Genomic DNA, 144179 nt, shown 5'->3' on the forward strand with positions numbered 1-144179 from the left:
GGTGGGTGCTGGGTAACACCTGCCTCGGAGCGAGCAACTGCACTGCAGAGCCAGGGCCAGCCTACGAGCCGCAAGGGAGCCGGCAGAAAATGGCCCCCTTGGCGAAGGGCTGCAGCAGGCTGCGTTTCGTCCGTACGGTTCAAGGCGTGGGGCCCCTGCGGCCTCGGGACAGGCAACGCGAAGCGACGGCGGGCTCCGGCCACCACGCCCTGCCCCGGACTTTGGCTTAACGCTCGCCGCCACGGGCCCCGGCCAGTTCCTGCACGCAGGGGGCCGGGCCAGCGCCGAGCGGGGGCGCTGGCGGAGGAGGAGCCCGGCCGGAGCGGGGAAGTATCGCGGTGCTGCCGCCGCCAGTCGCTCTCCGAGCGCGGAGGGAGGGAGCTCGGCTCCCGAGCGGTGCGCGGGGCGATGGGGTCGCGGGCCCGCCCCACTCCTCCCTGGGCAGCCGGCAGCTGGTGAAGCCCGCAGGGCGCAGACCCGGAGCCCGCGCTCTCCCCCCGGGACATGGCAACCGAGCCCCCGCGCCGAGCGCCGCCTCAGCCTACGGGGCGCCCGGAGAGCGGGCAGCGCCGCGCTGGGGACGGGGAGGAGGCCGAGCCGCTGCGGGGCTCCGCGCGCGAACCGTCCAGCGCCTCAGTCGCGGTAGGCGGGGGCAGGCGGGGGTTGCTGAACGGCTGCGTCCCGCTCTCCCACCAAGTGGCCGGGCACATGTACGGCAAGGATAAAGGGGGTGAGTGCGGCCGAGGGCAGCGAGCAGGGCGTGGAGCCCGCCCCTACCTAGTCGGGAGGCTGAGCCTGGGGTGAGGGGAACACACCGGGCTCTGGCTGGCTTCCTTCTTCTCACTTGGAAGGTGGGGTCTTGTCTTCTCTTCTACGCCGGCCCCGGTGTGATTTGAACTTGGGTCCCGTGTTTCGACTGGGTCGTGCCCATCCCTCCCGCGCCCCATTACGTTTAATTCTCCTTTTAATTTCCTTTGGGGGTGCGGGAGTGGATCTGCTGTTCTTTGCTTTGCTATGAGCTGAGCCTCCCCTGTGTGGTGTCTCTGTGCTCCCCTTTTGCCTGTTGGGGTGTGTGAACCCTATTTGGGGTATGGATCTATTTTCTAGTCCTATATAGGGATTCCTACTAAGGAAGAAGTTGTGTGAAAGGGGTAAAACCTGCATTACCACCCAAGGGACCAACACATGTCAGTTTCTCAGGAGAGATTGTTCTTAACTAGAGGTTGTACAAAATTACAGGAGCCCCATTGCATTGGGATTCTCTAGAATGAAGGGCTTGAGTGTTGGAGATTTTTTCCCAATACAGGTTTCACTGGGATGACTGAATAAGAGTTATAAGGAAAACATCAGAGTGAGGTGTAGCTGAATATAATGATGGTGAATGACTAAAGAGAGGTTTAGTTACCATGCAAAAAGTGTCTTTGTCGTTTGGAAAAATCTTGGGGGGGCAGGAGTACCCGTACTCTGAGTAAAAGAGGGAACAGTCAAATCTCAACAACAAAGGTTTTAATCACATTCATCACGCTACTTTAAACAAGCGTCTTTAAACAAATCACCCTTTTGGTGATATGTTGGGAATATTTCTGGGTTAGGCAATACAACTTGTCTCTGAGGTAATATTAATAGACCCAGCTCAGTAGGTACAAAAGGGTCTGTGGGAAATGTAAGTCATACATGATTATCTAAATGGAAATACAAGTGACTGCAGAGCCTTCCAGATATTAATTTTTTTTTAGCTGTTAACTGAGAGGAAATGCCCATTTTTTTTTGAATGGATGTACATCTTAATGGATCCCTAATATTCTGATAGCTTCTTTTTAATTGTCCTTCTGGCTTCTGAGATACTTTTGGTGAATACTTTCCTCCCACAGTACGTGTAGTACTACAGCATTGAAGTTTTAGGTTGCTGGTTAGGAAAATATATTAGTTGAACCAAAAAAAATATATGCAGTCAATTGTCTCATAAACTAGATATTAATCTATTCAGAAAAAGGAGTACTTGTGGCACCTTAGAGACTAACCAATTTATCTGAGCATAAGCTTTCATGAGCTACAGCTCATTTCATCGGATTGTACTCTTTTTCTTTTTGAGAATACAGACTAACACGGCTGTGACTCTGAAACCAATCTATTCAGAGAAATTACTAGTCCAACTGAAGATGTTTTGTCTGTCCACTTAAAAGTAGGTTTCATTTAAATAAAATCTGTTTCTCTGCAATGAGCCTCTCTGTAATACAGTTAAATACCTTGTCCATCATAGCAAGGTTAAGTTTGTTGGTGTGTTTTCTGCAGGGTCCCTCCCCCAAAGTATGCAAGCATATAAAAACAGTAGCTACTAGAGAGAAATTGGATAACTATTAAATTTTTTTTCCTCCTCTCATATCTACATATAGAAGCAGCCCACAAATTTATGTTTGATAGATAAACGTACATCTGGACCACAAACCTTACACATCAGATACACTAATACAGATAGTCCATGTCTAATATCTTAACCACGGTCTTTCTAAATAACATTACATAAGAAACTGCAACATTATGTGGTATGGTTCTACTCCAGTTTAAAATACTCATAACTTCTTCTTGTCCTCTGAATATCTGTCCTTCCTCTTTCAGAGGAAATGCTTCCCCAAAAAGAGACTTAGGCCCAAGTCCACAAAAGTATTGAGAAGCCTAGCTTTTATTAGTGCCAAGTATTAATAATGTTCATCCTTGTAAAGAACACAGAGAATATTTTCTAACTGTTTTCTGACGTGTGTGTATGTGTGTGTTTAAAGGGAAAATTGGGGGCGTGGTCTTTTTTTTTTTTTTTTTTTGAACACTTGCTGTATGATAGATGGGAGTGGTTGACAAGTCATATCTGGTAGTGAGCACAAAGTTATGAACAACTATAATGGCATTATGACTGTAAATATAAAATTTAATTTGTATATTAATTTTGCTGCCTCTCAGCATAAGTCTTTCTTTTCCATGAATGCAGTGAGCATTACATTGACCTTGTGAGTCTATGTGAAATTGTCCCTGCTAAAAATGTTTTGTATGGTAAGAAAAGGTATGTTCCACGATCCAGCACGTATGATGATTGTTTTCAGTAGCATCGGGCAATAAAAATATTTGGCATTTCTGTTTGAGTTTAAGGGGATGAGTGATTAGTTGATATCAGAGGGAACATATTAGTGATCTATCAGTCAGGATGAAAATGTAGTCCTCAAGCTCTTTGTTGGAGTCCAGGGAGATTGTAGTTTGAAGAATGTTTGTAGACATCTGTTGGTCTCCCTTATTCATGACAGATTGATGGGACTAATCTGATGACAAGTTTCAAAGTGGGAAAAGAATCTGTCACCCTATTTTCAGAAGTGATAGTGGGCTATGTTCCTGGTCCATCTTTGTAAAGTATTTTGAGATTCTTTCAAAGGATCATGTTTCAGAGGAGCAGCCGTGTTAGTCTGTATCTGTAAAAAGAAACCGATGCAACCGATGAAGTGAGCTGTAGCTCACAGAAGCTTATGCTCTAATAAATTTGTTAGTCTCTAAGGTGCCACAACTACTCCTTTTCTTTCAAAGGATCATGTCTTTGTTTTTCTACTGAAGAAATAAACAAAAGGGGGTGTCTTCTAAAATAAATGTTCAGACTATTTATGTGAAAAATTGGTTTATTTATAATGCCATCAAGGGTACGTATTGGATGTAATGTGAGAATATTTGTGCAATAACCGAATAAAGTAACTTTCTTGTTTTGGTCATCCGAGCATGCGTAAAGGTGCACACACAGTGAGAAAGTTCCATTGTGTTTTCTATTGGTGGAAGTCAGCTTTTTGACTGCCAACCTTCTTTACTAATTGTTTATAAATGCATTGAGATGTAGATCTTTATTGCGCATGAAACTAAATTAAACCAAACCCACTGTGATGTTCCCCTCCGGTGTTATCTGGACCGGTGATCTGCTAGGTCATGCTAATCCTTGACTCTGGGAGCCGACCTTACCGTGCTCTGCTGTGAGTACCCCCATTCCTGGGCAATTCACACACAGGAATGTAAGCTGCTCCTTGGATTGTGCAACCGAATGACACTACCCAATATTTCAGGTCCCAAACACAACCCTAGGAACCTCTGTCTTGCAATGTCCAGTTATGTCTGCTGGACACTGAAAGCTTATATGGGTTCGCCAGTTTAACAAAGAAATTGATATGTACCAGGCTTGTTATCCCAAGCGGAGTCTGGGACACGCTTCAAACCAAACACACTGCTTCAGGTAGAATAAACATATTTATTAACGACAAAGATAAATTTTAAGTGATTATAAGTCAAAGCATAACAAGTCAGATTGGATCAAATGAAATAAAAGCAAAAAGCACTCTAAGCTGCTCTTAACACTTTCAGTGCCCTTACAAACTTAGATGCTTCTCACCGCTGGCTGGTTGCTCTTCAGCCAGGCTCTCCCCTTTGATCAGTGCTTCAGTTGCTTGGTGTGGTGTCTGTAGATGTAGGTGGAAGAGAGTGGAAGAGCAAAAGTCTCTCCCTTTTATCATGTTCTTTCTTCCCTCTTGTCTTTGCCCCCCCGCTCCCCCCTTTAGAGTCAGGTGAGCGTTACCTCATCACAGTCCCAAACGGACCAAAGGAAGGGGGGTGACTCACTCGAGAGTCTAACAGATCCTTTGTTGTTGCCTAGGCCAGTGTCCTTTGTTCCTGTGACATTGAGCTGGGTTTGTCCCATACATGTCCTGATGAGGTGTGAACTGCCCTTCTGCTTCTGGCGAGTTTTTGCCTGGGCTTGCTTTAAGCTTTGAGGACACATTTTCAAGCCTCGTAACTGTACACATAAAATTACAACCTGTAACATTACCATAACAGTGCTTAGTACATCGTGAGCCTTTTGAAGACATGACAAACTTTGCATTAGATACCCCCCCCAATCATATTATAAGGATGAACATGGGGGTGCTGGGTGTTCCCCCAAGGTACAGAACGTCCCACCCACATACTCCCAAACTACATTAATATGATTCTCAAGTGGTGGTGGTGGTTTTGTTTTAGGTGGGTGGGAAGGAGAAAGAATCTTGTCCTTGTGAAAAGTGCTAGGTCTGGAAACTAACTAGACCTCCCCTTGCCATTTGTTAGTAGATTTTAACTCTTGAAGTGTTCTGTATTTTTAAGAATGATTGTACTAAACTCTTCAAGTAATAAACTTTTCATAATCCAGTGTCACATATCAGAGGTAGGTAGCTGTTTAAAAGAACAAACAAACAAAACCCCAAAACAAACCAGCCAAACACTTGTATAACAGTTTGTCCTCAAAGTTCAATATTCATCACATTTCATTTTGTTAATTCAGTATTACGTGGGTTTTATTTTGAGAAGTATTTGCTTGGCTTTGTATGTTGTCTAATCTTGATGATGCAGTGGCAGAATGTAAGCTCTAGGTTAACTGAAGTTCTGTATGTGGCCTTTAACATTGAGATTGTTAGTAATTCAAACATTTGTCAGTAGAGTACCATGTTCACCTGAGGGTGTGCTTTCCACCATGTCTACACACAAATATATGTAGAAAAGGGCTGTTCTTCAAAGATGTGTTATGTTGATCCTAGTGAGTTATGAGGCCCGTATTCACTTTGTGTCTGGCAGTTCATAATTGTGGAATGTGTTCAAAACCCAGTCTTAGCAAACAGCTTGATTTCAGTCTTAAATTTATACCGCTTAAAAAAAGCCTGTTACTAATGATGCAGCCAACTTATAGACTGTGAACTAATTTTTGACTGAATGTCCTTGTAGCTGTGCCTTTAGAGAGAGGGGCACATAATTCATATGCCAATATCTAAATAAAGGACAAAAATTAAGGACTCTAGAAAACTATATTCAGCTCTTAGCACACATTTTAAACTGTTGTTAAGCGACTGCCAAGACTTCTTTACCTCATTTATAGCACCTGCTACGTTGCATAGGCCACATAAGTAACTCCATTCCCTATATAGTTGCGTGTGTAAATAGAAATTACAGAAAAATATAAAACCAGGCTTATTTTTAAAAAAAAAAAAAGCCATAGAAGAAGCAACCATTTCCAAGACTTACCAAAGAAACCCAAACAAATGTAATTATTCCCAGAAAGTCACCATTTTTAGTAGCAATAAGAATTCTACCATCCACTGAGATGTCAGGGGCCACCCAGCTTTTTTTGTTTGTTTACCACAGGGGTGGGCAAACTTTTTGGGCTGAGGGCTACATCTGGGTGGGGAAATTGTATGCGTGGCAAGGGGTTGGGGTGCGGGAGGGGGTGTGGTGTGCAGGAACAGGCTCGGGGCAAGGGATTGGGGCAGAGGAGGGGGCAGGATGTATGAGGGGCTCATGGAAGGGGGTTGGGGTGCAGGAGGGGTGTGGAGTGCAGGAGGGGGCTCAGGGCAGGGGGTTGGGGTGCGATGGGGGCTCAGGGCAGGGAGTTGGGATGCAGGAGGGGTGCGAGGTGCAGGCAGAGGGCTTATGACGGAGTTGGGGGGGGCGGGGTGCAGGAGGGGTTTGGGCTCTGGCCCAGTGCCGCTTACCTAAAGTGGCTCCGGGGTGGCAGTAGCATGCACTAGGGCCAGGGCAGGCTCCATGCCTGCCTGTCCTGGCCCCATGCTGCTCCACTCTGAGAAGTGGCCAGAACCATGTCCCTGCGCGGCCCCTGATGGGGGGACCGGCACAGGGCTCTGTGCGCTGCCCTTGCCACACCTCCAGGTACCTCCCTGAAGCTCCCATTGGCCACGGTTCCCCGTTCCTGGCCAATGGGAGCTGCGGGGGGCGGTGCCTGGAGGCAAGGACAATGTACGGAGCTGCCCCTTCCCCCGAGGCTCCAGGGACGTGGTGCTGGCTGCTTCTGAGAACGGCACGGGGCCTGCGGCACCATGGGGGCAATCCCGCAGGCCAGATCTAAAGCCCTCACAGGCCGGATCCAGCCCGCGCGCCGTAATTTGCCCACCCCTGGTTTACCATGTTTCATAAACTTTGAAGGGCTAAACTTCAGAGTCAGAACTTATTCTAGGTACTTTTTTTTTTTTAAACCAACAGCATATTAGTACTTCTGATAACTGTCACTCTATGCTTTCTTCTGTTTTGTATAGAAGAATTTATCTGAAAAGTTAGGAATGAATAAATCATAGAAAGAAGCTTGTCATCACAAAGTGGAATTTTTCTTTTTGATCAGAATGACACTCTTCAGTTTCTGTTCTCTATTAACAAAAATTTAGTAGTGGAGGGGTAGAAATCTCCTTAAAGGCACAATATTGTCCTGCCCTGTCCTTGTGATGAGGACAGTTTAATGCAGGCAGTACTAGCTCTTGGTGAGCTGCAGTCACTCTGAGTCTCTCCCTTCTTTTTCCGTCTTCTGCCCAACCATATATTTTGACTATGTGCCAAAACAATTAATTTAAGTAAATGTAAGATGACTGAGCTGAGAGATTCAGTTAATTTCTTACACTGTTACTTTGCAACATTGCTATCAGCTAAGCCAGAAGGCTGATTTTAGCAAAATAACGCATATGCAGGAAAAAATGACTAAGCCTTTTAAAACTTACATTGCCTATTCATTTTTGTTGTTATGGGCATTTGTTGGCTCTTGTTATAGTAGAGTTAAATAGCATGGAAACTTTTTCAGGCATAACCCCGATTCTCCATTTGTGTGTTCATAACTTGCTGAAACCTGAACATACTCTTCACTAAATGAATATAGAATTATTTTTGTCTGGCTTAACTCTTACCAGGAATTGAATAGCTTTGAAAAATAACATAATATCAGTCACCCTATAAAAAGGAGAGTAGTTTTGTTCTTGTTGTTATATGCTATTCTAATCCATATAGGTTTTTATACCAGGGTGTTCACGATTATATCTGAGTGTGGTGTTCTTTCTCTCATCCTCTCCTCAAAGGGAGAAGTGAGTGGATGTTATGTTTTGCTAGCTGTTTTGTTAAATATACTTCTTGCTATGCTCATGTTAGAGAAGCGAGGTCAAAGAAATGCACCTTGACCTTAGAATGGAAAGTGGTAAGGTTTGTGGTACTTCTTAGTTCCTGGGGGAATTCATGCCACAGTCTTGGTCCACCCCTTGAGAAGGTTGTCTCTTGCGGTGATGAGATTTACTCTTGTTGTTCAAGAGTTTAATTGTGCCAAAGGAGTGAATGCTGCTTGTAGAAGCAATGTTATCTAATGAACAAGTAGGTTTCTGACCAGGCCACAGCTGAACTGACCAATCATGAGTCTTAACAAACACACACTGAGGTGAGAGTCCAGCGAAAACTCAAAGATTGGGGCAGCTTTCTTAGACTGATCTGCTGCCTGTGCCACCATACGGGTGAACAGTCTTCTGAAAGCCAGCAAAATTATCGCATGATAAAATTTTTCCAAGAAGTTTTGACCAATCGCAGGCTTTGCACTTTCCTTTGATGACTAGGTCAACAGAGTATGCACTCTCAACAATTGCCTATCACAGGGTTCAGTGCTAGCACCGATCTCGTTTAATATGTATACCACCGACCTTCCCCAAACAACATCATGGAAATCTGTCTTTGCTCTGACTACACAGGCACAGGATTTACCTACTGTAGAACAAGTCCTAACCAAGAACCTTAAAAGCATGGAAGAATATTTCTTATATTGGCAGCTAAAACCAAACCCCATTAAGACTGTAATGTCAGCGTTTCATCTAAACAGTTGAGAGGCTAGGATGAAATTGCATGTAGACTTCTGTGGCCAGCAGATAAGACATGATACCACCCTGAATGATCTTGGAGTGCCATTTGACTGAATTATCACATACCACCAGTACCTGAAAAACGCACATGACAAAGTAAAGGATGCATGTAAATCTCCTCTAGAAACTGTCAGGAATGATTGGAGAAGTGGATGCAAAAAGCTTTTTGGGCCTCTTCACTAGCCCTTGTCTGCTCTACCACAGAATACTGCTCGTCTGTCCAGATTGATGGCAATCACACATCACTTGTCTCAACATCACCATGTGGATCTCTATGGACACAGCGTAATCAATTCCATAACCATGGCTTCCTGTACTGGTACACACCAACCCAGCCCAAATTAGTCGCAACATGAGAATCCTTCTGGAGTCTCATCATGTTTGAGGGAACAAGGGTCTTCCAATACATGAAGTCTTAAATAACATACTGAGATTTCCAATTCAATCCCAGAAAACCTTTTTGGCTTGGAGTGCAAGAGCTTGAAGACTCAGCATTTTGCTGTCCAAGATTAATGACGAGCAAGGTGGGAGGACACGAACATTCCGAACAAACATCTCATCTAGGATCCAACTGGGGAACCCAGTGGCTTTTCACTCCCGTGGAAAATATGGTCCACTTTGAACTGCATATGTATATCATGTGGCAGATGTGTCTACTTCCTCTATACATGGAGGCTGAGCCATGATCCTATTTGTGAGTGTGGAATCGGACGTCAGCCTATGGGACACTTGAACTAGTGTTCCAAATGATCATATCCTGGTGCTATCTCTGCCATCTACTCCACGTCACCTAAGGCAGTCAATTGAATTGCCAACCTAAACTTTAATATTAATGTTTTTAAGCCATATGAAGGAAGAAGAGGTGCAAAGTTGTTGGCCAGTCTCTTTCCTGGAGCTTTAAACAGCCTTTTTGGTATTCTGGGCCCAAAATGTTGGCTTCAGTTAGATGAGCTTGTAGTTGGCCTTTGGCTAGATTTCTCAGGAATGACAGGTTTGACAGTGGGTGATTGTTGGCTAAGATTGAAGTATCTAGGGTGGGTTTCTTTACTGTTTGAAAGAAAAAGGGAAGTTTTCCTTTTTTGAATGGGGCACTGGCTGTTTTGGTCAGGAGTAGCGCTTGTTATTCATTTCTTTCTTTCACAAGCTAAGAAGGACCTGGGTTGGATTTATATCTTGGGTTGGGTCTCCTTTAAGGTGTCTGGAACTACTTGATGAGTGAATACGTTGAACTCAGGGAATGCAAGTTGCCTGTTTGGATCCACTATGCCTGCATCGCCCAACCATGTTGTTTGAGAAGGCATCCTGAATGTGCATGATCTTTTCAGTAAAGTAGGATGATAGTGCTTTGATGCAGTTGTAGACACTCAGGCCATGGCTACACTACCAGCTAAATTGGCACAGTTGCGATCAATGCAGCAGTGTCGATTTAGCAGGTCTGGTGAAGACCTGCTAAGTCAGTGGCAGAGTGCTCTCCCATCGACTTCTGTACTCCACCTTCCTGAGAGGTGGAAGCTATGTCGATGGGAGAGCATCTCCCGTCAGCATAGTGGGGTGTAGACACTGCTGTAAGTCAACCTAAGTTACGTCGACTTCAGTTACTGGCGTAACTTAGATCAACTTGGGCCATGTTTACGTTACCCGCCGGATCGGCTGGTAGTGATAGATCTATCGGGGATTGATTTATCGCATCTAGTGTCGCGTCTAGTGTAGACACAATAAATCGATCCCCGATCGCTCTGCCGTCCACTCCGGAACTCCACCATGGTGAGAGGCAGAAGTGGAGTCGACGGGGGAGCGGCCGCCATCAATCCCATGCCGCGAGGACGCGAAGTAAGTGATTCTAAGTCGATCTAAGATACGTCGACTTCAGCTACGCTATTCTCATAGCTGAAATTGCGTATCTTAGATCGATACACCCCCCAGTGTAGACCAGGCCTTAGAATGTTAGTATAGACCAGCCCACAGAATTAAATGATTTACCACTTGGGATAGCTTCTTGGGGTGGGATTTGGCAACCTCAATGGAGGCTGATAGAAAGGTTCTCTTGGCCTGTAATACAGCCTCAGGATAGGCTTTGAGGAATTTTTGTTTTGCTCTGTCTGAATCAGTCTTTGTTTTCTGTCCTCTGCATTTAAGTTTCTGCTCATCTCTCTCCATTCAACAGAGGGTGTCAGAAAACCAAGGAGATCTGTGTGGGGCAATGGGATGGAAGGAGCTGTTTTCTGGGGTAGTGTGCCAATGGCTGAGGCCAGTATAAAATGGTAATGATTCACCAGGTCCTCGACTTCTTGTCCTGTGGGTGGAGTACTGTTGTCCTTTAGCGGGCTGTGGAATTTGTTTGGAACACCAAATTCAAGAGAGATTCTTACACTGCTGATGTAGGTTTTTTTTTTACCAGTATTTTAACTAACTTGTCAAGTCACAGTCCTGTAATGTTCCTTGGCAAAAGAGAACCAAAAAAACCCCTAAGTAGGTAGAAATTATAAATCAAATATTTTCCTCTCAAAAGCCTTAAATTTTTCCATAAAGTTTTAGATGGAGCTGGGATAAACAATTATATTTATGAATGATTCATTCCGGCATGATGCATCAGTATGTATTGCTTAAACAAATCTAAAGTGTGCTCTTGTTTTCTTGTGTTAGTGACAAAGTAAGTGTTTGGGATTTAGCTCAGAAATCATAGGGGTCAGAAATTTGAGAAGTGTTAACTTGTTAAAGACCTATTCAGAGAATGGAAAAAATGAAGTTAGATTTCTTTTTGATTAGTAAAGGTGAGAGGATTAAAATAGAACTTGCAAAGGGGTTTGTTTATAACTCATCAGATTGTCTGTCTGTTTTCAACATTATGCTGATTGCAGGATTCATATCTTTTAGCGTCGCTGCCAGTTGGATAACAATAATTAGTACAAAATGTTGATGTTTTGTCATAAAACAAAAATCCCTTTACAAATTTGAAAACTCTTTTGATTAGCAAATATATAACAGTCCTATATGGTTATCAAAATGTCCCATAATTAAATATAATTTCTGCTTTCGTTTGTAATTTTTTTTTTTAAACGGTTTAGCTGATATGCTTACAAGTATCAGGGTATGGTAAAATATACTGTACAAGCTAGAATGCCTTTAGTGAAAACTTTATAGATAGTGGAACAAACATGTTCTTAAAACTCTCATTACAGTGAGAAAATACTTCTTGTACTGCCATAAAGGGCCCAATCTGGTCGCATTCCACATGCATAATAAACATTGTCTTCAGATTTTCCTGTGCAGAACAGCTATGGGATCAGTAGGTTCCTGTAAAAGTCACAGGAACAATAAAACTATTTTGTTTCAGAAATATTTTGTCCACAAAAGGACCAGTACTCCTGGCATGCTGTTTTTAAAAAAAAAAAAATCACTTTCTAAAAGAATCATTTTTTATGATTAATGCCTGAACACTACATAGTGTATCAGTTAAAGTTGCTACGCACACAATATACCTAACAAAACTTCATAAGACGGGAAATGAAAAAAAATAAGGCATTACTACTCTCAGCACATCAGCACTAGTGAAGTCAAGGGAGTACAACCTCAACTTTGCCCTAGTCTTCCAGACCCTTTTTCTCAAGGTTCTTCTCACTGGACCACCTTCTTCTGACCAGACCTTTCTGCCTCTTTTTCTTTCCAGCACAGTACTATACTATAAAATCACTTGTGGGAGTGGTGGAAGGAAAGCGGCAGAAAGGTCTTCCATCCCTACTTGTGTAGAGTTAAGATTTCAATTATTTTCATATAAAAATAATTATAACTTAACACACTTTCTACAAGAACTCTTCTCTTCTGCTCTCCTTTTCCCTAATCCCTGCTAAGAGTTCGGTGATTGGGGCTGTGTTTGCTAGGTTCCTCTCTTATTTGTAAAGAACAGTAGGAATAGCTTACACTGAGCAGTTGGGCTACCTCTTGTTTCATATTTGCTAGCTTTAAAAGACCGGATGGTTGCATTCTTTAGAATTAAACTATAAACGAACTGTTTGTTTTTCTAGGCATACTGCAGCATCCAGATGGCACAGTCTTGAAACAATTGCAGCCACCGCCTCGAGGTCCCAGAGAACAAGAGTTCTACAACAAGGTAAGAGTTGTTCAGTAAGGAAGTGGCCTGTCTTATTGAAGGGAGAATGTTGTGTCTGATTCACTTAATGTTCCCTACCCATCACTGACTGAAAAAGTTACAGTGCAGTGTCAAGGTTTAAGTGGTAAGTAATGCACCATCCATATATAATATAGAGACTAGGATTCAAATCCTGCTTTCCCGGTGTTGCAGGTTTGAATGTTTGTTGCATTAGCAGAGTTGTCAGGACATTTGTGTGTTGCCTGGATCTTGCTGTTAGTAGAGTTTCTGCTGTCTGAGTCATAGAATAATAGTATCCTGGAATATCAGAGTTGGAAGGGACCTCTGGAGGTCATCTAGTCCAACCCCCTGCCCAGAGCAGGACCAATCCCCAACTAAATCATCCCAGCCAGGGCTTTGTCAAGCCTGACCTTAAAAACTTCTAAGGAAGGGGATTCCACCACCTCCCTAGGTAACGCATTCCAGTGTTTCACCAACCTTCTAGTGAAAAAGTTTTTCCTAATACCCAACCTAAATCTCCCCCACTGCAACTTGAGACCATTACTCCTTGTCCTGTCGTCTGCTATCACTGAGAATAGTCTAGATCCATCCTCTTTGGATCCACCTTTCAGGTAGTTGAAAGCAGCTATCAAATCCCCCCTCATTCTTCTCTTCTGTAGACTAAACAATCCCAGTTCCCTCAGGCTCTCCTCATAAGTCATGTGTTCCAGACCCGTAATCATTTTTGTTGCCCTTCACTGGACTTTCTCCAATTTTTCCACATCCTTCTTGTAGTATGGGGCCCAAAACTGGACACAGTACTCCAGATGAGGCCTCACCAATGTCGAATAGAGGGGAACAATCACGTCCCTTGATCTGCTGGCAATGCCCCTACTTATACATCCCAAAATGCCATTGGCCTTCTTGGCAACAAGGGCACCCTGTTGACTCATATCCAGCTTCTCATCCACTGTCACCAATAGGTCCTTCTCTGCAGAACTGCTGCCTAGCCATTCGGTCCCTAGTCTGTAGCGGTGCATTGGATTCTTCCGTCCTAAGTGCAGGACTCTGCACTTGTCCTTGTTGAACCTCATCAGATTTCTTTTGGCCCAATCCTCCAATTTGTTTAGGTCCCTCTGTATCCTATCCCTACCCTCCAGCGTGTCTACCACTCCTCCCAGTTTAGTGTCCTCCGCAGACTTGCTGAGGGTGCAATCCACACCATCCTCCAGATCATTAATGAAGATATTGAACAAAACCGGCCCCACGACTGACCCTTGGGGCACTCCGCTAGATACCAGCTGCCAACTAGACATGGAGCCATTGATCACTAGCGGTTGAGCCCGACAATCTAGCCAACTTTCTACTTACCTTGTAGTGCATCCATCTAGCCCATACTTTAACTTGCTGACAAGAATACTGTGGGAGACCGTGTCAAAAGCTTTGCTAAGGTCAAGGAACAACATGCTTTCCCTTCATCCACAGAACCAGTTATCTCATCATAGAAGGCAATTAGATTAGTCAGGCATGACTTTCCCTTGGTGAATCCATGTTGACTGTTCCTGATCACTTTCCTCTTGTCTAAGTGCTTCAGAATTGGGTCCTTGAGGAGCTGCTCCATGATTTTTTCGGGGACTGAGGTGAGGCTGACTGGCCTGTAGTTCCCAGGATCATCCTCCTTCCCTTTTTTAAAGATTGGCACTACGTTAGCCTTTTTCCAGTCTTCCGGGACTTCCCCGGATCGCCATGAGTTTTCAAAGATAATGGCCAATGGCTCTGCAATCACATCCGCCAATTCCTTTAGCACTCTCAGATGCAACGCATCCGGCCCCATGGACTTGTGCACGTCCAGCTTTTCTAAATAGTCCCGAACCACTTCTTTCTTCACAGAGGGCTGGCCACCTCCTCCCCATGCTGTGCTGCCCAGTGCATAGTCTGGGAGCTGACCTTGTTGGTGAAGACAGAGGCAAAAAAAGCATTGAGTACATTAGCTTTTTCCACATCCTCTGTCACTAGATTGCCTCCCTCATTCAGTAAGGGGCCCACACTTTCCTTGGCTTTCTTCTTGTTGCCAACATACCTGAAGAAACCCTTCTTGTTACTCTTAACATCTCTCACTAGCTGCAACTCCAGGTGTGATTTAGCCTTCCTGATTTCACTCCTACATGCCCGAGCAATATTTTTATACTCATCCCTGGTCATTTGTCCAATCTTCCACTTCTTGTAAGCCTCTTTTTTTGTGTTTAAGATCAGCAAGGATTTCAGTGTTAAGCCAAACCAAATGCACGGGCCAGGTAGGGCTTTGGGATCATGCACCTGTTCCATGGGCAACAATTCCACGTATAACACTTGAAAAACAGACAAAAAAAGAAAAACCGACCACCACCACACACCTATTTTCTCTCATTGCAAAACCACTATGTGTACTTCAGCTTCTTATTCCACCCCAGTTTTCTATATAATGTCTCAAAATCCTATGTTTAGAAATGTAGTATATATGGCCCATCCCTCCAGTTTTGGTTCATTGTTGAGAGAATAATTGCATTCTCCACTCTATTAACAAACCAGATCCATTAATTTAAAAGAAACAAGCAAAACTTCCCTTCTAACTGGGTGAAATTCCCAGTCTGTTCTGAATGGACCATGATGAAATTTATATACAGTCTAAATTTATTGCCTTCTTGGATTTGCTTTATTGGTACCTGAGATAATTGTAACAAACATAGGCTGATGTTTAAGTCTCCTTGCCAAGGTTTTGCTGTTTCTAGGGTTTTCCCTGGAGGACTTCCTCTTAACCTTGTTCTCTCTACCTCAGCGAGTTGCTCCAATCCTAACATGCATAGGTTGGAGCAAATTGGACAAGAGAACATGGAAATCTTCATATGGGATCAAACTGGTAGTCCATCTAGTCCAGTATCCTGTTTTTCAAAGTGGCCAATACCATAATTTTCAGGAGAAGGTTCAAGAAACCCTGTAGTGGACACCTTGCTATTAACCTTTTCCATGTTGAAATAAACCATTTATTCCTAGTGTGAGAGGTTGGACCCCCCCCCGCTCCCCCCTTTCCAGGGCGCCACCTGCTGTGTTGGGGTCCCATGAGCCCACCTGTCCCACCATGGGTCCCCCCAACTGTGTGCTGCTGTGTCAGGATCTCCAGCCCCTGTCCAGCACACACAGAGGTAGCGACACACCCAGCTGCAGAATCACATAGAGTCTGCAATTAGCTCTCTGTGGGAGGACTGAGCTAGGGGAATGCCCAGCTTTCCTGTGCGTACGCACTCTGGAGCGTAAACCCAAATTTATATTGTCTTGCGCTGCACAGAGAGATCTGTACAGCATAAGCTCGTAAAAATTGCCCCCTTCCTGAATGTGGAGGGAGATATGCACAGCTTTCTGCCCCCAAGATACGAATTGCACAAACTGGGTTTTGAAATAAACAAAAAATAAGTTTTTTATTAACTACAAAAGGTAAATTTTAAGTGATTCTGAGGGATAGCAAACGGAACAAAGCAGATTACTGAGCAAATAAAACAAAATACGCAACCTAAGCTTAATTCACTAAAGAAACACAAAAGCTTATGCCCAGATAAATTTGTTAGTCTCTAAGGTGCCACAAGTACTCCTCATTCACATTACAAATAGTAATTTCTCACCCTAAATGTTTTAGGCAGCTTAGAGTTTATTTCTCTTCACAGGCTAGACCCCTGTCTCAGTCTAGACTTGGCCCTTGCTTTTCCCCAGCTTAGTTCCTTTGTTTGTTCAGTTTCTTTCAGCAGTCTTCCTTCTTGGGTGGGGAAGCAATGGAGAATAAGAAGCTTGATTGACTCACTTCCTAGCCTTAAATAGGATTTACGTAAGACGGGAATCCTTTGTTTCCAGTGGAAAAATACCAGCAGTGTCCAAGGTGGTACTTCGTACCAGCTGACTCCTCACATGATGCTGCAGTGTCAAAGCAACATCCCAGGAAGCTTCTCAGGAAGGTGGGAGACTAGTATCTTCAAAGTTCTATTGTCCTTCTTAAATGGCCCATTCAGGCTGATTGCCTACTGTCTGGGGGGCATTCCCCCAAGTACATGCACAGTTGTAATTGTTACATAATCAATATTTTGAACTTCAGATACAGAAATGATACATGTATACAAATTAGATAATCACATTCAGCAAATCATAACCAATGATGCCTTACATTTTATGCAAGATGGGTCATGTATCTTAGTTATGCCATATTCATATAACAATATTTCTATGAAGAATATGGGGTGTAACGTCACACTTAGTACCATATTTTCAGTCTGTTGGCCAGTTTCCTGTAGTACTATAAAATATTTTTAGGGTTTGTAGGAAAATTTTTAATTTGCATCTTAATAAATATTCATTTTCTTCTATATACATTATAAATAAAAATAAGATATTAAATGTTTGAACTGCTTAGATTTTAGATTCACTTTGCAGGTGTACAGGGATTTATGTAGAGTCTTTAATTGTTAGTACAAGACATAATTTGTAGTGTGCATGCCTACAAAGCAGGCATTAATGTTATATGATTGTATTTATGTGGCATAATCAGTCTTTTCTAGCAGAATAAGATGAATACAACCAGTTTGCCAAATGACTTGAGAATAACCATGTTCATACCACACCGATTATTTTCTTATACATGCTTTGTAGTGATCACCAAAGATAATATGGGTTTTATAAAAAAAAAAAAAAAGGTTTTTTGGAGTGAAATGTTTGGTCTATGTGTTTTCAAATGGCATAATCCAGAAACTGGGGTGTGTGTGTGTGTGTTTTTAAGAAGTCCATAGTCAAATCTGTAGATTAGTAAGAAATATTATTGAATACTTGTTGCTGAGATTTTTGTGTCCTTAACTCTTTCTATGTTTTGGACTTGAAAGTTAAAGACTTTTCTAAACGAGTGAGGTCACCAGAATATTTTCTGTTTTGGGATTGTGTGTGTTGATACCAAATTGACTGCAGTAAACAACAAGTGAAAACAATATTTACTTATTAATGTAACTTGATAATTGATGTTATGAGACTGTGTTAAACAAAATCACAACTCTTCGGTTACAAGAGGCTCAGCAGGAGCCATCTAAACCTAAATGTAAATATTTCCCTGAAGTTTCAGGATGGCTACAAAGGACATAATCCAGGCTAAGTGGTAATTCCCCAGCAAGAATAGGAGGCTGAATACAGGTGTCTTTGAAGAATGATAAAATAAAGGATAAACTCGGCTGGGCAAGTTCCTAGACCCTGATAGAGAGATGCCATCACCACCCAAACCCTCAATTCTTCCTTGAAAATCCAGGGAATGGAAACTTTCAGATATCTGAGGAAAAACTTTAAAGTATTAACTTCCATCATGCAGGATTTGTTTGTCTGTCTATTTTCATAAACCCATGTGAAAGAAGCTTGAGGACTAAACTAAGGAGATCACTTCTTTGTAATGCCACCATGGATGGAGTTGCTCTTTCAGGGAATTCCATTGCTACTAGGGTGGTGGCCAGAAATCAGTTTTAATTAAGAACTCCAGGAAGAGGATTCATCTGCTTAACAAATCCTGGTATTGACCAAGATTTGGGGGAGCAAGCTATTTGGGAGAAACCTTGGAAGAAACACTAATTGAAAAGGAAAAGCATGTGTTACTAGTCTCCAACTACTCAAGCTAAAAATAGAGCATGGATAGTGTTCTAGATAGAATAAATTCTTTTGTTTGTGTGGGCAGAGTCACTATGGGAGAGAGCAAGAATATAGCAAGAACAGACAATGGAGTGGGAGGAAGTAGGGGAGGGATTTTCAGATACAATGACTTGAATGCCACCTTTATCTTAATTTGTCCATTAACATACCACCAGGTGTGTTTGTGCTCCCTATTCCTCCAAATGAAATCATCTGGCTCTCCTGAAATTGAAGGACTTAATTTCTGTTGGCAGTTGTCTGAAAATGACAGATAATATGGCAACTGTTGTCTCTTTCAGTCGGACAGCAGAAGCTCCCTTAATGGCTAATCTCCATTGAGCAGAGAGCCAAGTGCCACTGATACAGGTAATCACAAAATAGGAGTCTTACAGTAAACAGCAAGGCAGACTTGCTCAGTGGGACAATATTGAATCAATTAAAGTGGAGCCTGCACCAAACAACAAATTTAATAGCAATAATGACCCAGAAGGTGAAATCACAGCTGAATCTCTTCAGAAGCAGATGATAAATCCAAAAAGCCAAGATAATTTTCAGGAATCAGTGAAAATGTAAAACCTGTTTAGTCAACTCTCCAACTTCTGCCTAAATATGGATAACTAGGTTGAGTTTTTTCTTTGATTGTTTTCCTGGGAGACCTAAATTTGGCCAGGGAGCGAGACCTTTTCAATCCAACAATCCTCTAGTTAACAAAGTAAAACTTGGCTGGCTTGCTTATTTGTTTTTTATGAGATTATTTCATTGGGTAAATCATATTTTGCTTTACTCTACCACAGGGGTGAGCAAACTTTTTGGCCCGAGGGCCACATCTGGGTGGGGAAATGGTATGCAGGACCATGAATGTAGGGCTGGGGCAGGGGGTTGGGGTGCAGGAGGGAGGGTGAGGTGTGGAAGGGGGTGCGATATGCAGGAAGGGGCTATGGGTAAGGAGTTGGGGTGCAGGAGTGGTGCAGGGTGCAGCATGGGGCTCAGGGCAGGGGGTTGGGATGCAGGACGTGGTGCAGAGTGTGGGAGTGGGCTCAGGGCAGGGGGCTCAAGGCAGGGGTTTAGGGGGCTCAGCGGGCTCAGGGCAGGCGTGTGGGGTGCAGGAGGGGTTTGGGCTCTTGCCCGGCACCACTTACCTTGAGTAGCTGTGGGGGGGAGGCAGCAGCATTAAGGCAGGCTCCATACCTGCCCTGGCCCTGCGCCGCTCCCAGAAGTGGCCAGCATGTCCGGCAGTGGCTTCTGGGAGTGGGGTGGATCAGGCGGCTCCACTGTGCTCTGCCCTTGCCCGTGGGTGCGACCCCCAGAGCTCCCATTGGATGCAGTTCCCCGTTCCCAGCTAATGGGAACTGCAGGGGGTGGTGCCTGCAGGTGAGGGTAGTGCATGGAGCCCTCTTCTCCCCTGGCCCACCTCCTCCCCCAGGGGAGGCAGGGAGCTTGCCTTAGCCCCGCTGCCCCATGGGGCTGGCAATCCCACAGGCCAGATTGAAAGCCCTGACAGGCCAGATCTGGCCCTTGGATTGTAGTTTGCCTTCCCCTGCTCTACAAGAACATGTGGCAATCTACACTGATGGGAAATGACAAATAGTGATTATCTCTGTTAGTAGGGAGGGGAAAAAATAAACTGTAACAGGAGACTGCAAGACAAATACTGAAACTGTCCCCTATAAAATGCAATTTACTAACAGATTAACGATCAGTAATTTTAGTTAATGGCTTACTAGACATTGCTTAAATTGATAGCTTTAAAGAATGTGTGTACCAATTTTAAAATAGTAGTGTTAACTTTGTCATGTGCTATGAATATGTGGCTAGGATCTGCTGTGAAAACTGCAGAGAACCCCTTCCTCTTTCAAATAAATTATTTTCCCTCAGGCTCTTGTCCTCATTTTCAGGCACATACTCTGGAGGCTGCATAAAGAAGTGGCCCATATCTTACTGAATAGGGGTGTAGAACTATCCAGAAAGTAGTACCACCACTTCATTTCTAATGGCTCTACCTAGTTAAAAGACTGAGGATTCTCTTGCTGTTCATTGGTTGCAATTCATTTCAGCAGACTTCCAAATCCATGAGCAGGGAGAAGAGAAAACATGTCCTTCGTGGGTTTTTCCGTTTTTGAGAATTTCTTAAACTGCAACAGATTGTGATAACTCACTTGCGCATTGCAGCCTAATGGAAACGTGTAGTTGGAGCCCGTGGGAAACTACAGAGAAATTGCAAGACAAGAGGGAGATTAGTGTTTTTGGGGGTGTGTGATTGTAACTCTAATATGGCAGCTCTTCTGTTTTTCCCACTTGTGATCTTTTTTTTCTTTTGTTTCTGGGGAAACTGCTTTCTCCTGCTGCCAGCTAATGTAATCTTGTAGCTCAATTAGTAGCAGTCATTACTGTAGGTTTAGGGTTCAAACCCTGTTGATTGATGATGTGGCTGTGAGGAAGCTATTTGTTTCTCATACCAGAAGTTGGCTTTTACATTTTTCTTTACTTTAAAATTAAAACTCATAAACTAAGACAGTGCATACATGAAATCCCATTTAAAAACATTAGTTAGGCTGCCGAGTCAAGCACTTGTTCACTAGGAAAAAAGATTTATGGTTTACCGTGCAACCTTAATTGTGTACCTCTGTGCATATACCTTATACCGTAGTCTTAAAGACATAACTTGGTGTTACTTTCACCCCTGACTTTGGGGAAAAAAAGTTAGAGGATTTACCAGTATGCCGGAGTCCTGAGCAGGGGGCGTGGCCTTAACCGGAAGAGGCAGGGCCTTAAATCCCCGGGCCCTTAAAATCTTGATTTAAAGGGCCCGGGGCTCTAGCTGAGGTAGTGGTGGCTGGGAGCCCAGGGCCCTTTAAATCACCCCCGAGCTACCAGCTGCAGAGGCGGCTGGGAGCACCAGGGCTGGGGGGTGATTTAAAGGGCCCAGGGCTGCAGCTGCCACTACCGCAGCGGAGCCCTGGGCCCTTTAAATCACTGAGGAGCCCTGGGGGCTCCCAGCTGCTACCGCTACCCTGGGGTTCTGGGCTCTGGCAGAGCTTTAAAGGGCCTGGGGCTCCGCTGTGGTAGCGGCTGCCAGAATCCCGAGCCCTTTAAATCCCGAGCCCTTTAAAGGCTCGAGCTTTGTTGGGGATTTAAAGGGCCCTGGGGCTCCAGCCACCGCTACCACCCTGGCCCTTTAAATTCCCCCCAGAGCGCCGCCGCCACTACCCCAGGGCTCGGGCAGCAGGGCTCAGGCAGGGATTTAAAGGCCCGGGGTGGTAGCAGCGGCTGGAGCTCTGGTGCCCCTTAAATCCCTGCTGGAGCCCCACTGCCACTACCCCAGGGCTTTAAATTGCCGTCTGGGAAAGCCGGTCCCAGTATGGCGCACTGGCTCTTACCGGTATGCTGTACCGGGGCGTATCGGCTTACTTTCACCTCTGCCCAAAGGGCACTTGTTTCATTCACCATACAGGCTGGCTGTGCAAGAAAGCAGAATTGACTGTTGCCTAGGCAACCCTAATATGCCATTCTTTTTTTTAGTGTATTGAAATTAAATATCACTCATTTAATGTATGTATATTAGTACAGGTGCAACAGATACATTTTTCACTTGAAGCCTGATCCTGAATTCCTTGTGCTCCCATTTGTTCTATGGAGCCACTGTGACTTCGAGTGTATGGGCAACATTGGATAGGGGTCATGGGCACTGGACCAGGGCGGCCATGGCCCCATCACTTTTTACCGGCCGTAAGGACAAGTGATGTGGGAAGGAGGGAGTGGAGAGGAGCGAGTGGGGGTGGGGCTTTGGGGGAAGGGGTGGCATGGGGGCAGAGCCTGGGGAAGGGGTGGCGTTGAAGCATGGTTCAGGTGCTGGTGGGGGGCCCCCCACACTTTTAGGGAGCTTCTGCCACTCCTGCTTGCAGTCCTAAGTTATCTTCCCTCTCTCTCTCTTTCCCCTTCCCCTCCACCATAGTAAAGCAGCAGCTTGCTTCAGTCCTAGAGGATTTTTTGCTTTGCTTCTTCCAATTATAATTAGGATTCCAGTGACTTGAGGCAGCTCAAAAGAATTTGATGGTTCACCCTCCCCATCAATTGCAAAAAGTCAGCCCACTATTTGAAGGAGGTATCTGGGTTGGAAGATTTCTAATAGAACTGTAACAACTAACAAGGCTCAGCCTATGTAGGGCAAAGCATGATAAGGCAGCCTGTGTTCCATAAACTATTCTTTTGCTGGTTATAGAAAATGAAGTAGATCAGGGAGGCAAGGCATCTTTTGCTGCAGGTTGAATTACAGTATTTAATAAACCCGGTTAATCATTTTTACAGTCTTAGTTCAGATAACTATGCTTCCCTAAAAAAGAAATGAACAGGAGCTCTGTCACTCCATCACTGTACTAATGTACTTTTGCCCCTCTGCAATATTATATAGAAGAAACAGTTTCAAACAATAGAATTCAAAGAATTTTCTTATCCCTTAGGATTTTATCTGGGGGATCTTGTCTTGCATAAGGTGTATATTAAATTGAACCTCACTGTATTAAACATACCTTAAAAAGACCTGTCAATTTAAAACAAATTTCTAACTAAGTTGTTTGTTTATTATAATTAAATAGTTAAAAGTAACTAAGATTATAAACTTAATTAGAATATTTATTCTGTGTTCAGATTGATTACTTCGCATTTGTACGCTGAGAGTTTCATTGCTTCTTCTGAATATTCTGTTTTTCTTTTTGTGTGGGTCTTTCATGCAGTACAAGGGGATAGAAAAAGACTTAACAAAAAAGAAATGTAACTTGCAACACCTTAAAAATGTCCCAGGGGGAAACAAGGGCATGCATTTCCTTAAACTACTTTTTCTTAAATGACTAGATTTCAAGGTAGCAATATCTGTTTAAAAGTCCCTTCTCTCTTACTCTATCCCAAAAGCAGTGGCTAGAAAACTAGCAGATCTCTGGCAGAGATCTGAGTAAACTGAGGATCTTTCAGGGCACAATGCAAAGTTAAAGAGGTGGGGGAGAGCCAACTTCATTTGCATATTTTCAGTAAGAGGGTGTCTTGCACCAGTTCTTCAACCTCACTGCCTTATGAGGTTTTGCACAGATAAACCTGAAGGCAGCATTTGCACCTGCAGGTGGAAAAAGAAATGTATTTTGTACCTGTCATCCACTGAGGCAGTATGTAAAGCTACTACTTAAAGCTTTTCTAGATAGGCTATCAACTGACGTTAAAAAGTGTTTTCTAAAATACTTGAAAATCTTGAAAACACAATCTCATCCATAGTCGAAAGAGTGTGTCGTTTCAGCCTGTTTGTGGAATTCAGTCATATGTCCAGGTCATCTTCTTGATCTGTGTATAACCAGAGTTGCTCTTAAGGGATATGAATGTGATTGGTTAAGTAAGAAAGCTATAATTGAATTTGGGCTATTTGATTCTTAACGCTCATGACCTTCTTTTCTTGTCTGGCTTGTTAGATGTAGCCCTTTGTAGAATTTCAATTGTCTAGTCTTCATGTTCATTGCTGTGTTTACAGAGAGACCATATTTTGCCAAAAGAAAAGGAGTACTTGTGGCACCTTAGAGACTAACCAATTTATTTGAGCATGAGCTTTCGTGAGCGACAGCTCACTTCATCGGATGCAGACCGTGGAAAGTGATCGGATGCATCCGATGAAGTGAGCTGTAGCTCACGAAAGCTTATGCTCAAATAAATTGGTTAGTCTCTAAGGTGCCACAAGTACTCCTTTTCTTTTTGCGAATACAGACTAACACGGCTGTTACTCAGAAACCTGTCATATTTTGCCAGTTTCAAATGAGCCTCAATTTGGCCTCCCCCCATTTTAAATTTTTATTATTTTTATTTATTTATTTATTTTGCACGCTCAAACATGCGTCCCAACACCTGCATGCTACTGTGTGTGTGCAGTGGTGTTAGTGCTTGAAAAGTATGTGGAGAGGTACACGCGCATGGATGCCACTTCTTGAAAATTTGGCCCCTGGTCCTTTATTCTCCATAAACAGTACAAAATATTTGTTTGAAAACATGGTAAATAAATTTTAAAACAGTCCACTCATGCTGTTGGTGCCATCACATTTTGCTGATGACATGGCATGTGCCACTGTGAACAATTTAACTTTCTCCACTTAGTTCAGGCAATTCTATACAGTATTTAGTTAGAACCATCAGACCAAACAGCAGTATTGACAATTCAATAAGAAAATCCTATACACTACAACATAACAGAAGAAACCGATATTTCAATTAGTTTGCTAGATAACTTTAAATGGCATGATTGAGAAAAAATAGCAGATAAAATAGTTCTCTAATGGGGAAAACAGATCAATACAAGCTGTTTTTAATTAAACTATTTACATTATTAATAATAATGTGGGCCCAACAGTGTGCAGTGCCCATATATCCATGATATAGTTATACAAACATGCTCAAATTACAATCCAGATCACTACTAATTTATTCGCACAGTACAGTAGGGTTTGTTTAATCTTGTAAAGTCGGGAGTTTTAGTTTGGCAACAGAACACTGGAGCTCAGGCTAAAATACAGATTTTGAAGGATAATTTTCTGTGCTGTAGTAACTTGGAGTATAATATGAGTATAGCTATGGAAAGACAGTTACACTATACTTAATTTTTCTGCATCATGTTAGAATGTAAACATAAGACTACATGAACCATAGTTAGTGTTTAGTACTAACGCCTTATTCTAATATGCCATAGTTCAGTTAAGGCAGCACTTCATTTCCTGTTGTTGCTTTATTTATCACATGATCTCGGTAGACTGTTAATAGATTATTGAGAAAAGCGTGGGTTGACTTAACACCACCCGTCCCCCCGAATCTGATCTCACTATTGAAAACATGAGGCTTCAATGGTTTTTTTGTTAAATATGTAAAACGTTAAAATATTTCTAGGTTTGATCTATGCTTGCTATAGTATAATGAACTCTTTTGTTTAATGTGGGAGCTCTGTTCTGTACTGAGCTACTTACTGACAAATGTTTTGGGGATTACATATTAATATGACTTGCTTTTTAACTCCTGTAACTTCAATAAGTAGCTGAACTTTGGAAGCAATTTGCTAATAATTGGATGTAAAATCTGTGTTTACAAACATAGGTCTGTTAGATGACATGGCAAAACAAAGAGTTTACTAACTAGATCAGCTTGAGTGTAACTAAATCCAGTTACCCCCATTTTTTTTTTCTGACTTGCATCAGACTCTGACCGAAGTCTTGGTATCATTTTCGTTCTTTATTCCTTCCAATGCTTGCCAATAGGATAGCACAGTTTTCTTCCTTGTCTGCAGAAGATGCCCCCAGCATGGCTATGTTGGTAAAAGCCCTATTGTAGTTGCAGTTAGATCGGTCAAAAGTGTTTATATTTGTATAGCTTATGCTGGTAGAGTTAAACTGGCAAAACCCTCCTAGGAAAGACTAGTCCTAATGCAAAACACATTTTGGTCCACCTAAAATGTTTTGACATAGCTACATCTAATGCTAAAATGATTCTGCAGTAACTAGTTCTGTATATATTAGAATGGTTAAACAATTGCTACCAACATATGTATAACTTCTCATACCAATAAAATTACCTAAATTGTATGATGCACAAAAATAAAGAGGCAAGACTACTTTAAAATTAATTTCAAAATAAACACACATCTAAATATTTGAGAAACTCATCTTAAGGTAATGTTATTGTAGTACCTTCTCTGTGTGAGTTGCCTCCTGTATTAAAAACATATAATTGCTGAAACTTGTCTCCCTTTCTGTCTATTTGAAGTATAGTTTAAAATTTTGTTAAAGTATAGTGTTTTCTCCACTGCCCCCCCATCTACCCAAGCCTTTTAATTTGAGAGAGAGTGTGTGTGTGTGTGATTGATAAATAAATTATATAAAATGAATTGCTGTGAAAGTTTACTCTGAGCAGTGTAAGTGTGGAAGGGGGTCAATTTTTATGAATTTGAGGTACCAGCTGGTTTTAAAAGGTGAAATCTGACAAATTACATTTGCCAATTAATATTATGGCTAATACTAGAATAGACTCTAATAGGATAACCCCTTTTTATTGAGTCCAGAGAGTGTTAGTTTACTAACTTAATGCAAGGTTCTTTTCAGGTCAATTTTTAATTTGAATAGTATTTCTCAAATCAGGACACTTGGTTACTCTTAACCAGTGAACAATTCTTTAATTCACCCAGAGGAGCGATGTGTTCTAGGTATGTACTGTGCACACCGATACAGTCTTGCAAGCAGATATCAAAGACTAAGGTTAAAGCTCAGCATTTACACTAAGGAACAATGCAGATCACCAAGATTTCTTATTACCAAGATTTTGTGAGATAATAAATTCCTTAGTACCTAGCAATATGTCACTTTTCCAGTATTTCTCCAAGGAGTAAGGATGTACTTACTTGTCTTTAAAGCATTTTTAAGAGTGTGGTCCCTGCTGTTGACGTTGATTGGTCCAAAAGGGACAAGTTTAGGATTTCAAAAGCAATTGCTTAAAGCTATGGTTCAAATCTCTCTTAGGCCAGTTTGCTTGGACCTCTAAAGGAGGGCATACATATAGCATTAGTTAAAATTTGGTTACTCGAGGCCTCACTAGAGACTGCAGATTTAGCAAGATAACCTTCAGTTATTTGTATTTCTCCTTCTATTCTTTAATATCTTTGAAATGAAGTCTCACCATTTCTTATCCTCATAACCCTGGGATGCGGGGAGAGTTCTTTCCACATAGCTGGTCTGGGTACCCATCATGCTGTGGATTCTGCAGTTTACTTGTGGGTTTGGTCAGCCTGAGGGGGTCTTATATGGCAATCTGTTCTATATATATTTCTCCTGATTTCAGGGCTCATTGGAGAGAGCTACCCTATGACTTCTTTTTAACATGTGCCAACTGAACATATGCTGCTGGTTTCGCAGCTGTTTCCATTGGTATCCAGTATATGGTATTTGTGTATAACAGATTTCTTCAATCCTTTTCTTATCAGTGGGGTTTTTTGGGGGGCGGGGGCAGGAGGAAAAGGTTTTAGCAATGTACAATATTATGAGAGATTCTTGCCTAGTTTATTGATGATGATCTCATTTAGTCATTTTAATTTCTATTTTGGGGGAGTAGAACTTTCAGTTTGGCTGATCTGTGGGTCTCTAAACAAGGTTTCTCATATGAGATAAACCATTTTCTTCTTGCCTTGACTTCCTAGGTGGATCCTAGTTTGGGATTAACAGAAGTGGATGGCTATATATTTTTAGTCCAGGAGAAATTAATAATTCAAGGGTTATCTGTTCTCTGTACCCTTTACAGCAGAAAGTTCTCATAAAGGGATTCTGCCCATCCCAGGAGATAACTTACTTTTACCGTGTTTTGTTTAAATTGCTGTGGACAATGTAAAGGACTTCTGATGTTTCATGTAGGCCAGGTTATACTCCCAGTTAGTGTGTCACAAATGAAACTGGGAACTGGTGTGGGGAAAAGATGAGTGACCAAGTTGTTGAGAGAGAGTGGTGGGGAAGAGGATTTACTGTATTTTTTTAATTGTGGGGCAGAGGGGAAGGAAAAGAATAGCTCAGGAGAAGATGTCTTTTTATCTCTATTAGATTGTATGCTCTTTGGGACAGGGACTGAATGTAGATTCCCCCCCCGCCCCCCCTTCTGTTTGGAAAGTGCCTAGCATGTTTTGGGTACTACTGCAATCTAAATAATAGATACTAATAATTTAACATACTAGATGAGTTAAAAGTAGCTCCAGGTATTATACTTGCCTCTAATACCTTGCTCCATGCTAATAAGTAATAGACTAACTTACAGATAGTTTGAGAGTGTTTGGCCAGAAAGCAGACATGCTTGAAGGACCGTGACAAGAGATCCATCCACTTTGTAAGCTGTGTGTCAAATGATTTTTTTTCAGATGTCCTAACTCAAAATCGGTTGTCTGATGATATACTTGCCCCATGCTAATGTTTATGGTTTTATGATCACATTTTCTTGTGTCTTTGCTCAAATCACTTTTCCCTCCCCTTTGCTGTGTGAATTATTTTGTTTAATCTTTCTCTTACAGTGATCTTAGTTGTTACTTGTAACAATAGTAATTTTTTTAAAGAACTCTTGTTAAAGTGAGCTGTCTCTTTTTAATGCAATTTGTCCATAACATGGACTGGATTCTCTGAAAATTACTTGCAGTGTTGAGTCTTCTTAAAGAAATGTGAATGGGTTTAATCTGTTTGTATGTTCGGGTTGCTTTGGTCAGAGCTTGGAAAAAATCCTTTCCCTTACCCACTCTGGGTGCCTGGCACATCCATGTGGCCGAATAGGCAAAGAATCGACCTAAGTGTCTGTCTATGTTTCTAATGTCACAAGGATTAAGTCTGTTGAAGTTCATAGCGGCAACACCAGGTTAGCACTATTTCTGCTCCTTCTCCCAGCCAGAGCCGGCACCTGACCACCATGGAATGCATTATGAAGAACAACCCAACAACCCAACAACAAAAACAACCCAAAACAAAACCAGAAAAGGCCCCAGCCTACCAAACCAAAATGCTACATTGCACACTTTTCTCTCTCCCAGGGAAAGAGAACTAACCACATGTGACAGATGTTAGTCATTTAATGCGGTTCTTGCAAGTTCTTGGATGAGAGTAGTGTAAGAACCTGTATAGAATAGAGCTCTGAACTCTTATGTAGTTTCTGTTAAAATAATTTGTGTTGGTGACTGACAGGTTTCAGTCGGTCCTCCGAGCCCCTAGGGGGTGATGGAGAGCTATGGTCCCACTGGCAGGCCTTAGTCACACCTTTCGGGCGCTGGGGAATTAGCGGGGAAAGTGTACCGCACGAGTCTGCAGCGCGCCCCTCAGGCAGGGGAGCGCCGGCACGAGTCTGCAGCGTGCAGTTCTGCTACCCAAGGCAGGCTGGCTGGGGTAGGGGAACTCAGACCCACCCAACTCCATTGCGTTCCAGCCCAGGGCCCGGTCAGTGGCGGGAGGCGAAGGTCCTGCCACTGGGTCAGCAGGGCCATCCGCGCCTGCTGACCAAACACAGCCACCCCACGGTGCAGTTCTGCCCCTGGGCTTCTTCCTACCCGGTCTCTCAAGCGGGTCTCTCCGGTCCCTCCAGCTCGTCCAGGTATTCTGCTGCTGGCAGCTTCAGCTCCCCCTCTGTGTCGGATTCACGCTGGCCCGGGCTACAGCCAGGCCCCTTCAGGTCCCCCGGGTATTCAGCGGCTGGCAGCCCTGGTTGCCACAGACCTTCCTCCCGGTCAGGTTCCTCCTTGCCCAGGGCCTCACCTGGGTCAGCAGCAGGATCGCGAGGGAGCAGCCTGTGTCTGTCTCCCTCCCTGGTGCTCCCTTCACTGGGCAAAGGGCCCCGCCCTTTGTACTTCTTGTCCCACCCCTCCCCTTCCGGGGATTGGCGTAAGCTTGGTCTGGTCCCGCCCACTCGGGCTGAGAGGGTGGCTCTTTACCCTCTGGTTGCTCCCTACAGTGACTATGGGGTAAAAACTTTTTACAAAGGTTTGCCTACTTAGCATGGACAGACTTGTATCTTTTGACATGTGTTGGATGTTTTTAAGGAGAACAGAAGATCAGCCTGAAATTGGTGGTATTGGGGGATCTCTAAAGGGTGCGGAAGGGGGAGGGACTCATTGTTCCAACATGCTGGTTGGTGGAAGGAAAAAAAAATAATGCCAAACTGGATTGGCAAGTGATATAGTACTGCCCAAATGTTAGTTTAGAACTGGACATATAAACCAATTCTGGGTTTGTTGTTGTTTTTTTAAAAAGGGGGGAGGGGCACAGGTTATGGCTGACAATGAATTCTTGCTGCTGTTTGGAATACACACACTCTGGAGATGATGTGATCCCAGGCAGACAGTTTGAGTGTGTCTGGCCAGAATACAGACATGCTTGAAGGACCCTGACAAGAGACCCACTTTTTAAGCTGTTGGTCAAATTATTATTTTTTTTTGGATATGTCTTAAGTAAAAATCTGTGGTTTGTTGCAAAATTTATTAATCTCCTTAGTAGTACCAATATTAGTGTGAGGTATGCTGTGTATAATATAATGGATTTCTTCAAGAAAACGTAGGTTTTTTTTTTTGTTTGTTTTTAAAATAAAAAGCCTGCTTGTTTACTTGGCGGGGGAAGGCAGTTAAGCTGTACCGGATGTTCTTGAAGGAAGGAAGAATGACGGCTGCTTCCTTAGATCTTAAGATCAGAAGTTAAATAGAGAGAGAGCTTTTGTACAGAATCAGAATTGAAGATACCCTGGTGACATCTCTATAGGATGCTGTGATGATGGCTGCATAGGCGTTTGTGGGCCAGGGAAGGTATAAGGGCCTGAAGAAGTTTACTTTGGTAACAAAGGATTTGCTGTGAGAAGATGCTGCCTCTAATTCCAATGATAATGGAAAGCAGGACTCTGAAACAAGCTACTTCATTTGTGCTGAGTAGGATGGCTTGTACCAGTGTTGAGATAGTATTTTTATTTTGTGTTAACTCATTGTCTCCTTTTTAATCTTGCACCAACCAAGAAACTCAAACCAGCCAAAGATTGGACTGGACTCTATTGTGTTTCTACTTACAAGATAAAGACTATTAATCTGTTGTAGGAATATGAGTGTTGCGAGGCTTTTCCTTTGCAGTCTTACAACACCATTGCATGGGAAGCAAGAGGTGGAGAATAGTAAGGTCAACTATGCGTGCGTAGACTGTCAGTCCTTCATCAGTTGAGACTGAGCCGATCACAACACGCCTTCCAATCTTCTCTCGCTCTGGCTGTCCTTCGCCATTCTTGTCCATATCTCCTTGTTAGGAAATCATCCCACTCTTTGGAGGCTGACCGCGTGGCCATTTCTGTTCTCTCAGATCCACTTGGATATAGCTGTGGTCCATCTGTTGTCACTGAGTCAGGTCGCATGTCCCACCCACCGCATTTTGCTGAGCCTGCTTTCAACAACGTCTTGCACTCCAGACTGCTGCCTAATTATTTCATTGGGGATGTGATCACGGAGTGAAATGCCCAAAAATGTTTGTTCCATTGCCCTCTGTGTGACAGACAGTTGATGTTCTTCAATCTTTGTCACTGACAATGTTTTGCTGCCATATAACATTGCTGGAAGCATGGTTGAGTTAAAAAGATTTGCACAAGTTGTTTTGCTGATCTTTCTTTGGAGGATGTCCTTGATATCCTTGAATGAGCACCATCCAGCTTTTTTTCTGCAAGACAGTTCGTCTTTCTGATCTTGGCACATGTTGACTTCCTGGTCCAAATAAACATATTTATCAACTTCTTGGATTTGCTCTCCTCCAGGAGTTATTTGCGTTCTTGGCAGAACATCTGATCTCATGTATTTCATTTTTGACCGGTTCATTTTTAATCTGACTTGACTACTTTTCCCATTCAGTTCTTTAAGCATTCTCTCAAGCTGGGCTGTATTTTTGGCTAACAGCACTATATCATCTGCGAACCTGAGATGGTTTAGCCCCTTGCCGTTTATATTAATCCCGCCTTTCAAGTCTGCTCGTTGAAAAACCAGTTCAAGACAGGCTGTGAATAATTTTGGTGAAACTGTATCTCCTTGTTTCACACCTCGATGGGGTTCGGAGGGAGTATCGAACAGCGATCTGTCTGTGCTGCAGCCGGAGTTCGCTTCCTTTAGTAATGTGATATATTTCACACTGATGCCCTGTTCTGAAAGAGCTTCAAGAATGACGTTAGTCTCTACGCTGTCGAACGCCTTCTCGTAGTCCACAAAGGCAATGCACAAAGGGAACTTGTATTCCCTTGAATGCTCTAGTAGTTGGTTTAGAGTGAAGGTGTGGTCTATTGTGCTGTAATTCCTTTGAAAGCTGGCCTGCTCTCTAGGTGCTGTTCATCCAGGTTTTGCAACAGTCGATTTGTTTTTATTTTAGTGAACAACTTATAGATATGCGAAAGCAGGTAGATTGGGCGATAGTTCTTTACATTTTCTTGATCGCTTTTCTTATGCAGCAAGATGGTATTGGACTCTTTCCAACTGGACGGTATCTTCTGGATTTCCAGGTAGCGGCTGAACCTTTGGGCGAGAGCTTTTCAAAGTTCCTGACCTCCCGACTTAAACACTTCTGCTGTCAGACAGTCCTCGCCTGGATTCTTCCTTTCTTTTATTTGATGGACTGCGTGATGGACTTAGCTGATGAGAACTGGGAGTATGTGTTCATTGGTTTGTTGAAGTGATGGCATTGGGACATCTATATGGGATGCAAACAGCTGGGTATAGAAATCCCTGCAGATTGCCTCCATCTCTGTTCGATCTCTTACTGATTCTCCGTCCCTGTTCTTCAAAGCCGATAACGATGACCTGTACAACACCAGTTTCCTTATGCATTTTTTGAGACTTTTATGATCTTCAGCAGCCTTTAGGAGCTTTTCGGTTCGAAATTTCTCAAAGTCGTCCTTCAACTTCATTCATATGAGTTTGCAGAGAAGGGAGTATTCAAGCTTGTCGCTGCCATTTCTTTTCATTTTCCTCCTCTTCTCCAATAAAGTCTTCGTATTCTCTGAGATTCTTCTGGTAGCTCTTCTTGGTCTTTCATGCTAAGTAGATTTCCCACACCGTTTCAGTCTCTTACCAAAGTTCTCATAATCGTCATCGCAGTCTTCCAGGAGGCTCCAATCTTCCCTAGAAATGTTTTTCCTGCAGGATTGCCTCGTCGAAAGCTACCGGTTGGTGCCTTCTGTTGGCCATACACAGCACCTTTTTTCTCCACATTCACAGTGAACGTGAGTCTGTCTCTCAGTAGGCGATGATCACTACTGATATTGAATGATGGCACTACTGAAATATCCTGCACGATGCGTCATCTATCGATCAGAAAGTAATCGATTTCATTTTTTGTCTTCGCGTTCGGTGCGATCCAGGTCCATGTTCTGTTGCCCTTCTTTCGGAACCAGGTGTTACCAATGAACATTCTCATTGTCTCTGCCAATATAGTTAGTCATTCTCGCACATTTCATTCTCTGATGCCGTACCTTCCTATGAACTTCTCACCTTCTCTCCCTCTTCCATCCTTGGCGTTAAAATCTCCTATCACAATTGTATATGTGGAGCTCTGAATGAGGGTTTCCTCCAGTTCCTGATAGAACCTTTCCATATCATCATCTTCTCATGCACTTGTGGGAGCATAGATCTGGATGATTTTGAGGGTACTATTTCGGTTCAGTCGGAGGTAAAGCACCCCAATACACAATGACTTCAAATGGCATGAGACAATTTTCGAAGACCATTCCTTGTTTATGATGAATCTGACTCCTCCAACTGTAATCGTGCCTTCTCCTTTTCCTAGAATGACCATGCTTCCATCCCTCCAGTTGACCTCCATCTCCTTCTTTCATTGTGTTGCGCAAACACCCAGCACATCGCAGGCTGTTTTTGCCTTTTTTCCTCCATGAGATGGTTTATCGGTTCCTCCCTCATCAGTGTTCTCCAATTATAAGTGCACACTGAGAGAGTTGTCCGGTTTCCTTTTGGCAACCTGGCACCTGAGATTCTTTGCAGCCTGTCGTCGTTCGAATGCCTTGCTGCCTCCGGAGTGGGGATCGAGAAACATGCATAGAACTGAGACTTGGTTTTCCATGTTGTTTTAGCCATTGTTTTCAGCCACCCGCTGGCTGGGCTGTCAGTGGCGCATTTACCTCCTCAGCTTAGCTAGCTTACAGCCTCAGAAAGAGTATACGCCCCTCCACAGAGGAAGAAACCCCCTCACTGGGCTGACAGTCCGACACCTCGATAGCATGGTTAGACCTGCCGGAGAACGCACTCAGCTACCATCGCTGTCAAACAGCCAGGGTCACCGCTGCGCCGCGTTGAGGTAGGATTTGCAGCAGGTCAACTATTTGTGTATATCTTGCCGGACTGTCCCCTTCGCTTCTAGCTACACAGAGAAGATCCTTTTCTTAGTATTGCCGTTCTTGACTTCCTGGTAACTTCATGTTAATGTTTGGATATGCTGAAGAGTTTTAGTGTAAGGCATCTTAAACAACCCTACATCAATGTTTGGCATGCCTCTTGGAACCTCAGGCTGTTGCTAAATGCTATTTCATTGTTCCCTGAGGCTGCAAGTCCTGTGAAGTGTTGCTTAATTTTCATTATGCAAAACTTAAACAAATTTGAAATGTAACTTGGGGTATGTCTACACTGGCAGAGTTACAGTGCTGCTCAGAAAGCGCTGAAAGGAAACCTCTGTTGTGTGTTCACACTGTCAGCTGCCTGCACAATAGTGTTTTCACACTTATGGCACTTGCAGCGGTATTCGGAGCGGTGTACTCTGGGCAGCTATCCCACAGAGCATCTCTTCCTCCTCTGCTGCTAAGAGTTGTGGGAAGGTGGAGGGGGTTGCGGGGCATCATGGGTCCTGTCCCAGTGCACCGGGATGCATTGCTTTGCGTCCCAGCAATCCCTGTACTTCCGTCCACATTTGGTGCCATCTTTCAACGGTTTATGTACTGCGTGCTCTGCCTCTTTGATCTGCAGGAATGGATCCCAAACTGTGGAACAGTATGCTGCTTGCTCTGACCAACAAGTCACGAGTGGCAGTGGAGTTATTTCTTAAACTATAAAGGCAAGAGGAGTGCAACATTGATCTCGCCACATATAGTAGCTACAGCACGAGGTTGTTTGTGGCATTCATGGAGGTGCTGATCACAGTGGAACGCCGATTTTGGGCTCGGGAAACAAGCACTGAGTGGTGGGATCACATTGTCATGCCCGTCTGGGATTATGAGCAGTGGCTGCAGAACTTTCGGATGAGGAAAGCCACGTTCATGGGACTCTGAGCTCGCCCCAGCCCTGCGGTGCAAGGACACGAGAATGAGAGCTGCCCTGCTGTTGGAGAAGCACGTGGTGATTGCACTGTGGAAGCTGGCTACTCCAGACTGATACCGATGGGTCGCTAAACAGTTCGGAGTGGGAAAGTCAACCGTTGGGCTCGTGTAGATGGAAGTGTGCAGGGCCATTAATCCCATCCTGCTCTGAAAGACCGTGACTCTGGGCAATGTGTGTGACGTGGATGGCTTTGCACAACTGGGCTTTCCTAACTGCGGAGGGGCGATAGATGGCACACACATTCCAGTTCTAGCACCAGACCACTTAGTCACCGAGTATATTAATCGGAAGGGGTATTTCTGAATGGTTCTCCAGGCACTTGTGGATCACCAGGCACATTTCATGGACATTAACGCAGGCTGGTCCAGAAGGGTGCATGACGGATGCATGTTTCAGAATGCTAGCCTGTTCAGGAAGCTGCAAGCAGGGACTTTATTTCCGGACCAGAAGATCACAGTAGTGGAAGTTGAAATGCCCACTGTGATCCTGGGAGACCCCGCCTATCTCTTAATGCCATGGCTTATGAAGCCATACACTGGACACCTTGACAGCAGCAAGGAGTGGTTCAACAACAGGCTGAGCAAGTGCAGAATGACTGAGTGCGCTTTTGGCCGTTTAAAGGACCGCTGGTGCTGCCTATATGGGAGGCTGGACCTGGCTGATGATGATATTCCTATGCTTATAGCCGTGTGCTGTGTGCTCCATAATATTTGTGAAGGGAAGGGTGAAAGCTTCACTCAGAGGTGGAATGCTGAGGCTCAGCGCCTGGAGGCTGAGTTTGAACAGCCAGAGACCAGGGCTATTAGAGGGGCGCAGTGTGGGGCCATAAGGATCAGGGATGCCTCGAGGCAGCAATTGGAAGCTGAAAGCCACTAATATTTGTTGCTATGCTCAGGAGTGCAGTGCTTGTAATGCAAGAAGGTGATTGTGAATGGTGCAGATGATGCACTATGAAGATGTAAGAAAATTGCCTGTTGCTTTGCAGGCCTCTGTTTGCTTTCAGTTAATGGAATAAAGATTGCTTTCAAACCAAAACAATTATTTTATTAAAAAACAACAACCAGAGGGGGGAGAGAAATAACACATCAGCACTGAGAGGAATGGGGGAAGGGAGGGTCCCAGGAGGAGGTATGGTCCCAGGATGGATAAAGATTCCTATATATCTAGGTATGCTATCTAACCTTCTCCTTCGGAGTACAGTGCAGCGGGTACTGTACTTCAGCAAGGCTAAACTGCAAAGGGTTGGGTGTTGAGTTCAGTGGGTACTGGGGGTCCGCAGGGCTGGACTGTGACGGGGCAGGAGTGGAATGCAGCAGGTACAGACTGGAGCCAGGAGGTTGATAAAAGTGTGTTGGCAGTATCTGGGGGGCACATGGCAAAGAGTTTTGTAACAGCTGCTGCAGAGGACGACGGGCACAGAGCTGCTCGGTTTGCAGTGCTGGTAGCTCCTGGAGTGTGTCCCCTTGGCGCTCCATAATGTTTGAGTCACTCCGTGGCTTAGTTCTGGTGCACTGTCTGGTGCACTTCTTTCGGTCCCTCTTCTTGCGATCTCTCCACTCCTTCAATTCCTGTTTCTCGGCCGCGGAGTGCATCATGACATTATGCAGAAAGTCCTCTTTAGTTCTTCGTGGCCGCCTTCTAATTCTGTGCAGCCGTTCAGCTGCTGATAACAAAGAGGGAGGCTGGGCTTCCAAAGTCATATCTCTGAAGCCAAAATGCAACATTTTACAGAAGCAGTATTGTTTGCAACACACAGACTACTGATTGATTTAAAAAAACAGCCACTATTCACATACCTGTCACTAAGCACACATGAGCCACCAGCCCCCAAAAATGGTCAGTAACTGTAGGGGAAATCAGTGTTCCAGGACTGTACTGTACACGTGGCTCTTGGGGAGAGCCAGCACTGTAGCGGGGGCTTATAATCATTCCTGTCCCCACATTTTCCACGGGCTGTGTTAATTATGGAAGATATCTTGCTGCTGAGGGTGAGCAGGGAATCAAGGGGGGGGGTCTTCTCCAAGACTGGCTTCCGTCCTGACCCTTATGTGGCTCTCCTGTGTGCAGCAATGGTCCCCCACCCCTCCAAGGGATGGCACAGTGGCGCGGGAAAGTTACCCTTAATGGGGCAAGAAACAAAGCAGCTCTGCCAAAGAACCTGCAGCAGTGGGTTGCCTAGTATCTCCTTGAGGGTTTCCTGGAGATCTCTGAGGCAGATTCCTGTGAAGTGAGGGAGTCGATCAACACCCTGTTCCGCCGCTCAGACTAGGCATGTGGTGGTACACACATCATACAGACACAAGCCTGCTTTCTGCAACCCTCCTGCCCAACAACTCGCTTCAGCAATTCCCAAAGCCACTTACCAGGGGCCTCCTCTCCTGTTTGTGCTTCGCCAAGATCCAACAGGTGTGACTGGCTAGCCTCTTCCGGGGTACAGAAAAGCTCCGGGCTGCATGCATCTCTGACCTCTGAGTCGTCCTCTGCCTCTGGGTCCCCCTCCACATCCTCGCCCAAGATTTCCTCCTCCTGGCTCGGTCCGCTCTCGACTGGCACGTGAGCCACCGAAGTATCCACAGTGGCCTTTGCAGTGGGAGTGGGATCACCACTGAGTATCGCGTCCAGCTCTTCACAGAACCAGCAGCTCATGGGCACAGCACCGGAGTGGCAGTTTGTTTATTTTTGTTTTTTTTTTTACAGTGCTGCAACTGCTCAGTTTTTGCACACTAACCGACTCGGTAGTGTGTACACCTTGGGAGTTAAACGCAGAAAGCTGCTTTACTGTGCAGAAACTTGCCAGTGTAGACAAAGCTTTGGTATTTTGTTGGTTAGAAAGTTGACTGAATTGTCTTTATATAAAGTCATGTTCTTCCTGTCTGTTTTCAAACTGAAACTTCTATCTAGTTTAATAGACACCACCAAAGCAATACATCTTTAAGAAAAATGAGAGTTTGGAAGTATTAGAAACTTTCTGAAATCCACTTCCAGAAGATGTTTTACAAAGTAAACTATGAAAATGTCAAATAGCAGCTGTTGAATTTAGTAGAAAAACTATTGCTTTATTGCAATTTATAGTATAGCTGTCTTTGTCAGAAGAGTAATTTTATAATGTTTACAAGGCACAGTTTTGCCCAGCAAAAAGATTTTACACAATTGTGGGAATGAGGAATATTCTGAGACATTGGGTGCAATTTCCCTATAGTCTCAGAGACAGGTATCTTTTGCTAGAGTTTGACTGATTACATACAACTGTATTTTTGAATTTAAAATAATTGTTTCATAATTCTTTATAAATATTTATGAACTATAAGCTTTGTAATTGTTAACCACCTCAGTAGTTGAATGACTATTCCGACATTTGTTTACTGAGATGTGTTAAGAAATATTAGAATAGTTGGCTAAAGGGAAACCTTGTCTGACTTTTGACTTGTGACATGAATATATTTCCACATTCTCTTGTGACCGTCACATGATACTACTTAAGAAGTTGTGAAGTCAAACACTTAAAAGTTAGGTAATTTTAGATTTACAGTTGCTGTTACAACCTTCATTCTCCTGCACCCCACTCATTTGTGCTTGCATCTCATGCACCACATGAGGCTATGGTCCTGTGGGAAATATAAAGCATGATCATATAACTAAAGGCTATATCATAATGCATTTGCACAAAGAGGCAGAATTAAAGCTGCATAGCAAGTCATAAATCTGGCACTTTCTAGCTTCCTAAATGCTTGACTTTACAACCTAATGTTCTTTAAAAAAAATTATTATTTACAACTGTAACAACATCCCATTGTGCATTATCAGAAGTGTCTGAACCATGAACCTTCAGAACTGTAGGTCAGATTTCAGCCACTTAATTTATAGGACAAACTACAATAGCTGGCAGCAGAGAAGTTTGAGGGGAGTGGTCTTGGTGAGTCTGGTCTTATTCTTTCTCCTTGTCTCATTCCCTGCACATGTATCTTTGTTCTCAGTGTTGCTAAAAAGTACTTTAAAAACTATATCAATTGCACTGCTCATGTTCATAATGCAATTTTAAAACATTTGAGATTCTGTCAAATGGCTAGTTTCACCAGAACCATTTAAAGGCACTGTTCTATAGTAAAAACTAGTTTTCCTTCTAAAATTCAATGTTTTCTTTGCCCCAAGTCACTTAGATGCATTAAGCTGTTTATAAAAATACTTGCAATTTTTAATAGGTACGAATATTCCCTGCCCCACCCACACCCTCTCTTTGTCAAAAACAGATGAGTTGTTTGGGCTCAAACTCCCTCCCACCCATTCTCCCCAAAAAAGGTACTTTGGGGCAGAGATCAAACATCCAATTTATAGCTTTAAACCCGGACTACTATTAGATTGGATAGCTTCCATTTGTGCTATCTGAAAAATATAGCTCATGGTATGTGACATCCATACCTACGCCAGTATGAACTGGCATAAGTTGTTGTGCAATTCTTGATTTATTATATGAAGATTTTACAAAAATGTGTGTTTGACTTTGTGCTACTAATGGGCATATTTTCCACATTTACATACATGTATTACACAGAGTGGTGGTAACTTGAAAAAATTAAAAATTAGTGCTTTAAAAATTGGATTTTATGAATGTGACAATACCCAGGGTACAGTCTGGACTGAACAGCTGTCCCCCCTCAATTCTCCAACCTAGGGTGCCTTTTTTACACTGCTTTACTGTGAGAGCAACCACTCCTGGTCTGCTCATACACAGCCTCTAGCATGTAAATTACTTCCAGCTGTATTGTATGAGTGCTATGGCCAGGTGCTCTTAAATTACACTGCAGGGGAACACCAGCAAATTCCCAGTCCCAGGCTTTCCCCCAGAAATGTGTATCTTGTACTGCCCAGCCCTCTCGAGGACAACACAAGCTTATATAAAGTATCATTTTATTAATAGAAAATAATATGCACAAATCCTGCTATCTCAAATGGAGTTTCCCAGACACTTCAATCCCAAGCACAATGGTTTAGATAAAACAATAAAACAAGTTTATTAATGACAGAGAGATTTTAAGGGACTACAAGTAATGAGGCATAATTGGTTAGGAGTAAATAAAACGTAAAACGCAACTAATATCTAATTTAAGAAGCTAGAGTGAATTCAAAGCAAAGGTCTTTCTCATCATATGTTCTAGCAGTCTTACTGGTTGAATTTCTTTCTGCCAGGATCTCTCCCCAGGCCAATGATGCTTCCTTTGTCCATTAAGTGTTGTGAATGCTGTGAAGAGAGAGATTTTTTGGGGATCTGTTTCCCTTTCTTATAGCTCTTTTTTTTTCTTTTCTTTTCTTTGAAAATCCTCTCCAGCTGAGCTTCAGGAGACTGAAAGTCTGTTTCGACAGGAACCTCCAGCTGTTTCTTTGCCAAGATGTAAAATTCTCACTCACCCTTTTTTCTGCCAAAGAGTGGCCACTTAACCAGTCATAATCCATTGATCTTGTTGACACCTGGCTGAGGGGTCTGTTTGCTTTCTGTTTCTGAGGAACTGGTTTGTGGCTGTTTTTGCAAACTTGGAACGTCTCTCTAATATTCTACAGTAGAATCTTTTATCTGTATATAGCATGTTGCCACACACATTGTGCCAGGATAGTAATGATCAGCCAGTTATGAGTTTTCAGATGATACCTCACAAGGCATGCTTTGTACAACATTTATCATAGTCTTATAAAAGGAGTGAACATAAGGTGTAGACTGTGACAGTAGCTCACGAAAGCTCATGCTCAAATAAATTGGTTAGTCTCTAAGGTGCCACAAGTACTCCTTTTCTTTTTGCGAATACAGACTAACACGGCTGTTCCTCTGATTCCTGAAGATTGTGTGTTTTGGAATAAGCAGTAACCTTTGGGTTCCAGGCAAGGCTTATTGATGGTCCATGTTTCCAACTTTTGTAGTTATCGTGCACATAGCATGTATTGCTTAATGTAGTGTTAACTGTAATGCTATCGTATGAGCCTAAGTTACCATTGTTGTAGGTATTGTAACTGAATTTGTTGATTCCTGTACTTGTGAAATTTAGTTGCATGTCCTTGGCTGTCTTAAAACAAACTAGACAATGCAATTTCATATTAATATGCAAGATACTTTATTCAGTTCATATTCTGCGTTCTGGACTTTGTGTCTGATTACAGCGTACTTACTGGAGTGCATGCATTAAAAGGAGAAGATGTCCATTAGCTGCTGATTATTACTACTGAGCTCTTTCTTATGGACAGGCATTGCTCTCTTTTATGCATGAGAATGAACAATGTTTCCTGAATAATTTTTTGCAGTTAACCAAATACAGTACATGTTCTTAGTTGATACACTTCTCCCCCACACCCTTCCCAAAAAAAAAAGGTAATCATGCAAACTGATACTGAGATCTGTATTTAAAGAAAAACAAGCGATCTGGATATCTGGGGAGGGATAGCTCAGTGGTTTGAGCTTTGGCCTGCTAAACCCAGGGTTGTGAGTTCAATCCTTGAGGGAGCCATTTGGGATCTGGGGCAAAAATTGGGGATTTGTCCTGCTTTGAGCAGGGGGTTGGACTAGATGACCTCCTGAGGTCCCTTCCAACCGTGGTATTCTATGATTCTTAAGTGAAATTAGTCTAGATTTAAAAAAAAAAAACTGAATTGCTTTTGGGATCAAGACAACTTTGTAGGAGGCTGATTAACATAATGCTCTTAATTCCATTTCATTGGCATTGAAGCAGTAACTCATCCTTTAACATGACAGTAAGATCTTTTTTCCATTTTAAAACACAGCTGTTTTACATCTGCTCTTCTTCACAGGGTAGTAGACTATTTAAGAAACCTTCCTTATTTTTGGAGTGATTAAGCCCTGTTTTTTATATGATCTTGACGTTGGGATATCCTACTGCACTAATGTTCTAAATCTACAGAAGTGTATTTTTGGTACCTTCCCAAGTCCATGGACATTAATATTACTATCATAAAAGTAAGTCCGACTATGATTCTGATCTTAAAAATTGTAGAAATGGCATCTTTTAACTCAACATGCTGTTCCCCTGTGTCTGTTCAGAATCATATCTGTTTATTTTATTGGCTAAAATATTGATTAGTACCATAAAACCAAAGCAGGACAAGTAACTGAACTCTTTTTTTCTGGTTCATGTGTCAACAGAATTATCTACTCAGTTTGATTTGTAGAATATTTACCATCAGTATGAGCTAAGAGAAACCAGATCCAGGTTGACAATGAGGAAAGCAGTCTCATTACATGTAAACTGAACAGATTTGTTTTGGAAGTCACTAAGGCAACAAACACAAAACTTCCCAATGCTGTTATGTAGGAGTTTTGTTTTCCAGAGTAGAACCCTGTTTAAAGACTTGTTTGCATGGTGTGGCAAACTGCATATGTTAACATTAAAAAGTACCTAGTTGGAGTTCTGCTCTCGGCAGTTAAAGTGCAACACGTTAGGGTGCTTTACAAATCATGCCCCTCTGGCACACATTGCTGCACAGTGTAGACAAGCCCTTTATCTTCATTAGAGATTTCACTCGTAAATTAGGGGTTTTCTTGTTAATGTGCTCAGTCATCAACATCCTCATCAACACCCTTAGTGACACCATACCATGAGGCAACCATCATGCCTTGAGAGGTAGAACAAACCATGAGTGAGCTTGTCTTGCTTTTTACCAACTCAGGGTATCCGCAAGGAGAATATGCAGCTGGAGTTGCATAAGGAGTTCACCAGGTGATCAGAACAACAGTATGGAACAGCTTGGGTGCTGGCAGGAGGACCTGGGGAAGGCTGAAAAGCAAAGAAAGAAGCAATTCCAAGCTGAAAGGGAAATGCTGGTGGAGTATTTTCTTTATGATCAGGAGATAAGGGAGTGAGACGTGCCATTTCAGAGGGATGTGATTGAGACGTTCGAGGATCATGAGCCATTCAGCCCAAAGCTGTCCTGCCCAAATTATCTGCTTAGCCATGTCCAGTCCCATAATTTTGTCTCCGTTGTACCATGTCCTCCAACCTATGGACAACTCTTGTTGTGAGCGAAGCCAGTCAGCAGTTATCTGCTGCATTTTCTTCCAGTTTTAATATGGATGAAATGAACACATCTGGACATGCAGTTCCTTTCATAGATAACATGGCACAACATTTTCAGTTTATTTTGCTGTCAGATGTTTGGAGTGTGTGTTGCACTGTTATGCTCTTGCATGCCATTGTTGCTGTTTTGCACTTGTTTCTTTCATTTTGTACATCCTTTCAACTTTGTTGTGGGATCTGGATGCCTAAATGTGCTGACATTTAATAAAGCTTTGCTTAGGCACATACTGAGTTCTGGAGTTCCAGTGGATAAATGCATCAAACAGAAATAACAGGTCCACCATATTTATTTCATAAAAAAATATTGCAAGACCACATTTCACTCCCTTGGCCCACATTCTGGCATCAGCACCCGTATACTTCCCACACAGCTCAAATGGGGGTGCACAAGGCATCCCATGTGGCTATTGTTGTAATGGACTATGTGCCAGCATCAAGAGGTGCACTAGGTGGCTATCTATAAGAAGACTCCAAAAAATGGGTGTCCTCAATCCATTCTACTGCCAGATATTCCCCCTTGTATTGTGGAGCACACGTGTCTCTGTGCCATGTACGGCATTATATATACTACAGTCCAAATGAGTCTGTAAGTAGCACCATCTTCCTTTCTGTCAAAAAGCACATTCTGCCACCTTCCTTTTCCCTGCTTGGTGTGTAATTGTACTCTCTCTTGCCAGGGCAGTGGAAATCATAAATCTTCATTACCCAAGGTATCGGAGGGTAGGCAGGGTTGGCTGAAATGAGAAGGAACGGACATCCCCTGATCATTGTCACTTGATCTGAATCCAGTATTACCTACACTGAAGCAGACCAGGCCTCCAGAACACCCTCACCTTGTGTACTCTACCATGTGTATCCTATGTAGGTGTCCGTGAATCTGACACAGTAGTCCTGCATAATGACAAAGTAGTAGCCCTTCCTGTTAATGTACTTGCTTGAGTTGGTGCGCATATAAGTATAGCATGTCATCAATTGCACCTGCACTGTTTGGGAGTGCCATCTGTTCAAACCCCATGGTTATTTCTGAATAACCCCCTTATGTTGCTGTAGAGCAATACTTGCTTTCAGATTTCTGTGACTACTGTGCCAAACATGGATTTTCCAATCCCAAAATGATTACAATAGAGCTGTATGGAGTAGCTGGGTTCTACGGGTCAATAGCAACATACTTCTGGGCCATTACTGCCTCTCGTCTGAGTGTTTTGGTGCTCCAGGGTCCAGGCGAATTTTTTTTTTTTTTTTCCCCACATCTCCAGGGATCTCGCTTTCCTCGTACAAAAGTTCTGGGCCTACTGCTGCTTGTATATTTCCATCACCATATAGTCCCACCACTCTGGTCCTGGGAGTGGGGTGATGGTGTGTTTGCTGTGAAAGAGAACATCAGCTGGGTCCATGCCTCCATAGCTGCATGGTACTGATCTCTTCTTGGTGTGCTTTTAACAGCAAGCCCCACCGCTGCCTTCTCTGGGGAAACCGACTTTGTTAAATGTCTGCTGGCGTCTCTTGGTGGCAGCTTTCACAGAGGCATGCCAAAGAAACGTTGCCTTCATAAAAACTAGTAGTTGTTGGTCCTAGTTGTTGGAATGAGCAGGTTGCATATCTGAGAGCACAAGCAGGTAAAAGCACAACAGCTTGCGTCCTGCCAGGCAATGGATCTCCTGAGCCTAGAACATTTCTGTCCACAATTCCCAGAGGGGACGGACTGTTTTCTCACAGCACCCTGTGAACACACATGTCAAGTGGTGCATTGAGCTGTGGTGGTATGGACCATGGGATATGCACCCAGAAATATCTCTCAGCTGGATACAGTGCCAGTGCAGACATTGGGCATGATAGCAGCAGTGTGGAACTTGACCACTGTTCTGCAGTGTAATTGTGCTCTGTCAAGTTAGATTAAATCAAGATGACTAACTTGTGAGTACTCAACTCAAGGTTAGACTGAAGGTAAGACAAAGCCTAAGACAAAAATGCTTAAACCAGCTTTAACATTCTGCTGCTGCTTGATGCTCCAATGTACCTGAATTGATATAAATAGTCACAATTGAGGTTTGCCTTGATGTTTGTGGAATTGTAACTAGGTATTTTTGTTCACCTTCATCCTAAAGCCATTGTGGTATCATTTAGTTCAGTCTACCATGTAACATCTTCAGTTTTGAGGAGGAGATTCAATTATAAGAAGGAAATCTCCTTCCATGGCTATATGGGTTAGTTTTGCAACATAAATGGGCTCTGTTTGTTTGAGAGTTGCATTTAAGAAGCTTTGTAAACAGTTTGGAAATGCAGTTAAAACATTGCAGTTTGGTCTGTTGCAGAATGAAAATGTGTTAGTATTTGTAGGTAACTACTACACTGTGTCTGAGGGTCTTCCAGCACAGTTGCTACAGCGTAGATAGGAACTGACCCACATCTGCAATGGCTTTGGGGCCTTGCTGTCTACAAGTGTTTAGACTTGGTGTTTAACAGTGGTCTGTATCTTTTATCAGTGTGGACATGCTTTTTTTGGGGGGGGGGTGTCTTAAACTTATGCTAGTAAAACTGCTCTAAGTTATCTGCTGTGTTGCTGGCAGCTATGTTCTCTGACAAAAAATTCTATTCCACACTGGACAGTTTATGTGAATTTTTAAAAATTCCAGTTTATGTGAATGAGAAATTAATACTGCAGAAATGTAATAAAGAGCAGCTACTATTCCCAAACAATTTTTTCCAACCATTTCTTGCCAAATTCTAGAAAAAAAACAAAAGCGGAGGAAAACACATGCATCTGAATAACGTGTTATGCCTGTGTAATTATTCAAAGGATGTACTGAGAGGTTTTTTTTTTGGGGGGGGGGGGGGGGGGAGGAGGAAGTGGGGGAAAAAATCAGAAGTGAATCTGTATTCTAAGCTTGATACAATTTAAAATGGCTAAAATGTATAGTAATCCTTCAAAATCCAGGATTTCGGATAGAAGAATGAACTCAGTCTGTACTATACTGGCTTTTTAATACCAACAATTACAACTTAAAGTTTGATGAGAAAAGATTAACTATTTTTGTTGTTGTTCAAGTTAGCTAATACAGTATGCCATGGGTAGTAAAAATCAATTTATGTTCTGCATGTTGGAAGATTACACATCTTGAATTTCTCATATATACTTTACATGTAAAAACCTACAAGAAACGATAAAGTGGTTGTAAATGTTCTAGAATACAGGCTATTATAGGTAGTAGTTGGTTCTTGAAAATATAAAATGCATAATTTAAAGTTATATTTCCCCTCTTGTGTTTCAGGTTTATGCTGCTGACTGTTGTGACAGTGTTCTTCTAGAGCTGCAGAAATATTTGCCAAAATATTTTGGCAGCTGGTCACCACCTACTGCACCTAACGGTATTGTTTTTTAATTTTATGCTAGCTGTCCAAACTGGATGGAAAATTTTCTGGGAAATTAGTTTGGCAATACCAACCTTTGTAACTATTTTATAGCATAATCGTATTCCCTATAACATTACATACAGTATAACAGTCATTTAAATAGGTACCCTGTTTAAGAAGAACTTTTAATGTAGGAAAAATATTTTGTCCTACAGATATTCCTGAGTCTGAGTGAGACCAAGATCTGACACCTTAGAACTTTATTTGTATAACATTGTAAATATGTTGCACTTTTTTCTCTGATCTTTCTGGTGCGTAAGTGGAAACAAAGATACAAATTTCTGCTTTATATTTAAGAAATGAACTAGTGTGCCCACTTTCTTATCTATTGTCCACATGCATAGATAGAACCTCTGGAACAGGACACTATAAAGCCCATCTAAATCTTTGACCACCTTTTAATTAGCAGTTGCACTCTTTTTGTATAACTTTATTAGGTGTTGCTTATGCTCCCTGTGGATAACTTGTTTTCCATTAACAATTATGAATTATTCTGTGTAAAGTAATTCTACTATAATTCCTTTAGTGCCTGGTACCTCCTTGGTTCACATTAATGCCTTCTTGCTTTTGTTTTTGGCAGTATTTCAAAGAGCTTTGTTACAGTACCTATCCTTTTTATCCTTCATTCTTTGGTATGGAGTCAGCCCTTCTGCAGCTGTCCAGGGTCCTTCTGCTGCAGCACATGGCTTGTCTCCTGAGTCATGGAGCTCCCTGCTCCCCTTCTTCAGCATGTCCATCTCTTTTCCTCACTTCTGCTGAAATGCTCCTATGAGTCCCTCAAGTTTGTGTCTTGCTATGAACACCTGGTTCTCTTTTCCTGCTGCCAATAACTTTCCACTCTCTAAACATGAGCCCCTTTGTTGAGGGACTGGAGAATGCAGGTTTTCCTAGGCTTGAGCTAGCCCATTGTCCTCGGGTGTTTCTACCTGAATAGCTGACAGTAAAGGTCTAACAACTGGCTATCGTTCCTACTCTGGCAGAAATGTGAGAGAGCCCTGTCAGCCCCAGGTGGAATCCATATACACATAGAGATATTCAAAAATGAAGAAATTTTCAGAAGAACAACTAGATGATATCAACCAGAATTTATAAACTGTACTACCATCATCACTACCTCTAGGAATGTTCTATTGGAAAAGGAGTGGTGGGTAGGAGAGAAGATTGATCAAGACACACTGCTGGGAATGATAGACTTGCAGTGGGAAAGAGAAGGACTGTTAAGAATTGAGATTGTTGACAATACCTGGGAGGGACAGACAAACGTTATTGTGAGGGCCATGAATTAAGCAGGCACAGTTGATAGCCAAGAGGGAGGATGGGGTAACTTATTTCACAGGGAAAGGGTGGAAATGAGAAGTCTAAGGCTAGATCGTTAATATTTGGGTGAAATGGGAGAAGATGCCAGCTAGATTAGATAAAATCTATTACCAATTAGAACAAAATAAAACTAGAAAACATTGACTGATGTTCATAAACACACTTATTAACATTCATATATTTCCATACTGGTGGAGCAGGTATTCTACTCTATTTAAATATAATGTTCTGTCAAAGATTGAAGGGAAAGTCTGTTTAGGCCTTCCCAATCATGATTTAACATGAGTCAACAAGCTGGTGTGTGTGAGCCATAGAGTTATAGGATATGGACAAGTTGTCTTATCTCAATCCCCACCCCCAATAAATTGCTGTAAAATTGAAGCAAGACAAATTTGATTTGAACTTAGATTTCATGGAGTGTGGGTAATTGAAGATTATTAGTAATATACAAAAACATGATTCTAAAGGGATGCATAAGCCAAAATATCCATTTTAAATTGTCTGCTGAAAGTTTTAGGGATCTGGCCATTGCTCTCTGGCTGTTTCTCTTGTTTACGTTTCAGTACTTTATTACTATTCAGTGCATTTTCCGTTTGGGATCTGATTTTCATCACCTGGACTAAGAACAGGGCAGATCAATCTGAATTATCTTCAAAATTTTCCTCCTTTGTTGCTGATAGCAACTTAGGTTCCCTCCTGCTTCATTCATTTATTTCAAAATATGTCTTTGTAAGTTATGAAAAACAAATCAGATGCCTCAACTAATTTTTCCACTACTTCTTCCAGCAACGACTGAATGCGTAAGCAAGTTCATACTAATGCATCTGTGGGCGAATCTTGCTAAAAGCACCAGCTGAAAACAATGTATTCAGTTTGTATACCTCTTAAAAATATCTAAAGGAATTAACTTTTATTATAGAAATGTATCCTTCATAATATCAGTGCACATGTACAAAAATTATGCAAGTCTAAACATTTAGAAATCTCCTTCTCCACATGGGTTTTTGATTTAAGGTATCAAAGTCCCTTCATGTTTTCTTTTGATATTTGTTTAGATATAGATTTGAGCTATAGATATTTTTAATATATATTCTCTTTTTGTGTACGTCTGTATGTATATTTTGAAGAAACATTTGGGAGTAACTGATTTACACAACATTTTTTAGAAAATTTGTGTTTTAAATACGCAATACATGCTATGGTTTGCTTTGTCGTTTTGAAAATTTGCTTTCTAAACTATTCAAAAATATGCATAGCTTTTTTTTTTTTTTTTTTTTTTTAAGTAGGACAGGAAGGATGATCCAGTGGCTAGGGCACTAATGTGGGCCTTGAGACCTAGGTTTAGTTCTCTGCTCTGGTACAGACTTGCTATATGACCTTGGGGAAGTCACTTTGTCTCTATGCCTCGCTTCCTCGTTTCCCCAAGGAGAAAGAGATATGCTGTGATGTGCTGTGAGATATGATGATATTCACGTACACTGAAGGTTGTGAGGTGCTCAGATGCTATGGTTATGGGGACCATATGAGAAGATATATTGTAAAGGTCTGACATATTAAGGTATTGAAGAGGATACAGATAAAAATTAAACATTTCAGAAAGAAAACACATATAAACAGATGAGCATCAAATTTTGTGAGAGTATAACATGGAGAGAGGATTTAAGCTTGGATTGCAGTACCAGTAAAAGCATAAAAAGCCTGATTTTTGGCAATAGGAGAGTTTTGCTGGACAAGAGCAACATGAGCTAAATCTGGAAAGTCTGAGCTACCAAGTAGTAAGGATACAGGTTTCAAGAACAATTCAGCATGCAAGGGGGAGTATAGAAATGACCAGGGCCAAATTAGTGAGATTGGAGGCACAGAGCTAATGTCTTTCAGAGGCCTCCCTTTTGTGAACGTGGTATTAATAAAAGAAAAAAAGTACTTGGTTTGTTGCAATCAACAAGTCATGTATATTACTGAATAAACACGAAAAGAAATCAAGGACAATAAACAGGTTATAGAGTGCCTGGATAAACATAAAAACATAAGACACTAAGTCAGATGAACTGCTGTGTGTTTAAACTGGCATCTTGTGAGCTTAATCCTAATGACACGGTTGCTTGAGTCTGTTCTGGAAGTCAGTAAGAGCTTTGTCCAAAGCTGACTGAAGTTAATGGAAAGACTCTGCACAGCTTTCTAAGACAGTTTCTGGGTTTTTTTCCTCCTCATTAGACAAACAACTATTAAATGCATTTTTTCCTGAATGTTTGTGTCACTTTCAAAGTTTTAAGCCACTTTTTATTTTCTTTCATGTTCTGGTGCTGTGCCCCATTGTCTTTAGATTATTTGAGAAATAATGCAGCTTGTCTACATTTTAGTTAGCAGCAACTTTTGCTAGTAGTAAAAGTTCAGCAGTTGGAATGTAGTTAACAATTCCTCTTAATGAATAAGCTAGAATTTAACCAGCTTGCTCTCCTCTAGCAGGGCTGATTTTGTAGTGCTAATAGAAATTAAAAGTAATAAAAGCTATCAGTGAATCAGGTTTATGAAAGTCTATGCACAAAGAGATCAGATCTCTTGAGTGAGAATGCACTTTTGATACATTTTCTTGAGCACAACTGCACTTCAAAAAGCGTTCATTATTATCCTGACAATATTTTAAGTCCCCTTTATAGGTCTCGAGGTTAAGTAAGTTTCAAATTGATACACATGTACTTTGGAGATAAAGTGTTCTACTCACAGTTATACCATGGTATGAAAATATAGAATACTAAATAAGACCTATTCCCCAGTACTTATAAGTACTGTTCATGTAACTGAAAGATCTGGAGGAAAGAGACTTCTGATCAGGAAGTTAAGAATTAGGTATTATTACTGGTTCCCATTTTCCTGACAATAGCTCTGTTTTCATTGTGTCTATAACTTATCAAATCAAGACTTTCATCTTCTCTTTACTCTTAACTGATTTCAACTGTGGAAGTTTTCTGTAGCTTTTCTATAGCTTACTTTATGCTTTGGGGTTTTTATATATTTTCATATTTCTCTAGGCCCAATTAAACACTCAATACAAAGTAATGCAATTGTCAAATAGGTTATATTTGAAAAAAGCAAAACTTTTAGGAGGGAGAAGTGTTAAGTGTGAGATTTGTGAATAGTTTACAGAAGGCCATGGTTGTTAGAAATGGATGTGTGAAGAACATTGGAATTATCTGTTAATTTTGTGAATGTGAGGTAAATACAGACGTGTGTGTGGGGGGGGGTGGGGGCTTGCTGGTTGTTGTGTGGTTAGCTCTCTGGAACACTAAGGGTTAATTCCAGCTGGAGCTCTCCTCAGGTATCCAGGACCCTGGCAATGACTGTAATGCAGTTGCCTGCTTCTCATATGGAGGTGATTGGAGGATTTCTCCTCTGGAGAAACGCATAAACCAGTTTGTCCTTGTACAGGAGCCCTGCTCAAAACCTCAGGAGCACTTTGTGTGGGAACTTCTTAATAAAGGAACTTTGAAATGGGTAAAAGAGAGCCTGTGACTGGAGAGAGATTCCTACTGTCATAGAGGCAGAAGTTGCATGGGTGCCGCCTGTCTTGTTCAGCCCTAGTTGCTGTGTGTATCTGCGTCAAGTGGGACTTACTTAATAGCTGGCAAGGAAAGACTTGGTTTAGAGAAGACAATATGCATTTGGGCTATTGTTATTTTAACCCTCTTATCTCTGCCTGTGATGTTCCTATGGATAAATAAATCATACTAGGTTTTGAACAAGCTGTTTCCTGTCACTGTGCTTACCAGCTGGTTCACAGTTCCTGGAGAGAAGCCTAAAGCAGGCTTCTCATTTGTACCTGTTGAGGTAATAAGATTGGTACATGGGAGGATGCTGTAACTTGCTGATCCAGTCAAAAGTGGGGTGAATTTCAGGATTCCACCCCGAGAGAAGTGCTGGTATAGGCCTGTCACTTGATGGAAGTGCCCCACAGAGGAAGTGAAAGAGAGGCCAAAGGTAAAGTTCATCCTGGAACTGTAACAGGACGTTTCTCCTTTAATTCACTGAGTGCAGATAGTGGGGCTCAAACCTGTCCCTACACAACATGTAGTCCCTGCTTCAGTTCCAACAGTTGCTACCGGAGAGGTCTCTGCTGTGATACACAGATGAAAGCATATGCTCAAAGTAGTGGAGATGTCTAGAAGATGATATTATTGAAAGACTTTGCTGTATAAGTGTGTTTCAAGATGAGAGTTGAAGGAAGACGAGAAGGTTGTTTGGACTGGTGTGGAAAAGAGGAGAAAGATCAAGAAAAAGGGAGGAATGAGAGTAAAATGGCAAGAGGCTAAATGAGAGCAGAAATGTAGATGGCACAAAGTTGTGTAGGATCTTGAAGGAGATGGTGAGAAATTTGAACTTGATGCAGAAGAATTATTAGGGCTTACAAAATTCTTCTTTTTGAAAAGGAAATCTTTAATCAAACCCTTGTATTTTTGAAACTCTTATGCGTTTTGGCATGGCTGCTTGGAAAGGGGTCATGTAAAATGAATGAAATGATGGTCTCTAAAGGTGGGAAATTTTTTTCCCCTCATGGTCATGTATGGCTTATAAGTTTAAAATTGGCTAAATAGGGGATTAGTGTCCAGCATATGAGAGAGCATACAAATCTGATGACCTCTGGGAGAAAAGAATATGCTTGCATTTATCCATAGGGGGCTAAATGTGACCCTAAAGTGTTTTAGTTTCAGCAGTAGATATGCTGAATAATTCATAATTGTTAATGGAAAACAAGTTATCCACAGGGAGCATAAGCAACACCTAATAAAGTTATACAAAAAGAGTGCAACTGCTAATAGGTCCTTTTCTACAAAACTGCTGCCTAGCCACTCGGTCCCTAGTCTGTAGCAGTGCATGGGATTCTTCCATCCTAAGTGCAGGACTCTGCACTTGTCCTTGTTGAACCACCTCAGATGATTTCTTATTGTCCAATCCTGTAATTTGTCTAGGTCCGTCTGTATCCTATCCCTACCCTCCAGCGTATCTACCACTCCTCCCAGTGTAGTATCATCTGCAAACTTGCTGAGGGTGCAATCCGCTCCATTCTCCAGACCATTAATGAAGATATTGAACAAAACCAGCCCCAGGACCGACCCTTGGGGCACTCCTCATGATGCCGGCTGCCAACTAGACATGGAGCCATTGTTCACTACCTGTTGAGCCCGATGATCTAGCCAGCTTTCTATCCACCTTACAGTCCATTCATCCAGCCCATACTTCTTTAACTTGCTAGCAAGAATACTGTGGGAGATGGTATCAAAAGCTTTGCTAAAGTCAAGGAATAACACGTCCACTGCTTTCCCCTCATCCACAGAGCCAGTTATCTCGTCATAGAAGGCAATTAGGTTTGAGTTGCATTTCCTTCTCCACACTCCTGGGGTGACATAGCAAACACACTGCTCCATACTCAAGCTGACCCTAAAGGCTTTCTAACCTGCAATATTGTATCTGATCCATGTGAAAAGTGGAGATAGGATCACACATAAGCATGTCTGAAAATGCCCACAGAGAGCATTTCTGGTTGGATAGACGTACAGACTTGATATAACATCTTGAATGTGTTTCTGTCCAAAAGATTTATGCAGTTGTAAACAGTTTGGAAGTTTCTGTTCTGTTTCAGTTAAAGATTTTATTGCACACACTGGGCCAAAATGCTTTGTTGCTAAGTACAGATGGAAATGTCTGTCTTGAACTAGAATGGTCAAACTGATGAGAGAAGTGGGTGGACAATTTTTACCGTGCTATGGTAAGGATATGAGCTATGCCTTTTCCTCTTAAAACCACAGTTTCCATTGATTTTAATTCCACTTGTCTCATGTTTAAAAATAATACTTAATTTGATCATTGGTACTTATTTTAAATTTTTATTAAAGACTTACTGTGAATCAAACTCCTGAATTCCTTTTCAGCAATAAATTGGAATCTGATTCAGTACCGGATAGACTGTTGTAATTAGTATGTTTTCCTGAGGCAGGAAGATTTGTGGCTATCTTTTGCAACTTAATTGCAACAGAATTTGTAGTGTATCATGCTAGTGGTTTTTGTTTTTTGTTTTGTTTTATATTCACTGGTACAGATTTGTCCTTCCTATTCTAACACCTAAACTTAACATCTAAAGTGTGCTTTGTTTTTTTCCCACACTGATTCAGGCATAACTTCTATAATAAAGAGCTTTGTGTTATCCTATTGTTAACCGAGTTGTCTTTTTAACAGATCTATACCTAAAACTGGAAGATGTGACCCGTAAGTTTGATAAGCCGTGTATAATGGATGTGAAAATAGGCCAGAAAAGTTATGATCCATATGCTTCAGCTGAGAAGATTCAACAACAGGTCAGCAAGTACCCACTAATGGAAGAAATTGGGTTCTTGGTGCTAGGCATGAGGGTAAGACCTAATCTTTTGTTGTATTCAAATTCAGTTTATGCCCTGGTCTATTGCCAAGAGTTAACAAGATTTAATCAATAGTTTTCTAGTAAATAACACACTTCTGTCCCTCCTACGTCATTAAAATGTTATGTGAGTAAATTCACAAATATTGATATGTCACGTAAAATATATTTAAAAACACAGCTCATGTTTTAAAAAAAAGTGTTTAACTGTGCAACGTCCCTTCCAAGATTCTAACCATAAATTGAACATATAAATACATATAATACAGAAATGTGTCAAGTTAGAAATTGGGTCTTTTTAAAACTGAATTTAGTTTTGCCCCAAAGATTTATTTTCACTTGTCATCATATAAATGTAGGGGATTATCAAAGCAAATTTTCCTTTTTTAAAAAAAATTATAAAGAATATATTAGTTACTTTGTATAATAATAAGCCCACATTTTAATGTGTTTGTATTATTTGGTATAGTAAAAATATTTACAAATAGAATGATGTTATGGGACATCTTGTCAGCAGTATACATACTAAGGCAGCTTTTGGCTTTGCTTTCAAGACAAGGGCTCCAGTCCTGCAAATACCTACATTTGCTTAACTCTGCTTATGTGAGTAGTCCAATTAATGTTGGGATGGGGTCTACTCGTGTACAGTTAAGCACATACCTAAACGTTTGCAAGGATCAGAGCCTAAGATATTAAATAGAAATAGATGTTATATATATATTTTTTGAGATTAAAAGAAATTTGATGTTGAAGTTTCAAAGAAATTTGTGGTATGTGGAGACAGAGGCACACATACATTTACAGTCCTATTCTGTTTTTTTTTAAAGTTTTTTGTTTATAGTTATGCTACTTTCTGACTTCAGTGTTTACAACTAACAGTGCACAAAGTTAAGGTTTTTTGGCATCATTGGACTTCAGTTCATGAAGATATTGACCAACATAATGCGAAGAGACACATGTTCATTTCTCCAGTAAAGGCAGTGCTCAACAACATCATGATTGACCTTTTCTTGCATTCAGCCTGTCCAGCATAATCTTCATGATTGTTTCAAATACAAAATTTCTTTTCCCCACCTCTTCCATGATGTCTTTTTTTTTTCTGTTTCTAGAAATAATATTTCTTTATATTGCTAATGCACTTTCCAACCACTTTTGCACTAATTATTGAGCGGTGACAGAGTTTCATAAAGTAAAATAATTGACAGGGATTTTGCTTATGAATATTTTTGCTTGTTTTTGCCAGTATGGGGTCATTTTGAACAGCTAGATGCTTCAGTCTTTCTGCGTGGTCATCTTTTGGTGTTGATCTAGATTTCGCTTGAGTCGGACAGGATTTTACGTTTCAGTGAACTGACACTTGGTGTAAAATCAAAGAATTACTCCCGGGGGGGAAAAAAAAAACATAGACCATGCTGCAGCTTCCTCATTAATTATGTTGGGGACCGAGAAGCACTTTGAGACTTGTTCTTCGATAACCTAGTCATGAGCTATACAGTCTCCTAATCTGAAATCTTGATTTAGTTAGTTTCTTGTGTGTGCATATGCTTATGCTTTAATAGGCTGAGGGAAACAACGTGTCTAAAGGAGAACAGGTAAAATGCAAATACAAAAAATTTGACTAGTTTCTTGAGCGTTGCACTGAGTGTGTTCTCCCTCAGAAGCACACTTTTCAAACGTCACCTTCTCAAGCATTTGTACGCTTGTATCTAAATAGACATTCCAGGTAATGCACATATGAGACCTGAAAGGGGCAGGCAGAGAAGATTACGGACCTTTAGAACATCTGAGCTGAACTATTGCATCTTTTTTCTTGTCCTTGTCCGTCTTACTCCAGGTCTAAAACAAGACTTTTTACTTGTATTATTACTAACCCTGGAAAATGTATTTGTAACAATCTTGCATAACTTCCCTTTATACTGAAGTGTTAAGCTGCTTATGCCGGATCATTAAGCACATAAAGATTTTGCTCTCAAATCTATAAACCAGATCGTGATGTTTGAGTGCATTAAAAATTAAGCTTTATGGCCTAGAGGGCAATAGGGAGCTCCTTTTCATTTGAAGAACTATCTCATGGACTACTTAGATCATCTCTAATCTTCTGTAAACAGTAATTTTGTACATGGATTAACATGTTTTGTAGAAGCCTGTTAACAAGATTATCCTTTTCAGAAAGACTTAATTTTGTTATGAATTTCCTACACACTTCAATTTGGTAGTCATTTTCTGTCTGTATTTATAGTAGATAAAGAGTGTTACTCATGTGTCCTTCGTTTTGTTTTCTCATTGTTTTTCTTTACACTCTGGTACTTGCTAATTAGTGAGGTTCTACTTTATCTTGTTGAGTGATGTCCCATTACTGTTTTAAAAGAGAGATCTTTGGAATAGTTTTTCTGAGATCTGTTGGGGAAAAATAATATTTGGTCTGAGATTTCTGCTGCCTCAGCTAATACTGCGCTGGTATAGAATGTAAAAATGAAAATTAAGATAAATGTTTTTTCTGGCATCTTAATAAAGGCACAGTATGTAAATAGACAATGGGGTTTTATTTATTTATATATAATATAGGTATTTAATTGAATGGGGGCAGCAAATGTAGATTTTTTTTTTTCATTTTTTGGCTTAACGTTTAGTTGAATTTAATCACAAGTTCAGAAGTGAATGCATTTAATTTGTGCACAAAGTGTCCTCCCAGGAGCCATGGTTAGAACAAAGACCATCTGCATTCCTAGTATTGTGCCTCAGAATTCTGAGACAATGTGCTGGGGTTAATTTGAAAAGGGCTGATTTTCTTACCCACATGAAACACCAGAAGCTTACATAGTTAGTCCATGAAGATGTAGACCTGACCTGGCAGCAGGTAAAAGTGACTTTTGATATTGGTGAGATGGTGGCAAGAGCTGCTTCATCTGGGATGGAGGCCTACGCTGCTTCTTGGCTACAGGTATCAGGGTTCCACCAAGAAGTCTAGAGAGAGAGAGCAAGAGAGCTTGAGGACCTGCCTTAAACCTGAGACCTCTTGTATGGGGAGCTTGTGCAGGGCTCGCTGCGGAAGGCAATGGAGATAGTAGCTGCTTTGTTCTCTTGAGCCTGTGTATCTCTCTTCAGGTCCCTCTGTCAAGGGAGAGCAAGGAGAGGCTGTGCTTTGCAAGGTGGGTTTCATGTGGAGGACTGGACTCAAAGCAGCCCTGTACCATCTGCCCAGAGCTGTCTGCTTAAGCAGCATCAAAAGCCAAAGGGTCCAAAGTCCTTCACCAGCAAGCATGAAAAACTGAAGGGCTTTTGAAGGCTTTCAAGTTGCTTAAGTATCGTAACTGAATCTTTTCATACCTTTAACTTGTTCGTGCTTCATTAAAGTTTAACCTTAATGCTAAAATTCCTGGGTGTATAACAATTGTTTTGAAGATAATTCCCACATCTCTAATGCTTTTTACCCTAAACTACAAAATGGCAAACAGTATTTCAGTCTGACATGGATTTACTAATTTTTTAAAATGAGAAGAGTGCACTGTTGGAGAAGATAACGAAAGTCCTGGACCATCTACAGCTGCATGAAATGAGCCAGCTGAATGAATGAATGAAGTGGTAAGAAAAGGAGTACAAATACTTGAAGTTCCGATTCTCCTTTAGTGGATCGGATGAGTACCCATTGCCTCACTGTGTTGTGTTAACTTACTTTGTATTTTTAGTTACAATATTTTATTCTTTTTTATTAGTAGAGAGTAGAGTTGGGTCTTTACTTCCACAGCACAGAAATTCAGATTTTACACTAAAAAAAATTGAAACACAATATAGTGTTCCAAGTTGGACAACTATTTTGTTTTAAAATCAAAAAATAACACCATGTATTTTTAAACAATTTTGTTAACGTTGTGTTGCTTATTCAGTTTTATACATTTATACAGTGTTTGTTTTTTCCCTGTTGAACACGATGTTTTGCTATCAAAATTTTTTTTTCCCAACTGTAGTTTTACTAAAACTGTTTGGTTTCAAAGATCTTGAAGCTTTTCTTTTAGAGCATACAGTACAGACCTGTTTACTCGTGAATCCGCTTAACGCGCGGTAGCGCCATGCCTCCCAGTGCTACCTATTTAACACATGAGACTCATCAACATGCAGTACAGGAACTTGCTATGCTACAGATTTGCTCACTAACTCACTGACATAGAAATCGACAGGAAGTGTGGATGTAGATTTTTGTTGTTGTTGTATGTCTTTACCGATATTGGTAAAGCCATATCACGCACGCTTAGTCATTGTCACGCTAGAGAGATATATAATATATAGCAGTTATATAGTAATAAATACACTACATTAGAAAATTTTAACTGTAGGCCGAATACAATGGCAGAGGGCAAGCGTAGTGTTCCTACACTGTAGAAGAAAAGATAGCTGCAATAGATTGTGTAAATAGCGGAGAAACCCAGGCCAAAGTTTCAAAAGATATTGGCATTGCTGAATCTACTTTCCGAGGACGGCTAAAAACTGAATCTAAACTGAATGGCTTTGTACAAAATATCGATTCTGCTGCGGGGCGTAAGCGAAAACGTGTGCGGTATTCAGCAAAACCCACAATAGACAAAGCCATGTGCACTTGGTTTGCTCAGGAAAGGCTGAAAGGAATGCCGCCAAGTGGGCCAATTCTTCAAGCCCAAGCAACAAAATTTGGATATTTAAGGGGGGATGAATCATTGCGAGCCAACAATCACCTCAGTAGAGCCAAACTGCCAGTAATATACGTTAACCGCAAAAATGCTTGGATGACGAGACACATTTTCGATGACTGGTTCCACAACAGATTTATTCCAGCTGTTCGTAAGCATCTGCTGTCAAAGAAACTCTAAGCCAAAGCACTTTTGCTACTTGACAATTGTTCAGCCCATCCTTCAGCTGAACCACTGGTATCAAGCAATCGAAAAATTCTAGTGCTACCATTCAACACCACATCAAAAATTCAACCTTTAGACCAGGACATTATTCAGAATTTTAAAAACAATTATCGACGGGAGCTGATTTCGGCAATTGTGTCATGCACGTCTTCAGGCATTTCCAAATTCCTGAAACAGTTAAACATGAAGGAAATTATTTATTTAGTTAAAAAAGCTTGGGACGGAGTAAAACAAAAGTCCATTGAAAACTGCTGGCTCTCGGTGATGCCTTCTCTGCCAGAGACTGCTCAGATTCAGAAAACTCCAGCAGTGGCCAGACTTTGAAGGATTTTCGAAAGAAGACATCCTACAAACGCACGATAAAGGTAAACTTCTCTTTCAAATGATAAAAGATTTTAGTTTGGATACATCGCCAGAAATCATTACAGAGTGGCTGGAGATGGATGAAGATTGCCCAGCTTCAGAATTTCTGTCCAAGGAACAAATATTAACGGTCTGCAAGGCTATGTCGGACTGCAAAAGTGATGGTGAGGATGTCGTTGAAAAAGTCAAAATTTCGCTTACAGAAGGCCTTAGTGCTGGAGAAACTACTGTAAGATTTATGGAGGAGCAAAATGCGGAAAATATCAAAATCATTCATTTGTGGCGAGTGACAGACTTCATAAGAAAGAAAGAAAAAGAAAAAAATGCAAGCCAGAAAGAGCAGAAAATAACGGCGTTTTTTTTCTAAGTGAATCATAGACACTTTTTTCAGCATGGCCCTCTTAACCCCGGGATCTGTTAACACGTGGTCGTGATGGCCTGACTTCTGACATGTGCGCGTAAACGGGTCTGTACTGTATTGCTAGGGATTTCTATCATTACAATTGTTTACATTAAAATGAAAAGGAAACATACATTTATTTACAGTTTATATGTATGTAATTAATTTCATCAAGAAGTGTTAATAGTGCGCTGCAGTGCCTATTGCAAATGCACAGCTGGGCCTCAGGGGAAAAAAGTTTGGGAACCCCTGCCTTAGAGCATGTTATATAGCACAGGTTCCCAAAGTATAATCTGCAGTTCACTTGCTGGTAGCCTGAGAGAGATCAGACTGCCCTCAAAAAGCACAAACCACTTACAATAGCACTTAGGGCAGGTAAAAATACATAAAATATTTACCTATTATCTTTCCATCTAAGATATTGCTTGAGTTGATACAGGGTTGTTATGAATTGGAGGCTGGGTGGAGAGAGTCCATGAGACAATCGCTCTGTTTTAATAAGGTTTGTCCTAAAACATGCTTGTGAAAGGAAGCAAGTGCTATGTAAAATAAACCTATTGTTCTATCAGAATATTTCTGGCAGTGTTTTCAATATACTAAACACAGGTGCATTTTATTTCAATGAACAGGCATTCCACTAAATGTGCACACATGTTAATGTCTGAGATATGTGAAGAATAGATTTTGAATGTGTATTCACTTCAGTGAATCTAACGATTGTACTCCAGATAGTTATAGTCTCATGTTGAACATTGATAAAATTGTGTGTAGTTCAGCGTGGGATTAGGGTTTTTTGTTTTTAAAAAAGGAAATTGCTTTAAAGTTGGTTGTTTTTCAATCAAAGAGAATTTAACCCAAGTTTAGAAATGTAAAATATGGTGTAGGAAACAAAACTTGCCACCCACATATGCGGTATAAGAAATAGGTTTTAACAGCATATACAACAGTACAAAATACTGCATAAATGCAGGTAGAGTGGAGGTGTAACAAAGCAGGCCACATACAGCTTGCAAAGACACATTAACACACCAACAGTCTCCTTTAGGCAGTTTATTTGCCCCAAACTTAAGCAAAACAAACAAATAGTTCTTCAGCTCACCCTGGGCTATAACTCTCAAGGGATTTTCCCCTTTACTTCTCAGGCTGTCACTGACTCCCCTCCCAGGGGACTCTGGCAGTCCTGCTTCCTAGCTCCGAGTCACTGGGTCTCCCTCACTCTAAGCCCAGGTTCCTCCTTCTAAGTTCAGCTGGTGTTAGCGGACCTGTCCCAGGTACACTGGCTTTGCTCCCTCTTAAAGAGCTAGTGTCACCCTGTGACAGGGGAAGTGTTTGATTTTAGGATCCATAACTTTGAAGTTCTTGACTTCAGTGGAATTAAATTTTCATCCATAATATTGCAGTCAAAACATGTAGTCCTTAGTGCTAATGAAATTGTCTTTAAAGCATAGGGCAGTAAATTAATCTTCACAAGTATAATCTCTCCTCTGTTAATAGAAGTTAATACAGTTAGCAGACAGAGTAAAGCAGGCACATATCATTAGAGCTATTTTCATGGCTTTTCTTTCCAGCATATGGAAAGTTTCCATGACCCAGATATCGTTGTTAATTATCTTGACTGAGTTCAACTGAAACCATTTCTTTCATTGTTGAAAGCTATCTCTAGAGGTGATTGTAGACCTCATTGTATCTAATACACTGTAGCAAAATTTGTGAGACAATGAAGGGAGACTAGTAATGGAGCTGTTGAAAAATCTTGCACTCACTTTTCATACTCTTTTGACACTAATGTGGTGAAAACCGTAACAGGTCACATTATCCTACATACTCATGAGTATAAATTTCTGAGACTAAAACTCAGAGAAACTTACTGGAAGTCAAATCCAAGATGATTGATTATGGCAAGCGACAAGCCAAGATTTTGATTTTCTGCAAAACTGTTTAGTTAGTTCCCTTGTCCTCCCATCTTCTCCCTATTTGTCTGTGTTGCTCACCTGTAATTTCCTATCTAACATCTAGATTGTAAATCATAGATTTTAAGGTCTGAAGGACCACTATGATCATTTGTCTAGTCTGATGTCTGGCAGAATGTAGGCCACAGAATTTGATACAGTAATTCCAAAAAATCAGTCCAATAAATTGTGGTTGAACTAAAAGAGATTTTTTTAGAAAGGCATCTCTCCTTGATTAAAGGTTCTGAGTGTTGGGTAATCCACTACATTGCCTGTTAAAAGTCCCAAAGGTTAATTGTCCTGGCTGTTAAAAATATGTACTTCTAGTTTCTCTAGGTCAGGGACTTTTGTCATTGTCTGTCCAACAGGACTTTGATCATTGAGTGGAATTCCTATGTGCTACGATAATATAAAAAATAATGCATGAGGCAAAGAGACCTCACCCCCACCTTCCCCCTTATTGAAAGGTTATGGTACAGCATGAATATCTTAACTGCTCTTGAAAGCTTAGCTACTCTGTGGAATAATGTTTTGGACTACAGATCATACAGAAAACATTTTGAGATATTTCATAATTTGGAACGTTTTTCATAGGAATCCTCAATTATATTCTGCTTTTTCACTGAACTAGTTCACGGAACTCCGTTCTGAGTCCATAAGTTGGTACTGAAGCGTTCTTTGTTACTTACTCAAGGAATGAGTTAAAACTGTATATTCAAACTGTGTCTTCACTTAATTAATTGTATGCTTACTCAGAGCTGTTCTCTTAAACCAGTGTGCACATAAACCAGAACTACTGTTTATAAACCAGAGAACAAACTGTACACTTTGTGTCTTTCTGACTTTCAGCAGTAGTGAGATTTTGTACCTTAATCGTGTCAGTGCAAAAAAAAAATAAAACATATGTCAACATTTCAAAGTGAATTTGCAGTCCTTGTCAATAACAATACAGTACCAGCCATTACTAGAGATTAAGGGTATTAGAATGAGAGAATAAAAAAGAGTTCCTAGAGGTTTTTCAAATACTTAATCCCCCCGGCCTCTCCCCCGCCCAAATAAAAAAAATAAGAAGTGCTTGTCAAACCTTAGGGGCCCAGGTCCTCTGCTGGTATAATGGAACTATATTGATTTGCATCAAAAGAAGATATGTCTCAATATTCGTTTGCTTGCTGTGTTTCATCATGTCACACGCTCCTTTCTGCTTGGCTTTTCCAATCTTGTGAGCAGGAAGGCTACTAATATTTAAGATTCTTGCTGTAAGAGCAAAGACACCTTTATGTAAGCAAAAGCTGTATGTATAATTGTAATAAAATATATATTTATATTTTATAAAATATATTTATATGTAAAAGCACTCCTGAATAATAAGTGATCATCCTTTAAATGTTTTCAGAATCAGTAATGAAGCTTAATTTACACATTTATAAAACTAATTTTTGACAGATGTTCAAGAAGTCTGAAAAATATTTAATCTAGATATTTATGAAACCAAAATAGTACTTTATTTGATAAATACTTAGATGAAGGTCTGTAGAGGATGGGGGGAGATCAACCATAGATTATGGTTTTCAACAGTTTGTACATTTCACTGTCTTGCCCTGAAAATCAATACTGGATTACTATAACTAATATAATGTAATATTTGCCTTGAGTTCTGCAAATCAGTTTTACAACTTAATATCTGAAGTTGGAGTCGCAAATTTTCAACCCAGTCATTTTATTAATATATTAAACATTTTAAAAGGAGAATATTGGATCCACCTTTTCTTTTGAATTTGAGATTTACATTAAATCAAATATGTAACATTAACTAAAACTACTTAAAAAAGATCTCTCACACATAAGGAATAAGATAACAGAAATAAGATAACACATTGACACGCCTGGAAACAAGAACAAAGTCCTGGTTAAGTTCATATGGGGAGGGTTTTCTTTGGAAGTTAATCATTATCTGAATTTCTTTGCCTCCTTCTCTTGTAGAATCCACATTACTAACATCTGTTTAAAAAGAGACTGGTGTACTGCGCCCCAGTTGTGCATCTGGGTCTGCCCATGTGGAAACCCATTAACTTGGGGCTCCTCATTGGTTCACAGATCTGTCCACAAAGAACCAGATGCATGGTCTTTGTTTGGGGTCTAGTGGGATCAGATACTTACAGTGATTCTTGGTCATATGCATAGCGCAAAAATGGCAGCTAACTTTGAAGAAACGAATTTTCTTTTAGGGGATTTTGGCAGGGACCTTTAGATTTTTACCTTCCCCTGGGATGTTGAATGGAAATCAGGTGGGCATACTCCTTGCAGTCAGTGAAATATAGTTGAAAAGAGGAGGGTGGATAGAGATCTTTCCTATCTAATCCCTTTTTGCATTATGAAGAAGGTCACAGTTTGGCTTGGCTAATATATTTGACAGAACTGAACTAGTGCTGTTGATTGCAACACCTGGGTTGAAACAGTTTGGTCCAGAGGCAAATACATTTGGGGAAGGGAGTCTTGTTAACAACATCTGAGTGGGAAAAAAACATGGTTGAACAAGAAGTCAGGTTGTTTTAATTGTGCTGGGTATGGAGAAGGAGTTGGTTACAGAGAGGAATACAGCTGTAACAATGCAACTAACTGTTGTTTGGCACAAGGTAATGATTGAGTAAGGCGTATTCCTATCAGATCCTGGGTTTCAACTCCACTGATTATCAGAAAAGGAACTGTTGTATTTGAGATGTCAGACTTTTTTAGACCGCTCCAGTAGGTCATTTATATTGAATCCAGAAAAGTTGTTTTTGAATAGAATTGAGTACCATCTTTATGGTTAACTGTCCTTAGATATTGGAAACAAAATTCCTAACTCTAATTTTATATATATTTCTTTCGACTAGACATTCTTTAAATGTAGTTTTTTAAAAAAGATATAGTGGAGGAATTACAGCTAAATCCATTTGTAACTTGGGTAGCCTCACCATATTTGTATTAGTGTACAGGAAGGTTGAGAAATATATTAGTAACTGTAACAGTCTGGTACATTAAAATGCTAAAATATCCATTCACTGGACCTGACTGTTCTTTTCTTTTGAACTGTAGGAATACTGTATAAATCAATACTCTAAATAGTTACCAGGTAACTTTCTGACTAGTGTTGGACAGTAACTGTGTGGTGACTCCCTTGTCCTTTAAAACCCATGGAAATGGTTGTATCAAAAACAGGCTGTCATAGGCATCATGGAATAAAAAGTTTGCACCCAACTCCAGTTAGACCATCTACATAACTGTTATCCAAAGTACCCTTGTATTCACACCCTACATGCTGTTGTAATGATATTTGTACAACATATGCATTGTGAGGTATCACTTGAAAACTATTAACTTGTTGTTCAATAATATCATGGTGAAATATATGTAAAATTATGAACTCCTCCCCCCCCCCTTGTATGATGTCCTTAGCACATGTTCTAAACCAGACAGCCCTGCCTACACAAAAGTTGTTAAACTCATCTATCCTAAACAAAGGAATGTGTGTTTACCCCCAGTGTGTATATATAAGTGGTAAACAGGATCATCAAGACAGCCGGGGGAGGAGATGACAGGGAACAGAACAATTCACGTTCCAGAAAAAACAGCCGCGATGGGGAAAAGAGACCATGGCATCTTCTTCACCATTAGACTCCATGTTGTCTTCCTCACTGCTTGAATAAATGTTGCTTTGAGGGGTAACCTTCAGAAGAATCTATTTCAAAGGTTTGCTGGACTATAAAAGAATGGCGCAGAGAACCCAAAGTTCTCTTTCCCCTAAGAAGACAAAGGCACCAGTGCCTCTGGAAGAGATTCTGACTGAGGAGAGTGCCAGTCACCATCCTGCTGGAAGACTGGGTGAGAGAGGCCAGCTTGAACAAAGTCGTGAATCAAAACTTGATAGATTAAATTTTAGACTTAGATACGTGTTTTCACTATTATTTGCTGGTAATAATTTCTGACTTTCTCTTTTACTTGAACTCACTTAAATCCTATCTTCTTTTTTTAATAAACCTGTTTTACTGTTAATCTGAACCAACAGTACTGTATTTGTACAAGAGTGAATGTCAACTCCAGTTAATGTGGCAAACTGGTGGGTGTTGTCTCTTTAAAAGAGCAAATGGATCTTATTATTCCTCTGTACGTTGCAGGAGAGGGCTGGACATATCAGAACACACAGGCCTGGGGAAGTTCAGGACTGGGGTGTGTTGGGGTCCTCTTGCTGATTATAACCAAGGGTGGTGGAATCCAGTCTGAGGCTGGTGTGGTGGTGGCAGGTTGCTGGACTAGGGCTGCAGTTCTGCGCAGATATTCAGGGTAGGCTGGTTGTGAGCAGCCCAGATTGCGAGCTACAATAACAAAGCATTGTGAGGCACCAGGGTTACAGGACAAATGGTAACACAATCCATCATTGGTCCGAATTGCACCCCAGAATGTGACAATAACTAGATGCTTTTTCTTCCAAAGAACACATCTTACCATGGTTGTGAAACAGCAGCAGCTCTCCTTAATTTTTCAGCTGTCCATTTTGGAGTCTTGTCATTAAAATGGTAAAATAAACAAAATTATTAGCAAGTACGCATCCTGGGATGAATAATGTCTGAGTTAGAGATGGAATGACTCTCAGAATGTCAGTGGATATATGTATGTATTGCAGGTGATGTATAGGATCCACTGGGAGGTAATCTGTTTCATGGACCATGTTGTGGATGGGTGTACAATTAATGTGCTGTAGAACATTTAACTGTTAAAAAACAAAAAAACGATAAAGGGCCCTCATTTGGAAGGGACACTGTGTAAAGAAGAGACATTGGGTGCCCAAATTAAAATATAATGGGTCTCATTAAAGCAAAATGCTGAGGTCATTTGGCATTTTGCTTGAGTAAGGGCTGAAAGAGGCATAATGGCTTTAAAACAAAATTTCTTCAGAATATTTTAATGCTTTGCCATTAGGGGTCATTGCACTCAGACTAATTAAGGAGACCGAGTTTAATGCACTAACCTTTTGTCAAGTAGGGTGTTCATGTTACTGGTGCGATGTTACATGCTGAAGGTACGGGTTCTACTCTCCCTAATTACCAGGACCCAGGCTTTTTATGGAAGCAGTGTTTGGTTTTTGTGCCTCTTCACAGGCGGCTGCCAGGCACTTTGGCAGGGATTTCAGAATCTGTCTTGGAATGGAGAAGACATTTCTAATTTGCTGTTAGAAGTAGCACAATAGCCGCCACTGAATGGAACAATGTGAACTGAGCTAATGCAATTTTTAATGGTAGAGGACCCCTATGCAGATTGCCACTTCTGGGCCAAGAACAGAAGCACACACTGAAGGGACTGCATTGTGATGGGAACATAGGATGACCAGCAGTGGGCCTAGCACTTTCACAGGAGGACACATTCATGGGGCTTTGTAGGGACCCTGCCCTGGCATTTGCCTTGCCAAGCAATCACATGAGAGAACAAGTAAAGGTTCAAAAGTGTGTTGCCACCAGTCTAGGGAAACTGGCAACCACAGACTGCTATATAGATCTGTTGACCAGTTTTGGGTTGGGAAATCTACAGTTGGTGCAGCAGTTATAGAGGTTTGCAAGGCAACTAATGCTTTGCTGGCCCCACATTCAAATAATGGTGGGGTTTGAATAGAAGGGCTTCCCAAACTGGGTAGGTGCAATTGGTGGGATACATGTACCATTTCAAGCAAGCCAATATATTAACAGGAAAGGGTATTACTTCATCGTTATGCAGGCCCTTGTGGACCACATGGCATGTTGATGGACACCTACACTGCATGCACTGACAGGATGTGCATGATGCCAGGATGTTCCATAACTTTGGCCTGTTTCAACACAGTTAAGCTGCCATGTCATCTTGCTACCAGCACAGTCGTCAAGGGTTGTCTGTGCCAACTGTGATTTTAGGCTACACAGCATATCGGTTGCTGCCCTGGTGCTTACAGCTTTATCCTGATGTGTGCCAGCAGTACAAGAGGCACTTCAGCAACATGCTGAGCCAGTGCAGAATAGTGGTTGAATGTGTCTTTGGCTGACTAGAGGCGAGAACTCTCTAGAATACGTCCACACTAGTATCAACTTCCTGGACACCACTGTCATCTTTAGGGTTCCATTGCTGAAGCTAAGTATATACCAGTAAGCATGCCAAACACACCAAAGAAATCTGATAACTACAGCTAGGCACTCAGATACCACAGAATATACTCAGAGAAGAAGTCTGGGATACACATCTTAAGATGCTTAAAGTCGCATACACCAAAGAAGGACATTCCACCAGAGAAATAAGTCATCATGAAATGGACTGCTCAAATACCCCGAGAGAAATCTACTTCAATATGGGGCGAGGGGGTCTTCAAACTACATGTCCCTAGTTGTCACCTACCACACCACACTGGAACCCATGCAGGAGATCATTAAATGGTTACAAAAATTGGTTCAATAAAAGATACTACCAGCCCACCATGTCTCTCTAAAGGCATGATGGTGCTGCTGACTGACTTGTTTGGACTGTAGCATATTTAATGCTATATAGAATCATAGAATATCAGGGTTGGAAGGGACCCCAGAAGGTCACTAGTCCAACCCCCTGCTCGAAGCAGGACCAATTCCCAGTTAAATCATCCCAGCCAGGGCTTTGTCAAGCCTGACCTTAAAAACCTCTAAGGAAGGAGATTCTACCACCTCCCTAGGTAACGCATTCCAGTGTTTCACCACCCTCTTAGTGAAAAAGTTTTTCCTAATATCCAATCTAAACCTCCCCCACTGCAACTTGAGACCATTACTCCTCGTTCTGTCATCTGCATATCTGTCATATGTGTGATTAGAGCATGTTGTATGCCTCACAATATACATGAGCATGAGGGGAAATACTTTTGAATGGACAGGGTTGCTGAGAATTGTGAATTGGGGTGTATTTAGAGACAACCAACAAATGAGTGCTACAGGATCTGCTATACCAAACGCCATAAGGGATGTCATTTATGATTGCATATATTTAAGCTACATGGGGAGAACACACGGGCTGAATAATGAGGTTGCATGGCACATTTGAATTGTATGGTGCATGGAGGTTGTTGCCTTGTTTTCAGATTTAATGTTTATGCATACATTAAAGAATACAAATCAATGAATAAATCATTGGTGTTTATCTGGTTTCTTTCTGGTGCACTGGAGCAGACAGAGAGTGACCAGAGGTGTGTGTGTATGTGAGTAAAATGGACCAAAATCAGAACAGTAATAAACCAGCTTCTGCGGTACTGGTTTGGTATCTTACCATCTTACCATGCAGGTAAGTTTGGTTTGGTATCTTACCATGCAGGTGTTTGGGATGTTATGACAATTTACATTTTAGTTGAGATGTGGCCACAAACTTCCTAACTTTTATATTAAAGCATTTTCATTAAATGAGCTACTGCATTCATCAGCTGTAAGTGCTGGTTAGATTTTTTTCTGCTTGTACACCATATTGAACAGCGTGACTTGGGAATTGAGAATACGGTGGGGAGAGAGGGAATTGGGAGGCGAGTATAATTGTTACATCCTCCCTCAAGTGAAGCCAAAGCTAGAATTATAGGCTAAGAAACCACTCTATTATTTCATAGAATTATTTATAATAAAAAAGATAGCAGCCTCTATCTTACTGACCTGAGATGCTGAGTCCTCCCCTGCTTTTTAAGTTTGGGAAACCTCCACCACTTTGCGCTCTTCTTGGGATACATGAAGGAATATGTCCTGTTATTCAGAGATTCTGGTCTCTGAGCCTTCACCCATCCCAGCTCTACAGATGATTGTGTGGTGAAATGGGCCTTCCTGCTCACATAGGTGCTTGGAATATGGTCCAGTTCTTTGTAAAGCAGATGGGTGTAGGGATACCACTGATTTCTTTTTCTTATACCTGGACTTCCAGTTGCTCACCTTGAGTCAGCCCCTTTTTCTTGTTGCCCTGCTGTCTGCTCTGCTTGATCCCGTGTTCTTCTCACAGCTTCTTAGATATATCTTTGTTTGATTTTCCTCTTTGTACTGTTCAAGTGATGAGTTTTACTCACGTCAGCTCAAAGCTGCATCAAGATTCTGGTGTGCTCATATGGCCAGGTGGCTGCATGCTGATGTGCAGGCTTATCAGGGGCCATTGTAATGCTGTTTCAAACATGGGATGGGGAAGCCAGGAGCAACAGCAATCAGTTGGATCATGGACACTGAGCAGAGAGATATGAACGTGGATAGGAATGGATACCCAGTGGGATTATAGGAAGGGATTGGAGGACTATGATACCTCAATTTATTGTGGATGCCCATGGCTGCACCTATTAACTGCATTAACCTTGTACCAACACATGATAACAGCTACCTCGTCAGCCTTTCAGTTCAGAACATGGTGGCTGCCTTGCCATGTGGCACTGATAGCAATGTGGATGAGTGAATCTATGCAGCATTCGGGGGAAAATGCGGGGGCGGGGAGAGTGAGCATGAGGTTATCATGCAGTGAAGACAAGGCCAGTTTGTTTAGATCTCTGAGTTCTGTTTGGAGAGAATGCGAGAGCATTGTTTCTTGGGACAGGGCATAGGTGCCAGGCATGAGGTTTCTGCCAGAGGCAACTCCCTATTTGCCACATTGTTAAACATCCCTGCTTCAAAAAGCAAGGCTTTGTGTAAATGTTGTAAATAAAATAATTGTATGAAGATCTGGTTGACCAGCAAGTTTTGTCCTGGTATAATTGTCTGTTAGGGTTGCAATTTAAAAAAAACAACCTGAAATAGTTACACCAGAGCAAACTCTATTGTGACTCAGTTATGTGGTATGGCATATTCCCGTTCCCGTATATACAGCTTATTCTCCTTCCGGTATGGGAATAACTATGCAGCATTAGCAAAAAGAAAGAGTACTTGTGGCACCTTAGAGACTAACAAATTTTTTTGCTCAAATAAATTTGTTAGTCTCTAAGGTGCCACAAGTATTCCTTTTCTTTTTGCGGATACAGACTAACACAGCTGCTACTCTGAAAACTATACAGTATTAGGCACCATTATACTGATATAACTGCATCCATGCTAGAAGGCTTGTACTGCTTTTGCTAAAACATACTGCTTTGCAGTGCAGACAATACGTAAAAAAAAAATCTGATAGATGACACCAATTTCAGTTCCAAATGGAAAACTCACCTGTCAGGGTTTGAAAATCTGCTACCGTTTGGCAGAGGGAACCACATTACTCCTTATCTTAATAAACTTGTTGAAATACTTTGAAAATTATGAAATTGTAAAATTAGGCTTGATTTTTAGAAGCTTGTTGAGTTTTATTGTTTTACACCAGAGTATTTTACTGTGGGAATAACGTACTGCAAGTAGTTAAACCTGTAGTGGAATGTTGTTTTCTGGTTTGCCAAATAAATCCACGTTAGACCACACTATAAAGTGCTTGCTTCCAAGATGTTGATAATGATGGTTGAGGGTATTTCATCACTACAAAAGTCTGTGTTCTTAAAAAGTACAATTGGATCAGATTGATAATTGGAATAATAGAGCACAAGAGGGCAGTGTTGACCTCTTAAAATCTGGTATTATGACTCACTGGGACAAGTTTGTCAAAGTTTTCCTAGTATGTCTGTTACATGACTCATAGCTATACAGGAATATCAGCTGCTCTGGGTGAATTCAGAATTCCCTTTGTTTTTTGCAGGTTTACCATATTCATTCCGACAATTATGAGACACAAAACCAGCACTATGGAAGAAGCTTAACAAAAGAAACAATAAAAGATGGTAAGTGAATTAAAGTATATGTGGATGGATGTGCACAATAGGAATAGGCAATTTGACTCTAAATATTTTCTGTTTTCTTGTGGACCCCTGTGCACTGGATAACCTGCTGGATCTGCAGCAGGCTCGGGTGGCATTTGAATTAGTCAGTGATAGTCCAAGTAAACTTGAGCTGTTGCATTTGGCCTAAATAGCTCTGCAGATTATAGTAAATATCCCAGAACATTTGTTTCTTGTGAATAAGGAGGTAATCTGTGGTAGAATACAAGTAAATTATTCTGTGCCAATATGATTTAGTAGAATAAATTCACAAGAGTGTTAAATACACAACATCAGATGATAAAAATTTACCTTTGAAAGATCATATAACCGAGCATGCATTATGTCCTTTTATGATAAGGCTGCTGTAAATGTATGTTTACTTACTTCAGTTTTCCTCAGTTTAAGCCCACCCTTACCTTCTGAACATGCATCTTAAAATGAACCTGTATCAACTTCCTAAATAACTGCAACAGAATGGGTGGTGCAGTGGCCTTTGTATGTTTCAGAATAAAATATTTCTCTCTAAAACCAGCCTGTTCAAAGCTGGACCAGGTCAGTACACAACAAAGGTTGCCACCATATGACTGTTTAGTGATCTTTGTGATGTTTATTTCAAACCAATTCCTAATTGACACATGTCCATTTAACAAAAGTTCTTCCACATCTGCACTAAGTTGTCACCTTGTTGACTGTCTTAGTAAAGAAACCAAGGACTACTTGAGCATGGAGACCAAACTGCTTGCTCTTCCTGGGAGCGTTGGTCTCCCCACAAAAAGATTGATGCACATTTATAGTATGAGATGGTTGACAATTTATTTGGCTGGTCTCCTTGCTGCACTTGTTCTGTGAATAAATTTGTCAATTTTCAATACTTTCAGTTTTATACTTAAAACGAGTGCTAGATATGCTACTATTAGATATACAATATAATTCTAATTTGTTTGAATGTTAAGTGTGTACAGAAAGGAACATTTTGTATGCATCTTGATTTTGAACCACTGAAATCAATGAGAACAGATTTGGGCCCAAAAACTTATTACCCTAACAGAAGGAAAAAAATCCCCTTTAATGTTGATTTTAAAAGCGATACATATACTGTAAACTTACTTATCCTGAAAGTTTGTTTCCTTTTTTCAGGAATGTCCAGGTTTTTTCATAATGGGTACTGCTTAAGAAAAGATGCTGTTGCTGCCAGTATTCAGAAGATTGAAAAAATCTTGCAGTGGTTTGAAAGCCAGGAGCAGCTTACCTTCTATGCAAGTTCATTACTGTTTGTTTATGAAGGTTCATGTCAGCTGATGGCCACAAGGTTGAGTGATGGCACTTTAGCAGAGAAGAGAGTAGTGCCTAAAGGAGTGTTACAAGATGGAGACTTACTGGAGTATAATAATAATATTCATGTAATAAATTCTACAGAGAATGGAAAAGTAGAGGCCTCTGTAGGTAAAAACTTGCCTCAAATTTATGCATTTCACAAAAAGGCATATTCAAAGAGGAACCACAGTCAGATCTCACTAAAAGCTGAAAACCTGGAGCAAGACAATGTATGGAAAAGCAGCACTTGCATTTCCCAAGAACATCTAAATGGAAATGTTATACCCCAACTGGAAAAGGTTTTCTGCCATATGCCCAAAGAGATAAAGGAAAATGCAGATGTAGAAGTTAGAATGATAGATTTTGCTCATGTGTTTCCTAGTAACACAAAGGACCAGGGCTACATTTATGGTCTGAAGAATTTAATTACTGTACTTCAAAATATTTTGGATAACTAAATTCTTTGTTATGGATTTTAGTGGGGGCCAATGATAATGAAAAGCAACAACATAAAGAATTTCTGCACTTGTAATGTTGTATAACTGGGTTTGTATTGTTCTACTACATTTTATTTGTCTTTGTACTTTTGGTAGAAGGGTTTAACTTTTTATACTCTTACTCAGGAAAATTAATTGGTAGTTGATTAGTAAAGTATGACAGTATACAATTTTTAGGAAGTTCAAGCAGTGGTGATAGTGGATATATGAATAAATATAATGAAACATGCTTTGCCCAAATCAAAGGAAAAGTGCTATCTCATAACAAATGGTTGAGGTAGCTCCCCATAACTGCTTTAGGTTAGATGATGTTTGTCCACCTAGCCTTAACACTGAGCCATATCTAAATTAACAGGTTGTTGGAAGATAGGCAGAAAACTAGAAAGCCTAGGCTGATGTCCTCAATATTGCCCTCCGTAATTACAACATTGTTAAAACTGGAGTAACCCTACTTTGAGAGAAATCCTATTTACACGCTGAATTCTAATTTAGTAACCAGCATATCAAGTGGTGCTTTGTAATGAAAAGGTATGATATTGCTGCATTCTTAAAACTGGTAGGAGCTTCCCCTTTCTCATGGGTAGCCCTTAATGTAAGTTCATCGTCCACAGGGTACAATGTAATTAATGTGTTAGTGCTGTTGAAATGCTGGACTAAAGAATCATAAACAAAAATGACTTTAATTGTATATTTGCCTGAGAAGTCTTTATTTATGTTTTAAAAGGAAAAAGAAAAATCTAGAAATCCCATCTTGTTTTTGATGTAAAATTCCTAAGCCTGTTTGGGTTGTCTTCTGAAACGTACTTTTAATTACATTTTATTTGTGGAATATCTGCCATTGTGATTAAATGGAGGACTGGAGAACTTCCATCAGACTCCTTTCTTCTAAAAATGACATATCAAAAAAAGCAAAACAAAACATGGCATTTTAAAAAGGAACATTTATTACAGATTGTGATTTCCTCTGCCTATAGGTTTTATTTATTTTTTTTATTAAATGTTCAGAGTTCCACTATAGGGTAATGCCTAATAGAAGCCATGAGTGGGACATGCAGAGGAGCCCTTGTAACTGTAAGACCAAATTTAACCCCAGTGTAATCTGGCATGGTTTCATTTATTCACTGGAGTTGTACCTTACTTACACCAGGGCTAAATTTGGTCCTTATTACTGACACGCAAGCTATGTCATTTGAAAGCAAATCTGTGTTTGTGTACAGGCAAAATAAAGATTCATATGCATTAGTTTTGTGATGGAATATCCCAAGTATATTTTGTGTGCCCCTTTACGTGCTGTTTATGCTGCTGTCCTAATTTGCATACACAGCAGTATGCGATATGAGGAAGAGGTGCTGAGAATGTTGTGATCCATGCTGTGAAAGGTGATTTATGCTGAAGTTAAACCCCCAAAATAAAATGGCTAGAATGAACTCTGCTCTTGGAATTACATATTTATTAATTCTGAATATGGATTTAATGTGGCCTTGCTTCTCAATATAGTGTTATGCACTGTGCACTCATTTGTACAAATCCCTTTGCAAATTTTGTTAGAAACAGTTTTGTATATTGGAAAGAGATAATTGCCTTTTCAGTCTAACTAGTTTTTATATCAGGCTGTCTCAACATTTAGATGCTGAGATACTTATTTAATTAGAAGCAAAATAAAAGTACAACACAATAGGTTGTAGACTAAATTGTTGGATTTTTGTTTAGTTAATATTTGATAATACCTTAGTGTTAAAACAAGCAATTTGCAAGGCAAGATGTCTTCAAAGCATGGAAAAATAATTGCTCAAAAATAGGAACATAGTCTTTTTAATGGAAATTTTATGCAAAGTGTAGTGAAGGCTAAAGGAAAATAATAAAGGATATTTATATTTTGGTGGCATTTCCTTTACAAGCTCAAATTTAGACTCTCTGATGCTCACCAGAAGTTAGGAGTATTGATTTAAGTCATATTCCTGGGAAAGTTTCATTTTGTTGCAGTTGTGCTCTTGTTTCTGTGGGTTACTGTTTTGTTCTATCCTTCAAGTAGTTAACACTATTCAAGCCTGTTTACAGCAATTAGAGTATTTTAGCTTGTTAATGGCAGTTTTCCCAATTATATTCAAAATGCTTTATAGAAAAAGCAGTAGAAAACCCACTTTATAGCTGCATTTGAGTTCTCACCTGTAATTCATCTCTGTTGCACATTACTACATATGTGCGAGGGAAATCAGACTTTTGATTCCAAGGAACCTGTTATTGGAAAATGATCTGTCTTCTCCTAGTCAGAAATGCTTGTGCACTCCTGTCTGTACTGTAATATATATGTCTGAAGTGTTTGAATGCCCTTTTAGTGTTGATTATGGCTGTGTTGATTGTGGCAGGCAATGCACTTGGAATAGTGTAAAATTGTCAGACTATTTTGAATAAAATCTAAATAATTATTTCCTTTTGTAACAGAAATTACAGATATATTTTCTATTAATTAAAACTGCAACAAAGAATATAAAAGTAGTATTTTTAATCAGGAAATTAGGTATAGCTGAATGCTTGTTGTGGAAGTGCTTCAACATAGTATCTCCTGTGAGTTTAAGCCTGCAAAATTACTACATTCAGACTATTTTTGCACATTTTAGGTTAATATAGTAGTGTCTTGTGCAGTTCAAATCAACATTTTCAGTTTTAGGTGGAAATGTAGTTAGATCACTGAAACCAGTACCTTGTGACTTTCATTGGTAAACTGATTACAAAAATCAACAGTAAACAAAAGGAAGACACGCTGACCAGTATGCTTGTGTTTTAGCATTGATTCTTTTGAGCCTAATTTTTCAAATGGTCTGTGTCCTCTCTTTACGATCCCCATATTATACATGTATGAAATGTACAATATAGAGAACAGTTACTCAGTAGTCTTCACTTAAATATTAGTGAAACTTATGGGTATTTCTGCTAAATAGAAATAGGTAATCATTGACTGGAGTAATACGTGATCACTATTATCTGTTGATTAAATCTGACTAAATGAGTGTTTTGATTTAAGCAATAAGCATGAAAGACATTTGATCTTACAAAATAATCAGTTGTCAAAAGGGAAAATTCATGAAAATGTTGCTTAAATGTATTTTTTGTGAATATCGTCTAAAGACTTTCTAGCTATGTAATTGTGGGAATTGTGTACAGGTTTACCTAATAGCAATTTAAATTGTATACATTTTTATAACAAAGCATTTACATTCTTGATATTTTTGGATATTGGTGAAATTTGTTGCATAGATTCAAGTGAAGTTGGAAATTATTATGCCATTATGAATTGTTGAATAATTTATTCAACTAATTTTACAAGTTAAAACTATAAAATCTTCTGTATGAACAGAGTTTAACATGGAGCTTGTAATATTCTCAAACTATTAATTTTTTCCCTCGTGTGCAGTTGGACTGTATTTTTGCTTCTAAATAACACTACATTTCCATGTGGGGTTTATAGACTGTTGAGTAGGAAAGATTACTTGATTTGGATTAACAGAGTAATCAGGTTATTGGCATAAGTCAATACACTTGTTTCCAAAGTAATGTCATCATATACTGTATGCCTAGGGTGCCAATCAGGTATTTATTGTGTACAGAGAACTCCTATAGACTTCAGTGGGAGTTCTGGATAAGAAAGTACGCAAGATCAGGCCCTTAGTCCATGACAACAAAAAAGAATGAACTACATAAGGATGTGAACATTTGTTACTTGCAACCTAAAAAATTTTGAATACCATTGAAACTATTTTATGTTCTGTTTAAACTGGAAATAATATGAAGTCTAGGAAGAGGAAGAAAGGGTAGAACCACTAACATGTCTGGTATGGGCTAACAATTTTAGGTTTGTTATCAGTTTTTTTAAGAGTTGGACTAGTTTAATAGCCTTCTATGTAAACAGGTCCAGATCTGCTATTTAAAAACTATTATTTGCTTATTTAATTGTTTATACTTTTTCCAATAATCTTCCCTGCTGAGTGCCTTCAGCTCCTGCTTTGATACCTTTGGTGACCTCACATATGTAGCATCTAAAACATCATAATGGAATGCTTTAAAGAGGATTTTGATGTGGTCATTAAATTTTTTTTTTTTAAAGAAGTCTCATATCCATATAAGGTACACATACATACTGGAGAACATTGCCCAAATGCTTTAAATAATATGGAAAATGCAATTGTACATTAACATTTGTCACCGTCAAAAAAAAATGTAATCTGAAATGTAATCTGGTTGGAAACTAGTTACCTTAGGTTTTATGAAACTAGCTGTGTCTGTGTTTAAAAGAGAACCTTTCAAAGCATGGTGCATGAAAACAAGACTGTTTTAATGTAATCAATATTCAGTGCTGGGCTTGGGGTGGCTAAAGTAGTACAGCTGAAAGCAGTAAAGGATCGTTTACAATGAGCGGGACATCTCCTCAATCGTGCAATGCAAGTAACTATTACAGATAATGTCCAAAGACTTTAAGCTTTCATGTGTCTCATTCCTGTGGTACTTGCTCATGCAGTCCATTGAATTACAAACATATTGTAGTAAAAGTCTTATGTGAAGTTCATTCAATTACATGTCCACAGGCCAAATACTGCACATTTGCCATTGTACATAAATTGTTAATTAAAGCACCAGTGAATATTACAACTTCCAAATTGCAAATGTTCGTAATAATTGACACAGTAAAATAAAAAAATAATTATAGGAAAAGTGAATTTCAGGAAATATTTTGCCATAATTTTATTTCATAAAGATGGACCCCACATATTTGGAGTTAATTCTTGTTGGAAATCATTTTGATGATATGAAATCCTATAGAAATAAGGAGATTATGCAGAAGAGTGGTAACCAGGAACAAATGTACTTTTAAAACACCTTGTTTTAAATTGTATAAACATTAGAACTTGATACTAATCTGTTCAATGAGATATTAATAAATCTGCTATGAAGTAATGCTTTCCAAGTGTGATGTATATTGCACCTGCATATAAGTGAAACTAGAGTGAACAAAGGCACTTTATTACTCTGGGATCTGTACTGGAAGGTATTTGAAAGCATGTGAAAGTGCACCTAAAGCTGTGTTATTAACTGGTGACTTTAAAAACTACAATGCTAAATTTATTGTACTTGATGAATGTACCTAGTCTGGTTTCAGTTTCTTTGGTTCAAATGTCTAAACTATGTCACTCTATCTCCTTTAATTTGTATATGTTTGACTGTGGTTCATACTTTGTTTTTTGCCATTACTGGACTGCAGAGGGTATTGGGGATGTATAACGTGTCCATTATTTTATAGACCAATAGAATATGCTATATACCAACTTTTTGTAATTTAATTATGAGTGATATTTAGGTAATTCTAATAGCTGTATATTTCGCAAACTATTAAAATGTTCAGCAAGTGATTTTTGTATGTGTAAGTGCTTCCTTTATTAATATGGACTATTGCCAACAAACAAAAATCCATGTATCTATATTCTTTTCCCCACTGTATGCACTGTTTTATCTCCCAGTTCATTCTCATTCTGTTCACCATTACATAACAGATAATATCAACAAGCAGGAGGTCAGATACTCCCTTGGATTTAGCACCATTGGTGGGAAAGTGTTTCTCTCTCAATGGGCATCCACGCCTGGTAAAGCCTGCCTGTCAGCACAACACAGGCAGCTCTGCTGAAACTGGGCTTTTTCTGCAGAAGTCTGTTTCTCTACTGGATAGAATGCTGTACTACAGCTGAGCGACAGTTCTCTGCTTCCATCAATTAGTGTTGCACTCAGTTACTGCTACTATCCCTTGAGAGCCTCTTCCTTGCAGAAGAGCTTCTTTCTGCTTCCCTGCTAAGAAGCAGCTTTCTGAGGGACAAGAAAGGAACCCTCCAGACTGCGGGAGAGTAGAAAGCTAGGCTTCTAACAAGTTCTTGACCTTTCAGTCCTAAATCTAATGATATTTGCAAAGTATCAATTGCCTTACTAGTCTTGTGTCTCAAAAAACTTGCCCCTGAAGATCTATGTATTCAGTTGACCTCAAGAACTCTTGTCTCTGTGTCCTGCCACCACCAGTTCCCAATATTTGCCATTGCAGGCAAATATTTAAAATAGCCTTGCTTTTAACCTTTCCTGGACTTGGAGGTCATTTATCAAGCTAATGAACAGTTGTTGTTAATAAAATTGAGAGGGGTATCCTGGTTTACAATTATCTGCCTGACTGGATAATCTTTGTTGAAAGAAACAGTCTTCTTCTACCTGCTACAGATGGCTGAGGCTTCCAGACATCATAAGTTCATTGTAAATCAAATGGAAAAGCTATTCTGCCTTAAGAAATAGTTTGAGAAGTCACTTCTCAGCCATTATGGGAACAGTTTGCCTTTTGAAATTACAAAGATATGATGCCCTGTTCTTTCTCACTTCCTACTTTATAACAGTCATCTATAACATACTGAGTCCTACTTCTAATAAGCACTAATCATACAGTGAAGTTTTGGAAGCCTATCCTGGAACATGAGTACAGGGCAGCAGTTTATCCAGTAGATGGAGACAGGACTTCCTGTTATAAGGAAAAATGTGAACAAAATGGCTTTGGCAGAAGTGCCTTCTGACGGTAAGACATGAAACTAATTACAGGTAAGATTAAATTTTAAGTACTATAGAGACTTAGGAAACTTACTTTGAAGATTAGCTGCAAAATTGCAACCTTTTATATGCAAAGGATATAGGAATCCGAAGGCACACACACTCTGTCTCTATGGCAGGCAATTCTAGAGACCCTGTCACAGTAGATTAGAAATCAAAAGCATCTTGCATCCAATGGAGTCCAAAACTATATAATTTGTTTTTCTGTGCATCTGTTCATTTGGGTTTTCAAATTTGGTGTGAGTATGATGATAGAAGGTGGTTTTTATGGTGGGGGTAAGAGTCTCAGTGGCAGTCAAGATAATCAAATACATTAACATTTAATTAATATTATTTGGGTTGTATTAAATTTCTGTGCCACACATTTTCCCTGCATCCCTGCATTCAGCTTTGATACTTAACATTTTAAAATGCCTGTTCTCCTATACCCTATGTTTCAAAAATCATTTTGTATACTTTTTGATCACTTAGGCAGAATGCATCTAAGCTTGATAAATGCCCTTCAAGTCTAAGAAAGGTTAAAAGGTAAACTGCTGAGTTTTCATAGTACTATCCTCTTATGTGTATTTCACAGTCAAATCTTCACTACAGCCATGGCCATCTTTTAATTTTGTTGGAATCTCAGAGGTGAGGAAAACTGACATCAATTATACACCACCTTTCAATGCATCAAATACTTATTTAAGGATAATGGAAAGAGCCATCCATCTTCCAAGGCACATGAGGTATTGGGGCAAAGCAAATACTCCAATACTAAAGTTACAGTAATTAGTGCATGCAGTGGTGGTGTAGCCATGTGGGTCCCAGGATAGTAGAGAGACAAGGTGAGTGAGATAATCTTTTTGTTGCACCAACTTCTATTGGTGAGAGAGACAAGCGTCATCTCAGAGCTCTGTTTAGCTCGAAAACTTCTGTTGGTGTGAGAGAGAGAGAAGTTGGTCCAATAAAAGATATTACCTTGCCAGCTTCTCTCTCTAGTAATTCTTGCAGGCTGCTGGGACCTAGTCCGAGGAGAAAGGTAGAGCTGTGCTAAGGAGCAAGGAAAGTGCTTTACACAAGCTTTCCTTTCACAGGGAATTCCTTGCCACCGTAAATTCTTATACTGATATTTTTTGACTCTTTGTTTGTTCCATGCATGAAGCTTGTAGGATGCAAAGCTGCTGATGCATTGTGCTGGATTAGATATTTTATTTATATCTCTGTTGACTCGAGTTTCTGAAAGACTTTCTTCAAAACCCGCAGACTGGATAGAATTATGCTCCGACAAAGTATAGTGAGAATTTTTGAAACTAGGAATTCCCAGCTGTGAAAATCAGTTTAAGTGAGGTGGTTTTTTTCCTGCATTTGTTCTTTCGGAAGACACTGCATGAGCAGCAGCAAAATGAAAATAAAGACAAAGTTGTAAATGATAAAACATTATGATCCAAGAAGGAGAAACAGAAGGCTCCAAACATGCTTATATGGCAACCCAAGAAGAGACTAACACTGATAACTTACCGCCTAAACTATAAATATAATTTAAATGAGGCCAGTTCTAAGATAAATGTGCAGATCAGAAAGGATGAGGACAGGAAAGTGATGCACTCTATGGTCTGAAACCTCCTCAAATTATCTGAAAGGGACAATACAATTGTTAGCTTTTCCTGTGACTTTTGTGATCAAGGAAGGAATTTACGATCCACCTGGAAAATTGTTAGCTTGCAGATGCAAGGGCTAAATGAAATTAATCTGCTGACAGGAGTTATGGTTATAATTATATTGGAACAGTTGGTGCCATTTAAAGGCATTTTCAGGCTAAGATATATTTACAGAAAACATATGCGAATTATTTTGGAATATAGTACACAGCAGTTGTAAGTGTTGGATCATAGCTCATTCAAAATGTGGTGGTGATTATTCTCAGGCTAAGTTGGCAATGCAGTGGGCTTTGCATGAAATAGTGGGGTGTGGTTTACATAGTCATCAGGCTTGGGGCAGGAGATTACATTACAGTCTCTGCTAAAGGTTGTAACCCTTTGAGATATATTAAAGGGATAGAAACAGTTCTACAGAGAATGGTAAAACAGTCTTCTGTAGGTAAAAGTCACAGAAGAGGGGCCCTACTGGGTCAGACTAATGTTCTATCTAGCCCAGTATCATGTCTCTAAAAACAGCTGGAGGTTTAGGGACACCTGGAGAATGGGGTTGCATCCCTGACCATCTTGGCTAATAGTCATTGATGGACCTATTTTCCAGGAACTAGATTCTTTTTTGAACACAGTTATTCTTGGCCTTCACAACATCCCAGGGCAACAAGTTCCACAGGATAACTGCATTGTGTGAAGAAGTACTTCCCTTTGTTTGTTTTAAATCTGCTTCCTATTAATTTAATTGGGTGACCCCTAGTTCTTGTGTTATGCAAAGGTAAACATCTCCCAATTCAGTTTCTCCATACCATTTATTATTTTCTAGAGCTCTATCATATTCCCCCCTTAGTAATCTCTTTTCTAAGCTGAACAGTCCTAGTTTTTTTAAATGTCAGAGTGAATTTGTGTGGGGGGGTGGAGGGTGAGAAAACCTGGATTTGTGCTGGAAATGGCCCACCTGTTGATCACTTTAGATAAGCTATTACCAGCAGGACAGTGGGGTGGGAGGAGGTATTGTTTCATGATTTCTGTGTGTATATAAAGTCTGCTGCAGTTTCCACGGTAAACATCTGATGAAGTGAGCTGTAGCTCACGAAAGCTCATGCTCAAATAAATTGGTTAGTCTCTAAGGTGCCACAAGTACTCCTTTTCTTTTTGCGAATACAGACTAACACGGCTGTTCCTCTGAAACCTGTCCTTATATGGAAGATACCCATAATCATTTTGTTGTTGTTCTTTGTACGTTTTCCATTTCTAATATAATTTTTTTGAGATGTGGCAACCAGAACCACATGCAGTATTCAAGGTGTTGACATATCATGGATTTGTGTAGTGAGATTGATAGTTACTGTCATATTATATATCCCTTTCCTAAGGGTTCCTATCATTGCTAGCTTTTTTGACTGCCACTGCGCATTGACTGAATGTTTTCAGAGAACTATCCACGATGACTTCAAGAGCTCTTTCTTGAGTGGTAACAGCTAATTTAGACCCCATCATTTTGTATGTATAGTTGGAATGTTTTCCAACGTGCATTACTTTGCACTTATTAACATTGAATTTCGTCTGCCATTTTCTTGCCCAGTCACCCAGTTTAGTGAGATCCTTCCGTAGCTCTTCGCAGTCAGCTTTGGACTTAACTATCTTGAATAATTTTTTATTGCCTGCAAACGTTGCCACCTCACTGTTTACCACTTTTTCCAGATCATTTTTTAATATGTTGACCAGCATAGGCTCCAGTACAGATCCTTGGAGGAACCCGGCTATTCACCTTTCTCCATTGTGAAAACTATTTATTCATACCCTTTGTTTCCTATTTTTTAACCAGCTACTGATCAATGAGAGTACCTTCCCTCTTATCCCATGACTGCTTACTTTGCTTAAGAGCCTTTGGTGAGGGATCTTTTCAAAAGTTTCCTGAAAGTGCAAGTACACTATATATATGCACTGGATCACCCTTCTCCACATGTTTGTTGATTCCCTCAAAGGCATGATTTCCCTTTACAAAAGCCACGTTGACTCTTTTCTCTAACATACCATGTTTAGCTTCGTACCTGATATTTTTGTTCTGTACTATAGTTTCAACCAATTTACCTGGTACTGAAGTTAGGCCTGTAATTGCCAGGATTGCCTCTGGAGCTTTTTTTTTTTTTAAATCGGTGTTACATTTGCTGTCCTCCAGTTATCTGGTACAGAGGCTAATTTAAGTGATAGGTTACATACCACAGTTAGTAGTTCTGCAATTTCACATCTGAATTCCTTCAGACCTTTTGGGTGAATACTATCTGGTCTTGGTGACTTATTGCTATTTAATTTATCAATTTGTTCCAAAACCTTCTCTATTGACACCCCAGTCTGAGACAGTTCCTCAGATTTGTCATCTAAAAAAGAATGGCTAGGATCTGAGTGTGACAGATTTATGTTACCAATTTGCCTGAGGGTTCAGGTGATTAGGCTGAGGCCGCAGGATTTTTAGGGGAGGAGATGAAGGAGCATACTAAGTGACTAAGTTTAAAGCTTTATTAACCAAATAACAGAGGTGAGTGATGGGTGTGCCCCACATCACTCAGAGGGAGGAAGAAAGCATTCATGCCCGAGCCCTAATCCACTTTCATACTTACACACGCACAACCCAAGGCTGGCCAAGCCTGGGTGTAACTTAAGAAGAACAGGGGGAGGGTAGATGAGAGTTCTGCCCTTTGCATATGTTTTCTAGGATCTGCTGTAAATCTCCCTGCTTTAGCTCTTGAGAGGGTTTTAAGCCCTGGGTTCTTCTGGGGGCGTTTCATCCAGAGACCCCCTTGCTCTCTGTACCAGTCCGAACCAGCCTTTTGCGGCTCCCTTAGCTTCCCCAAAACACACTGGTTTCAGGGTTGTGAGACTGTTGTGTTTCAGTTTGCTGACCTTTGCAATCTTATTAGTTTTGCAACCCTTCAGTTCTGTCTGGCTCAGTTCTCCTTTTTCACAGCTGGCTGGGGTTGAGATACTGGCTTCCAGCTGTTTGGCAGCAGAGAGCCTGTTTGTGTACGCTGGCCTTGGGCAGCAGTTAGTGTATTATTTTCGGACCTAGCTGGATTGTCGAGTTAACAATTGGATTGTCCTTTTTCCCTTCCTCCCCCTTCAGCCTCTTGCAACCTGCAAAGGAATCTTTCACTTCACACACACACACCTTTAACCCTTCCCAAGATCCTTTCCAATGCATATAAAAATATTAGCCATATACAACACTGGTGCTTACCCAGGGGACCCCATGGGGGGGCAATTTTTATTGTGACATGAGGATCTCCCCCACATCCTCTGAAGTGAAGACCAATGCAAAGAATTTATAGCATCTCGATAGTCCAATGGCCATACTGACTATTTGGCAGGCTTCCTGCTTCTGATGTACTTAAATTATTTTTTTTTCCTGTTAGTTTTTTGTCCTTAGCTAGTAGTTCTTCAGATTCTTTTTTGGGCTACCTTATTATACTTTTACACTTGACTTGCCAGATTTTATGCTCTTTTATATTTTCCTCTTTGGTTTTTGACTTCCAATTTCCCTTTTTACCTCTAACTGCTCCTTTTCCTTTGCTGTAGTGGAATTTTTTCGGCCCTCCTACTGTGTTTTTTTTTTCTTTTAATTTGGGTGTATACATTTAGTTTGCTCCTCTGTTATGGTGTTTTTAAATAGTCTCCATACAAGTTGCAGGCATTTCATACTTCTGACTAGTCTAAATTTATGCATTTCATGTAAAGAAATACTTTGAGAGGCACACCGGTTCTAGTGACAGATTCTTGTGCTATGGATTACAAAGCATCCTGCATTCCACAGTTAATTCCATCTCTTACACTAAAAGAAAAGGAGTACTAGTGGCACCTTAGAGACTAACCAATTTATTTGAGCATAAGCTTTCGTGAGCTACAAATAAATTGGTTAGTCTCTAAGGTGCCACTAATACTTGTTTTCTTTTTGCGAATACAGACTAACACAGCTGCTACTCCGAAACATCTCTTACACTGTATAACAATCACACAGAAACTGACACTGGTTTTAAGTTGTATTCTGTATTTAAGTTCGTTCTCTTCTGCATTCTGGATGCATGCATGGAAAAAAAATGGTGTCCTTTTAAAAATGTTTTCTAAACAATAACTCTGTTTAACAATCTGGATTTTTGTGTGTGTGGATTTGCCCTGACCTTCCCCTCCCTTGCAGAAGAAAGGTGTAAATATGGGGCACGTATGGAACATCTGTAAAGTGGTGTGTCTTTATAAATACATTTTGTAGTTACTTATGCTAATTTTTTGTATTGGAAAAGGGCTATGTGTTAAGCTTATTTTTGTATTTTTTCTCTGAATATTTCTAATAAAAATAATCTACAGACAACAGATTCCACAACTTTCCTCCTTCCATTGTGACATATAGAAATGAAGGGTAAATCACACTATATGCAGAAACAAGACCAATTAAAACTATCAACATTTTACTCACTTGCTACTTTGTTTCCCATTTTGTACATTTTTTTTCCCATTACCACCACTTCCTAGTGACACTTAGCTCAGTTTGGGCTTGCAGCTGATCTGAATTTTAATGCTATATAATATTAATGACGTCTTAGTTGATTTCATTAGCAGTTTTGTCAGTTCCTTACAAACAAAAAATAACCATATTCTCCCCTCTCTGCCCAAAAGTAGTTTCCACTTGACAGAAAAATCTAGTAGTACCATCTAATAGTATTTGATCATATCAGCCAATGCTCTTGTGCAAGGAAGAATGTAGTTATGATTCCTAAAGAACTCTGAGAATGTATCCAAGTAACAAATGTTCTTCTATTGTAAGCAACCAGAAATGGAAGTAGCATGTGAGAGCAGTGAGCTTTGTTTTGAAATGATCACAAAGCAAATTGGATATGTCCCTTCAGAATGTATTTTCTACAAACTTGAAAAAAATCAGCCTGATTTCCTCTGAATTCCTTCACGGAGACACTGTTTAATTATTGCTTAAAGCACAACACCCTGAGGCTCCCTGTGTGTGCAACACATTTTAAAAATGATTTTTCATTAAAATCCTCTTTTTTCTCCTGAAAATTCTGCATTTCTCTTTAAATGCTTAGTTTTTTATTTCATTCGTTTATTTTTTCACCATTTCTCTTCTGTCGCCTTGCAGCTTTACTTCTCTTTTTTTTTATGCAGTATATTTCCTCTTTCTTCCCCCTTACTATTATTTATCGAGTACTGACAATATGCTCACAGATGGACAGGCCATAAAGGAATATAGACCCCCGGTCCTAAGGAACTTACTAAAGCCCTGATCATGCAAAGGGGTCCATAGGTGGCCCCTTACATCCATGCTGCATCCCACTGATTCCCTGTGTTGGTATCAGGTATGGTGCAACCTCCTAAAGTAAATTGAACTGTTTAGAAGCCTGGGTCACTTTACTGTTGAGGACCTAAATCTCTTCTTCCTCTCTTTGCTTCCCAATCCCCTTTCTACCTATCTCTCTCTCCTTCCATTTTCCATTCCTCTTGTCTCCCATTCCCAAATTCATGTTTCTGCTTATCTTACAAAATACTTTTTAGCTCAAACACTTTCTTTGAATCAAGTTTTGAATGCAGTTATAGTCAGTGTTTTTATTATGTATTTATTTTCCTTCTGTGGTTTCTGTATCTAATCTGCCATTTAAGTCAAAAATAAAATATTTCTAACTGCCAGTTCCTCATGGCATCTGACACTCAAGCAATGTTCTTTCACAGAACATCACCACCACCAGCAGCAATAAAGATTCTGGAATCGAAATCAGCTGACAATTTTGTTGATGATACGTAAGGAGGAATTGGGTGCAGTCCATTTTCCCACAGCTGTATTAGCTTTGAAATGTGGATAGTAGTAAAAACTTGATTTTGTTAGCAAATTCAGCAGATATAATTGTGCAGACAAATGGGAAGTGATCAAATATATTCTGTGAAAAAGTACCAGTTTTATAGAGTCACTTTTTTCTAAAACCATCCTTCAAAGTTATGACTTGACCTAGAATTTCCTGGATTTAGGATAACTTGACTTCTTGGATTACATAGTTCTCAAAACAGAGTAGTGTATATTCTCTACAATCCTGTGCTCACTACCTTTTCTCACGTACAAAAAAACCACCTCCACATCCCTACCACCCTTAAACATTTCCACTAGACCCTCTTTCATTTTTGGATCCAATTCATAATTGCCCTTATGTAGAAAACCTTTAAATTACTAAGCTCCAGCCTACCTCATAGACTTTGTCACTCTCTGCACCCTTGTCCATTCACATTGCCAAGTACTTTTCTTCCTTTGTTTAGCTTCACCAATGCTTATTGAAAAACCTTCTCTGCAGTTTCTGCCACCAGGAACATCCATCCTGTGTATCTATACCTCATGGACTCTCCATCTCACTTAAAATCTCATCTGAAAATCTCTTGCCTGTACTGCTTAATTTCTCTTTCCTTCTGTTATTGACTTTGATTGGACATTTTAATTTATTACCATACCGTGTCTTTACACGATTACTTCTTATGGTGTTGTATCATTTCAATCTAAAGCATTTTGGGACAGTATTATGAAAACTTATGCAAAATGTCTCTGGTAAACAATTCAGCTTCATTTCCTGGAAATTTGCTGCTTTTCTTTATCCATTAACACATTCTGAAACCACATAATCCATACAAGTACATTGTTGTATGTCATATTTTTTCATACCATGTTTTGCTTTGGTATGGTAGAAACCTTGTACATAAAGATCATATGTTATGATGACATTCCTGCAATAGGAACAGAAAGCTGGAAGTCATTTCATCTTGACCTGTGGACACTCTAGCTTCTGTTAGTTATAAAACTGATTAAACTTCACTTTTAAGTATATTACAGTTTAAATTATTTTAAAATTGTAGCTGGAAAATCATATCACAATTTTTGCTGTCAGTGAAATGGTTTAATTTTTGTGCTCTGTATAAGTCAATGACAAAGAACAATATGGACATCAAAGCAACAATTATGGCCTGTTTCTGTCAGTAGATGTATTTTTCTGGGGATATATTCTTTGTAAATCTTTGTATATCATCTTTGTAAATTGGAAAACCATATCACATTATGGATAAATCTGCATAGTTTGCATAAGTGCTTCTGTTGCCCTTTGTGTTACTAGACCAATTGCATCCAAACAGTGGCCCAAACATCTGCTCCATGAATGTACAGATATGCTTAAAGCTAATTAAGGTTTATTTAACATGATTTTTTGATATCGTTTCCATAGATTCACAGAAGTTGCTTTTTAATGTCTGAAGGCTCTCATTGGACTCGATTAAGATATCCCTGAAAATTTCTAGATTTGGTGAAAACAAATGAGGTCAGCTGCAATAATAGAGTTCCTAAAGTTGGCCAAAACACCAAAAGTTTGATTTCTTTATAACCCATTCAGAGAGCATAAAAAAAATATAATCCTGACCCCTTTGACACCATTTTGCCCTATATGGACAGCCATATTGAGAATCAACATTTGATGTTGCTTAGCTTTGTTGTTCATAGGCCTAAGGCAAGAACAATGAAAAATCTGATTTGAAATGTAGATTGCTTTTCAAAGAAAGATTATCTTGGCCAAATGTCCTGTGACGTGTCCAACACAACCATAATATTTCAGCCAGTTCTCAGTTATCATTCATCTCAGTACATTCCCCAAAATGACAGGCTAAGACAGAGAGCATCTGTAAGTAAGCTTTTTTACTTAGTACATGTATTTAGAACCCGCTTAGTGGTACCATGTAACCCAGTACAACCTGCTGCTGGTCAGCTGCTTGGCAACTAAACTGGGAACCTTGCCACTCACGGAGTGGTGGTGGTGGTGGTGGGAATGCTAGATACTCCTTTGTGGATATTGTTTTTCATTCCAAGGGGTAACTCCACCTGGCACTGCTGCCGTGCAGCTAGTTTCCTGAACAAAGACTAGGGGAGAAAATCCTGAAACAAATCCTCTGTGAAGTAAATGTCAAGCAGTGGTACTGCAACTCAGCTCTGCTCTCCAACATCTTATTCAGCAATACTGGTTTCCAAAAGATTTGGTCTCCAACTCTTTGGGCCTGGTTAGTACTGCCGAAAGGGGGGCTTTAGTCCTAAGGCAAGGCTCTGCCTCTTTATTGTTTTTATGGCTAGTGGTACATACCAAAGGTTCGGTTACAATGGTCACTTCTTCAAACGTTGTCGGAATGTGAGGACAATATGCACTGGTTTGTCAAATAATCTAGAGGAAGTCAATTACTCTAAAAAGACTGCCATCATTGAGCTGGACATCAGTGTAGACAATGTCTCTGAGCCCAGGATAGCTGACACAGGCTCTCTATGCAGCACACGTTACACTTTCTTCTGGCAAGGAAAAAGCAAAGAAGACAGTTGCGAACGTGGGTGGGTTTTGCAGTCAATAACTCATTAGCACCCATGGTTGAATGTCCTGTTGCAACATCAAAATGTATCCTATCACTAAGAATATTGACTACAGGTGGCTTGCCTGCTGGATGGAAGGAGGAGTACCACAAAACATAAAGGATGCCAACATCATGTTTTATAAAAATAGAGGCGATCATAGTGATTGCAACAATGATGGAAGGATTTCTCTCCTTAGTATTGTGGGCGTGACATTCACGTAGGTCAGTCTCAAAAGACTTCAAGTTCTTGCTGAACCTGTATATCCAGAGTCAGTGGAGCTTCCATGCTGGTAGATCAACTACCAACATGGTCTATGCACTAACACAACTACAAGAAAAGTGTCAAGAACAAGGAAAACCTGTCTACGTAGCCATCATAGATCTTACAAAGGCTTTTGGCCTGGTGAGCAGGAAGGGCCTTTTCCAATTGCTAGAAAATTGGTTGCCCCCACAATCTCCCTCAATCTGATTCTATCCTTCCACCATGGCATGAAGGCTACAGTCCAATATAATGGTGATCTATATGTCCACTTTGACATCTGCAGTGATGTGAAAGAGGGATGTGTTTTGGCATCAACGCACTTTGGTATATTCTTCTGTCTGCTGCTTCATCATTCTTTTTATTTAGCACCCACAGCATACATCTCTATACAAGATTAGATGGAAAATGTTTCAACATTGCACATGTAAAAGCAAACTCAATCACCTGCTGATAAAAGAATTTCTTTTCTCTGACAATGCATTGCTTGTTGCACACAGTGAAGAGGAGCTTCAGCAACTTTGTAATAACTTTGAGCTTCCTTGTGATGAATTTGGACTAATCAGTCTAAAGAAGACAATGTTTATGGCACAAGGTTTGTTTACTTTACAAGTTTTAATAGGTAGCAATGCACTAAAGTTGTGCATAAGTTCTGCTATCTAGAATTAGCTGAATTGGGTAACTTATTTCCAGATGGTGAACTTAATTCTCACATTGGAAAGGCAGCCACCACATTCAGACACCTGGCAAAGCTCATGTGGGATAACAGGAAATTAACAGTGAACACCAAGAGATGGATTTACCAGATGAGCATTCTGAGCATGCTGCTGTATGGTGGCAAGACCTGCACTACCTACAGCAGGCATGAGACTGCTAAACACCTTCCACACTCAGTCTTCACCATATTCTAAATATCAAAATCGGAAACCAAAGTTCCTTACACTGAAGTATTTGCGAAAGCAAATTTGCCAAGTCTTATCACAACTCTCAAACACAGACATCTCTGATGGTGTGGTCATCTGGATCAGATGGGTGCATTCCAAAGGATCTTTTGAATGGAAAACATGTGGATGCACCAAGGCCACAGGGCTGACCTAGGTTCATTCAAGGATGTTTGCAAGAAAGTTGAAAACTTTCAACATCGGCCCCACAAGCTGGAACAAACCACAACAGAGAGCTGTGCTGCACCAGGAAGTCAAAAAGGCTAACGAGAGGTGGTTGAGAGAGAGGAAAGTGAAGAGAGCAAAGAGGAAAGTGCAGTAGGCCCCAAGTGGTGGTAGTGTACCGGCTTGATCCTCTGGCTTTGCTCATCTGTATTATCTGTGGCAAGAACTGTTGCTTGAGAATTCAACTTTTTAGACACCCATGATTCTGCAGCATGATACACAGTAACTGAGTTGCATTGGCGCTTATCCTATCATCTTTTGAGATTGGTGGCTGCCATATATAAAGACCAAAACAATCAATTACACTTTTGATAGGAAAACTACTTGGGGGAATGTGGAAGATCAGGAGTATGTCTGGATTTAAGCTGTCTGGATCACCTTCTCAGTATATGATTCGTCAGCCCAACCTTGGAGAGATTGTTTAAGGCATCCTTGACTCACACAGCCAATAGTAGTCTTCCCTCTTTATTTTAGTTATTATGGTGCCCAACTTGATTTTAAAGTTTTATAATCTTACTCTGACTTTGTACATGTAGATTTTGGCTGCATTAATCCTATGAAGAATGATCATGTAGTCCCTACCTTGGTGGAATCATGAATTCCCCATGTAGCTATTGTGATAAGAGAAACACTGATATTACATCAACAGGTATAGTACCAATATTCTTAATGTGCACTGTATGTTCATAGGGCACCAAAAACATCACATGGTTTTTATAGTTAGTGTCTACCTTTCTACCAGTAGGGAAGGTAAGACTAGAACTCATGGTGGGGGGGACAGTGGTAGGGTGACAGTGTGCTTTGCCTGTGTTTCAGCTGGATCTCTTGCTGTGTGTATGTATTTGGTATGTATACATGTCATGAACAAGGGTCAGCATGGCCTTGGAGCATACACAAAAAAGGGCTAAGTGTTGATCAAGTTCTACTGAGCATGGTGATTTTTTTTGCAGCTTCTAAAATATACAAGATTGTTTCAGAAAGGATTTGAAAAGCACAGATGATGTATGGACTATCATTGGAATAGAGCTTCAGGGATGAGGAATGCGTACTTGAGATCTGTAACATGCTCGCGCGCTCTCTCTCTCTCTCTCTCTCTCAATCACTGAAGGAAAGGCAGTCTTGGCAAAATAAAGTAAGAGTTGCGATTGCAGAACATATCAATTTGCCTCTGAAATTGTTGCAAAGTTATCATCCTCTGACATTTTGAAAACTTCCTGGGGAAGGACATAAAAGTAGGTACTTAAGTGAAATGAAGTGACCTTTGAAGCTGTCTAACACCAATGAAGAAGTAATGAGGGATGTGAAACCTATTTCTTTTTAGGGCCTATAGCCTCATATTTAATGGGCTTTTTAAAATTAACTGTTTCATAACCTCTTTGTTGTTGTAACCATTTTAACCCCCATTGCCTCCTACTCTTGTCAGCACCTGCCACGCTTTGTCTAATAAGCATCCAGGGGCCAGTTCCTGTCTTTTAATTTTTTTTTTCAAATTCTGTGCCTCCCCCTATAGTTTTGTAGATGAATGGGGTCAATCCTAGTCCTCTGTAGAAATATTCATAAAAGGGCACGGGCACTCTGCAATGTTTCTCTGTCAGTTTCCATTCTGTTCTTTTACTGGAAAGGAGGGGGGAGGACTGTTTGCTTCTCCTCCCTGTGAAATAAATTAGATATCTGGCTCAGACCCTGCACATCCTTTGAGATCCAGCAGGACACACGGAAGCCCTGTGTCTCTGCATTGGCTCTGGGTCTCCTGCAGCTTTTTTCCCTGCTCCCTGGCAAAGACTTCCCATCTGTTGTGTGACTAGACCCTTCTTTCTCTCATGTGAATTTCCCAGCACAGAAGATGTTTTGCTGGAAAGTGAGCACAGTCATAGGCTCTTGTCTTTGTGCTTGGTAAAGGGGTGAGTGACATGCCTACCCCAGAGCCTGGCCCTCTCCCATTATATGGATCCTCAGACTCTTTTTGAGATCCAAGGAGAGGGGGATGCAGTCATGCAACCTGTTGGTCTCCTTTTCTGCTTGGGAAGAGAGAGATACATGGCCTGAAGGTCTGTTCTGCACAGGGATCCAATATGCTGAGTCTGGCCCAATCACTGGGTATTCTCTTGTAGTTGCTGTTGACCCCTGTTGTAGGTAAAATTAGAGGATGCAGCGTTGTGACATAGCAGCCCTGTGTTTGAGACTAAAGTTTTGGAAGGGAACACTCTTAACTGAACAGTGACAAGAAATGATGAATAATACTTTAATGTACCTGCCCAAAGGTTTGTATGGCAAGAGGAAAACAGAAGAGAAACAAGAACTACTTGAAATTCCCTTGATATTATGATTTTTACTGACCTTCATAACTTTGAAGCTTCCCAAAATCTTTTGAAGTTACCTGATACTTTATGGCATGAAAGTAGCTGCAGTATATTTCAGAAAGAGTGGTCAGTGCGACAACTCAGTGAGAAACGTTCCAGACAAATGAATCATGGTGTCTGTTTAAATTTTAAACTTTTTGCCAGCAGGAAATTAAGGTGCTTTGCAGTGCTACTTACAGACCTCAATTATGTTAGCTTTGGTCTAAATGAAAAGAGTTGCTCTGAGGCTATAAAAATCAATGTGCTTGAAGAAAAGAGAGAGAATAAAAGTCAGAGGAGAACTTCTCAGAAGAGGGGGAGCCAAGTGGTAGGGAAGCATGAGTTTTTTCTTAAAGAAATGTACTGTGAAAAATAGAAGAGGTTTAATGAAAGATAAATGAGTTTAGTACTCAGGAAAGATACCAGGTTTGGTGGCCCATTAATTGATGTTCTTTATTTATGTGCCAACAATTACAGTATAGGAGTTGCAGTACAAACTCTCTTTATACCACCAATATCTTTAAACTTTAACCTCAGGTCTTTTCATAGGAAGAGATTGTGGATATACCCCATAATTGTGTACAAGTAGGCTGAGATTTTCTTCTTGAGTGTGCACATCACTCTCACTGCTTACTGAATCATTGTATCTAAGTTTTTCTGCCATGTGATCCAAAATCTGGACACACACAACATGTTTTTGGTTAATATCAGGGATGTAATCTCTTCTTTTTCTAGAGGTGCATCTGGATGACAATCGGAACGATCTCCACGGGGCCTGTCTACACAGGACTCATCTCTCTATTGCTTCTCTAATCTATTTCAATATCACATTCATAGTTGCAACACTGTCAGCAATCCCCATGGCCGTCAAAGAATCACAAGCCACCCTTAGATCTCGTAAGCTGTTTTGAGAACTTGAGAAATCCTCACAAAGCTTATATCTTTTGGTGGGGTTTATAATTCCCACCTCACAGAATTAAAATCCTCCTCTCTGTCTAAAGAAACCCCGCAATTAACTCACCCTGTCTGTTTACAGCATAGGAAATTAATCGGTTCCCTCTAATACAAACGTTGCCAGGTTTAACCACAGTTATTGAGATGATATTGAATGGGGTTAGTCCCTGTCTACACTTGCAGGTGAGCCATGTTTAGCATTTGTTCTGCTGCCCTAATTGCTGACACCAGTTAGCAGCAGGTTATTTTTCTTGTGCAGACAACCCTTGTATTTGTATATGGGCACAGTTAATTACAAAACCACATTCTTTAATGTAACCAGTCATAAACAATCCTACAAGAGAATGACCACCTACTTATGTAAGTACACTTCTTAAAAGGCTATGGGGAAAAGATCAAATGTCACAGCACCAAATGGACTCATACGCAGAAAGCCCCAGCTTCTTCTGTACCTGCCTCTAATATAAGACGTTCCTAACTGCAAAGACAAAAACCAGGGTAAGTAACAGCTTCCCCATCTGACTGGCTGGGGATTGATGCAGAGGCTAAGGTATAGTTTATAACTAGCAATCAACAAGAAATATACATAAATCTTTAAATTATGCACTCACCTTCTCTAGGTTGCACAGTAAAGAAGCATCTGAGCATAAAGCTATTTTCCAAAAAACCAAGCTATTCCTAAACGTAACAGGTCTCAAATCCACAGAGCCTTCCAAATATCCCACCTACTGAACTTGTTCCCTGCCATGAGCCTGATTTTCAGAAGTACTGAGCACTCACAACTTCATTTGAAGTCAGTCAGAGCTGTCAGGCGCTCAGTGCTTCTGAGAATCAGGCTCTGAGTGTTTCAAGATGACTCCAGGATAACACATCGAAGCAAAAGGGAGGGGATAGCTCAGTGGTTTGAACATTGGCCTGCTAAACCCAGGGTTGTGAGTTCAATCCTTGAAGGGTCCATTTAGGAATCTGGGGCAAAAATTGGGGATTGGCCCTGCTTTGAGCAGGGGGTTGGACTAGATGACCTCCTGAGGTCCCTTCCAACCCTGATATTCTATGACTCTAAAAGGAAAATCTTGATGTCCAAAATAAATCAACCCCATATATTCACCTCTCCCACACTCTGACTGCAGTGACTTATTCACATGTATTTCTACCCCTCTATCTAGGAATTTAATAGAAACATTAACACCATCAAAATACGTGGCTAGAAGGTCACACAGGCTTCCTTCACTTTAGATAAGTTATTACCAGCAGGACAGTGGGGTGGGAGGAGGTATTTTTTCATATTCTCTGTGTATAAATAAAGTCTGCTGCAGTTTCCACGGCATGCATCCGACGAAGTGAGCTGTAGCTCACGAAAGCTCATGCTCAAATAAATTGGTTAGTCTCTAAGGTGCCACAAGTACTCCTTTTCTTTTTGCGAATACAGACTAACACGGCTGTTACTCTGAAACTCTGCTGTTGAAGCATGAAGTTTCTGAAATTTGTATTCAACTATTTGTTCAGTATTTGTTTTTCTGTATTTGAGTTCTGGATGTTGACGTCCCATGTACCAGTAATTTTGCAGCCTTTATTGTTTGGATTTTGTACATACTATTGCCCTTCTTGACCTGAGTCAAAGTTTGGGGCCCTGGAGATGTTCCAGCTGGAAGTAGCAATTAATGGAGTCTGTTATTTTCTTTGATGCAATCTCATTTATTTACAAGGAATGTACAACATAGAATCATGGAAGATTAGGGTTGGCAGAGACCTCAGGAAGTCATCTAGTCCAACCCACTACTCAAAGCAGGACCAACCCCAACTAAATCATCCCAGCCACGGCTTTGTCAAGACAGGCCTTAAAAACCTCTAAGGATGGAGGTTCCACCACCTCTCCAGGTAACCCATTCCAGTGCTTTACCACCCTCCTAGTGAAATAGTTTTTCCTAATAGCCAACTTAGGCCTCCCCCACTGCAACTTGAGACCATTGCTCCTTGCACCACTGAGAACAGCCTAGCTCATCCTGCTTCTCCAAACTCTGGACCAACCAAGAGCAAAAGGAGCAGTTTCTTAGCTTGCAGCCTCAACTCTCTTTAGCCAGCAGTCCCAAGAGCATTCTCTCTAGCTTTTTCCAGGGTGGCACTGTGCTCACTGGCTACTGCTTGGCTTGTGAATGCCAAGATTATAACAGGGATCAAAAAAGAACTAGATAAATTCATGGAGGATAGGTCCATCAAGGGCTATTAGCCAGGATGAGCAGGGGTGGTGTCCCTACCCTCTCTTTGCCAGAAGCTGTGAATCGATCACTTGATGATTACAGGTTCTGTTCATTCCCTCTGGGGAATCTGGCACTAGTCCCTGTCAGAAGACAGGCTAGATGGACCTTTGGTCTGATCCAGTATGGCTGTTCTTACGTTCTTGTTTTTCGTCTCTGCCTCTCTCTCTTTGTTCTGTGTTCTCAGTTTCCATGTGTTGTCCTTTCTCTCTCCCATCGCCTTTGTGTCACCCCTCTTTCTCCCCGCCCCCTCAGTAGTCAGCAAAAGCCCCTCCAGCTACCCAGTCTGAAACTTCTGGGTGGGTTCACACAGCCGTTTTTGTTTTAGGTGGGGGTGTTATGGTTAACTCATCCTTACAGTTGTGTTAACTGAAGGGTGCATTCACACCCATCATTGTCAATGGGGTTTTAACTCACCCCATAACAAGGTGTAACCCAGCTTATAACAGTATTCTTCATTTTGTAAATTTTGGGTTTATCTGATTCCTGTGTTCACTATTGGGTAGTGAGACATAGTTGCCGTTGCCGATAACTGTAGCTTGGTTAGGACAGTCCAAGCTTTCCAAAACTGATCCATTCCTGGACAGCATTTCTTAGGAGCAATCATCAACCACCTGTCTGCTACTTCTCTTGGCAGCAGCTAGCTCTAAACCCACTCTTACAGCCCTGTCTCAGCTGTTCCCAGAAAAGCTGGAGGGCTGCTGTTGAGAGAGATGCAGTTGGCAGGGAGCAGGGGAGGGGATCAGTGTAGTGTTTTTAGAGAGGTGTCTCCATGGGTCACACATCAGTCCCTGGGGACTATGGGGAAAGCATATGCAACCTGGGAAGGATGAAGTAGCCATGTGGGGGAGTTGACCATTGGCACCTGGGCCTCCATTTTCTTCTCCTCAAAGCCCTTTATTATTTTTAAACAAAATTAATCATGGTCAGACTGATCAATACTAAGCTTGGGCTTTTTGTTTTATGTCAGGTTCAGCTGTTACATAGAAATGGTTGATTTTTCTTTTTCTTTTTTGTTACTATCAAGGTATACTGAGCTCTGCATGCACATATTCTCCATAGAAGCTCTTGAAAATTGCTGCAAATTTGAATTTCAATTGTCAAAAGGTTTCAGAGTAACAGCCGTGTTAGTCTGTATTCGCAAAAAGAAAAGGAGTACTTGTGGCACCTTAGAGACTAACCAATTTATTTGAGCATGAGCTTTCGTGAGCTACAGCTCACTTCATCGGATGCATACCGTGGAAACTGCAGCAGACTTTATATACACACAGAGAATATAAAACAATACCTCCTCCCACCCCACTGTCCTGCTGGTAATAGCTTATCTAAAGTGATCATCAAGTTGGGTCATTTCCAGCACAAATCCAGGTTTTCTCACCCTCCACCCCCCCACACAAATTCACTCTCCTGCTGGTGATAGCCCATCCAAAGTGACAACTCTCTACACAATGTGCATGATAATCAAGTTGGGCCATTTCCTGCACAAATCCAGGTTCCCTCACCCCCCTCCCAAAAACCACACACACAAACTCACTATCCTGCTGGTAATAGCTCATCCAAAGTGACCACTCTCCCTACAATGTGCATGATAATCAAGGTGGGCCATTTCCAGCACAAACCCAGGTTTTCTCACCCCCCCCCACCCCATACACACACAAACTCACTCTCCTGCTGGTAATAGCTCATCCAAACTGACCACTCTCCAAGTTTAAATCCAAGTTAAACCAGAACATCTGGGGGGGGGGTAGGAAAAAACAAGGGGAAATAGGCTACCTTGCATAATGACTTAGCCACTCCCAGTCTCTATTTAAGCCTAAATTAATAGTATCCAATTTGCAAATGAATTCCAATTCAGCAGTTTCTCGCTGGAGTCTGGATTTGAAGTTTTTTTGTTTTAAGATAGCGACCTTCATGTCTGTGATTGCGTGACCAGAGAGATTGAAGTGTTCTCCGACTGGTTTATGAATGTTATAATTCTTGACATCTGATTTGTGTCCATTTATTCTTTTACGTAGAGACTGTCCAGTTTGACCAATGTAAATGGCAGAGGGGCATTGCTGGCACATGATGGCATATATCACATTGGTGGATGTGCAGGTGAACGAGCCTCTGATAGTGTGGCTGATGTTATTAGGCCCTGTGATGGTGTCCCCTGAATAGATATGTGGGCACAGTTGGCAACGAGCTTTGTTGCAAGGATAAGTTCCTGGGTTAGTGGCTCTGTTGTGTGGTATGTGGTTGTTGGTGAGTATTTGCTTCAGGTTGCGGGGCTGTCTGTAGGCAAGGACTGGCCTGTCTCCCAAGATTTGTGAGAGTGTTGGGTCATCCTTTAGGATAGGTTGTAGATCCTTAATAATGCGTTGGAGGGGTTTTAGTTGGGGGCTGAAGGTGACGGCTAGTGGCGTTCTGTTATTTTCTTTGTTAGGCCTGTCCTGTAGTAGGTAACTTCTGGGAACTCTTCTGGCTCTATCAATCTGTTTCTTTACTTCCGCAGGTGGGTATTGTAGTTGTAAGAAAGCTTGACAGAGATCTTGTAGGTGTTTGTCTCTGTCTGAGGGGTTGGAGCAAATGCGGTTGTATCGCAGAGCTTGGCTGTAGACAATGGATCGTGTGGTGTGGTCAGGGTGAAAGCTGGAGGCATGCAGGTAGGAATAGCGGTCAGTAGGTTTCCGGTATAGGGTGGTGTTTATGTGACCATTGTTTATGAGCACTGTAGTGTCCAGGAAGTGGATCTCTTGTGTGGACTGGACCAGGCTGAGGTTGATGGTGGGATGGAAATTGTTGAAATCATGGTGGAATTCCTTAAGGGCTTCTTTTCCATGGGTCCAGATGATGAAGATGTCATCAATATAGCGCAAGTAGAGTAGGGGCTTTAGGGGACGAGAGCTGAGGAAGCGTTGTTCTAAATCAGCCATAAAAATGTTGGCATACTGTGGGGCCATGCGGGTACCCATAGCAGTGCCGCTGATCTGAAGGTATACATTGTCCCCAAATGTAAAATAGTTATGGGTAAGGACAAAGTCACAAAGTTCAGCCACCAGGTTAGCCGTGACATTCCGGTATGCATCTGATGAAGTGAGCTGTAGCTCACAAAAGCTCATGCTCAAATAAATTGGTTAGTCTCTAAGGTGCCACAAGTCCTCCTTTTCTTTTTGCGAATTGTCAAAAGGTCTCAGGCATCCACTGAGTCTTTCGGATAATCAAGGCTTTCAGATAATCAAGGCTTAATTGGGGGACGGGGGGAGGACGCAAGATACTACAGTTATAGGTACGTTTAAAATTGAGAAATAGTCAGTCTTAGACGGGTCCACAACACTGCCTTTGTCTCCTGGAGCACAGTGAATACTTCAATAAACATCTGGGGTCATAACTGATCTTGAGATAAATTAGGGTTTTGGTTAAATGAGGCTTTATATTGCATATTAAAATATGACATCTGGTTTGTCTGTGGTGCTGGATTTTATAAACATTGTAATAGATTACAATATTCGAAGTCCAGGAAAAATAAGTTACAAAAACTGATAAAGTTCACAAAAAGGAGTACTTGTGGCACCTTAGAGACTAACAAATTTATTTGAGCATAAGCTTTCGTGAGCTACGGCTCACTTCATCGGATGCATTCAGTGGAAAATGCAATAAATCTCCCCACTGTATTTTCCACTGAATGCACCCGATGAAGTGAGCCGTAGCTCACGAAAACTTATGCTCAAATAAATTAGTTAGTCTCTAAGGTGCCACAAGTCCTCCTTTTCTTTTTGCAGATACAGACTAAACCGGCTGCTACTCTGAAACCTGATAAAGTTCAGTAATTAATAACCTTTAATTGTAAAGAGTAACAGCTTTGTGTGAAAGTCTTGAGCTCTTCACATTCGTTCCCCATCACTGTAGTTAAAGAAAGCAGATGGCTCTAAGTATCGTTATTAGGATTTGTATAAAAGAGTATATATTTTTAAAATGTGCTTGAGTGTCTGAACCTTTCTATCCCTGATTTATTTGAAAGGTGCTTGAACTTCTAAACTTTTCTGTCCTTATACTTTTTAAAAGGTGCTTGAACTTCTGATCCTTTCTGAATCTGAGAAAGGCTGCTGATTGTCTTTGTAACAATGGCTTGCAAGAGCTCAGAGGGCCTTATTCAAAGGTCCTTGGTTCAATGTTTGTGTGCACCATTAAAACTGGCTGAAAGTGCTGTTTGAGTGATTTTGCTGCAGCATGGACACTGCAGCCTTAAAAATATAGTGGAACATTAACACAATACCACTAGATGGTGCTATTACAGAGGTTATTCAGAGTTCTGCTTCTGAGAGCCTCTGTGGTTAGAGCTAGAGAATTCTTACTTGTTATGAGTATGTTCCTGTTAGGAAGCTGTTGCCTGCACTAGTAAATTTAACTGTCCAAGTTTTGCTCGTAGAATTGTTTTCTAAGGTAGCAGCTGAGCAATTGCCTACAGTAAAAGAGTTATACCACATCCTCCTAAAACATTGCAGATAGTGCATTAAACCTGGCCAAGATTGGCTTATTACTGTTCATCCCTTGGGATTATAACTGTGTATCAGAAGTACCATAATAATATAAATTTATAGGGTTACTTCAAAGAGACAGAGAAGTAATAGAGCTCCTGCATCATTGGGACTGTTGTAATGAGTGTTAGGATTAATTATTCAGTGTTAATAAGCAGTAGTATTCCCCAATGGAAGTTATTGAACATGCTTATTGGTGTCCATTACAGAGAAATATTGACCTATTTTTAAGAGGTTTTTAAAAATGTGTTTTTAAGGATATTAGTTAATTTTCCCCTTAGTTGTAAAGCTGTACTAGCTGAATAGTTGAAAATTAATAAATGTATAATGTTCAGGGTAAACATCTTTTCTTTGACAGAATTCCTGTTTATGGCCATACCCTCTTAATTTGGAAGTGTAGTTATCCTTATACAGATAAGTCATTTATTGTTCAGAGTAGGAAAATAAAGTTGGTCTGGCATTAAAATTCCCATGAAAATTCATCCCAAAGCAAACCAACGTCTTTTCAGGAAATACCACTCCAGGACAATAGCACTGTCTCAGCCAATCAACATTTCAGCACTGTATTGTCATTCATTGAAGTTACTGCCTTCAGGTTGGAGGTTCCAATAGGAGAAGGCAGGTGCACAAGCACTGTATTAAAATAGCCACAAAATATCCACCAGCAATTTTGTTTCTTTTCTGCACGCCTCATAACCCGTGTTAACATATGTGAAAACTATCAGGTTGCAGAACAACAACTAGGCAAGACAGCCCAAATGAATGTCATTTCAGTCACAACGGCCTGACCCTATCCAAGCACGTCTCAGACAAGAGCTTGAGTACACAGATGAGCCTTACAGCAGGCCCTGCAGTCAATAAACCCAGGCTAACTGGGAAAGTGAATTCCAGAGTTGGGAGCATTTCAGCTGTCATGATGGTGCATATGGAGAGAAAAGGTCTCTAGAATAGCCATAGTCAAACCACATATCTTGAACTGGTCTCAGAGGCAAATCTATAGCCAGTGCAGACCAGAGAGCATAGGGATAATGTGCTCAGTGTGAGAAGGACCTATATATAACTTGGCAGTTGCATCTGCATTAGCTAAAGCTTCCAAGTGGTCTATAAGGGAAGCCCCATGGATGTAGGTAACTGTGACTAGATTTGCCTCCAGAAGGAATGGTCACAATCTCCCAGCTAGACACAGATATAAAAAAGCTCCTTTAGCTACTGCTGCTACTTGGGACTCCAGCAACATTAGAGGCTCCCCAGACTGCAAATCTCACTATCAAATAGCGGACACACACTGTTCACCTCTTCTTTGTTCTGCCCCTTATTGTCCAGTATCCCCTCCATCTTCTTGGTGTTGAGCAGTCTTTCTCATGACCCTCTCTCGATCAGGTACTGGACAAATAAAGTAATTGCAGTGTCTGGGGCTTACGAAGAAGACATGTAGAAGGGAGTGTCATCAGAACATTGATGGTACTGCTATCCAGTTGCATGAAAGTGTGCAACTGATCAGTGAAATTAACTGTGTCGCCGTGTCATAACCAGGCCGAACACCTGACTTCACAACACATTTCAGTGTAGGGACTCCAGGGGATGCTAGAGCTGCTTAGTTACAACTTGCTCAATAACCTGGCCCAAAGAACAAGATTAGACATAGGCTGGTAATTGGCAAGATCATCAGGAGTAAAGAGGTGCTTTTTAAAGCAAGGGTGAACAACTGTTTATTTGAGTGACGTCTCTTTTTCTGTAGGAAGGTGGTGGTAATCTTTGCCAACAATGGTCATAACATCCCAGCCCTGTTTAAGGAAGTCACATTGGAATATCTAGCTTGATCAGCCAACCAGAAATCTAACTGGAATAATAGAGAGCGTTATGTTAAGATTCTTACTTGCAGAAAAAGCAAAAAATGCTTGTTTATCAAAATCTCCATATTTTTAATACATTTGGGCCTAATCCTGTTTGTAGTAAATCAGTGGAAGTTTAAATGCAGGGCTGGCCTTACCAGGAGGCAAACTGAGGCGGCCGCCTCAGATGCCAGACTGGGGGGGGAGGGGTGCACTAGGACCCAGAGTGTAGAAATTTGTGTCTGCTGCTGGTGCATATGTATTCTCTCTGCTCTAGATGCACAGAGATGGTGAAGTGCTGTGCTGGAGGAAGGAAGGCACAAGAGACATAGCAGGCAGGCAGGAGAAAAGGTGAGAGGGAAAAACAGAAAGCAGCAGGAGCTGCAGGGAGAGAGAGGAGGAGTCGTCTCTTATGTACCTCTCTAGCACCTCCAGGAGCCTGGACTGATTAACACCAGCTTCTCAGGGAGCTTCCTGTTTCCTGCTGCTTCCCTGAACCCACTTGAGGAGAACAGGCAGTCACCTGAAGTAGTAGGTGCCAGTTAGGCCCTTAAGACGCAGATATCTTCCCTCACTCAGGCCTTGCTACCAGCCTGCTTATTTGTCCCCTTCAACTGAGTGTTGAGAGCCACTATAGCTGGCACAGAACAGCAGTCATAAGTGAAAGAAGAAAATGCCCCTCTGGGGCAGCATTCAGAAAAAGAAAGGAAGCTTTTCTATCTAAGCAGGAAGGAGCTCTCCTGAGATACATAGAAACAAATGTTCACGGTGAGCCTTCTGGCCCCAGTGAGGATGTGGGTGGTGAGGAGATGCCTGATCTTTCACTTAGTCAGAGTGCAGGTGACCTGGCAGCTACTGAAGCATCCATATCTCCATCTCAAATGGATGGAATCATGCACATTCCTGAAGAAAAGTGTAGATCAGAGAAGAGTGTGGTGGAGGTGCAAGAAACAGCTGCTGCTGAGTTTAGTTCTTTAAATCTAGATGATCCAGGACTGTGGACCCACTTGAGCAGTAGCCTGAGGGACTTTCTTGTTCTGCATGGGCCACAACAAGTGAAAAACTTCATGTTCCCCAAAGACAATGAAAATAGAAGTTTCCATCCAACACATTACTGGCGTGAAATCCCCAATGGTGACAAAGTGGAGAGGCCATGGCTTATGTACTCAAAAAAACAGAATGCTGCATACTGGTTTTGTTGCAAACTCTTCTAGTCTAATGTTCCAGCCACATTGGGTTCTACAAGAAAAAAGGGCTGGAAAAATCTGGCTAGAAATCTGGCATGCCATGAGAAGGCAGCAAATCACTAGAGATCATTCCATAGGTGGAAAGAGCTTGAGATGAGACTAAGGTTAAAGGCCACCACAGATGATCAGCATCAAGAGAAGATTGCATCAGAGTCTCTTTACTGGCAAAATGTTCTGAAAAGGCTCATTGCCATTGTGAGAATGCTTGCTACCCAAAACCTAGCACTGCGTGGCACTTCAGATCAGCTGTATGTGTCAAACAATGGAAACTTCCTTAAAATTGTGGAGCTGATGGCTGAGTTTGATGCTGTACTCCAGGAGCATCTAAGAAGAGTCACCACCCAAGAAATGTACACACACCACTACCTTGGAAAAACAATTCAAAATGAGATCATACAGTTACTGGCAACAAAAGTCAAACAGAAGATTGTGGCTGATCTGAAGTCAGCAAGATATTACTCTGTTACTCTGGATTGCACACCTGACATCAGCCATATGGAACAAATGATTTTAATGGTGCGTTTTGTAACAACAACAGAACCTAGTGAAAATGTTCCTGCAATGGTGACTGTCAGAGAGCATTTTCTAGAATTTATTGACATTGATGATAATACAGGAGCTGGTATGACAAATGTGCTTCTTAAAAAGCTGAAAGATACGGGAATTGCGATAGCTGACATGAGAGGTCAGGGCCACAATAATGGTGCCAACATGAGAGGAAAGAACAGAGGAGTGCAGACATGGATCTGAGAGTTAAACCTTCAAGCTTTTTTTGTCCCACGCAGTTCTCATTCATTGAACTTGGTAGTCAGTGATGCAGCTGTCAGCTTCTAGAGAGACTGCTGAATTTTTTAATGTAATTCAAAGCATCTATGTATTTTTCTCTGCACCAACTCATTGATGGCAAATTTTGAAGCAACATCTGGGAACATCCTCTCTGACACTGAAACCACTCAGTGCCACACGATGGGAAAGTTGAGTGGAGGCGATAAAGCCTATCAAACACCAAATTGGGAAGATAGATGATGCCATAGTTGCCATTATGGAGGATAATGCTATGACAGGAACTGTTCATGGGAGAACAGTGGCAGAGGGAAATGGAATCACCAGAAACATACATAACTTCAAATTTCTGTGTGACTTAGTGTTGTGGCATGGCATACTGTTTGAAATAAATGTTGTAAGCAACACACTCCAAGGTGTTGACCTTGATATATCTGGAGCAATGGAACAACTGGACAAAGCAAAGTCATACTTACAGTCTTACCGGTCAGATGCGGGATTTCAAAATGTTCTGAAGAGTGCACAGAAGTTGGAGGAGGAACTTCACACTGAAACTATTTTCCCATCCATTCAAGAATAGAAGAGTCACCGAAGAAGAAGACATTTTGATTACGAGTCACGGGATAATCCCATAAGAGACCCCAAACAACAATTCAAAGTTGAATTCTTTAACCAGGAGCTAGATTGTGCAATACAGTCAGTTGAAGAACGTTTCATGCAGCTCAAGGAACACAACAGTATATTTGGGATGTTGTATGATATTTCCAAACTCCTCACTATACCTGAGGAAGACCTACACCAGCAATGCAGGGCACTAGAGACAGTGTTGACACATGATGACATGTGTGATATTGATGCGAGTGATTTAGGTGATGAACTGAAAGCCCTTTCAAGATACATTTAAGCAGGATCAACTCCAAAGGCTGTTCTGGAATATATGTGCACAAATAAGATGACCACCCTCTTTCCAAATGCTTTTGTTGCTCTGCACATACCTCTAACACTTCCTGTAACAGTTGCCAGTGAAGAATGGCAGCTTCTCCAAGCTGAAGTTAATAAAAACACATCCATGCTCCACAATGACACAGGAGAGGCTGGTCGGCCTTGCAACCATCTCAACAGAGCATGAGCTGGCCTAGATTGTGGACCTTCAGGAAGCAGTTCAAATCTTTGCAACCAAGAAAGCACGGAAAGCACCACTTTGATTATTCAAACAGATAAAAATGCCAGTGTTTACTATGCAGACAAGAAAAGTTACATTTGTTGTTCAGGCTTTTGAAAGTTAAGTGTTACTTAAAATTTTTGAACAAGGCATTTTAAGTTGTTAGTTCTCCTTTATTGGGGTAGGTGGAAAAGCAGTACCATGAGGGGAGTAGAACAGGAAGAAGGCAGAATTGAGACCTTTCAAAGTTTTGGCCCAAGCGCAGGGCATGGGGGTGTCATTTGAGCTCCCCGCCTCAGATGCCAAAATGTTGTGGGCCAGCCCTGTTTAAATGGCACCAGGATCCATCATTTTGTTAGGAATGAGGATAGGGGATGCTTCGTGTATCTTAACGGATGTAATGAACTTTGTAAGCCCAATTATACAAGTCAACTATGTTTCTAGATCTTAGTGTTACAGAGATGCTGTTCTTTGAAATGGAAAATGGAGGGTGGCAAACTAATCACTTCTTATTCAGTTCAGATGAACAATGCTATTCCATCAGTCTGTGCAATAATGATTCAGACTTGATGGAGAAAATGTGGAATTGTAGTTCTCTCTTACGGTAGATAGTTTTGAGATAGAGCCCATTAAAGAGGAAGCTGTAATCTTAAAATTTAATGGAGCAAATGAACCCTAGGCTTGTGAACATTGTCATCATCCTTTTTATTTATTACACAAACTAGAGTTACGTCAAAATTGTGGCAATTTGACTTCACTCTTAGAAGGCACAGTTATTTATGTTGTTTGGAGTATTTAATCACATAATTTGTTTTTAATCTTCTTTTTGTGTAGTGCGATAGCATGATCTGTAAAAATGTTCCAGGAATTCTTGAAAGCACAAGACATACCTTTGATAGTGAGGATGTACAGTCACTCCTTGTCATTTTTCCCATTTCCTGTGTCACTTGTCTTCAAGAATTCCAACTGTCACCCTGTCCCCTTCCATCATGATTAAAAAATCTTCAGGTTGTTTCATTTTTGTTTTTAAATGTTTTTATTTACTGTAAGTCTGGGTTCATCACTTCACAAAGAGGAGGACTGCTGTTTTTTTAGGTCTCAATCCTGCAAAGAGAGGTACATGGACAGATACCTGCACCCATGGGGAATTCCATTGCATTTAACGAAGCACCATGTGAGCATAGAGGTCTGTCCACCATATAGAATGTTATAATCACTGCTCCCCAAAGGCTCCATTTTGGCTTTGATTAAAAGGAGATATAGAAATTTAGAGCACATTTCCTGCTCCCCTTGCCTGTAGGAAGTCATTTGTGTCGTTGAGCTGTAGGTTTAATGGTGGACTCTGTTACTTGAAGTCTGAGATAGTGGTTTTGTAACAGCACACAAGGATTTGATTTTACAGAGAGTATCTGATCTGAAATTGTTGCTAAGCCAGACCCTCTGGGGCCATGCCATTTATATTTTCAGTGAACTGATAACACAGCGCTTTGACAGCTACTTAAACTGTTGGTCATATTTTGGCTTACAGCAATCAGCACACATTTGCCTAGTTCGTTAATGCTCTGAACATTAATATTGCTGCACATAAGGATTTGTTCCCTTTCAAAATGTGATCCTCATTTTCTAAATCAATTGTGTAGAGCAGGAGTTCTCAAACCTTTCACTGTATGGATTGCATCTTAATCAACAGATTGTCCTATGGCCACTGCACCTCCCATTCACATGGTATCACACACGGTTCTCCCACACTGATGATCGAAGAACATCCCTGTGTTAGCTACAGGAGTTGCTTACATGGAAAAGAAACACCGAGTGAGTATTTAATGTGTGTTTTAGCTTCCTTTAATATGGTTTAGCGGCTGGAAACAGAAGAATCAGCATCATGTGACCAACCACCTTTCCATGGGAGACCAGCAATGGTAATAAATGAAGCAGTTATTGGTACTGTTGGTTTAGAATTTGATTTTAGATGTTACTGTAGGTATATCAAGAATATTCTTAGAATGAAACAGTGGGTAAATTAGAACTTTGGGTTACAAAGGTGAACAGAGAGTTACATTTTTATCAGAGACACATAGTTATTTATTTTTTGTTCTTTTAAAATAGCTCTAAGTGTGCAAAATACATGGTCCAAGTGATGACAGCAGGTGTAGGTGCCTTTATTATATTTATTGCTTTGCATCACATTCTGCTTTGGATCACATTTAGCAGTAATACAAGAAACCTACAGGCCTGTATCCTGGAAGACATTAGCTTCAGCAAGTTAGCGTAAGGCTTGCGGCCTATGAACTTTGAACAGCTAAACTTTGCACAGCTAAACAGCCCAACGAAAACCCCCAAGTGTTTGGGGAGCTGAAAATAGAGTTTAAGGGGAATTTCTGACCACAGGTACATGATTCAACCACAGAAGTGTCCTGGAAACGAACTGAGATAGATAACAGATACATGAGATACATCTAAGGCTAGCCTGCTTGCTTACCTATATATCTTTTCTTATAAGTTTCTTATTTCCTTATGGGTTTGATTATTTGGTTTATTATAGTAGGTTTATAGATTTATATTAGAGTATATTTTGGCTGTAACACAAGGGACCTTCAGGCCACATCCTGTGTGTTGAGCTAGGGCAAAGTTAACATAGATGTGTTTGAGACCTTTCGCCAGATGGTGATGAGCTGAAGCATAAGGTCCATATATGGCTGCAACCTTTAACATGGAGGATATATTAAAGCAGGTTGGCACAGGGGTCTCCTAAGTTCATGCCCCTTTAAACTTAATAGGTACACCGCAACTTGGAACTTGGAAAGAACCGAAATAACCAGTTAGGACAGAAATAACAAATGTGATACTTAACCACAAAAAGGCCATGGGAACGAATGGACATATATGATAATAAGTTGAGATCACCAATATACTAATCTATAGGAAAAAGACACTCCAAAACATTAATAAGGTGAGGAAATGCAAATAAGGGAAAGGGGAAAAATCGCCTACTAAAATCCCCTACTAAAAGTGGCATCCCAGCCTAGGAGCGATAGGAGAGAGAGATGTTGTCCTTGGGAGGTGCCAGAATGATGGCCTGGTGATGATGGGAAAGGTGATTGTGATGAGGAATATGATGGCAAATATTTCAGGTGGTTCTACAGCAGATGGTGTGAGTATATGGGTGTGCAGATGTACATTCTGTAGAACATTCTGATGTACATCTCCTGTCTTACTAAGTTGGGGTTTTTGTGACTGTGCTAAATGTATTAATAAACTATATTTGTAAACAAGAGAGTTCCTGTAGTGTGAGTGTTGCAACTGTGTACATTGTGATTCCCAACTATATAATAATTTGAATAATACTGGGCCTGATCTTGGGGCAAGAACCTGTCAACCCTCCAAGTGATAACTGGGGATTCATAAGTAATCCATATAATTAATACATAATGTAAAGATTGGGCAACATCTGAAATAAATGTATTGATTTCTGGCTTTGTTTCTGAAGTGGCTGCACACATTATGGAATACTGGGTTGAGAATCTTAGCTCTATTCTGCTTTGTTTGAAAGAGTCTGGCAGAAACAGTAATCATGTGGCAGAGCTCTCAGTACCTGTCACTCTGCAGGCACTGATAGAAATTCAGTACACTTGGATTGAAGTGGATTGCATTAGCACCACTCAGTTAATTCTGGCTGAATTTTGGTTTTAGCTGCTCTGGGTTCAGGTGAAAGTGGTCCTGTAAAGAACTGTTAGCATTTATTGCCCCTTTTTTGCTCTGAAGAGGTGCACAGCAGAGGGCCTCCTTTGTTATGGAGCTTAGGAGATGTTTGTTCTATGGAGCTTGTGATTTCTGAGGGAAACGGGGCCAGGTTGTTACAGAGTTTGGGTCTCTGCTAAGTCGTCTTGTGCGATCTTCTGCTGCATCATCAAGGTTTTTCTAAAGATTGTTTTTGTTTGGAACTAGCTCACACATAAGCATTCTCATGACAGATTCTGAAGTGAAATATTTCATCCATCGCTGGTTCACATTATTATTTATTTTTCGTCTTTCGACAAATATACTTTTCTGTTGACTTTTGTGTTAGAGATGGAAGAAACACTGGGGGGATAATGCTGATAGTTCTGTTGGTTTTGATTTAAACATTTTGCAGAACATGAGGTTTCTTTTTAAAATCTACATAAAGATTTTGTAAGTTAATGGGGGTTTGGAAAATATTAGGCACTAAGCCTACAATTAAAAAACAAAGGCTTTAACTCCTTCAGTCACCTAAACTATTGACTGCATTTGTGTGAACATTTCCAGAGAATTTAATCTTTTGGTGCATGTGAGTAATTTGTTTTCATCCTTAAGTGAAGAGATTTAAACCTCACTTTAAATTAAAACAAAACAGAACAGCAGCAAAAGAAAACCCCTCAGTGTAACTTTAACTACAGAGCTACGTCATACTCCCTCATCCCAGGTGGTCTGGGTTTGTGGGGAAGGGAGTGACCTGGAGATCTGGGTTCTGTTCCTTGCTCTGTCATGTATGACCTGAAGCACCCTTTGTATATCACGTAGGGCCACAATTTAAAGTGCTTTGGAGCTCACAATTGTGGCCAGATTTTTTCAAAAGAGTACTGAGCTCAACATCCAAAGAACGGAGCTCTTTAGAAAATCTCTGTGCCTTATTTCCCCACCTGGCTAGTGGGGTTAATAATACTTGTAAAGACAAGTACCATACGAAAACCTGTAAAAAATAAACAAAAGCTTACTCCTGAGCTCGCGTACGTGCTCTTGCCCTGTTACTCCCCTTCATACACTACCCTCATCATGGATGGAATGCAGCAAAGGGGAATGAGGCGGGAACACTGTCAAGCTGCTACTGTCCCTGCTGTGCAGATGGGTGGGGAGTGGATGAAGCCTTGGCTCCACACGCAGTGTGCTGGCTGGTGGTGCAGTTGAAGAAGCAAGAATCTGCTCTAGGAGAAGGGCTTGCAGAATTTACTTCCCCCAGGCAGCAAGGGGGAAACAAAGATCAAAATGCGCCTCTGACTCAAGTTCGTCCCTTGCTCTGCTTTAGAGGCAGTGTAGCTATATGCTGCCCCTTGTGCAGGGTAGACTGCAAGATGCCAATTCAGCCCTGAATGAATGAATAAATAACTTTAAAGGAGACAAGTAGCACTAAAGGCGGAAATTGTGGTGAAGAAAGATCAGGTCTACAGTGCTGCTGAGCATGTGTTCCTATGAACTATTCTTCATTGAGAAAACTTAATGGACGTGTTTACTGTTCTGTTATTGCTTGTAGTAAGCCTTCCAATCTAGCCCCAGGAATGGAGATTCTGTTCAAAGGGAAGTCTATTAAGGTTTTTAAGTAAGCTCTGGTAGTGTAGCACTGCTTTACTACCCTGGCCTGTAGTCTAAATTGAGCTTTTAAAGTGGTAATGTGTTGGACAGAAAGGGATATGAAATAGGTTATTTGACTATTTCCCCCAAAATAGAAGTAATTTTATAGTCACTTTGGTTGATTTCCTGTGCAGTATTCACATACATATCACTTGCTTCTTGTAACAGGTATGTTGCTTCCTGAGTAGTCCCTCAAGGCCAGAGTTCCCTTTGCAGCAGCTTCCCATGGTCCTAAGGTATTGTAAATATTACTACAGCAAATACAAACTTCTCTTCTCCAATACTGCACAGCTGTATTTTTTGAGCCAAAAACCCTGTGCTCCATCCTGAAGTCTCACGTGTGATACTAGAGATGATCACAGTCATTGCATGCACGGCACACTGATTCTGTACAATCTGTAGTGGGTCAGAGCTACACTTGGCCCATGCTGTACTGAAGAAATCTTTTCCCATGCCTGTAATTGTTTGGACTTTGTGAGTATTGCATGATTTATAGTAACGCACCAAATAAAGAAAAAACCATGTAAAAATGTACAAGATAGCTGAGTTGCTAAGATGCAGTCAAAGTAGATTATATCATCAGAATGTGTCTTTGATATGATAGATTCAAGGTTCACTTATATCAAGGGCTGTATATGCCATTAATGCTGTAGTCTTCAAAATGCTGTACAGTTTTAGAGCTGATACACAATGTGTCAGCACGACATAGCCACTATGTTTCAGATGGTGAATTTTTGTCAATGTGTCAGTAGTCATGCTATACTTAGATATATACTCTTTAAAAAAAAAAAAAAAAAACCCAAAACTAGCCGCTAGTATGTATGCACCACTTCCACCTGATGGATGGAATATCAGACCTTCTGAAGTGTGTGTGTGTGAGAGAGAGAGATTATGTTATGAAATTCAATGTGGATGAATGCAAAGTAATGCACATTGGAAGATATAATCCCAACAATACATGTAAAATGATGGGGTCTAGATTAGCTGTTACCACTCAAAAAAGAGATCTTGGAGTCATTGTGGATAGTTCTCTGAAAACATCCACTCAATGTGCAGTGGCAGTCAAAAAAGCAAACAGAATGTTGGGAATCATTAAAAAAGGATCATCAGACAGAAAATATCACATTGCCTCTATATAAATCCATGGTATGCCCACATCTTGAATACTGTGTGCAGATGTGGTTGCCCCATCTCAGAAAAGATATATTGGAATTGGAAAAAGTTCAAAAATGGGCAACAAAAATAATTAGGGCTATAGAATGGCTTCTGTATGAGGAGAGATTAATAAGACTGGGACTTTTCAGCTTGGAAAAGAGACAACTAAGGGGGGATATGATTGAGGTCTATAAAATCATGACTGGTGTCAAGAAAGTAAATAAGGAAGTGTTATTTACTCCTCACAAGAACTAGGGGTCACCAAATGAAATTAATAGGCAGCAGGTTTAAAACAAACAAACAAAGGGAAGTATTTCTTCACACAATGCACAGGCAGTCTGTGGAACTCTTTGCCAGAGGATGTTATGAAGGCCAAGACTATAACAGGGTTCAAAAAAGAACTAGATAAGTTCATGGAGGATAGGTCCATCAATGGCTATTAGCCAGGATGGGTAGGGATGGTGTCCCTAGCCTTTGTTTCCCAGAAACTGTGAATGAGCGACAGGGGATAGATCACTTGATGATTACCTGTTCTGTTCATTCCCTCTGGGACACTTGGCATTGGCCACTGTTGGGCAGGGTTATAGAGGTAGAGTTAAGAATGCCACACCAAATCTCACTCTGGATTTTGTAAGTTTTATTCAGCATCTGAATATTCCATTAGTGTCACTTTTGTTTCTGCATACAGTTCCATTAGATAACTTCTACTGATACTATGAGCAATGGCAGTACTCATCAAACTAAGTAATCATCTTGGACTTGGCCATGAAGTCTCCTCCAAGTAATCTATCAATTGGGGAAAAATGTTTCATCTGTCTCAGATTGTAGACAGAGGGGAGGAAATGTGTGACCCTCCTTCCGTTTTCTTGGGTGTTAGTTAATAAGAACTCAGCAAAACACTTTTCCTTGGTTGCCCAGATGTTGTCCTCAGGTTGCCCAAAGCTTAAGATGGATCACAGACACAACACAAAATAAATGGATACCTCTGAGTGGTGTGAGAGGGAATACTGTTGAGGGGCAGCTGAGTTTGAAGCACCACTCAGTTAAATGTGGAGTGTATTATTGATGATTGTTCTCCATGCCCACTACAGACAGGACAAGAAGTAAATGGCTTAATCTGCAGTAAGGGAGATTTAGGTTGATATTAGGAATAACTTTCTAACTATAAGGACAGTTAAACATTGGAACAGGTGACCAAGGGAGGTTATGGAATCCCTGTCATGGGATGTTTTTAAGAACACAATAGACACTACGCCTGTCAGGGATGGTCTAGGTAGACTTGGTCCTGCCTCAACGCATGGGGATGGACTAAATGATCTTTGGAGATCCCATGGGTGGCGGGTTGCCCCACTCTGGGGAGGCTAGCCCCCAGCTCCTCCCCTCCCATCCACACCCTCCCAATGGCTGGAGCCACGAGACCCCCGACATACCCCCACCCCTGCGGCCAGAGCCACAAGCCCCCCCTGCCTGGAGGAGCCCTGGGCTGGCTGGAGCCCTGAGACCCCCCCCCGCCAAACCTGCCCAGAGGAGCCTTGGCCGGGCTGGCTGAAGTCCCCAGCTGAGCCTCCTCCACTTAGAGGACCCCAGCCAGACTGGCCAAAACCCCGAGCCAAGCCTCCCTGCTCCTGAAGGATCCTGGGGCTGGCCACAGCCATGCCTCCCCTCTCCAGACCCAACCCACCCACTGCCCAGGGGAAAAGTGTCTGTAGAAGATGCTTTTTGATATGCACCATGCAGATTCTGGGGTGGCTGAGGAGGCGGTTTGTGCCTCCTCAGCTGCCCCAGAACCTGCATGGGGCATAATAAAGCAAAAACTTCACTGCCAAACCCTGCAACCGGGGGTCCGGTGGCCTTGGCAGCACCTGAGGGAGGCAGAGCCTCCCCTAGCCTATTATATCCATCGCCCATGGGAGATCCCTTCCCCCCCTATAGTCCTATGAATCTGATGCATCTCCTCATGGTACTTTTTTGTACATGTCCTGCAGTTTTCAGATATATTTCCAGTGGAACCATTCTTTGGGAGTGGGGAACCTCTGATGTTTTAGGCCAGATACGATCAACATGATGATATTTTGTACAGTGTATGTATAGTGACAGTGTTGGGAAAAACCTTTCCAATTTAACCTCTGAAACATAGCTATCATTACTTCAGAATCTGCACTATTCCCTTGCACTTCCCTAGAGGAAGTGTCTTGAATATTATAAATGATCAAATTAACTAACTGCAAACTTTACCAAAGACAAATGACTAGTTCACACCACTGTGGCTATGTAATTCAAAGAAAACATCATTCTGCCTTCTGTGTCTTGAACATTTAAATATAGAGCAGTCTCCTGCAGGGCAGTTGAGGCAGCTGCTATTTCGTGGTTCATTTTGCATGCAGAATGTTAGTGAGACGCTGTGCTCTTCTCTCTCATGGGGATTTTATATTTGTTTTGTTGTTTTTTCCTCAAGCTAAAAAAAAATGTAGACTGCAAAATACATGTGCTGCTCCCGGTGTCTGAGAAACCAGAACACACCTCACCTCTCCTTTCACTGCATGCAGGACTGTATACTTTAAAATAATTTTCTGCCCTATTGTCCCTTTATGGGCCAACACGTCTTTGTTTTTCAAAATAGGATCCAAGTATTAACAGCCTCTTGCTCTACTTTGCTTACCCTGCCATTGTTTTTTATTCTATATCTGTTTGACCTGTACTGCCCTGGTATTCTGGAGCTATGTCTGCTAAATCTGTACTAGTATTCCATTTAATCTTTCCAATTTGTTCCTGTTCTTTAGTACATTCCAGTTTTTCCCTAATCATGGGATGATTCATTAAGGGTCTCTCATGAGCTGGAAGAGTTTGATCAAAGTTTACTGAGGTATAGTATAGGAACAGCTTTGTAGGGCTGCATCAGAGTCTATTAGGGAACAGGAAATTGTTAGAAACACTTTAGTGACAGGATTCGAGCAAGAAACTTAGAAGTGGAAGGCTATAATTTGGCAATCTGCTGCTTTTTATAAACCACTAATTGTTTGACCTCTAGACAGAAAGCAAGAGAGGGACTATAGCAAGACAAACAAGGGAGAAGGAGATGAAAAACTATTTTGCTTTCCGTTCTTGGAAAAATAATTACCATTGTGTTTTTTCTGGGCAAAGATTTCATTTATTTTTTGATTTATGAAAATTTAAGCAGCATGCCAGAACAGCAAGAGCACATCACACCAGTATCCCATTATGTGTGCTGTCTTCCTTCCAATTCCAGATCTACTTCAAAGTCCTTGGGTAAAATTCTGGCTCCACTGAATGGGAGTTTTGCCATTGACTACAATGGATCTGAGGGTTTCATTTCTAGTGTTAATGGGCTGTGCTATTTCAATGAGAAGACATCACTTATGATTGAACAGAAACCAAAATCTTCAAATTTCAATCTGGGACAATAAACAGCCTAGAACTACTGGTCTATGACTATGGATACAGTTTAGAATCCATGGCCTAGACAGAAAAAGAGAAGTCTGCTAGGGTTGTTTTTTTTAATGTGTTCTGGGCCTAATATTTTATACAAAGCTTGGTTGGAAGAAATTGTTTTCCTGTGTTACCTTGTATTTAATTTTGACTTCAGTGATCTAAAACTGAAATGTAATTAATACTGACATTGAGTACCATTGTTGTATGCAGTGTTGTTGTAGCAATGTTAGTTCCAAGATATTAGAGAGACAAGGTGGGTGAGACAGTATCTTTTATTGGATCAGCGTCTGTTGGTGAGAGGGACAAGCTTTTGAGCTTACACAGAGCTCTTCTTCAAGCCTATATAGCAATGAAACAGCACCGCAATCCGAGCTCTGCGTTGGCTGGAGACTCTTTGCCTTTAGTGGTTCTGTGGTGTCCCATCCCTCTAGCCAGGTTACTTCTTACTTCAGTCCCCTTCTTGGGAAACACAGTTACCCTGGGGAATGTTTGGCCCATCCCTGGGCCTGTTTAAACTCCCAGCCCCTTTCTTGGGCTTTTAATGAAGAGTCTTAGCCCCGCCTTGGGGCTTACACCACTTCTCCAGTGGCTGGTGGGAGGAGCTGGGCCCACCCACTATTCCAGGTCCCAACCCATGTACTGCTTTCTTTTACTTGGTTGCTGCTTCTATTCCCTGGGACACTTCACATCTGTTACCTTACCTGTTACCTTACATTACGGTCCTTGGGTTCCGTATGTCTTGTTCCCTGTTTGCACAGTGCTTCCCCCAAGCCCCATGCCTGGAAAGTTTCTCCATCTTCTCCATCACCCTTTTGGTTTCAGTCAGGAACTCATCCACCAGGCCCTGCGGCTCCTTTTAACTGAGCCTGCTGCACTGTAATTGTCTGCTTCCCTAAAGCCTTTCTAGATAGATTTGGAGGACCCACCTTCACTGCTCCTTTTCTGGGGTCTGGTAGGACCATGAGGTCTCCAACAGGTAGTCACAAAGGGTCCAGTACGTCCTGTCACACTCTGGTATATCATTGGTTTCATGATGCACTTGTTCAGAAATTCTTCTTCAAGGTGGCCCCGTGAAGAGGTTGGCATATTGGGAGCCATCCTGGTTAGATCATTATCTGGTGATTGGTTTCCGAGACTGCATAGCTGTCCTTTCAACAGTGGAGAGATTGTGGTGGATGTGATTTATTAAGGATTTCACAGTCAATTTTGTTCCTGAAGCAATCAATGTAATGATCAAGAATGTGGCTTCATCCGCTCTGTGGTGTCCCGTCAAATGATTGTTTTCTTATGATTTTCAGTGGGGACATGGTAATTGTGAGGGGAGTCATAATTGTGCAAGGGTTCTTAGAGATGAAGTTGGCGGAAGAATTCTTCTAGTTCTCCACATGTTAGCATGGTATCAGGTTCTGTGGTGGGACAGAACTGTGACGGGTTGGATCACAGAAACCTCCCTGGGGCTGCCAACTGATGTACCAAGACTACTTCTGCCCCTGCTTTCCCTGCCAGCTTGGGACTCCAGAGCCTGGCCTCGCTGTGCCAGACATGCTTGCTGGCCACAAACACAGACCCAGGTCTGAACCACGTCCCACAAACTGCAGGCTTAACTGAAAGCAGCTTAAGAAGTGCTCCTATCTTTAACACTCAGATGCTCAACTCCCAATGGGGTCCAAACCCCAAATAAATCCGTTTTACCTTGTATAAAGCATATGTAGGGTAAACTCATAAATTGTTCACCCTTTATAACACTGATAGAGAGATATGCACAGCTGTTTGCCCCCCGCAGGTATTAATACATACGCTGGGTTAATTAATAAGTAAAAAGTAGGATTGAAGTGGTTCCAAGTAGTAACAGACAGAACAAAGTGAATTACCAAGCAAAATAAAATAGAACACACAAGTCTATGTCTAATACAGTAAGAAAAAAACTGAATACAGATAACACCTCACCCTCAGAGGTGTTCCAGTAAGCTTCCTTTTACAGACTTGTCTCCTTCTACTCTGGGTCCAGCAATCTCTCACACCCCCGGTAGTTACTGTCCTTTGTTCCGGTTTCTTTCAGGAATCCTTGGGGGGTGGAGAGGCTCTCTTGAGCCAGCTGAAGACAAAAATGGAGGGGTCTCCCAGGGGTTAAAATAGACTTTCTCTTGTGGGTGGAGACCCCCTCCTCTCTCCTATGCAAAGCCCAGCTCCAAGATGGAGTTTTGGAGTCACATGGGCAAGTCATGCATGACTCAGTTTTTACAAGCAGCAGCCTTGTCCACACGCTACCTTGAATGTCCTCATGTAGACTTCTTATGTGGATTGGAGCCTTCCAAGATCCATTGTGTGTTAAGTGCTTCTTGATTGGGCACTTAACTTGCAAATTCCTTTCTAAAGAAGCTGACCAAATGCTGTACTAAGGCTACTTAAAAATCAAGCAAGTACACAGCCAATATTCATAACTTTGAATACAAAAATGATACATGCATACAAATAGGATTAATCGATTCAGTAGATCATAACCTTTATAGAGATATGTTACATGTCATATGTAGCATAAAACATATTCCAGTTATGTCATATATACATACATAAGCATATTTCCATAAAGCCTTATGGGGTGCACTGTCACAAGAAGTTCAGTCCTTTAGAAAATACAGATAATTCAGCTCCAGTTAGGGACAGTCTTGATCAATTGATGATGTTTGGGTGTTGTGTAGTGTCATATGGTGGGTACTAGTGCCAGGGTTTCTCCTGGAGGTGGTGGTGTAGTTGGTTCCACTTTTTGTTTTTTTGTTGGATGGCCCTTGTCAGGTTTATTTTATTTATTTATTTATTTATTTATTTGTTGATAGTTATTTTGGATTTTTTGCATGATTTCCAAGTAACTTTCCTGATTATTTGCTTCCAATGTGTGGGAGCACGTAAGATACAGTAAATGGTTCCTCAGTTTTTCTGAAGTCCATCTGCAGAGCTGGTCAGCACATATGGAACTACATGCAGTGGTCAGAGGATTATAGATGGTGTTACCTCTGGGGACGGTGGTTTGTTTCTTGCATTTGCTCAGGGAGTAGACGTCGCTGTTAAATTTTGCTTCCTTTTTCTTCATGTTGTGGAGTTTCCATTTCAGATAGCAAAATTCAATATCTTCCGTTATTGTATGCAGTGTTGCTGTAACCATGTTGATCCCAAGATATTAGAGACACAAGGTGGATGAGGTAATATCTTTCATTGCACCTACTTCAGTTGGAGGGAGAGACAAGCTTTTGAGCTTAGACAGAGCTCTTCTTCAGGTCTGGGAAACTAAATCTGGGCAGGTCTATGGTACAAACTTGCATCAGCGCAGCGGCACTGATGCATCTGCACCGCTGTAGCACTTCTGGTGAAGATGCTATAACATGCCAATGGGAGAGAGCAGTCCTGTTGGCTTAGTAACTCCATGTCCATGAAAGGCATTAGCTATGTCAGCAAGAGAAGCTCTCCTGCCGATATACCGCTGTATAAATAGGGGGTTAAGGTCGGTGTAAGTGCATTGCTCAGGGGTGTGGATTTTTTCACATTCCTGAGCAACGTAGTTACACTGAAGTCAGGCTTTGTCTACACTAGCATTTTTGTCAGCAAAATTTTGTTGGTCAGCGGCGTGAAAAAAACACAGCCCGACCGACATAAGTTTCACTGACAAAAGCGCCTGTGTGACAGTGCTATGTTGGCGGGAGAGTGTCTTCTGCCAACATAGCTACTGCCACTTGCTGGCCGTGGTTTAATTATGCCAGTGGGAGTGCTCTCTCTCACTGGCATAGAGCCACTACACAGGAGACCTTATAGTGACGCAGCTGCAGCGGTACACCTGTGCCGTTGTAAGGTCCATAGTGTAGACATAGCCAAAGGGTGTAGTGTAGACCTGGGGTCATATTTTCACCGCTAAGCATAAAGTGGAACAGATCGTTTATCATAAGTAGTTAATCGTATTTCCAGGGATCATTCAAGGTGAAGCGGCCCATTAACACATCTCCAGTCATAGGGCAGAGAGGGGTGGGGAGGAGAGAAATGCAGGTGCTTCAATACAGAAATTGCACCTGCTCCAACAGCGCACCCCTAGTGGGAACCCAAATGGAGTATCATCAAGCAACTACAACCCATACTCGATGCGGACCCCATCCTGAAAGAAATCTTTCCTGAACCCCCTCTTCTGGACTTCAAATAACCTCCAACCTCTCTGAGTTCATCATCAGAAGCAAGCTCCCCACAGACCAGAACACACCGACGCAAAGTGGCACCAGACCCTGCCAGAACAACAGATGCAAAACCTGCAGATATATCTCCTCTGCTACAATACACAACACTCCCCCACCCCCCCACACCTTTCAAGATCCCTGGGTCCTACACATGCCTATCGCAACATGTGGCTTACCTCATCCAGTGCACTAAATACCACAACTGTGTGGGTGAAACTAGACAATCACTATGTACTCAAATGAGCTCACACAGGAAAATGATAAAAGATAAAAACACCACATCACCTGTGGGTGAGCACTTTTGACAAAGTGATCACTCTGTATCTGACCTCTCAGTCCTCATCCTCAAAGGAAACTCGCACAACACCTTCAAAAGACAAGCCTGGGAGCTTAAATACATAACTTTACAAGACACTAAAAAGCCTGGCCTGAATAGAAACACTGGACATATGGCTTATTATAACAAACTGTAACCCACTAACAAGCCCCTCCCTCCCACCCTCCCGCAGCTTTCCCCACCTCCCTTCCTTTCTACCCTATGATTGGAGGGATGTTAATGGGCTACTTCACCTTGAATGGTCCCTGAAATGTGTGTTAACTATTTAACAATCTATTGCATCTTGTATTTAGCTATGACACTCTGAGTGAGGCCTGGTCTACACTACAGAATTAGCAAAAACAATGAGGAGTCCTTGTGGCACCTTAGAGACTAACAAATTTATTTTGGGCATAAGCTTTTGTGAGCTAAAACCCACCTCATCAGATGCATGGAGTGAAAAATACAGTTAGCAGTATATATATTACAGCACATGAAAAGATGGGAAAGTTGCCTTACCAAGTGGGGGGTCAGTGCTAATGAGGTCAATTCAATCAAGGTGGAAGCGGCCTATTCTCAACAGTTGACAAGAAGGGGGGAATATCAACAGAGGGAAAATTACTTACAACGAGCCCCTGATGGTGTGGCTGATGTGGTTATGTCCTATGATGGTGTCCCTTGAATAGATATGTGGACAGAGTTGGCAACGGGATTTGTTGCAGGGATTGGTTCCTGGGTTAGTGTTTTTGTTGTGTGGTGTGTAGTTGCTGGTGAGTATTTGCTTCAGGTTGGGAGGCTGTCTGTAAGCAAGGACGGGCCTGTCTCCCAAGGCCTGTGAGAGTGAGGGATTGTCCGTCAGGATACGTTGTAGATCCTTGATGATGTGCTGGAGAGGTTTTAGTTGGCAGCTTACGTCAGCCTAACTCTGTAAACATCTACACTAAAATGTAACTCCCACTGATGGAACTCGCTCACTACACCGACTTAGTAACTCCACGTCTGTGAGAGGCATAGCACTCAAGTTGATGTAGTTAGGTCAACGAAGTGTCAATGTAGACACTATGTTGCTTACATTGATTGTTGCTGCCTTTCAGAAGCCGTCCCACAATGCCCCACACTGACAGTTAATTGGTGCAAGTGCTCCTTGTCAGGATGTGCACCACCAACACAAGGAGCATAGTGTGGACGTGGAAAAGTGATTTAATTACTGTGGTGGCTGTATGTAGATGTAACTTAGTTTTGTAGTATAGACTTGCCCTTAGAGTCCCAGACCTGAAGAAAAGTCCTGTGTAAGCCCAAAAGCTAGTCTCTCTCACCAACAGAAGTAGGTCTAATAAAAGTATTACCTCATCTTCCTTGTCTCTCTAATTGATTTCCATTATTAGTTTAATACCTTGGACAACAAATAACATAATATTTTAACACTAGATGTCAGTAGTGCTTCAGCTATTTCCTATACCACACACAGTGGAGTGTCTCTGCTGCTAACCTTCTGGCACACTGATGTACTCTCCTTATTGCATGTCCTATAACATAAATAAGTAGAAGTGTTTTCTTCAAACAGATATTTTCCTTCTACTTTGCAGTCCTTGGTGAATATGTGATTTAGGTCAGTTATGACTTGCAAAATTACTGAGGACTTACTTTGTGACATTTCAATAGATTCTTGAAAGATTCCCCTCCCCACCCCCCCTTTTTTTAAAATGGATAAATCTTTATGACTATTAGTGATAAATTAAAACTGGATTTGCAGCACTGAAAATATTTAAAGATGATCAACTCATTCAGTAGTTGCTTGTAAAACTTTTGGTTTAGAATTCTCTAAGTAGCTTATCATTTCTAAACAAGAGGTATTTTTAGAAAAATGTAATATCTGTAAACTCTGATTTATCCAGTGTCTTTCCCCCACTTTATTAAATATCAACTAGAGCCACTGTCAGTAAATGCTTTCATAAACTGTCCTGTATTATACTGAAGGAAACCAAATATTGAAAGGAACTAGTATAATGGACTGGAATACTACTGACATTTAGAGTTCTCTTGGTTCTCAGCTGACCTTAAAAGCATATGATTTTGAAACACCCAGAATAGAAGCCACATCTTTAGCACCATCTCGATCCAATCGTTGGTTTGTTAACTGCTTCATAATAATAAGAGAATAAAATTCTATTGCCAGTGATGCTGAATAAAGCCAGTCAGTTCTCCTTACTACTACATATATTGTACAAAACCCCAGACAAATATTAAATATATTAGCATTGTATTTCTGATATCAAACCTTTGTTGTTAAAGGAGTTTATGAAACTTGTAATTATTTCTTAAAGGAAAACTGTCATAAATATTCAATTTGCAGTTGATAAAGTATTTATTCTGTTCTAGTTTTGGCTTGGAGATGCAGTTTTTAGGAACATAAAAATATTTCGGACATTGGTTCCTGAACTGCCTCCTTCAAAATGGCAAGAGCTTTGTAATAGCCCTTGGGACAGGGATTTGTTTCCCTGTGTTTGTACAGTGCCCGACACAAATGAGTGCTATCATAATATAAATATTTACTATTATTTTCTGTTTAAAGATGAGACACGGAAAATATATTGGTAAAATGTTACAAAAATGGTTAAGTCCTCATACATACAGAAAACCCAAGATAATGGGAACATTACAAAAAAGTTACTATAAGCAGGTGAAATTCTTAACCCGTTCCTAACACAGCTCACCTGCTCACTGCATTCGCACATGCTGGGTTTGACTCAAACGTAGGGATAGACCTGTGTGGGCAAAAGGGGCAACTAGTCCCTTGCCACGGTGTGGGGTTTGTCTTCATCATTAACTTAAATGACAAAACAGAGAACACACGTTCTGTCTTGAGTACGGCTGCCACTAGTTCTCTCTGTCTCAGAGGCTCAAACTTTTAAAAAATGTTTCTTAATTGGAGTAAATAGGAGCCACCTGGCTGCCAGGGTGAATCAGCATCCTAGAACCTGATACCTTGTTAGTTACTTGAAGTGGTAAGACACAGTGGTGATGCTGATTCACAGTGAGAATCTAATGATTCTCTTTTAATTTTCAGTGACATTAGTAAATGTTCATGGTAAAAGAAAAAATAGGAAAATCAAAGTCATTCTTGTATGGCCTCATCTAATTCAATTTCCTATAGATCTTACCTAAGTTGCAAATAATGAAACTTAGTGTCTTATAATGACAATATACTGAAATATATTGCATACTATATGATGTATGTACCTATCTACTGATTTTTATTACACTAACTTGGAGGATTGCTTCAAAAACGAAACACCGGTTGTGTGTTCCATCTACTTACAGATAAGGATGTTGTGGGACAAAGACTGCAGTGTTAGCTTGAATGCATTCCCCCCCACCCGCCCCCAGGCATCTATTCTTCAGGAGTTTGCAGTGTTCAAAAGCACTCTTATTTCACTACAAACATTATCCTAGCCAGCTCTCAGCATATTCTGGGTTCCTGACTTGCTGGGACGGAGAGTAGTTTTCCTTCCAGTGGCAAATTCAGCTACAATATTTCCTCCAGGGGTGATTTATCCTTTAGAAATATATATAAAGCAGCAAAATGTGAATGAATACTCATCCCTTTATGACTAATTACAGGGAATCTTTTTATGGTCTCAGAGTAGCAGCCGTGTTAGTCTGTATCCGCAAAAAGGAGGACTTGTGGCACCTTAGAGACTAACCAATTTATTTGAGCATAAGCTTTCGTGAGCTACAGCTCACTTCATCGGATGAGCTGTAGCTCACGAAAGCTTATGCTCAAATAAATTGGTTAGTCTCTAAGGTGCCACAAGTCCTCCTTTTCTTTTTATGGTCTGAGATTGTCATTTTATTTGCATTGTAATTGACAGAGACGCTTGGATTTGCTTTGCTCTTTTACCATCTAAGTTATTTTCTGTACATTTATCCTGGATTGGCATTTATTATAGTTTGTACAAAATAAAGTTTTTTTTTAAAAAAAAAATCTAAACTCTATTTGTGGGGTCACAGGCCAATGTGCTAGCATCTGCAGCCCTAGGCTAAAAAGAGATTAATTAACTCAATGCAGGTATTTCTCATTCCAGCAAGCAATTTATGGCTTCCTCAAAAAGAAAACATTTCACATTTCCTTAAAGTGCAGAAATAATTCATGTTAAGATGATGCAGAGTGTCTGTAGAATGTCCTTAACCGCTTTACTTACCACACTTTAGCTATTTTAGCACATAAAATGTGTTCTTTCGGTAGGTTTAACAACTTGATCACCAGAGAATGAGACAGCTTCTGGGGACAAAATTCAGCCATTCTAGCTCATCCAAATCAAAACAGGCAAAACCAGCTGTTGAGCTGACATAGGTGAATTTTAATGTGTTTTTAATTTAGTTTAAGACCATGGCTATGGCTCACAAGTGTAAGTACATCAGGTAATATAAAAATGTGATTGACTGATACTGTTTTGAAAGAGACATTAAATTATGCAAGCACACTGCAGAGTAGCTTATTGAGAAACCTGATGAAAGAAGTAAAGAAAGGATTATCAATGTAAACGCTTTTTCAAAACATAAATCTGGCACCTATTTCCTTGGAAATGGAATCAATGCAACAGCAGAAGAAAATTCTCTTTTTCTGGGGAATTCTCTAGCTTTTTTGTGATGTCTTTTTCCTTTTGTTCAAGAAGTTGATTTTTTTTTTTTGAGATTTGGAAGAGTATATTAAACTCAATTTAGGAAAAGCATAGTGTCATTTTAGTAATTTGCTCTTGTTTAGCTAGTTTTTGAGTAGATTGTCCTAGAAGGAGATTTTAAAGAATATGATAGAACATTCTTCTAACAGGGTAAAATCTACCTCCGTGTAGAGATCGGGCAAAAGAAACATGCACCAGCTAAATCCCACTTAAGCCTTGTTTTGCAGGCTTGAGTGGGGCATCACTGAGCTTTTGCTTGACCTCTGTACATGGGAAGGACTTTCAAAGTCTAGTGACACAGGTATGATGAGTTGGGAGATGCTCTGTACTGAAATATGAATAGTTTATGTTGACCTCGTTATTGGGATGTTTACTATATAAATATATTGATAAGAACTGTTGACACAGGGTGCTATAGCACAAGGCCCAGACTATGGGTGGGGAATTCCACCTCAGGAGAGGTAACATGTGAGGCCTGGCACTTGAGGGGTGCACTCAGAGGGACCAGGAAGGGACAGCTAGCCCTGTAGTGATGACAACTGGTATATGAAGAGATGAAAGAACTGCAGGATCTTGTCCTTGCCCAAGGTAGCTGCAAGGGATGGGGAGTACACTTTCTCTGCAGAATCATAGAAATGCTGGGATGGAAGGGACCTAGGTGTGTCATCCCCTCACACTGTGGCAGGATCTAGTATACCTAGATCATCCCTGACAGGTGTTTGTCTAACCTATTCTTCAAAACTCCAGTGACAGTGATTCCACAAACTCCCTTGGAAGTTATCTTCACAGTTAGAAAGTTTTCCTAAAATATCTAATCTACATCTCTCTTACTGCAGATTAAGCCACTTATTTCTTGTCCTACCTTCACTGGTTATGCAGTACAATTGATCACCGTCCTCTTTATAACACCCCTTAACATATTTGAAGCCTGTTATCAGTTTTCTTTTCTGGAGATTAAATGGTTTTTTAACCTTTCCTCGTGGGTCAGGTTTTCTAAACCCTTTATCATTATTGTTGCTCTCCTGGACTCTCTTCACTTGGTCCACATCTTTCTTAAAGTGTAGCACTCAAAACTGGAAACAATACTTCAGCTGAGTCCTTACCAGTGACAAATAGAGTGGAATAGTTACTGCTAATGTCTCATGTTAATACACCCCAGAATATTTACCTTTTTTTCATCTGCATCACATTGTTGGTTCATATTCAATTTTTCAATCCACAAGAACCACCAGATCCTTTTCTACAGTACTACTGCTTACCCAGTTATCCATTTTGTAGTAGTGCATTTGAATTTTCCTTCATAAGTTTGTATTTTGCACTTGTCTTTATTGAATCTCATCTTGGTGATTATAGACCAATTCAATTAGTCAAGGTCATTTTGAATTCTAATCCTGCCTCCAAAGTGCTAGCAACCCCTCCCAGCTCGGTGTCAACTGCAGATTTTATAAGCATACTCTTCACTCCATTATCAAAGTCATTAATGAAAATACTGAACAGTACTGGACCTGGGACAGACCCTTTGGGTGTCCCTCCAGATAGTTCTCCCAATCTGACAGTGAACCATTGATAACTACTCCTTGAGTATGACTTTTCAACCAGTGAGAATATCATGGGGGAAAATGTGATAAGCATTACTAAAATCAAGATATATTATATCACGTCTACTGCTTCCCCCTATCCACTACTAACCTTTTCAAAGAAGAAATTAGGTTGGTCTGGCAACATTTATTCTTGACAAATCCATATTTGCTATTATTTATCACCTTATTATCCTCTAGGTGCTTGCAAATTGATTATTTAATAATTTGTTCCAGTATCATTCCAGGGACTGAAGTCAGGCTGACTGGTTTATAATTCTCTGGGGCCTCTTTGTTCCCTTTTTAAAGACTGGTACTATGTTTGCCCTTCTCCAGTCCTCTGGGACCTCATCCGACTTCCATGAGTTGTGAAAGGTAATTGTTAGTGGTTGTAAGATTGCTTCAGCTTGTTTCTTAAGTACGCTAAGGTGAATTTTGTCCTTGACTACATCTAACTTATCTAAATATTCTTTAACCATGTTCAGCACAATATCCAAATGCTCAGACACCATTGACGGGAATGTAATATAAACACCCTGAATGCAAGACGACTCAGGATAAGCTGCCGTCATGCGCTGCTGTGTGCCATTTGTCCTTCACAGCTGAGGTGGAATCTGCCCATTCTCGCTGGTTATGGATGTGCAATAGCTGACTGGGGGCTTAGATACCCTCTAATCTGCCCCTTGAGGGTGGATGTTATTACAGTATTAGATATCTCTTCAAGACTGCAAGCTCCTTAGGACAGGAGCTATGTCATTTCATATTCCTGTGAGGAGCTCTACGCATCAGTGGTGCTACATGAATAATTTTTTGAAACTTGCCAAGCCTCAAACACCACTGTGTTTTCCCATCCCTGAAGAAACACTCTTTTCCCCAAGGAGAAATTAAATAAATACTCTGTATTATCATTTTGGTTGTTTGTATTGTGGTGGCACTCAGAGACCAGGGTTCCATACGAAGCACTTTATAGACATATAACAGAAAGATGGTCTCTTTCCCAACAGAGCTTACAATCGAAGTTTAAGACAAGGTTTTGTATCTGTTCCAAATGTCAGCTGCGTGAGTCTCTTTCAAGCCTTAGGTTGTTCTGAAGCCACAAATTCTGTTATCAAAGCCAGAAGAAGAGAAATGACTGGGTCAGTATTAGAGTTGAACCCCATCATGAAAGAGAATCTATTGTGGTAGTCTATGTAAATTTTGTATATCTTCCTAGGGAGAGAAAACTTATGATCGGGTAACTGGCAGACAGCTTTCGTTATTGTTTGTATACTGTCATGGGGCCTAATCCTGCAACCATTGCTGTGATATCTTTACTGTGCATGTGAGGCTCAGTGAATGTTTTTTGCATGGATTGTTTGGAAGCCGCTATTTTTTATGTAGAAGACAGTTAAGAAACTTAAATAGAAATCCTATATATGGTAACTGGAATAAAATGTACCCCAATAAATTTAAGTACAGTACTGGCGCCAAACCTTGCATTAAATGTAAGTACGCAGTTGTTAAAATCAATTAGGCATGTACCTGCAGGAGACAGCTATTACTTAGTGTCATTTGTGTGTCCTGTCCCATGAAAGATTTTGCATCTGTCTGTAAAAGGTAGAGATTTATACTGTGAGTCAGACAATAGCTGGAAAAATCAACACGCTCATAATTACTATTCAGCAGTGCAGGCTACTCCCTTTAAGATGACTGCATGAGAAGAAATGTTGAGTTTGCTCTTTGAAAAGGAACTTCATCTGTCATTGGGAATGAATTTATAAAATTATTTTGCTTTAAGTAAACATTATGTAGCAAACATCATCAATGGACCAGATCATATTCAAGTTTGCATAATGTTATGAATAATACCTGCTGATTTTTTCTAAACTGTTATCAGCGACGAGCCAAAATCTAAAGGAGCAAGCTCAGAAATTCCTTAACGCATGTTGTGACAAACTAGCAGTGACCATTACGTTCACATACGATGAAAATTGTTTACTTTATTTTTCACGTTCTCTACTTTGTTTCCTACCTTATACTTTATTTGGACCAGATGTGAAAATAGAATTTCCCTCTCCGATGCCACCAACTTCCTTTTGTCATAAAGTAACGTAATTTTAATATAGCCTATGAATCAAAGTATTTAATGACTTTCACATCAAAAAAATACCTTCCGCTGAGCTATTCAGTGTCATTCTGTAGAACTGCATAAACCAGACAATTGTGAACTTTCCAACTAACGTCAAGAGAATCAAATATGTAGAAATTTCAAATAACCATCACTGTATACTCTGAGTAGAGTCTGTACTGTGACTTCGGTTTTCCCACAAGAACTATGTGTAAAACTTGCTTTGTCCTTGAGATTATTTCCAGTACATTGAACTGGACCAATTGTTAGAGTTAAAGTAATGCTTCCTAGATCTGCTATCCTCTCAAGGCTTTTGCTTCTGAAATGTATCACCAATGAAGACAGCTAATGGTGAGTGGGTCTATCCCAGAAGAAAGAGTAGCAGCACTTTCAATTAATAATACTAGCAGACTAAATGGTGCTAAATGAGAAAGTGGATGACATTAGTGTTTAAGGCTTATGCAGCAAAGCAAATATTTCAAGTATAAAGCAGATGCTTAGAGAAGGAGCTGTCCTGTATTAGAGTTAATCTGTACAAACAGCTTTATAATTGTATGAACCCCATGATATTCTATTTTACAGTAAGTCAAACTGTCAGTTATATGGGTTGCTAATACAAATATCTGATTACTTGATACAAACAACCACATTCTGAAATCTAGTTCTATGTAAATGAAGGATTTAGTGTACTTGGAGGAAAGACTGTAATGCAATTATACGTCTCTTTTCAAATGTTCACATCATGTGTTAGCTATCCTGACTTGGCTATATCGAAGTGGCCATCCGTGTGGGTTTTAAAAAGGACAATGGGAATTGAAAATAGAAAAATCCTATAAGTTTTAAAATAGCTCACTGAAATCTGTGCTTTATCCTGTTTTCCAAAAATAAGATTATAAATCTTAAAGGATTAAAATCTCTCCTTTCAAATCTCCTAGTGAATGACAATTGGCAGTTCTATTTTATTTTTTTCTTAACTTATATTCACTGAAAAATAAAATTCAAAAAATCAGCAGAGGCAAGAACCTTTTCAAATCCCTAATGGTAAAATTCAGCCGTGTTAGGAGAATAATTGTTTATTCACGTGGAACTTCTTGAAAAGACTTTCAAAGTAAATGTAACCTCTGTTTACCCAACATTTCCATTTCTATGATAATTTTTTGGTTTTAAGTGTCAAATAGAATGAGCTCAGCTACTTCACTGACAAGTGCTGTAAAATGTTGGGGCCTGACTCTGCTGAATGCCTCAGTACTCACAGGTTCAGAAATTTGGTAAATGTTAGTTACTGCATACTTCATTATAAAGCTATTAGAATGACTGGGGGAAAAACCACCATCTGATCCGCCCTGACACTGCACTCCTTTCACTTTGCAAAACAAACTTTGATGTGGGTCTCTAGAGAAAAATTAGGTTCCAAGACATGTCATGAACTTTGATGGATAGTGCTATAGCTAATAACATTAGAAAGAATGAAGTACAGTGGTGCCTCTTGGAAGGCCTTTTGCTGGTAGTGATGTTTGAGTTAGGGGGAACTGAGACTGGTCAGGCTCCAGTTTTCAGTTGAAATGTGATTTATAAACAAGATGGAATTGCAGGAATCAACTAAGCACATGGATGCTGCTTGAACTTGCATTAACACTACATACAATTATTTCTTGGATGTGGTCCTAGGTTCCCAAGACCTGAGAAGAATCATTTGAGAACTATTTCCATTCCACGCTCACTTGCCTCCTGTATCACTGGATCTGAGCTTGTCCAAAACTTTTAAGCTTTCTCATGAACCTTTTCATGATCCCTCTCAGCTTATCTTGGTCTGCACCTAAAGCCCAATTAAAGAGACAGTAGCAGATCCCCAAAAGGCAAACATAACTTCACACAAAATACTCAAACTAGACTTGAGACCTAAGTCATACTAAGCACAGCATCAATGTTAATTGTAGAGCACTCTTTCCTACAGCTGCAGGTGATAAGGTAAGTCAGGTTTTGGTAAGTCAGGATTTGGTAAGTGACCCAGAGTGAATGACTGACTCACTGTTCCAGTGATTTTTCATTATGAACTATCGATGGGGCTGAGAGCCAGAATTTAGTAGCCTTAACTCCACGGAAGTTCATAATTAAAAAAAATCTCCCCTTGCAAATTTCCACCTTGCTATAAGCCATATGGTCCAACTTAATGTTTCATGAAAACCATCCCCAAAAGTTTTATGGAGTTAAATAATAATTAGTGTTAAAATAAAATAATAATAATAATGAAAAGAAATCTGGTGGAAATGGAAACAGAGCACGAGAGAAGAGTTATGTCTTCAAAAGTGCGATTTATAAATAGTGATCTGAAGCAGTGTAGAGATAACCGAGACAGTCCCAGGTAACTGGAGCTGCAGGAAAAAATGGTCCCCGAGTCAACACTTTTGAGATTGTTTGAAATGCAGGATAGAGAAGAGGCTGGTGCTAGAGAGATAAGTGGATTAGGAGGGGAATAGAAAGAAACAAATTTCAGAAGGCAGGCTGCAGATATGTCACAGTTTTCAAAATGAAGCAACAGCATGTTCATGCGAAGCATGCAAAGAGGTCACTGAACTGGGTTTTAGGAGACCTGCATTCTATTCTTGGCTCTGCCATTGATTTGTTGCATGACTTCGTGCAAGTCACTTCACCTCTCACCCTTTTTTCTGTCTTGTCTATTCAGACTGTCAGCTTTTCATATAGAGACTGTCTCTTATGATGTTTGTACAATATCTGGCACAATGGGGCCCTGATCTCAGTTGGTGCCTTGAGTTAATAATCCTGAAATTAATGGGAAACTAACAGAGTTGTTTGGGGATAGGATGAGGTCACATTTCTTTGTACTGTAGGTGAAAGGTTGGCAGCAGCATTCTGCATAAAACAAATGGTTTCCAAGATCAGCCTAACAGGGCGGGAAGGAATGATGTACAGTGGCAAAATGTATGAAAAAATTTGTAACCATCACAATTAGCTGGGACTGAGACTGGCAAAAGTGCCTTCAGTAAATGAGGCAGGTTTATTTTTGCAGTCACCAATGACAGGTTTACTGCAATGGGTTTGGTCACAGAGACCCCCTTGGACAGTCACCTGATGTGCTGAAACTACCTCTGAGCCTGTTTTCTTTGCCAGCTTGGGACTCCAGAACCCTGCCTTGTTGAGCCAGACATGCTAGCCTGTTGCAACAGACACAGAGTCTGAACTACGCCCCCAAAGCTGCAGACTTAACTGAAAACAGCTCAGCAAGTACTCCTGTTTCCAGCACCCAGATACCCAGCTCCAATGGGATCCAAACCCCAAATAAATCTGTTTTACTCTGTATAAGGCTTATATAGGGTAAACTCATAAATTGTCCACCCTCTATAACACTGATAGAAAGATATACACAGCTGTTTGCTCTCCCAGGTATTAATCACGTACTTTGGGTTAATTAATAAACAAAAGTGATTTTATTAAGTATAGAAAGTAGGATTTAAGTGGTTTCAAGTAATAACAGACAGAACAAAGTAAGTTACCAAGCAAAATAAAACAAAACACGTGAGTCTAAGCCTAATACATTCAGAAACTGAATACAGGTAAATCTCACCCTCAGAGGTGTTCCAATAAGCTTCTTTCACAGACTAGACTCCTTCCTAGTCTGGGCTTAATCCTTTTCCCTGGTACGGCCCTTGTTAGTTCCAGCTCAGGTGGTAACAAGGGGATTTCTCATGACTGGCAGCCCCCTTTGTTTTGTTCCACCCCCTTTTATAGCTTTGGCACAAGGTGGGAATCTATTGTCTCTCTAGATCCCCACCCCTCCTTCTATATGGAAAAACACCAGGTTTAAGATGGATTCCAATTCAGTTGACATGATCACATGTCACTGTAAGACATGTCACTGCCTCATTACCTAGTAGCTAGAAGACACGCACACAGGAAGGCTCGCAGGTAAACAAACTCATTCACTGCTCATTGATTCTGAAGCACCCTTAATGGCTTCCACTTAACATGTTTACACCAGTAATACAAGTTTATATCTGATTCTCCTAAACTTATAAACATATTTCCATAAAACATATAGAGTGCAACGTCACAGTACAGTGGCACAAATGTATGAAAAAATTTGTAACAATCACAAGTAGCTGGGACTGAGACTGGCAAAAGTGCCTTCAGTGAATGAGGCAGGTTTATTTTTGCAGTCACCAATGATAGGTTTTCAACCGAAGGGGCAAGCTGAGAATTGTTATAGCTAACAATGACATTTTTATTCCATGATGATATCACTAATATTGTAAATACAACCCTGGTGTAACATCCTGCATGTGATATTGCAGGCAAGAAACAATTCTGTTGCAAACATTTCTGTTTTTAACAGTTCCAGAAAAGCTAATTGCTAGTTACACTAAGTCAGAAGACAGAAGTCATGGTTAGACTCATGCCAACACCTCAGTAATGATGTACTGAAATAGTCTGAAACTGCAAAACCTAGAGATTTTTGCACTGTAGGCAAAAGAAATAAGCCATTAGGTCAGTTTCAAAAGGAAGAAGAGGGGAGAGAGAGAGAGAAGAAACTTACAAAAGTTCAAAAGGTTTAACAAACTGACTTTTACTGTAAAACAGAGAAGCCGAAATCATCTGCAGGTAAGGAACAGAGAGCTCATGTATAATGTAAAAGGGAAAATAATTCAAAAACACAGAGATCTTTGAAGTAGAACATTTTAATTTTAAAGGAATGCTTATCTTGGAATGGAACAGAACCAGCACGTCAGTGTGAGATTGTACTACGGATGCTTAGCGACAGATGCTTTTGTGTGCCATCAGTATCCTAAGCCATGAGGGTGGCTGTTGCTTACTGGCCAAGCACCATACAGGTCAGTCCAGGTAGAGGGTTTAGCTTCTAAAAGTGCCTAAGACCTTGTCTACACTAAACTTACATTGGTATAACATATGTCAATAAGGGGTGTGCATAACCCACAGCCCTGAGTGACGTAAATTACACCGTGTGGGCAGCGCTATGTCGGCAGGAGAGCTGCTCTTGCCGATGTAGCTACTGCCTCTTGTGGGAGGTGGAGTAATTAAGCTGACAGGCGAGCTCTCTCCCATTGGCTTACAGCAGCTTCACCAGAAGTGCTACAGAAGCTGCGCAACTGCAGCACTTCTAGTGTGGATGTAGGCTAAGGGTATGTCTGTAACGTGGCTGTGTAGTCGTGGCACCAGTGCTGGGAGAGAGCTCTCCCACAGCACTGTAAAAAAAAAACAAAAAAAACAAAAACCCACCCCCTCGAGGGGCTTAGCTCCCAGCACTGGAAGCGCAGCTCCCAGCGCTGGTGCATTGTCTCTACTGACGCTTTACAGTGCTGAAACTTGTTGTGCTCGGGGGGGTGGTGTTTTTTTCACACCCCTGAGCAAGAAAGTTTCAGCCCTGTAGAGTGGCAGTGTAGACAACTAACTTTCCCTCCCTTCCATTTCCCCCTGTGACTGGAGGGATGCTAGCAGGCCACTTCACCTGGAATGGTCTCTTGAAATATGTATTAACTACTATGCTAAACGTTTGTTGCATTTTGTGTTTATCTGTGAGAGTCTGAGTACATATAGTCTGTCTATGAACTGCAGAAAATTCTTTCCTACAGCTGCCGCTGATGTATCAGGAAGAAGCCCAGAGGGAACGACCAAGCGTTCCAGGGATTTTTCTTTATACTGCTGTTTCAAGTATAAAACTATTAAATCCAGATTTTCCACTGAATTCACTGAAGTTCATTAGCCAATGGACAGGCAAGTTTTCTATCTAGAAACATGAGGGACATTGCCAAACTAAATAGTCATAAAAATGATCAGCCTTAAAACTGATTCTCCTTGGAGATCTTGGGCTGGATTGTCTTATTCATGATCAATGATGATCAGTCATGATTTGAACAATGCAGGACCACAGGGGAATGGTGAGGGAAAGGGAGGACAAAAGTGGTGTTATGACATTTTTGCCTTTTCCTGATCCTAGGGCTGTTTGGAGGCCACTTTGACCCCTATGCAACTTAAAGCAGCCACAGGTCTGCTCCAACTTGCAGCTGGAAGACAATAGCTCCACTGAGGGGACTGAGTGTGACAAAGGAATCATGGACATTGATGGATTAAAGATCTTGGAAAAGCTGTATGGCAGGGTTAGGTGGGAAATGCTAAAGGAAATTAAGTGATCCCCAGAAAGAGTGAATTCACCATTGAGAGATCAGAGAGAGGGAGAGAGCTGTATCCATTCTGTGAGGAGGTATGAGCAGAGATGTGGGAGGTTTAATGGGTCCAGTGGGACATCAACATAGAAGTTGAAGTCACCAAGGATGAAAGTGGGAAATTTTGAAGAGAGAAAGAGGGAGAAGCAATGTCAAAATCAAAGAGGAAGGTGGACAGGGAGGAGTTGAGGGCCATGATAGATGACAGCTTCCTGGATGAGAAAGAGGGGAAAGAGAAACCTAATGGTGAGTTGTTTAAAGGATTGAATGAGGAGGAGGAGCCTGGAATCAGGATGAGCAGGAGACTTAAAAGACTTTTGTTCCTTCCATATTGGAATATTTAATTTATGAAGTTATAAATTTCTGAAAACCAGAACTTTTCATGGACAGCTTGGCTGATGCTTAACTAAAGGAACTGTACTGGCTGCTATTAGGCCGTCCCTTGTGGCAAAACCAAAGAAAATGTAGCAGTAGCAAAGTGTGGTATATGTAGCTCTGTAATTGTTTGTGTACTGCACTCTTACATTTCAAAGGAACCAGCTGGTGCAGCTTGTTAGCGAAGAGAGACACCTGGTGCCCTTTCTAATGGAGGCTTTCCTTTTTTCTTTGTTTGGTGCTGCCTTTAATCTTGAACCAGCCATTCTGCATGGAAACGTGGGCAGCTCTACGTGTGTGGAAAACAAGACCCAAAGTGATAGAACTATTTTAAGATTAATGCTTTGAACCTCACAGAAAGGTTTCCTTTCCACTGCCTGCATCAAGCTGTTCTTAATTTTAGAATCAAGCCCTTTGCTTTCCAAGCAATTAGCACGATCTTGAAAATGATGACTGGCCGTGCTCTTTTGAAGCATTTGAAAATTATATATTGAACTCTGAAGATTGACATTTTGCAGAATGCCAGGTACATGAATGCTGCTGAATGTGTATAGCGTATATGCTGACAGCTCCCAAAACATGTTTGTGATTTAAAAAAAAAAAGATTAATACACTATGTACTTATGACATTCGGGGTTGCAGTCCAGATAAGTGAGGGGTTGTGTTACCACCTACCCTGCAACCTGGGTTGTCATTTCCAACCTGGGATCTTCACAACCAGCCAAACAACATGTAGGTCATGCCCTGAGTGTCTGTGTATAGCTGCAGTCTGCCAGCACAGTCCAGTCCCACTTTGGCTTCCATCAGCCTTGGTTACCACTTTCAGGGTGACCCCCAACACACTCCCAGCCCTCTCCTGGACAGTTCAGATATTTTAGGTCCGTTGCCCCTCAAGGGGGATCCATATCCAACAGTTTGTTCCTTTAAATGGAGTTACCTGCAAAATTCAGTTTAAACACTTCATTGGATTAGTTTTGATTAAAGAATAAAGCAAATTTATTTAATTACAAAGAGAGAGATTTTAAGTAAATACAAGTATAAGACATTAAAGTCAGAAATGGTTACAAGAGAAATAAAGTTAAAACTCTTCTTAGTACTAAAACTTAACAAACTAGATTTGTTTCAAGGTAAAATCCCTTACCACATGTTTCCAGTGACACTGCTGACCAAATCCTCAGGCCAAGATCTGCTCCCAAAGTTCAAAGGCTGTTTCTTTTGTCTTCTTAGGTGAAAGAGTGAGAGATGGTTAGGGAGAGAAACCTTGAAGAGTTTTTGCCACTCACTTTTGTAGTCCAGTTCCCCTTTGAAATGCATTTTCATGAGGGTTACCCCTAGATGAATTTTATTCCTGCTGTGAGGCCCTAGATTCTGGTGGCGAAAGAGGTTTCATGTTGTTGTTTGCTAAAATGCAGATTTGCCTTGCCTCCTCTTGCTGTCTCAAGGAGCTTGTTTACTACTTATATGTAAATTTAGGTAAACACACATTCCTTTGTGGTACCAGTGGACCTGCTTAACCACTTCTGCCTAACTGGAGCTACGTGAGTTTGAACATGTGCAACCAACACCAAAGAGGGGAAATTCACAACTTTACATATAATACACATTTCACCATGATATTAATTACCAGCAAATTATTAGTTTTCAAATGTTACCTCACAAGGCATATTTTGTACAAAGGTTAGTATAATAGTGTGCAGGGTGTTAATACAGGTGCAGTCAGTCACAGTAGTCGTAGAGATGCCAGTGAGCATGCATATGTAAATGCTTTCTGCACTGCTTGGTACTTTAAGATATGATGCAGGGAGTCTACAAGGCAAAGCCAAAGGCAGCTGTAAATTCACATGCTTTCAACTCTAGATGGAGGGGGCAGCAACAGGAAAAATATGAAGATCCCCAATTTAAAAATAAATTAGAGAGGCCCAAGTCTGCAGTGAGAAACTGCCAGCAGGACCAAACCTGTATCCAAGAACTTGGGGCCAATAGCCTTAACCTTAGTAAGTGTCTTGCTTGCTTTCTTGAAATACCATTGAATACTGTACTCCAGAGGCTAGTAATAGCAGACAGAGGGGTCTCTTCAGCTCATGGATTACTGGGATGGGAAGCACTTGTTTTTATAGTTCAGGAAGATTAACTGCTATCCCTGTTGGCTCTGGTTCACAAGAGGAGGAGAAGCTGCAGGTACAGCATCCACTACATCTGCTGCCATTACACTCAATGTTACTATCATTGCTGCCCTGCTCCTGCCTGTGTTGTTGCTGCTTCCACCTCTGCTGACATAATTTCACTTGCAGCTGTTTTTGTTGCTGCTGTGATTACAGCAGCATCTTCTCCTGTCTTTTACTCTGGCACTCTGAAATTAAGTGAAGTTGGTCTGTTTGTGGAAGGGACAGCGAAGGTGCTCTGCTTCCTGTAGGTTATCCTCCTGTGAAGGGGTTCACTCAGTTCAGGAGTGCCTCCTCATGGCCAGGTGAGGCACAGCAGCTCTGGCCCCCACATGGCATCCCTTCCCACTCCAGTGGTCTCTCTTCCCATAACGTGGCCCTCCGGCCAGGTCACGAATTAGTCCACTCCTTCTGGGGTACTCTCTCCCCATAGCGGTCCAAATCCTGCCCTTCTTTCAGGGTGTACCACCAGAACCTACTCCACCCCAGGGCTGCTTTATGGCTTCTCGGCGGCTTGCCACCTTGCGCTAGTCAAGATCCAAAGACTTTTTCTTTCTGCTGGGCTTCTTCCTCACTACCTCTCTATTCAGGCAGTCAGACTCTCTCTCTTTCTGACCACTGCCTGGTTTCTTTCACTATCACCCATTAACCCCCTCTCTCAGATCCTGTCACAAGGGTTCATAGGCACTATGGTAATAAAATAATAAATAATAATAATTTTGGGACATTGCAGGTTCATCTCCTGTTGGAAGAGAAACAGATGTCTTGGTATTTTTTAATGTAAATTGTTTTATTTACTATGTAGACCTTTCTTTGAACAGAGGTGGTCACAAACAGCATACAGGCAATTCTTTCTTTCTGGAAACTTAGCTAAAATCAATATGTAGTTTCCATGGAGCTACTATGCCCCAAGAATTGACTCTAGTTAGAGAGCTTTAGGAAGTGAGCAAACTCTCCTGCTGCTTGCCACAGCACTCGCCCAAAAAAATTCCATCACAAAACTAACAAAGCATTTCTTCAGAAACTGAACTGTGCTTGCATGCTAAGAAAAAGAACTTGTAAAACAATGTGTAACTGTGCCACCAGATGACTCCCACCCTAACACTATCATTAGAAACTTGATTACAATTTCCAAGAACCCCATCCACCAGCAAAGACTCTCCAGTTCTTACCACCAGCTTTTCTGAGCTTCCCTCCAAAAACAAACTGGGGGAAAAAAATCTCAGGATTTCCTTAATACTAAACCTAGATCAGAGGGAATCCCTGCTCCCAACAACCAACAAGAGTAGGAAGTGCTCTGCTGGCTAGATGATGAAGTGCCTGGTCATGTGTCAGCAGGTCCATGTAACCAAGTGACTGTCCCCTTAAGGGTAGGAAAGACTAGATGTCAGTAAACACCTGCCCTTTGGTGGGTCCCATTAACTCCTTGGATGCTTTCATGTGGGTGAAGACCTAGGGAAGCCAGAGCTAGGTGTTAGGAGAGGGACAAATTGGTTGCAGGGTAATAATTAAGGCTTGGGAAAAACCCAGGCTCCTGTTTCTTTAAGGGCCCAGGACTAGGAGCCTTTAGGTGGGGATGGTGCAGAGTTCCCCTCTCTCCCAGCCATTCAGGACAAGCTCTGGGAAAAAGACTATATATTCTGTGTCTTCCTTCAAAATAAGTGAGATATTAGTGGGAGAAGGTCTGCCTGCTGAACCCTTCTAGCCCAATGATGAAAGGACTGATTGGGGAAGCAGGCTAAGGCTCTACAGCTGGTCTAAATTACAACTCCAGCTCCAAGAAGGAGAGTTGGGGGCTCCAGTTTTAAGAAGAGGGACTGTCTGAGGTACAGCTCGGCTCCAAAAAGAGGGCTGGGGTCTCCTAAACAGGGGAAGGAAACCGTCCAGGACTCTTATATGGACCCAGAGGGGGCCTGAACTTGAGTGGCTAAAGAGGTGAGTTATTTTATGTAGCGTGAGTTGCTAAACCAGACCCCCCCCAAAAGGGATTAGTTTGAACAAGTCTGGTCTGGGCACGACTCTGAAAGAAAAGTGGAAAGATGCTGCAGGGAAAACACACAGTTCATTACATTGTGTTTAAGGCCCTTTGTTTGTGGTTTGCATTTTCTTTAAAATTTCCTGCGAATTTATTGGTTTGTTTATTACAAAAACTAAAAAACAGGTAAAAATCAGTGCAAAAATTAACTTTAGCGTTTTCTGGGTTAGTATTGGGGAACATGAGGACAGAAAAAAGCAACAAATAAAGAGAAGCTGGAGTACTGAAAGAGAAAGCAGTTTAATGATCTAGTTTATTTCATGAACTGTGCATTAACAGTACATACACATATGCATGTGCAAATCTTTCTTTATATTGCTTACTTTAACAGACAGCTTTGCATTTATACTTAAACATTATTAACATAAACACATCTGCCTGTTGTAATGTTTTGGATTTTCTAATATAATTAGTATTTTCATGTATTTGAGTGGTCCAATATTTGGGCAAAAATCTGTATTAAAAAAAAAGAATAGCGCTTTTTTTTAAAAAAAAAATCCTGGGAATTTTTCAGTTAAAAAACAGTAAAAACAAAAAATGAAGGGTCTCAATTATGTTGCAGTAACCAGATTCACCCTTTGGACCTTTAGTGCCCCTTATAGGACACCTCAGCCCCATCATAAGTGATGTGCACACTTTAATTTTACTGCTCACACATTGATTTTGCTGGAAAAATAGCTTTCACTACAGGCCACATCAAATGAAATGTCTTGGTCATACTTAGATTGTTCTCTTTGCCTCCCTCTTTCCCCTCACTCCCCAGCATTTCCATGAAACTACACAGGGCTGTTGTGAGGACACATTCCTCAATATATGTGAACAGCTCAGATACCTTGACAATGGGAGTCATATAGCTAGAATGAAGGAGGAACTATGCAAATGTATATATGTCTTGCTTTTCCATGGCTTGCTGTCTGTGTTCAAATTTAGCTGCTTCTTCCTCCATAAAGTTTCTAAGATCTGACCTTTTCTATACATACAACCAAAATCCTCTTCCCCTCTGTATTCATATTCTAAGGAAGCCTGGCTTTTCAGAGAGAGGGAAATGAAAAATAGCTCCAATTAAACCTTTAAAAACTCTGTGTCTTTTGCTAAAACAAATGGCAAATATTGAATACAAAATGGTGGAGGGGTATAAAGATTTTATCGGTATGAGTTTGGGATGACCACACTACAAATGGTAACCTTTACGACCAACTGTGTTTTGTAGTCACCATTTCACTTTGAGTTATCTATAGTTGAATAAAAAATGAAATAAAATATTCAGTGCGTGTCTCATTGTTGAATACACTTGTTATACCATTATTTAGTCATACAAGAAGAAAACTATCATATTTCAGTAAAATTATCCAACCTGTCATTTTGTTGGATAGATACTTCCCCTTAGATTAAGAAAATCACTGAAATCAATAATATTAACTTGTAATTTTTGGGTTCTTTGTACTTTTCCATTGCTAGTATGAAAACCTATTTGAATAAGTAATGCAGAGAAATTATTCACTTCAAAATTACGGTGTTTGCCCCTTGACGCTATGTTGGTCTTTCTCTCTAACCAAGTTTTGTAATAAATCTGAGTCTCTTAACAGCAATATCAAAGTACTGAGTGCTCTTCCTGTACAGCACTAGATCTATGATGCAGGATATTGTATCACATTCTAATCCCACCACACAGAACAGTTACTCAGTTTGTACAACCAGGCTAAATGAATCACTATTTGCTTCCAAAGTTAAAGTTATGAGCAGACTAGCTTTCGGAACTTCCTGCCTTCAGCAGGATCTAAAGGCAGTAGTGAAGTTGCTAGTTGTAATTCTAGCTCTGTATAATGAGCTAAATAATATATCAAATGTAAATCATTGAGGATGTTTTCTGTAAGGTCAGGTGTGTATTTCAGGTATTTGTGGTTATTTCTGTTGGTTTCACAAGCATTTTTATTGCCTGAGGTAGCTGGTTAGGGGGCTGAAATTAGACCAGATCTGGTGTTCTTACAATATTTCAGTTCCCAGAGGGTGTAAATACTGTGAGAATATAAGATTTGTTTTATATCTATTCCATAGAAAGCTACCTGAGATGAAAACACTCCAGTGAACAGCAAACACCAGTACTGGTATCTAGGTTCCTTTGGAACCCAAATTCACAAGCCTCATTTCCTATAACCTTTGGGCCATGCCATCGCCTCTCCCTCTGTGGGTTAAAAGGATGAACATCCAGCAGATCCAGTTTAGACTTGCATAAATAAAGAAGGGTTAGTGCTTCTCTGTGACATCTTTTTCCTAGATACAGTGACCCAGAAGAAGCCCTTTGCAGGGATTGTCTCCACAGTAGGTGGGAAGATAGGAGGAACAGAGCCTGGAAGATGGCTACTCTCTACAGCATCCTATATCTCTGATCACATGGGACTCCTACAAGTAAATTAACCATGACCCTGTGAGCAGTAACATACTCAGTTTCCCCGTCTGTGCTCTGCAGCCCCAAAGCAGCGTTACTAATTGGGCCGGGAGGGGCGGGGGCTAGTGAGAGCAGGAGCCAATGGAGGCCCAGACTCTGTGAGCTGTTGGCCCTGGCTTCTGTAGACCCTAAGAACTAGGTGGACCTCTAGGGATCTTTTGGTTTTGTAGCAGGGCATTCACCTTCTCTGGCATGGATCACAAAGTCCGATGTGATGTAACACCAGGTGTTTTAAAGCAGACACAGCTGGTGAAAGTTTACATGTTACAAAATTGCTTATTGAAGGAGGAAGAAACGGGAATTACCCTCCAGTACTTTGATTGTCAGCTATCCCTCGATACAAGGATGATGTCTACCAAGAGGAAAAGTCATTGATGAGACTTAAGATGGCTCAGGAGTCCAATTTGTGCTCTACAGGTTTTTTCCCCATATGTGACAGATGGTTGCTTGGAGAGAGCACAACTGCTGGCCGGGATGCTTTACCCTTTCCTTCCTCTTCTGCCATTTCTGAGCGTCCTGAGCAAGGTGATTCTCTTCAAAATGGGCTGAGATTTGATGTATGATGGGACACCAATGTAGTCAATTGCCAACCAGCTCTTCACAGTTCGTGGAGTCAATGCCTCCCTTCTTAAGATATACTTTCAGGGTATCCTTGTAGTATTTCCTCTATGCCCCATGAGTCCTCATACCATGACTAAGTTGTATTTTGATAAACTACCATATTATTCCTTATAATGTGGCCATGTATTATGGCTGCTTTTTGCTGCATATTTATTTATTCCAGAAATATGGAGTACTACAGCTTATATTTCAGGATACTTGTTGACCCTGAAGCATTAGTTCAACAGACTGCCCACTAGCTAATCAAAAGCAAATTATGGCAGAGATATTGATATTGCTTCCATTAGCAGGGTTATTCTGAGGCATCTGTAGGTGGGAACCATTAAAGTATCTGACTAGAGACTCTCAGCGTAGTTAATTAGAGTATAAGGAAAATATTGCTATGTCATAAATATAAAGGGAAGGGTAAACCCCTTTGAAATCCCTCCTGGCCAGGGGAAAGCTCCTCTCACCTGTAAAGGGTTAAGAAGCTAAAGGTAACCTCGCTGGCACCTGACCAAAATGACCAATGAGGAGACAAGATACTTTCAAAAGCT

At 40.8% G+C, this 144179-nt stretch overlaps 1 protein-coding gene across 3 annotated transcripts; it reads left to right on the forward strand.

Moving 5' to 3' along the window:
* Positions 1-335: 335 nt before the first annotated feature.
* Positions 336-79160, forward strand: IPMK (inositol polyphosphate multikinase). Of its 3 annotated transcripts, none has more exons than XM_073353677.2 (7): positions 554-642; positions 12740-12825; positions 43001-43154; positions 46677-46773; positions 54364-54536; positions 71827-71908; positions 73085-79160. In XM_073353677.2, the coding sequence occupies exons 3-7, from the start codon at positions 43068-43070 to the stop codon at positions 73717-73719; spliced, it is 1074 nt and encodes a 357-aa protein (XP_073209778.1). In that variant the 5' UTR covers positions 554-642; positions 12740-12825; positions 43001-43067; the 3' UTR covers positions 73720-79160. The 3 variants fall into 3 exon arrangements, with proteins under 3 accessions (XP_073209776.1, XP_073209778.1, XP_073209779.1); XM_073353678.2 differs by lacking the exon at positions 554-642 and adding an exon at positions 774-851; XM_073353675.2 differs by lacking the exon at positions 43001-43154 and having other exon boundaries at positions 336-730.
* The last annotated feature ends 65019 nt before the right edge of the window (positions 79161-144179 follow it).

Source organism: Lepidochelys kempii, chromosome 7, assembly GCF_965140285.1.
Source record: "Lepidochelys kempii isolate rLepKem1 chromosome 7, rLepKem1.hap1, whole genome shotgun sequence".
In the NCBI taxonomy this organism is placed as follows: domain Eukaryota; kingdom Metazoa; phylum Chordata; order Testudines; family Cheloniidae; genus Lepidochelys; species Lepidochelys kempii.

Bases quoted from the DNA above. Each gene is read 5' to 3' on its own strand.
- IPMK (XM_073353675.2), top strand. From the start codon at position 505: ATGGCAACCGAGCCCCCGCGCCGAGCGCCGCCTCAGCCTACGGGGCGC. The intron at 731-12,739 runs GTGAGTGCGGCC...TTGTTTTTCTAG, and splicing joins GTACGGCAAGGATAAAGGGG to GCATACTGCAGCATCCAGAT. The intron at 71,909-73,084 runs GTAAGTGAATTA...TCCTTTTTTCAG, and splicing joins AAAAGAAACAATAAAAGATG to GAATGTCCAGGTTTTTTCAT.